The sequence below is a fragment of the Anolis carolinensis genome, chromosome 3 (assembly GCF_035594765.1).
Source record: "Anolis carolinensis isolate JA03-04 chromosome 3, rAnoCar3.1.pri, whole genome shotgun sequence".
NCBI lineage: Eukaryota > Metazoa > Chordata > Lepidosauria > Squamata > Dactyloidae > Anolis > Anolis carolinensis.
This window is the reverse complement of record NC_085843.1, coordinates 48,910,570-49,054,748: the sequence shown is the minus strand read 5'-3', so window position 1 is coordinate 49,054,748 and position 144,179 is coordinate 48,910,570. Positions and strand designations below refer to the sequence as shown.

The 144,179-nt window shown below is 40.9% G+C and overlaps 2 protein-coding genes across 11 annotated transcripts; one reads left to right on the top strand and one right to left on the bottom strand.

Annotated features, from left to right (window-relative positions):
• Window positions 1-28,613: 28,613 nt before the first annotated feature.
• c3h3orf85 (chromosome 3 C3orf85 homolog) lies at window positions 28,614-37,092 on the bottom strand. Its single transcript, XM_062974875.1, has 4 exons — window positions 36,937-37,092; window positions 35,074-35,195; window positions 31,584-31,669; window positions 28,614-28,781 (listed from the first exon to the last, which is right to left on the bottom strand). Exons 1-4 carry the CDS (start codon window positions 36,983-36,985, stop codon window positions 28,655-28,657), a joined length of 384 nt encoding a protein of 127 aa, XP_062830945.1. The 5' UTR covers window positions 36,986-37,092; the 3' UTR covers window positions 28,614-28,654.
• Window positions 37,093-41,848: 4,756 nt separating this feature from the next.
• morc1 (MORC family CW-type zinc finger 1) lies at window positions 41,849-128,121 on the top strand. 10 transcript variants are annotated; one of them, XM_008107779.3, is made up of 27 exons: window positions 41,849-41,990; window positions 43,694-43,747; window positions 45,052-45,086; window positions 48,323-48,391; window positions 53,787-53,874; window positions 55,078-55,186; window positions 59,169-59,328; window positions 63,248-63,353; window positions 65,173-65,298; window positions 69,778-69,857; window positions 72,422-72,495; window positions 75,787-75,851; window positions 78,055-78,198; window positions 82,064-82,218; window positions 84,939-85,067; window positions 89,029-89,134; window positions 91,995-92,130; window positions 103,658-103,723; window positions 105,021-105,239; window positions 107,543-107,635; window positions 113,076-113,151; window positions 115,478-115,574; window positions 116,183-116,326; window positions 122,575-122,665; window positions 124,639-124,689; window positions 126,725-126,907; window positions 127,485-128,121. In XM_008107779.3, exons 1-27 carry the CDS (start codon window positions 41,920-41,922, stop codon window positions 127,650-127,652), a joined length of 2,895 nt encoding a protein of 964 aa, XP_008105986.2. In that variant the 5' UTR covers window positions 41,849-41,919; the 3' UTR covers window positions 127,653-128,121. The 10 variants fall into 10 exon arrangements, with proteins under 10 accessions (XP_008105986.2, XP_016848040.2, XP_008105985.2 ...); XM_016992551.2 differs by having other exon boundaries at window positions 105,018-105,239; window positions 115,481-115,574; XM_008107778.3 differs by having other exon boundaries at window positions 105,018-105,239.
• The last annotated feature ends 16,058 nt before the right edge of the window (window positions 128,122-144,179 follow it).

The window sequence follows — 144,179 nt, the reverse complement described above, 5'->3', positions numbered from 1 at the left end:
TCTTTTTTGCAAGTCAGGCAAAGAGTTGACTTTGTGTGTATGAAAGGAATAACTTAGCTCTTATTCCAAGTTTCATTGTCTAGTAGAGACTATCTGTTGCCAACTAAACAGTCATGCAAATATTCTGCAAGGGCAGCATTTCGCATAATAGCCAGTCCTCCCTACCTTAGGAGTCTTGCCACACTGCCAGCTTGCATCTTGTTTCACTCTCAAGCTTTTCAGCCTTTTGCCTGTAAGAGAATGGCCCACATCGATCCATTTATACAATGAAACTTGTAGGTAAAATGTGAACACCACCAGCACATTTCTCTTAGAAGTTTCAAATACAATGGAACTTTGACTTAACAGCATCCCAACGTAAGCATATTTTGAGTTAAGAGCCATCACTCGGCCCCGGTTTCACTGACATATGAGCAGTATTTTGAGTTAAGAGCTAGTGAGAGCGAAAGGTGCCTCATTGGATTTAACTGATTCAAACTAGTCTTGCTGTACACATAGTTCCCCTGCAGAAATCCAAATCGGCACTTGGTCTGCTCCTTTCTCCCTGGGGCTGCTGTCACCATCTTTCTGGTAAAGCACCTTCCTGAAGCCTCAATAATGAAATCACTCTATCTCCAGTCAAAACCAGGTACCCAGACATGTAATCAGTGATAAGGGTAGTCAACCAAGTTTTTCATTACAGATCATATGGCTGGATACCTCACTCTTACCCCAGAGTATTTGACGTCACCCGGTCACCTGCGGGGCTGCAGGCAGGAGCTTTGCCAGGAAGGAGGTGACAGTTCCAAGGAGGAGCCCATAATTTCTTTTACATTTTTCATCTTTAACATTACACATTGAGAACAATGGCAATGCTTGCCATGACATCTGTCCCTCTTCCTCCCTCAAATCCTGTCCAATTCAATATGTCCTGGAAAATCCAGAGCAGCCTACAATTTTTGGAAAGCATAAAAAGCATCAGTTTTGAGGTGGGAGGACTGAAGTTTGCCCATGCCTGGTCTAAAAACTAAAACCCTAATAGCACTAGATCCTGTCTCATCTTGGAAGTTCTGCAGGCCTGATAAGTACTTGGATGGGAGACTATCAACAAATACCTGTATAGGTTATATTACAGAGGAAGTACAGTGTTCCCTCGCTACTTTGCGGTTTGCTTTTCATGCCCTCGCTGTTTCGTGGGTTTTCAATAAATATCAATGTACACCATTTATCATGGTATTTTCAATGTTTTGCGGGTTTTGGAAGAGGGAAAGGGAGAGGAGGGACGGTATGGAAGGGTTAGAAATAAAAAAAGGGTTATTTAGCTTCCATACTTCTTCTCTGCCAGTGTACTGTATATTGTAAATGCTAAAATAAAGTATAAATATATAAATAAAGTATAAATAAAGTATAAATATTGAAATAAGTGTAGTGTCCCTACTTCGCAGATTTTCACTTATTGCAGGTGGTCCTGGAACGTAACCCCCACAATAAGTGAGGAACACTGTAATTGATAAAGTATTCTTGGATCATTTTTTGTCACTTACCCTAACCTACATCACAGTTTATTTGGTAACATGAAACAAAGGGGCCTTCCACGCAGCCACATAACCCAAAATATCAAAGCAGATAATCCACAATATCTGCCTTGAACTAGATTATCTGAGTCCACACTGCCATATCATCCAGTTCAATGTGGATTTTATACAGCTGTGTGGAAGGAGCCAAAGAGCGTGCTTAATGCACTGAGATCCTGGAAAGTGGAATGAAATATATTAGAAAAAGAATAGAATAGATCTCAAACAGATTTGGAAACATTACTTTTGTAGCATGTTGACTGTGGATTTCTGTGAATTTTAGTCAAATAAACCCCCAGCTTTTCCAAGTTCTGATCTCAAAGCAATAAATGTCTTCAGGCCATTGTGGAAATTGTGAAAAGCAGTCATTTCTACAGTAGGTGTTTGAACCTCATAAATCATCACAAATGTAACTGTTAAAGTTTCATATACTGAACCTTGTCCATCACAAATTACTTTTAAATGGTGAGAATATACAGCAGACATTTACTGGTTATCGACTTTAAAGGTGATGCTGTGTAACGCTGTGATGAAATATGTTACCTTGCTGTTCTCATTCAACTCTAATATATAAACGTGCTATCTGTATTTAATTTGGTGAGCTGTGAACTCAAGTGGCAAATTGGTTAAAGTAGTATTACCTTTTATTTTTATTTTAAAATGGGATTAGGTGTGAGACAGCAAGAAATCCATTTACTGCCATGTGCAACGGTATAAGAACAATTTCTCCTATTGTTAATTACATTTTGCTCACACATAAACTTAAAATTTGCATTTCTTTTTTCTTTTTAAAAATAATTTTATTGAAGAAAAATAGTAATTTTAGATATGTTTAAAAATAAAAACAACACTACATACTGTCTACTAATACAAGACGACAACTAAGTGATAATAAAACAAACAGACAAGAACAAAACACACAGAGATCTATAAAATCCACTTTGAACTGGATCATATGGCAGTGTGGACTCAGATAATCCAGTTCAAAGCAGTTATGTAGATGATCTGTGTTGATATTCTGAGTTATATGGCTGTGTAGAAGGGCCCCAAGAGAAAGAAGTGGCTCTGTCCAATGCTAGTTTCGTCGTCGTCTCACTCGTTCAGTCGTTTTTGACTCTTAGTGACCTCATGGACCAGTCCACGCCAGAGCTCCCTGTCGGCCGTCACCGCCCCCAGTTCCTTCAAGGTCGAGCCAGTCACTTCAAGGATACCGTCCATCCATCTCGCCCTTGGTCGTCCTCTCTTCCTTTTTCCTTCCATTTTCCCCAGCATCATGATCTTCTCCAAGCTTTCCTGTCTTCTCATGATGTGACCAAAATGCTAGTTTAGTCTCTGTCAAAACACTGGCGATATGGGTCCATAGATAGACCCAAAGAGAGTGTTGCCCTCAACACAACAATGATTTCCCACCCTGAAGAAACAGGTTGCAGCCATAGTCATCTGCAGGTTCTTCACCAATACGTGCTGATACACTGAATATGGAATTCAACTTGGCTTCAGTTTAGTTCTAACATACAACCATTAGCATAACACATTGTAAACTAAATGTATCAGTGTTTAGAGGGCTTTTTTTAAAACCATAATATAAATATTGCATCTTCTATTTGTACTTTGTCCCTAGTATGCTATCACTGCATAAATAATATCTTCTCTGTACTAGAGGATTATGTGTACAAACAAATTCCTTTCATTAGTTATAATTATCATTTTTGCTTTTGAAGCAGACATAGCAGGAAATTTTTGGTCTTACATAAGATGGTTCCCTGGAGAGGATTGTAAAGTCTGGTATGATGGTTCCAGAGGAGTAGCAGATGTATCAAACTATTTCTTCATTTCAAAAAGCAACTGAGAAAAGCGGCGACAGATGTAATTTTATGTTTATTCAAATGCTAGATTGGGTATTTGTTCACTGGAGATTAAACTACCAAAGACCAGCATTTTTCTTTGTTTAGGAAAGAACAATTTCAAATGATATTTTCCTTGCTCTGTCCCATGGGGTCTCCTGGAAAGCAGAACATCAACCACTGACAAGTTGGTCTACAGAAGAGGAGCCATGTCATTACTAGTGTTCTTCAGATTTTGTACTGAAAATCACTAGGAAAACTCTTTATTTTTCCACAGACTCCTTTGTTTTCCTAATGTTGTCCTACAGAAATGAGAACCACTGTAGTGTATTGGTTTTAATGTTGGACTATGGCTGAACACCGGGTTTCAATTTCCCATTCAGTTTCCCAATTTCCTGTCTCTCCCAAGCAACACAGTGGATTGATTGAGTCATGGAAGTCATGGCCCCGGGTTTGCAAGATCTAAGCAGGATATTTGATGGTTAGGGGTCTTGGAGGTTTTTTATAAGGCCACCATAAGTCAAAGTTAACTTAATGGCAAATAATAGCAAAAACATCAAAGCACTTCAGAACAGGAAGGAAGGGTCTTTCATGTGCTGTGTCATTTATACCTGCTCTTCTTGTTAATGATTCTTTTTAACTTTTAAAAGTTTAATTTAAATATATATTTTAACCTTTGTATGATAAAAATTGTGCTGTATCTATTTAAATTGTGTAAACTGCCTTGAGTCCCAAACTTGGAAAAGGATAAAAGGTAAAAATTAATGCTAATAGAATCTCAAATTTGCAATCCTATATCTAGATCAGTGGTTCCCAACCTGTGGCTGTGGACCACCATTGGCCCCCAAGAACAAAAATATGGTTTGCGGCCTCACCATTACTAGACCATTGCAATGAGAGTGACTGTGTCCTGTTTTGCTCCAAAAGAAACAGAAGGCAAAGTTCAAAAGCAATGCAAAGTCTTACAGCAGGTGTGAAACAAAAGTCTTTGGAACAAGTCTTCACAGCAGACAGGAGCAAGAGACTTTGGCAAAAAAGGCTTACAATATACAGGAACAACAGTCTGTGGCAAGAATCATAGAATCATAGAATAGTAGAGTTGGAAGAGACCACATGGGCCATCCAGTCCAACCCCCTGCTAAGAAGCAGGAAATCGCATTCAAAGCACCCCCGACAGATGGCCATCCAGCCTCTGCTTAAAAGCCTCCAAGGAAGGAGCCTCCACCACGGCCCCGGGGAGAGAGTTCCACTGTCGAACAGCTCTCACAGTGAGGAAGTTCTTCCTGATGTTCAGGTGGAATCTCCTTTCCTGTAGTTTGAAGCCATTGTTCCGTGTCCTAGTCTGCAGGGCAGCAGAAAACAAGCTTGCTCCCTCTTCCCTATGACTTCCCTTCACATATTTGTACATGGCTATCATGTCTCCTCTCAGCCTTCTCTTCTGCAGGCTAAACATGCCCAGCTCTTTAAGCCGCTCCTCATAGGGCTTATTCTCCAGACCCTTAATCATTTTAGTCGCCCTCCTCTGGACGCTTTCCAGCTTGTCAACATCTCCCTTCAACTGTGGTGCCCAAAATTGGACACAATATTCCAGGTGTGGTCTGACTAAGGCAGAATAGAGGGGGAGCATAACTTCCCTGGATCTAGACGCTATTCCCCTATTGATGCAGGCCAGAATCCCATTGGCTTTTTTAGCAGCCGCATCACATTGTTGGCTCATGTTTAACTTGTTGTCCACGAGGACTCCAAGGTCTTTTTCGCACACACTGCTGTCAAGCCAGGCGTCCCCCATTCTGTATCTTTGATTTCCATTTTTTCTGCCGAAGTGAAGTATCTTGCATTTGTCCCTGTTGAACTTCATTTTGTTAGTTTTGGCCCATCTCTCTAGTCTGTCAAGATCGTTTTGAATTCTGCTCCTGTCTTCTGGAGTGTTAGCTATCCCTCCCAGTTTTGTGTCGTCTGCAAACTTGATGATCGTGCCTTCTAACCCTTCGTCTAAGTCGTTAATAAAGATGTTGAACAGAAACGGGCCCAGGACGGAGCCCTGCGTCACTCCACTTGTCACTTCTTTCCATGATGAAGACGACGCATTGGTGAGCACCCTTTGGGTTCGTTCGCTTAGCCAATTACAGATCCACCTAACCGTAGTTTTGTCTAGCCCACATTTTACTAGTTTGTTTGCCAGAAGGTCGTGGGGGACTTTGTCGAAGGCCTTACTGAAATCCAGGTAGGCTACATCCACAGCATTCCCTGTATCGACCCAACTCGTAACTCTATCGAAAAAAGAGATCAGATTAGTCTGGCATGACTTGTTTTTGGTAAATCCGTGTTGACTATTAGCAATGACCGCATTTGTTTCTAAGTGTTCGCAGACCACTTCCTTAATGATCTTTTCCAGAATTTTGCCTGGTATTGATGTGAGGCTGACCGGACGGTAATTGTTTGGGTCGTTCTTTTTTCCCTTCTTGAAGATAGGGACCACATTCGCCCTCCTCCAATCTGCTGGGACTTCTCCCGTTCTCCAAGAACTCTCGAAGATAATTGCCAGTGGTTCTGAAATAACTTCCGCTAGTTCCTTCAGTACTCTTGGGTGTAGCTGATCTGGCCCTGGGGACTTGAATTCGTTTAGAGAGGCCAAGTGTTCCTGGACAACTTGTTTCCCTATTTGGGGTTGGATTTCCCCCAATCCTTCGTCCATTCCGTGTTGCTGAGGTTGAAGATGGCTTTCTTTTTCTGAGAAGACCGAGGCAAAGAAGGCATTAAGTAGTTCTGCCTTTTCCCTGTCCCCTGTCGCCATCACCCCATCTTCTCCTTGCAATGGCCCTATCGCCTCCTTTTTCTTCCTTTTTCTACCAACGTAAGCAAAAAAGCCTTTTTTGTTGTTTTTTATGTCCAAAAAAGGCTTTTTTGCTTACGTTGGTCTTTTGCAAAGAAGTCTTTTGCAAAGCCAATGCTAGAGCTATAGCATGGAGACCGGAACACAAACACACCAAGTAAGTCAGTTGCATCCAGGACTGACTGCTGGCTTTGCTGCTAATTTATAGCCCTGAGCTCCCAGCACAGATGTTCCTAGGACGAGGTCTGATTGCTCAGCAGTTTTGCTGTGATTCTAGCTGACCACCTCCTTTCTTCTTTTGCCCTTCGCCACTCTAAAAATGTAGGGACTTGTAGTATGTCCTCCTCACCTTCTCCTTCCTCAACACTTGGCCCCAAATCCTCAAGTGCTGCCTCTTCGGTCTCCTGTTCTACCGCCTCCTCAAAAGCAGAAGAGTAGTCCACAACAGACTGGTCTCATGAAGCCCTCTTATAGTGCCGAGACAATGGGGATGTTGGGGGACGAGGCTGACTACACACAAAAGGCATAAAAACAAGCCTTCTGATTGCTGCTTCTCCTCCTCCCCCCTCCCTCCCTCTGAGAGGAGCTGTTGCATGTGGTGCCTGGAAGTAGGGGCACCTTGGTATCTTCATTTTTAGGTCTGTTCCTGGGGTTATTTGGGATGATGATTCAGAGAATTGCATTGGATAGACCACATCAACTCTAGATTATTAAATATGGTTTTCTGTGGGTGAGCAGATGGCATATGTATCAGAAACTAGAGCTGATGTGGTCTATCCAATGCAATTTTCTGAATCAGTACCCCAAATAACCAAACTGAATCTAAAGTTGACCAAAAATGGATTTGTAACTCTTTTGGTATAAATGTTGGAGAATGGTCCCTAGTCAAAGTGGTCCCTGGTCAAGTGTTCCTTGATCAAGTGGTCCCTGTTCAAAGTGGTACAAGATCAAGTGGTTCCTGGTCAAAAAAAGGTTGGGAACACTGATCTAGATGGAATTCAGATTACAGAGCCTAAATTCAGTTTCCACATTAAACTGGATTATATGGCAGTGTGGACTCAGATAAGCCAGTCTAAAGCAGATATTGTGGATGATCTGCCTTGATATTCTGTTTTATATGGCTATGTGGAAGGGTCCTACATCCACACCACCATATAATCCAGTTCAAAGTGGATTTTATACAGCTGTGTGGAAGGGACCATTCTTCTCACACCTGTGTTGCTGTTCATTCATAGTAAGCCAATGTTCCTACTTTGTGTGAAAGCACCCTACTGGTGATATTTTTAAAAGTGACATAAGATGTAGGGGTTTTCACAAAATAAGTGTATGCCTTCTGTAACTGCTGCTAATCTTTTGCTGGTATAAATAGCCTTTCAGTATTTTAGGTGACCACATTATATTGTTATAGCACTCCAATACTGCTTTAACTGGCAAAGCTCCACTTGGGATTGGTTTTGGAGAGATTACAGAATGATCTGCCAGTAAGCTCTGGTTCAAGGAAGCTGAGGGCAAAATTCTAAATATCTCATCAATCTGCAAATTCTAGTGTTCTGTAGATGGAACTATGTCAGTTGATGTGGCATCAAGCTACTATCATTGTGCAATGTTATTACACTCTTATTCCGGCTGTGGCCAAACATGGGTCAAAACAAGATCTGAGAATTCAAGCAATTAGATAGAAGAACAATACTTACTTAGGCGATCCCTCATAGTTCGAGGACGATTGTCTTCCATCTTGGGGGTGTGTCCGTAGATGGCTGAAGAGACCTATTCTTGATCTGCATGTTCTCTGGCAGTAAGGACATCGGTTTCCAGGTGGAAGGCGGTCCCGGTCAGGGTTGGCTTGACACTCCTTCCTCTTGGCACGTTTCTCCCTTAAGCCCTCCATTCGTGCCTCTTCGAACTCCGCAGCACTGCTGGTCACAGCTGACCTCCAATTAGAGCACTCAAGGGCCAGGGATTCCCAGTGCTCAGTGTCTATGCCACAGTTTTTAAGGTTGGCTTTAAGCCCATCTTTAAATCTCTTTTCCTGTCCACCAACATTACATTTCCCGTTCTTGAGTTCGGAGTAGAGCACCTGCTTTGGGAGACGGTGATCGGGCATTCGGACAACGTGGCCAGTCCAGCGGAGTTGATGGTGTAGGAGCATCGCTTCAGTGCTGGTGGTCTTTGCTTCTTCCAGCACGCTGACATTTGTTTGCCTATCTTCCCAAGAGATTTGCAGGATTTTTCTGAGGCAACGCTGATGGAAACGCTCCAGGAAGAACAATGTATGATCTACCAAAGAGGAAGGCATTATTATTTCCATTTTTTAAATTTCAGCTTGAAGAGTGAGAAATCATATTAATTTGTATTTTGTGGGGTGGGGGAAAACTGTAATTGAAAGTGTTTCTATTTTGTTTTATGTGATGTGTTAGTATGTGTTTTATAGTAATGTATATTAAAAATGAAAACACACACACACAAAAAGTTTCAAGCAATTGGATCCATTAATATATTATCTTCACTGTCAAGTAGATTATACAGTTTTGGCGTGGGACATTAGAAAATGAAGTTTTAAACAGTTTCTAAATCTTTTTAATGAGCAAGAAACACTATCTTTCCATGGAAACATTAACTTTTTTCTGCTGTATAAGCAACTCAAGCTGGTAGCTGCTTCTGAAGATGAGCCCCCCCCCCCAAATTACCCCCAAGTAATTTTTCAATATATCTTTTCAATATATCCACCCATGTCATTTGTAAAATGAAGCAAAAGAAATCAGTGTAACAAACTGTATTTCATTACTTGTTAACACAGAAAACAGACTACCATATCTTCGTTATGCAGATTGTCATTTTAAACATGCTCCTCTGTAGGGACTCCCAAAGAATTTAATCAAAAGGAAGAAAAAGAAGGAGGAGGAGGAGAAAGGGTTTATTCAAAAACATTTTAAGTTAAAAATAGACATGCTGCTAGAAATAGCCAGGGCTGCAGAATGTAACATTTCCACTTTGTCCATTTCTGCCAGGTAGCATTAAAGGAAACTCCTTGCGTTCATAAGTTTTAATTTAATGTGGCCATTATGTCTCATGCTCACTCTATGTGAAAAACTCCTGAAGGGCAGAAAATGATTTGCAAAAGTAAATTTGAAGGAAGTAGGGTGAGAAAAGCAACTTCTTCAGGCTATGTAATGATTTAAGTAAGGAGAAGCTTCTCATTGGCAGTAGTCATGGCTGCAAAATTGCAAATATCTTATATAAAATGTCAGCAGAAGGGGATCCTTAAATTGGTGTATTTTTTGAAAAAGAAAATCTGGGTTGTGAATACAATAATCTCCTTTTTAAAATCAGTTCAGAGATAGATCAAATAAGAGGGTCTAAAGGCACCAGATCCTGTCTGATCTTGGAAGCTAAGTAGGGTTAGCTCTGGTTAGTACTTAGATAGGATAATGTCAACCAATAAGAGATGATGAAGGCTATATTTCAGGAGAAGAAAATAACAAAACTACCTCTGAGGATTCCTTATCCAAAATTCATGATATGGCCATAAGTCAATAGACAACATCAAGGCACACACACATATATATACACAGAAACCATGAGTAATGGCAAGCAGCCCACAAAGAATAACCTACCAGGATGAAGAAGGTGTCTCAGCTTTGTGGGTGTGGGAAAAGATGGCATATTATTACTTAATTTGTTATTATTGGGTATGTTTATGTGTGTAATTTACTAACATGTGTGGTAAAGGAATATGAAATACTATTACACAATTCTGCCCTTTACTCTTTCCTTGATTGAAGGAAGAATGTTAGTGGCATCTACTGTTATTAGTCATCTAAAAAAGGAACTCTTTTCTTTTCAAAAATTGATCCAAGGACCCATTGTCTTTGAACATAGACTAATCGTTTACAAAAGTTGGCATAAACGGAGGGCAAATGTGGTCCCTATCTTCAAGAAGGGAAAAAAGGATGACCCAACAATTACCATCTAGTCAGCCTTGTGTCAATACCAGACAAGATTCTAGAAAAGATCATTAAGAAAGTGGTCTGCAAACACTTAGAAACAAAGGCGGTAATCGCTAATAGTCAACATGGATCTATCAAAAACAAGTCATGCCAGACTAATCTGATCTCTTTTTTTGATAGAGTTACAAGCTGGGTCGATGCAAGGAATGCCATAGATGTAATTTCAGTAAGGCCTTTGACATGGTGCCCCATGACCTTCTGGCAAACAAACTAGTCAAATGTGGGCTATGCAAAACTACAGTTAGGTGGATCTGTAATTGGTTAAGTGAACGAACCCAAAGGGTGCCCACCAATGCTTCCTCTTCACCCTGGAAAGAAGTGGTGAGTGGAATGCCACAGGGTTCCGTCCTGGGCCAGGTTCTGTTCAACATCTTTATTAATGACTTAGATGAAGGGCAGGGTAGCCCAAAACATTTTGTTGCCTGAGACTGAGCACAACATGGTGCCTATCCTCATTTCACATATAGAAATCAGAATGGCTGTAAATATGACTTTTGTACTGCCATTAGGGTAGTATCTTCAACCACACCTGAGGAACAAGGTTAAATGGCAATCCATTTTTCTGAAGCCTCCCAAAATTAGGCGGGCAAAATTCTTTTTTTTTTTTTTTGATCTGGTAGCTGAAAGATACATTTTGGCTCTGGGAAGATGTGGCTCATTGGCTGCAATAGGAGAACTTCCGAGGCTCCCCTTTCCATCATTTTTAGGGCATCAGTCTTAAGAAACCACCTTTTCTGGGGTCCTTTCCCCTAATATCCTGGGGAGGAATTAAATTCTCACTATGGGGACTTAAGGGAGTTAGTCTATTCCCTCCCTTCAGTAAACCACCCCAATATTAAACAAACACCGTCCAAATGACCTTTCACAGCCCCCCCCCCCCAAATGCATACCCACCCTCACTTTCCTAGTGAAATAGTAAGAAAAATAAGGAATGAAAAATATTAAACTCAGAAAAATAAATGAAATTGTCAAAGCAAAATATTGGAATTGAGTCCAAAAGCAATGAAGCGATCCTAAGAGCAACAAAGGCACTGAGATGGAACACAAAAGTAGCTAGCACGTGAACAACTTTCTTCTTCTGATTGGCTCAGGCAGCCTCACAGCCTCACAGGGATCTGATGTTCCACATGTAGCCAAAACAAATGGAAAACAGTCGTTTTCAGCAGCCACGTGGTCTCTTGTGGTAGAAAAAATGGCAGCAGCATCCATGCCATTACGGTTAGTTGAAACAGCCGAAACAGCCAGAGCCCATTTTGAAAAAACAGCCCTATCCACTAGTTGCCTCTTTTATTCATAGTTACTGCTGCTATTTCTATCTTTTAGCATTTGTGCTTTAAGCTCACACCACTGAGAACACATGGGCAGTTCTTCATATGTAGTGATGGACTAAACAAAACACCAAGTCTTGGTATTAATAAGCATTGCAGATAAAGTTTATCAGTAAAGATAAAAGTACAGATAAAGTACAGAAAGAGAAGAAAAGCTGGGGGAAATTCCAATGAGGACCTTCCTGTAAGCATAAATAACCTCTTTAGATTTGGGTTACCAAAGACTTACTGTCTGAGTCTTCCAACACTCCTTCCTGAAGGTCACTGAATAAGTCTCATGCATATCAGATAGCATCAGTGCTGAGTTGCTGATAAGGACTTTGTCAAAGCACCTGCCACTATTTCTTCAGTTGGATAATATTTTAATTCAGTCACTTTCCACTCCACCAAATCCATTACCTGATGAAACCTAACATCTATATTCTTTGTGTGTTGCTTCAGCTTTTCAGTCTGAGCTAATTTTATACACCCTTGGTTGTCCTCATGCAGAACAGAAGTTTCAGAGGCTTTCAATTCCATATCAGTAAATAGCTATATGTGGCTTCCCAACATGCAGTGGTTGCTGCCACATATTCTGTCTCTGTAGATGAGACTGCCACCATTTCCTGCTTCCTGCTTCCTCCCCGACCAGCTAATGGTTCTGTCCCCATATATACACAAATTCCCTGAAGTAGATTTGCAGTCCGGTTCCTCACTCATCTAGTTTGCATCTATAAACCCACTCAGTTCTCCTTGTGTTTGGCTTGTTAACTTTATTTTGAACAGTATAGTTCAAATAATACGTTACACATTTTGGGCACCTTTGTTTTCAGTATAATGACAGCTATAGCAATGTCTGGTCTGATAACTATTGCATTGGACAACAACCTACCAATACCTCTCTGATATGATGGTTATCTGGTAATGGGATGTCACTTTCACACCTCTACATATGATCGGTTACCGTGGGTGACTTGGTTCCCTTTGCCTCATCCATCTCAAACTCCAGGAACATATCTTTCGTTTTCTATCTGATTGAGGAAAAAATATCTCCTCCTGTTCCCTCTTCACTTGTATATTCAGATAATTTATTACTAAACCCAGGCCTTGAATCACAACATTTTACCTTAGTCTGAATTATGTGTTGTCGCTCTTTATTTCACAGCACAACACCAGATCTTTGACATAGACTGGGATATATACCCACTGCAACAATCTTTTCATTTCTAGCCCCAGCGGCTTGTTGAAGCCTTTAAATACTTTTGTGTCATTTACATGCTATATCTGACCCTTTTGAACCTTTGACCCCTAATGGTTGTAACATGTGCAGACCATACAGAACAGAATGCTTGACATCATGATGCCCGACTTATTCCTGTTAGCTCTGGATCACAGTATGCTTTAAAACTTTGGCAAAGGTTTTATCATAATTCTCCCCAAATCTTGGGGAATAACTCCTAGCCACTAACCTGTCTTTAGAGCAACCTGCCTCATCATCTGCACTGTGCTTCACTTTGAAAGTTCACTTGTACCTAACTGCCTTGCAATTAGGGGATAGTTTGTTAAAGGCTGGGTTTTGTTCTTGTGTAGTGATTTTTTTTCTGCTTGAGTTGTTCTTATCCACATGTTTTTTTTTCTCCTCCCAGTTTGCTGACTACTGAATTTACTGTCCTTTAGCTGTAAAATAATAGTCCCCATATCTGACTGATGACAAATCAGGTATGGGGACTATTATCTGGCAACTTGGACTCAGCCGTGGGAAATGCCCTGCCTGAAAGGCAGGCAAGCAGGCAGGCAGGCGAGTGGGCAGCTGGTTGGTCTGAGTGAGTAAAAGAAGCACAGTGCCTGAAAGGGAATGGGTAGGTAGACAAAGCTTTATATGAAACATCAATTAATTTTGTGTTTAGGCTTAGATCTCACCACCAAGTACCTTATCATACCGATGCGCCGCCCCGGTATGATGGGGGAAACTGTGGCAACACACGTTTGGATGCCTTCAGTAAATCCACGGAAGCCCCCGCGTTATGAGCCCTGTCTGGATGGACCCTGAGTCTTCATAACAACACATTTGCAATGTAATTGTTAGGTGGTTTTGAAAAACAATTGTTTACACTTTTGACTTTTTGCCTAAACCAAACATGTCCCAGTGCTGCAATGAGATTCATTCAGTGATGGAATGAAGTCCTAACCAGAGATTACAAAGCTGATGGCAGTGGAAGCCAAGAATATGTTTTAAAAAACAGTGTTGCTTTATCAACATAAATCTTCATACTAATATTAGTAGGTTTGAGTCATTTGAGTCTTGTTGTTCCTATGTGCCTTCAAGTTATTCCTGACATATGAGAATTCTAAGGCAAATGGCATTTTCTTGACAAGATTTGTTCAGAAACTGTTGACTTTGCCTTTGCCTTTTTGCATTTACCTTTGTCTTTGCCTACATCTGAGGCCAAGAATATGACTTACCTAAGGTCAGCCAGTGGGTTTCCGTGGTTATTGGGTGGGGGATTTAAATCCTGATCTTCAGAGTTGCCATCTAATACTCTAACTCCTGCACCACAATGGCTCTTACTTGAGGTTACCACTTCTTATTTTTTTAAAAAAATCTAATTGTTTGCAGTCACCGTGAAGTGAAAACCAAGTAGAAACAATTTCCAGAGAGGTGTATGTATTGGCCTATTGCTACAAGAAGAAAAATTATACTTCTTTTAAAGTTCACATGAAAACCACATGATGGACCATCTCAGACACCAAAGCCAACAGTCTTCACTATCCTGTTAGGGATGCGCCCTTGGTTTCTTTTTTAATCTAATTTAAAATTATCTTTCAGTCTGTGTTCACTTCTTGGTAAAGAGAAATTGGCCACTTCACAGGAATGATGTTCAATGATACCCAGCTGTTGCTCCATTAATGAATTACAGTTACTCCTCATAGTCTTCTGAAGGAGATGTTGTTACTCTGATGTTATAACTCTGATGTTGTAGCTCTGTTTTCCCCCACATCAGACAGAGATCTGCAATCTTTAGTTTTGTTACTTCAAGACCTCCGACACTTATCTAAATTTTCCCTTAAACAGATATTCAAAACACATTGAAAGTTATTGCTAAATGAGAGTTGTACTTAAATGGCAACAAATAACTATAATGACATGAATTCCATATACCAATAGCTGGGTATTTTCTAAAGAAAATACAATAAAAATGGGCACTACTCTTCAAAGTAAGAGTTGTTCAACAGATAATGATTAAACAGATGAATGGTAGATAAATAATATACACAAACTATAAATAGCCAGGTACATAAAAATATACTAGGCTTGAAACAGAGTCATCCTCTCTAGTTTTAGCTTAATAGATATTTAAATAGACTTACATGCTATCTTTGAGAATCTTGCCAGTTTCAGGCTCATAATTTCAAAAAGGTTATGAATATTGCACAGCTACTAAAAGAATCTGTTCCATCTATGATGCTTGCCTCAAATGAACTTGGTAACATCAGTTATCAGTCACATTCCTCACTTCACATCCTGAGCAATATTCAAAAAGTCACAGTATAAATTGAAGAGCCACTGCTTGTCTGTACAAAAAGACACATTTTGCAAGGAGATCTTACTATACTTATACATTAAAACAAACTGGAAAATGCAGATTCCCCCTCCTCACCCACAATGTGCAAGAAAGCAGGTTGCTTTGCATGCTCATGTTTGTAATGTATCAGAGGAAAAGGTAATTACCTTTGCAATGAAAGCTCATTTTGCACCGCTGTGCTTCTTGTTTTAATGAGGGGATAGCAGTGACAAACAGACTCTAGGTAACAGAAAATATTTATAAAGTACTAGCTGTGCCCGGCCACGCGTTGCTGTGGCGAAGTCTGGTGGTCTGGGAAATAAAGTATTGAGGAATTGGTGGTAGTTAAGGTAAAGGTAAAGGTTTTCCCCAGACATTAAGTCCAGTCGTGTGTGACTCTGGGGGTTGGTGCTCATCTGCATTTTGAAGGCGAAGAGCCGGCGTTGTCTGTAGCCTCCTCCAAAGTCATGTGGTCAGCATGACTGCATGGAGCGTCGTTACCTTCCCGCCGCAGAGGCACCTATTCATCTACTCTCATTTGTATGTTTTCGAACTTCTGGGTTGGGAGAAGGTGGGGCTAATAGTGGGGGCTGTGTTCGTCTGCGACCTTTGGGTGCAGAAGTTCAGCAGCTCAGCGGTTTAACACGCTGCGCCATCAGGGGAGATTATTTTCTCAAGGTTGTGAATATACAATATTTCTGATTGTTTTTTGTCTGTTAGAGGGAAGTATGAATGTTGGAATTAGGGAAAATGATTAGCATGTAATGGGCTTGCAGCTTTAAAGCCTGGCTGTTTTCTAGCTGAGTGTATTTTTTGTTGGGAGGTGTTAGCTGGCCCTAATTGTTTCCTGTCTGTAATTCCCTTGTTTTGAGAGTGGTGTTGTTTGCGATATTTTATGTGCTTCTATTGTGTGTGGATCTCAGAAAACAGAGGATTTGCCAGACTTTGATGATGGGAATACTTTGTTGGGAGGTGTTAGCTGGCCCTGATTGTTTCCTGTGTGGAATGGCCCAGTTTTCAGATTGTTGTTCTTTATGTAGTGTTTTGATTTTAGAGATTGTATTGTTCTGTTTTATTATAGCAGAGTAATTTTTATATATTGATTTTATTGGTTTTGAATATTTGGAGCCAGATTGTATTCATTTTTACGGTTCACAGCAACATAATAATAATAGTAATAATAATAATAATAATAATAATAATAATAATAATAATAATAGTACTAATAATGAGTCTGGTAATACACACTGCTTCACTGCATTGTGAGCTTCCTTTCTGGAAGAATCCTTTCTTGGGAGGTGTTAGCTGGCTGTGATAGTTTGTTTTGTGGCATTCCCAATTTTCCTGATTTCAGAGTGTTATAAAAATAATAAGTTACTATTATTAGTGATTATTATATTGTTGAATGATTATCAATGTTATAATAATTATTATTCCATTTGTGAATGATTATCACTGTAATAATAATAATAATAATAATAATAATAATAATAATAATAATAATAATTTACTCTTATTTTGAATTGTTAATACATTGTTGGATGATTATCAGTGTTATAATTATTATTATTATTATGACAGCTTGAATGTTTATTATAGTTGTAATAATAATAACTTGTTATGATTAGTTATTATTGCATTGTTGAATGATTATTACTGTTATAATAACAATAATAAATTACTATTATTATTGGTTATTATTACATTCTTAAATGATGAGCAGTTATTATTATATTAATAATAATTATTACTGACAGGGAAGGGAAAGGTGAGGGCGATAGGGCTTCAGAGGGAAAAAAGGGGGGCTGCTGAGGCATTGGAGGGGGTTGTGATTTGTGGGTGACAACAACAACAACAACAATAACAACAGAAAAGGGGGGGGCTGAGCCTGGGCCAACTTGGGCCTTCCCTCGAGTTGTTTTGGGTGCCAACTTCCACCCTTCCTGATCTGAGGCTCTTTACCCCCCCCCCCCCCCCCGTCAGCCGTTTAACTGGGTGAGGGGGAAAAGGAAGGGGCCTGAGGCTGGGAAGGGCGGGAGTTGGCGCCCAAAACAACTGGAGGGGAGGCCCAGGCCTGCTGGAGGGCCATGCCCTCCTCTTCCCCCCTCACCTTGAAGTCCTCAAAGAACCGGGGAAGAAGTCCTTGAGGCGGACCAGGGTGTAGACGGCGCTGTGGAGGGCCCGGTAGGAGGAAGGCCGAGGCCGAGAAGAGGAGAGAGGGTGAGGCGGGGGTCCGCGGGGCCTTCCTAGCGCTGAGGGGAGGGGAGAGGGGCTGGAGGAGGGGGCCTGCTCGGCGACCCTCCATGGGCCCTGAGGGGGGAGGAGATTGGGGGGAGGGCAGAGAGGAATCCGCCTTCCTGCCTGCCTTCCTTCCTTCAGCCCAGGCCCAGCTCTGAGGCGAGGTGTTTGTGAGGCCTCCTGGGCTAAGGATGATGTGTGTGCACGCGGGAAGGGAGGAGAGGGCGGTGTGCGCGCAGGCGCAGATCGCCTGTTGCGTTTTTTGGGCTTTTGTTGGCCCTGTGATTGTGTTTGGCATCTAATTGTGCTGTATCTTACTGGAGCCGTGGATGATGGGTTATGTTGCCAAATTTCAAGGTTGGGGGGCCTTTACTTTTGTTGTTTTGTAATGGCGTCTGGATCTGTAGTGATGTTATTTTTTCAAAGATGGCGGCAGTGGAGGTCGCGAGAGAGGGTGAGGGAGGCTTTGACAGTTGTGTGTGTGTGCGCGCGCGAGCGCCATAAAGGTTCGAAGCATGGTGTTTTTGCGCATGCGTACCTAGTTTTGGCATTTTTTGGTGTTGTGATAGTGTTTTATGTGTAAATTTGTTGTATCTTACTGGAGGCGGGGATGATGGATTGCGTTGCCAATTTTCGAGTTTGGGGGGCTGTAGATTTGTTGTTTTGTGCATCGCTGTGATGCCATCACTCTTTTATATATATAGATCAGCCTCTTTGCCATCAAAAAGGGTGTAAAGATGGCAAAGAGAATGGAAAGTTCAAGCCCTATCTTAATTTGTTATTTCCGATTTGTAAAGGGCTCTGAGACTTTCTGAATGCAAGATTGGCTCTGTCATTTGTTCCACTAGAGATCCTGGCAATATCCACACTAGAGCCCATATCATTCATGAGGCACAGCTAAATTGGTGTCTTTACTAGACACAATTGATGTTTTGTAGACATTTTAATTAATGCAGGGCAGCATCTATTGTGGTTTTTCTATTTTGGGTGTTTAAAATCTTTGTGTGCAGAAAATGGTATTTTCTATTAAAATGCCATTTTCTATCAAAAACTACCATTTTTTTTACACAAAATAGGTTCCAAATTATGAAGAATCACACACATTAATGCTTGTCATCATCAAGATTTCCTAGTTTTGACATTTTCCAAATATTTATGTATATATTTTCCACCTTGGTTCAGTATTAAGAAACAGGGAAATTGTGATGGACACTAATATGAACAGGAATTTTAAGACAAGACTGGATACATTCAGATCTGTTACAGCTTAGTTAAGGTTGTTTTTCTAACTCTTGAATGATAACACAATATCTATTCATCCTATCAATACCATTTTTATACTTTTATGAATTATGCAGCAGTTGTTGGAAAAGTACTCTGTAGTAGGCTTGTGCAATTCGGCCAAAAGGCATTCTGTTTCGAGGTCCATTTTTGGCAACCCCTCATTCTGTTTACCGGGAAGTTAATCGAATCGGGAAGAGTGTTGCCATTTTCATTCAGCAAAGATTTGGCCCATTGGCTACAATGGGAATTTTGAAAGGCTCAACCCTCAGTCATTTTAAGGTCTATCTGCATGAAACCTACTTTTAACCCCATTTACAACTGCAGATCTGCCAAGTTTCAGAACAATTCACCAATCTACTGATTTTTTAGAATTATTTTAAATCTTTACCATAACTTTTTTTATAATAAGACAAAACACAAGACAGAGTTCTGGGAACTGAAGTCGGCGGCTGTGTTCATTCTCAACCAATTAGAGCATGTACACAACCAGGCCTTTTATTGACTGAGAAACACACTCAGAGAGAAACTTCAACTCCCATCATGCTCCAAGAGGAACTGAGAGACTTTTCAATGCCTGCCTCATGCAAGTGCTGCTGGGAAAGCAAGTTCCCAGCAGGGCCCTCACTAGAGGTGTAGCCTAGGGAATTTTTAGAAAAGATATCACTTTGCTGTCGGGGAAAGAGTAAGGATGCTGTAGGATCTTCTCCAGTAGCCCTGTGGCAGACCACTGCCTTAGGTATAATCCAGACTTAGCTCCACCCTCTCCAGTAAGTGATAAATCCGGCTCTCTTGATCCATTTTGCTCAGTTCCCTCCTCCCTATTCTTTTTTTTTTTTTTTTGGGAGAATTACATGAAATGAACCACCAAATATTACAAGTCACTTTTGGTCAAATTGATTCGGGCCCTAGCCTACTCTGTAGTGGATGGGAAGAAATCACTTTCCATTAACCAGAAATTGGTGGAGGGAGTAAAGTGTCCAGAACTACAGTAGAGTCTCACTTATCCAACATAAACAGGCCGGCAGAACATTGGATAAGCGCATATGTTGGATAATAAGAAGAGATTAAGAAAAAGCCCATTAAACATCAAAATAGGTTATGATTTTACAAAATAAGCACCAAAACATCATGTTATACAACAAATTTGACAGAAAAAGTAGTTAATTACACATTAATGCTATGTAGTAATTACTGTATTTACGAATTTCGCACCAAAATATCACAATGCATTGAAAACATTGACTACAAAAATGTGTTGGATAATCCAGAACATTGGATAAGTGAGACTTTACTGTATTAGTCTGTATAGATAGTATTGTTTTTCACTTGTAACATTAATGGTAGTTTCAGTTGCATTGCAAGTTCAGTTGAGTAGACTCCATATCTGTATTCCAATGAAGAGATAAATCTGAGATACTGTTCCACCACGCTGCTGCTTTCACTCCAAAATAATTTTATTTATTTATTTATTTATTTATTTATAGTATTTATATTTCGCCCTTCTCACCGCGAAGGGGGCTCAGGGCGAATCACATTACACATATAAGGCAAACATTCAATGCCTTAACATAGAACAAAGACAAGACAAATGCGGGGCTCCGAGCTGGCCTCGAACTCATGACCTCTTGGTCAGAGTGATTTGTTGCAGCTGGCTGCAGCTGGTTGCTCAACAGCCTGCGCCACACCCCGGACCTGAATAATGTTGGATGTCATACATTGTGTGATTTCCCCAAATAATGCATCTGTTGTGGGAATCGTTCTTAAAGAATACTAGGTCCCACATTTTACATCTGAAGAGAACATAGATAACTCCTAGTTCAACATGTTACATTGGAACTGTTATTTTGCTAATTTAATCAGGAATTGCTATTGCCATGTGCTTTCAATTTTCCTCCAACATATTGTATCACAGTTTGTTATTTGTAAGATTTATTGGGAGGGGGTTTACTATTGCCTTCCTCTTAGAGAGTCTGACTTGCTGAATTAGATTACCACATCTGAGTGGGAATTCAAACCCTTTTTCCCAAGTCCTGGTTCAGTGCTCAAGCCACTATACTGCACTGCCTCTAAATCATGTATAGTCCACTATAAAAGGTCAAAATAACACATACATTTCTGTTGAAGACCATTTTGATTATTTCCATATTGATAGTTGTAATTCAACGTATCCTCAGGACACCCAGTTAGAGAAAGTTGTTATAGTTTGAATTGGTGCAGTTATGGGCCATATGCATATCGATATAGGACAAGGAACGAGATATGCAAGAGGCAGTAATATAATCAGTCTGATATTTGATGAAAGTGCTAAACACCAACTTTGTAATACAGAGAGTCCCCATTTTTGTCTCTCAAGTTCTGAACAGACAATAGACACGATCACATATGAATTGCAAATGTTTGCAATAGGCTGTTATTGCACTAGGGTGCAGCAAATCCAGTCCATAGTTATTTGACTCTGGTATTCACTGGGGGTTAATTCCAGGACCCCTGTCAATAACAAAATCCATTAATGTACCCTATATATGCGGTAGTAAAATGGTGTTCCTTATATAAAATGGCAAAATCCAAAATTTGCTTTTTGGAATTTTAACAATATTTTCAAGCAGTGGATAGTTTTATCCACGTATGCAGAATCCGTGACTAAAGAGGGCTAGCTGTATATGTGCATGTTGTCTGCTGAGTAAATTGACTACTGGTACCACCATTAATTAAAAATTAGAGAAGAGGGCAATGCTCAAATATTTAATATTCAGCAGAGCCAAGAAGTCCTAAAAAAAATATCAACAAGACTCTTAGTGCTCCCCTCATAAGCCAGAAAGGTAAAGAAGCATGACAGTAATTGAATGCATAGAGTCCCTGGAGTAGAATAATAATGTCAAAAAGCCGCCACTGTTGATGAATTGGACACCTTTGTAATTTGGCTTGGGTTGCAACGTAGACAGGCAGCATGCATCCTCCTTGCAGGGGTTAGCATGCAGAGTTTTAAATGCATAATTAATGTGGCAATGAAGCAAGTATTATCTATACTGTTAAAATTTACCATGGCATTCAGTGCAAAAATTAGTTCCTAACAAGGTTTGGGCCATATTATAAAAATTAGGTTTTCTGCAATGGGCTCTGTAATGGAAAGTACTGTGTGATTTATCTCCATGTTATTTTATTAGCAATTTTTAATTGCTGTGGCAGATAAGTAGTGCTGGTTATTATCTCAGCAAAATATTTGTATTAATAATGTCACATCAGTTGCAGAAATTACTAAAGAATGTTTCAACCATATTAAAGGCCACTTTGAGATTCAAAGCCTATTTTTCCTGTGTGACACATATTATGGAGAAGGCTATAATAATATGCTTTTGCTACCAGGCTTTCTTGACAGAAATAATAACCCTTTATCAAGTTTCTGCACAGAAAGCCATGTATGTTACAAAATACCCTATCAGATTTTTTTTTTCTTGGTCAGTATTTATATACCTGATGTATACAATTTTTGAGAGGGGGAAATCACAACGTGGTGGTTTTTAAATGTAATTTCTAAGTATTTAAACATTTTTATTCCCTTTTACCTTCCCTTCATGAGTGTGTGGTTGTGTGCAGACAGAGCATACAGACATATAAACACTCAAGTAAGGCTGCTTCTTTAATCTCTTGTTTAAAAAAGCTAGTTCTGAAGAATATCACAACTGGGTAGAAAGGACCAGTTTTAAATGATTTCAAAACATATATGATGTAATCTATTATGTTCTGGGTGACACCGACAAATCACAGTTTAAAATACTTTAAGCTTGTATTGTTGTGAAAACACACACCCACATTCAAGACGAGCATCTTTATTTTAAGATTACTGCATTAAATCAACAAATCATTTAATATCCAAAATATATTATGCTCTTCTTGATGATCAATGCAAAACCCTACAAGGAGGGTTTTGGGGAACAGATCTAAGTACTTCCATTTCAGATTATGATTAGAATTGTATTTGATTTTAAAGCTACTTCTCACTTTTTGAAAGAAAACATATTATATATATATATATATATATATATATATATATATATATATATATCAGGGCCGGCCCCACTATAGAGGCACCTGATGCCGCCGCCTCGGGCGCAGGTCCGGGGGGGCGCCGTCAGGCTGGGCGGGAGGCGGGGCACCGCCCTGACGGTGCCCCGCCTCCCGCCCAGTGCGCCCTGGCCCGTCTGGCCTTTTCTAGCTGGCCAGACTGCAGCGGAGGTCCCTCCAGGCCGCGATCGCGGCCTGCAGGGACCTCCGCTGCAGTCTGGCCAGCTAGAAAAGGCCAGATGGGCGAGCGGGAGTAGCGTGGGAGGCGGGGCCAGCTCTGGCGCCGCCCCCCCCACCCAGCGTGCCCTGGCCCCGCCTCCCACGCAGCGTGGGAGGCGGGGCCAGGGTGCGGGAGGCGGGGCCGGTGGCGGGGGCGCTTTTCAGCACCCCCGCTTCACATTCAAAATTATCTCCGGCCGGCCCTGATATATATATATATATATATATATATATATATATATATATATAAAAGAGTGATGGCATCACGGCAACCCACAAAACAACAAAACTACAGGCCCCCCAACCTCGAAATTTGACAACACAACGCATCACCCATGCCTCAGGGTTGATACAACAAAAAGAAAAGAAAAATAAAGTCCTAATTAGAGGGAGAGCAATAATTGTTTTTATCCAATTGCTGCCAGTTTAGAGGGCTAATCTCTGCCCACTTCGTTGCCAGGGTTCAGTTAGGGAACAGGCAAATTTAGGCCTCACTTAGGCTTCTTCCACAGATTATCTAATTTGCACTGGATTATATGGCAGTGTAGACTCAAGGCCCTTCCACACAGCTATATAACCCATGTTTTGGTGTTTCATTTGTAAAATCATAACCTAATTTGATATTTAATAGGCTTTTCCTTAACGCCTCCTTATTATCCAACATATTCGCTTATCCAACATTCTGCCAGCCCGCTTATGTTGGATAAGTGAGACTCTACTGTACTGTATTTACAAATTTACCAGTAAAATATCACAATGAATTTAAAACACTGACTACAAAAACATTGATTATGAAAAGGCAGACTGTGTTGGATAATCCAGAACATTGTATAAGCGAATGTTGGATAAGTGAGATTCTACTTTGATATGAAATAATTTCTGGGATAGAATAATGCAGAACAATATAATCTCTAAAACCAGGACAGTAAATAAAGAAATAAAGAAATAAAGAAATAAAGAAAGTAAATAATGCAAGGAAATTGGAAATTCCACAAAGGAAACAATCAGGGCCAGCTAACACCTCCCAAGAAAGGATTCTTCCAGAAAGGAAGCTGAGACGGCAGTGAAGCACTGTGTATTACCAAAGTCATTATTATTACTATCATTACTATTATTATTATTATTATTATTATTATTATTATTATTATTATTATTGTGTTGCGGTCAACCGTGAAAATGAATACAATCTGGCTCCAAGTATTCAAAAACACTAAAATCAGAATATATAAAAATTAATGTGGTATAATAAAACAGAACAATACAATCTCTAAAATCAGAACACTAAATAAAGAACAACACTCTGAAAATAGGGGAATTCCACACAGAAAACAATCAGGGCCAGCTAACACCTCCCAACAAAGTATTCCCATCATCAAAGACTGGCAAATCCTCTGTTTTCTTAGGGCCACAGACAGTAGAAGCACATAAAATATTGCAAACAACACCACTCTAAAAACAAGGTAATTCCAGACAGGAAACAATCAGGGCCAGCTAACACCTCCCAACAAAAAAATCACTCAGGGAGGAAACAGCCAGGCTTTAAATCTGCAAGGCCATTACATCCTAATCATTTTTCCTAATTGCGGCATTCATACTTGCCTCCAACAGACAAAAAAACCAAAACAATCAGAAATATTGTATATTCAAAACCTTTAGGAAATAATATCCCCTGATGGCACAACATGTTAAAGCGCTGAGCTGCTGAACTTCTGGACCGAAAGGCCGCAGGTTTGAATTGGGGGAGCGGAGAGAGCCCCCACTGTTAGCCCCAGCTTCTGCCAACCCAGAAGTTCAAAAACATGTAAATGTGAGTGCATCAATAGGTACTGTTCCGGTGGGAAGGTAACGCCGCTCCATGCAGTCATCCCACATGACCTTGGAGGAGTCTACAGACAACGCCGGCTCTTCGGCTTAGAAATGGAGATGAGCACGAACCCCCAGAGTCAGACATGACTGGACTTGACCCTTGACCTTAACTACCACCAATTCCTCAATACTTTATTTCCCATACCACCATTCTTCGCCACAGCAACACATGGCCGGGCACAGCTAGTATATATATATATATTATAATGTCCTAAAGGAACCATAGGTAAAGGTAAAGGTTTTCCCCCTGACATTAAACCTAGTCGTGTCCAACTCTGAGAGTCCAACTCTGAGTGCTCATCTCCATCTCTAAGCCATAGGTGTTGTTCGTAGACACCTCCAAGGTCATGTGGCCGGCATGACTGCATGGAGCGCCATTGCCTTCCCACCATAGCAGTACCTATTGATCTACTCACATTTGCATGTTTTCGAACTGCTCGTTTGGCAGAAGCTGGGGCTAACAGCATGAGCTCACACCGCTCCCTGGATTTAAACCACTGACCTTTCAGTCAGCAAGTTCAGCAGCTCAGCGGTTTAACCTGCTGTGCCACCGGGGGTGCATATCCTGTCTCAATTCTAAAGCTAAGCAGGTTCACCCCTGGTTAGTACTCAAGTGGGAGAGCACCAATGAAAGCAGGTGCTGTAGGCTATATTTCATAAGAAGGAAATGAAGAAAAAATCTCTGCAGCCCGGCCAACTTTGGCTGGGCAAGGCCAGCCAGGCCAGGGCAAGCAGCGTGGGAGGCGGGGCCAACACTGACCCCACCTCCCGCGCTGCTCGCCCTGACCCCGCTTCTCACGCAGCGTGGGAGGCGGGGCCAGGGCGCACTTGGCAGGAGGCGGGGCACTGCTCAGAGGGGGCCCTGCCTCCCACCCCACGCGCCCTGGCCTGGCTGGCCTTGCCCAGCCGGCCATGCTGCAGCAGGAGAGCTCATTTGCCGCCGAACAGGCCTTCCTGTTCGGCGGCGAGCGAGCCCATGGTCCCCCGCAGTGGGGGGGAACCTTGACAGTGCCCCCGGGGACCGTGCGCCCGAAGCGGCCGCCTCAGTGGCCTCCGTGTTGCGCCGGCCCTGTGGCCAGATCAACTACATCCAAGAGTACTGACGGAACTAGCTGAAGTTATTTCAGAACCACTGGCAATCATATTTGAGAGTTCTTGGAGAACGGGAGAAGTCCCAGCAGATTGGAGGAGGGCAAATGTGGTCCCTATCTTCAAGAAGGGAAAAAAGAACGACCCAAACAATTACAATCTGGTCAGCCTCACATCGATACCAGGCAAGATTCTGGAAAAGATCATTAAGGAAGTGGTCTGCAAACACTTAGAAACAAATGCAGCATGGCTAATAGTCAACACGGATTTACCAAAAACAAGTCATGCCAGACTAATCTGATCTCTTTTTTCGATAGTTACGAGTTGGGTCGATACAGGGAATGCCGTGGATGTAGCGTACCTGGATTTCAGTAAGGCCTTCGACAAAGTCCCTCACAACCTTCTGGCAAACAAACTAGTAAAATGTGGGCTAGACAAACCTACGGTTAGGTGGATCTGTAATTGGCTAAGCAAACGAACCCAAAGGATGCTCACCAATGCATCGTCTTCATCTTGGAAAGAAGTCACGAGTGGAGTGCCGCAGGGTTCCGTCCTGGGCCCCATTCTGTTTAACATCTTTATTAACGACTTAGACGAAGGGTTAGAAGGCACGATCATCAAGTTTGCAGATGACACCAAACTGGGAGGGATAGCCAACACTCCAGAAGAAAGGAGCAGAATTCAAAACGATCTTGACAGACTAGAGAGATGGGCCGAAACTAACAAAATGAAGTTCAACAGGGACAAATGCAAGATACTTCACTTCGGTAGAAAAAATGGAATGCAAAGATACAGAATGGGGACGCCTGGCTAGACAGCAGTACATGTGAGAAAGATCTTGAAGTCCTTGTGGACAACAAGTTAAACATGAGCCAGGATTGTGATGTGCCTGCTAAGAAAGCCAACGGGATTCTGGCCTGCATCAATAGGGGTATAGCATCTAGATCCAGGGAAGTCATGCTCCCCCTCTATTCTGCCTTGGTCAGACACACCTGGAATACTGCGTCCAATTCGGGGCAACACAGTTGAAGGGAGATATTGACAAGCTGGAATGCGTCCAGAGGAGGGCAACTAAAATGATTAAGGGTCTGGAGAACAAGCCCTATGAGGAGCGGCTTAAAGAACTGGGCATGTTTAGCCTGCAGAAGGGAAGGCTAAGAGGAGACATGATAGCCATGTACAAATACGTGAGGGGAAGTCATAGGGAGGAGGGAGCAAGCTTGTTTTCTGCTGCCCTCCAGACTAGGACGCAGAACAATGGCTTCAAACTACAGGAAAGGAGATTCCACCTGAACATCAGGAAGAACTTCCTGACTGTGAGGGCTGTTCGGCAGTGGAACTCTCTTCCCCGGGCTGTGGTGGAGGCTCCTTCTTTGGAGGCTTTTAAACAGAGACTGGATGGCCATCTGTCGGGGGTGCTTTGAATGCGATTTCCTGCTTCTTGGCAGGGGGTTGGACTGGATGGCCCATGAGGTCTCTTCCAACTCTACTATTCTATGATTCTATGATCTTAACCTCTGAGATGGTTCATAGAGGGAGATAGAGTGCCAGATATTTGAAATATATTTTGGATTTATCTTGGGGTATAATAGAAAACATAAATTGGATTAAGCTTGTAACCATTTTTCATAACTAAAATGTTGTAAAATCAGATTTGAATAACTGTAAAAGCAAATAATGGTTGACAGTACCAGCCTGTGATAAAATAATTAATAAAATAATTCGTAGAAAAAGAGATCAGAGAAGGGGGGAAGGGAGAGAGGAAGGGCACACATCTTTGAAAAAAATAGTCAAACAGAAAGGATCAGAAATGAATTATTCATCAAAACTGAGGAGAAGTTGTTTCATATTGTGCCTACTATTTTGCTGTAAAAACAATGCACAGCAGCTTGGAAAATGTACCTTTTTCAGACCATAGGTTTAATTAGCTATGCAGGGCGGGAGATTCTGGAAATTGTAGTTCAGAAAAGTAAAGTTTGTAAACTCTGACACATACAATATGCATTATGCAACACAATTACCAAATATGAAAGAGAATAGTAATTTAACAATGTTTCTTCAACATCATTTTGCCAAATAAATTCATGAGCTAACATGCCCATTGACTGATCCATCCTAATGAGCAAACAGCAAGTTAAAGTCAAATGTTCAAAATGAAGTTACGAAAGTGAAAAATATATTTTGTTCAACCTCCATTCTCCTAGATGATGGCAACATTTATAAATGATGAATGACACAAAGTAGGAGAGGCTGCAGAAGTTTGGTTTTGCATCAGCCACTGGGAAAGGCAACATTCTCCCCATTTCTCTCCCCTTGCTGAGTTAACAGAATACAAGCTACTTTTACCCTTTCAGCAATTAAAGGAAGCTGAGGACAGTGGGAAGAAAAAAGAAACAGGGGCATTTTAATAACAGCTGAAATAGTGGGAAGACAGTTGATTAGTTAGTACCAAATCAGAACAGTTTGAGGTTTTAGGGGAGGCAATGAAACTAGAATCACTTTCCGGTCCTCCACTTTAGCATAGGAAAGTTCATGGGCCTGCAGTTGGACATTCTTAAAATACAGAATATAGGATTATACACCAAAAAAAGTTAGGTTAAAAACCCATGCTGCCAGCCATGAACTAGTTTAAACAACAGGAATTCGAAGAGCATGCACAGATCCTCTCTTGATGATCCTATGGAATGAGTAAGTTCGATTCAATTGTAAACTGTAGTTAAAATGTAAATAAAGATAAAAGCCGTTCAGTTGGAGCAGAAAACATTCGAAGACAGTTTATTTGATAAACATCAGCGCTTTGGCCAGAATGGACAAGGTTGAATTTCCAATGGCTCAGGCGATATCACATGTCTTCTCTGCCGCTTAAGTCCTGCTTCAGATTGGTGTAACATATCCATGTAAGAGCTAATGTGCTTCCTGTGAATCAAGAGAACAATTATTTTTGTCAGTATCCTTCTCATATACAGTAGTCTCATTTATCCAACCTTCGCTTAAACAACGTTCTGTATTATCCAACACAGTTTGCCTTTTAGTAGTCGATGTTTCTCTAGTCAATTTTTCAATACATTGCGAAGTTTTGGTGCGAAATTTGTAAATACCGTAATTATTACATAACATTATTGTGTATTGAACTGCTTTTTCTGTCCATTTGTTGTAAAACATGATATTTTTGTACTTAATTTGTAATAGGCTTTTCCTTAATCCCTCCTTATTATCCAACATTTCCGCTTATCAAACATTCTGATGGCCCGTTTATGTTGGATAAGTGAGACTCTACTGTATTGTGGAATGGCATAACTGAACAGCTCTGTCTGCTCTGTATTTTTGCAATCTGCATGAAGTTACCATGAGCCAGTGAAAGCCAAAATCTTGTCAGATACATAATGCTTAAGTTGTTTCATTTCTGCTAGCTGCATACCCTCAAACATTTCAAAGATAAAAATGGGGGCATATGTGAATAAGCAAGGTCAGGATGGCAAAGAGGAAAGACAGGCAAGCCAGGAGAGGCTGCAATAGTTTGCTTTTGCCTGAGCCTACTGGGAAGGGCAAGATTTACACATACACACACTCCTAATTTAGTTGAGTGCAGACTACTTTTGCACTTTGAAATCATTGAACTAATCTCAGGATAAAAGATGGGCGGGGAGAGAAGAGGAAAATTGGGGAAATACGCTGAAAACATGAGATAACACAAGATTACTGCAATTAGGACTCTCTGCTAATTGGAACAGTTGCAGGTTTATGGTCATGATATCAGGTAAGCTTCTATGTGGCTGTAAAGCCCATTAGGGGCTCTGCTTTCAAGAGAAGTCCCCACAGGTTTGCCTGTCTACTTTTTGGTCCAAAGCTTGAATGCATTACTAATGTGCACTACATCTCCCTTTTTTTGCACTGATTCTGGGAGTGGAAGCCCTCAGACAGGAAAATTCTGAAGCTCTGTATTTCAATGAGTCTGGAGGTGACAAGATGAAGTCACTCAAACAACATGTAGCCCCAACACCAAATGCTGTTTGAGCAGGATTTACAAAGTGCACATTACAAATAATACATGCTTTGAATCTTTAGGAATATAGGCCGCTCCCTGAGTTGCAAACATTCGACTTACAAATGACTCATAGTTAAGAACAGGGGTGCGAGAACAGAGAAGTGAGAGAAAGTTAGTCCTTGCAAGGGAAATTCACTCCTGGAAGAATTGTTGTGGGGAAAAAGTGTCTCCACTGAAGATTTTTCATCAATCTTTGTTAACACAACAAGCACAATTTTTCAAAATCCAATCCTCACAGGGACAGAAAATGAGGCGAAATTTTCTGAACAGGGGTACAGACAGAAAAACACCATAGGGGTTTTAACCCTTCTCTAGGCTATCCAAAAGAATTGTGTGTGTGTGTGTATGTATGTATGTATATATGACTTGCATACAAATTTAACTTAAGAACAAACCTACAGAACCTAGCTTGTTCTTAACTTGGGGGACTGCCTATACAGTGTTTGAAAAGTACAATCCTATATCAATTTCCCTAAGAATAATAAATCCAATTGATCATAGGATCTCATCAGATGGAGGGCCTTAAGCTGGGGAAAATTGGGGAAAACCATCTCTCCATGCCCCGCATCGCCTTCACCGCCCCCTTCCCCATCCCATGGGGGGAAAATCACCGCTCAGCTTCCCCTCCGCCCCACTTTCCCCGGCTTGTCCTATGCGAACATGGGAAGCCTCCCGTGTTATCAAGGCTCTGTTATAGGACACTGCCAGTACACTGGGAGGACAGAGCCCTGCCAGAAGTAGCTGTACGTTGTCTGATAGGATCCAGCAGGCTCCATCCTGCCAGTGTTCTGGAATCATCCTATGTGATGAGGTCCCTACTGTGACTCATCTGAACAGGAGTGTTTACAAATATAGTTTAGGAAATTGTTCGATACAGATACTTCCAACAGTTGGTTCCCAAAATAGACCCTTCTGTCACTACTTTTCTTGTCATGCCTGCTGTCATTTTCAGACTCTTTAACAGATCAGTCATATAACTAAGCTAGTTCAGGAGTAAACGGGGGACGAGCACCATTCCAGGGCTGTGAGACAATCTGTGCTGCTGGTCATACATATAACTGTGCCATACATATATACTCCACATCCCTTGCACCATCCTCTAATCATAGAATTAGAGGACGGCACAAGGCCAATTCAACTTTCTGCCATGCAGGAATCCACAATCAAAGGACTCCCGACTAAAGGAGGAAGAGGAGATAATAAAAATGTTTTAATTATTTCTCCCCCTTTATCCTAGGATCTCAGGGTAGCATTGAAAATAGTCTTAATCCTTTCAACAACAACAAAAAAACCATAAATAATTTGAACCAGTTAAGAATACATGACACACAACAACCCATATTAAAAAGAACAGTTAAAGCCACCTCAAATTTATGACAGTTTAAAACCATATGCATATATACTTCAAAATAAATTAGCCCTTAAAGATTTTAATAAAACACCATAATTTAGCTTGGTGCTGGAAAGAAAGCAATGTTAGCACCAATATTGAAGTTTTTGAAACAGAAGCTTATTAGTCATGTATCGGGAGTGCTTTCGTTGTGTATTCCTGCAATGCAAGGGTTTGAACAGCATGATCTTTGTGGTCTCTTCCAACTCTGTGAGTGAAAGTGAAACAATAGTACTATAACTGTGTAGTGTGATAGGCCCCTTTGTCTTTCCATGTGACTTACTTGGCTGTGTTGGTATCAAATGGAAACAATTCAGGACTCATGTAATACTGTACTGACTTCTTCAGTGCAGTCCAGGCTTCACTAACCTGTGGAGAACAGGAAACTTGTTAAAAAACGGGGGTATGGGAATACAGTAGAGTCTCGCTTATCCAAGCTAAACGGGCCGGCAGAAGCTTGGATAAGCAAATAACTTGGATAATAAGGAGGGATTAAAGAAAAGCCTATTAAACATCAAATTAGGTTATGATTTTACCAATTAAGCACCAAAACATCATGTTATACAACAAATTTGACAGAAAAAGTAGTTCAATACGCAGTAATGTTATGTTGTAATTACTGTATCTACGAATTTAGCACCAAAATATCACGATATATTGAAAACATTGACTACAAAAATGGCTTGGATAATCCAGAAGCTTGGATAAGTGAGACTCTACTGTAATATTGTTATTTTAAATTAGAGCATGCAAAATGCTAATATGCTTAATAGTGGTATCTATAAGTTGTATTAAGATGTTAAACATATGTATACGTCTTTGTAAAGATACAATCTACTTCCCCATCATAGATATCGGTTCTTTGTTGTCACATTTTTGGAAAAATTGTTAATTGCATATTCTGATAATTCAAATTATAATAATAAAAAGGAAACTTGTTCAAGACAACATTTATGAGTAATCCCCACTGCAAGAGTAGTTTAAAAGTATGGATTGTATAGCATCACTTAAAAGCAATGAACCATTGTGGTGTAGGAATTAGGGTGGGACCAGGGTTGGACTAGAAGGGTATCTCCACAATAGAATTAATGCAGTTTCATACCACTTCAATTGCCATTACTCAATCCTATGGCCTCATGGGATGTTGGGTTTCATCAGGGACCAACAGTCTTTGGCAGAGAAGGCCGAAGAGCTTGTAAATCTACAACTCCCATGATTGTATAGCATTAATGTGATGGCACGCTGGGGTTAAAAGGAAAACTATAATGTCTGGCTATACCTGGTGGCTATTGGTATACCCTCTGATGTACTTCAGTTCTTTAAAATAAAGACTCTTGAGGCAAGATAAAGTTAACCAAATAAGTTTACTGGAAACAAAAGGCAAAGTTAACTTCAGTCAGGGTTCTTGAAAGGCAAATCAAAATAATGTATTACAAAGATGAAGTTTGTTGATTGAACTTAGTTACACTGGTAATAAATACTTGACTATATTCGTATAATATGAGGTAAAATACTTGACTATAATGGTGGTAAGTCACTTGGTAAAATACTCGGCTATTGAAGGTAGAATAATAGACTATATTGTTGGTAAATACTTGGCTATAGATATAATATAGAACTAAGATGGTAAAGTACAGAAGTATGGTGAAGTACACTAAGCTATATTGGCAAAATACTATTTTGGTGGTAAAATACTGGACTTTGCTATGGTAAATTCTGGACTATGATAACTATATGGTAAGGTACTCTAAGCTATGTTGGTAAAATACGTGCTAAGGATACCTGTCTGGCAGGGCCGGCCGGAGATATTTTTTAATGGGAAGCGGGGGTGCTGAAAAGCGCCCCCGCCACCGGCCCCGCCTCCTGCGCCCTGGCCCCGCCCAGCGTGCCCTGGCCCCGCCTCCCACGCTGTGTGGGAGGCGGGGCCAGGGCGATTCATGAGGGGGGCGGGGCCAGAGTTGGCCCCGCCCCCCTGCCCAGCGTGCCCTGGCCCCGCCTCCCACGCAACGTGGGAGGCGGGGCCAGGGCACGCTGGGCGGGGGGGCGGGGCCAGAGCTGGCCCCGCCTCCCACGCTACTCCCGCTTGCCCGTCTGGCCTTTTCTAGCAGGCCAGACTGCAGCGGAGGTCCCTCCAGGCCGCAATCGCGGCCTGGAGGGACCTCCGCTGCAGTCTGGCCTGCTAGAAAAGGCCAGACGGGCAAGCGGGGGTAGCGGGGGAGGCGGGGCCAACTCTGGCCCCCCCGCCCAGCGTGCCTTGGCCCCGCCTCCCACGCAACGTGGGAGGCGGGGCCAGGGCACGCTGGGCAGGGGGGCGGGGCCAGAGCTGGCTCCGCCTCCCACGCTACTCCCGCTCGCCCGTCTGGCCTTTTCTAGCAGGCCAGACTGCAGCGGAGGTCCCTGTAGGCCACGATTGCGGCCTGCAGGGACCTCCGCTGCAGTCTGGCCAGCTAGAAAAGGCCAGACGGGCCAGGGCGCACTGGGCAGGAGGCGGGGCACCGTCAGGGCGGTGCCCCGCCTCCCGCCCAGCCTGACGGCGCCCCCCCGGGCCTGCGCCCGAGGCGGCGGCGTCAGGTGCCTCAATAGTGGGGCCGGCCCTGCTGTCTGGATTGCCAAGGCCACGGAACTCAGACAATTTCTGGCCTTCTCATCTAAATCTCTGACACAGAATAGAAAGAAGGGAAAAGCCTTTCAGGCAAGCTCTGAGGCAAAAAGGCTAAACCACCTGAGCCAGGCCTCTATGGGGGGTTTTAAGTGCCACCTCTATAACTAAGTACAAATGGAAAAGTCCACACCATAGGGAGAACTAAACAAGGAAATGAAGCAGAGGAGGAAAAAGCTAGGCCGAGACATCACAATTGAGCCATGGCAGTAAATTGTGTCGAACTGCATTCATTCTACCCTAGGACTACAGGAAACTCCAGTTTGATCTTATCATGGGACGCTATTAGATCAATGGTTCTCAACCTGTGGCTCCCCAGGTGTTTTGGTCTACAACTCCCAGAAATCCCAGCCAGCTTACCAACTGTTAGGATTTCTGGGAGTTGAAGGCCAAAACATCTGGGGACCCACAGGTTGAGAACCACTGCATTAGATGGTCTTGGGCAAGTAAGATACTTTCAACCTTAAAGAAAGGCAATGTCAAACCGCCTATCAATAAATCCTACCAAGAAAACCCCATGATAGTTTCAGTGTAGAATTAAAGCAGATATGCCATGCAATTAATTCCCATGGTTCAATACTATGAAATCATGAGAGTTGTAGGTTTTCAAGATTTTCCCCTTCTTTGCCAAAGAGTGCTGTTGTCTCACTGAACTACAAATCCAGGAATCTACGGCACTGAGTCATGGCAGTTAAAGTGGTGTCAAACTGCATTAAGTCTACAATGTTGATGCATCCAAACACATGTATAAGTCAAAGGACTTCATATTCATTAAGGTAAAGGTTTTCCCCTGACGTTCAGTCCAGTCATGTCTGACTCTGGGGTGTGGTGCTCATCTCCATTTCTAAGCCGAAGAGCCGGCGTTGTCCGTAGACACCTCCAAGGTCATGTGGCCAGTATGACTGCATGGAGCACCGTTGCCTTCCCGCTGGAGCGATACCTATTGATCTACTCACATTGGCATGTTCATTAGTCACTTAAAAATAAACTTTATTGAATGTCTGGAATGGTCTTTCAGCCCAATGAATCCCTGGCAAAGAAAGGTGAATCTTTTATCTCTCAATCACACTAGTTATCTCAAAACTCTACTGTGGGATCTTAAATGAATCAATACCTTTTCGGCCAACGTATTCTGGCCGCTAGTTAGTTGCAAATAGTCGAAATAAGGTGCTTGTCTCTTGAGTCCTAAAAACTGATTGGCTTCTTCTTCAGAGGCAAAAGGAAGACCCAGGACTCCTGCAAGGCAAATGGTGAGAATGATAGATGTGTAGAATACACACATTTTAAAAACTGCAATGCTTCATGTCCACTCATGTGATGGTAAGATGTTCGCTTTTATCCATGGACATGTTTAACATTGGTAGTTGGCAAGCCACAAGTGTTTCAATCAGGATATTAAAATGAACTGAAAGCAATAGATTGTGAAGATCATGTACCGCATGAAGGAAATATCACTCCCAGTGCAAAGAGACAAAAGATGAGGGTTTTTTTATTCATTGGATAGTTCCCATAGAGGGGCCAAATGTGTTTAGATATTACTGAAACTTGCAATTTCTTTGATACGGACTAAGGATTTATGAGACCACGGTTTACATCCTTACTTTGCCACTGGATGATCTAGGGCAAGTTATAACCTCTCAGAGTTCACCTACACTGTAGAAGTAATGCAATTTGGTGCCACTTTAACTGCCATGGCTCAAAGGAATCCTGGGAATTGTAGTTTTACAAGATCTTTAGTTTTCTCTGCCAAAGAGTGCTTTTTGCATGACAGAGCTACAATTTTCAGGATTCCATAACATTGAGTCATGGCAGTTCAGGTGGTGTCAGAGAACATTGATTCTGCAGTGTACATGCACTTTCAGCCCCAGAAGAAGACAATAGTGTAGCCTTTCTGAACAAATCTGGCCAAAAAATCATATTAAATATTTATCTTAGAATTTCCATCATTGGAAATCACTTTCAAGCACAACACTACAACATTTAACATTTTGTCCTAATGTTTGTAAAATGAACATGAACAAGAAGTGAAACATCCCAACTAGAACCTATTTTCTACACAAAAGTTACAATTCAGTTTATCTTGCTCCTGCCAATCATTGTCGATCATTGCTCAACTAACTCAGGCCATATCCCAGATTTAGACACTTAGGCCCCTTCCACACCGCTGCATGTTGAACTGAATTATATGGCAGCGTGGACTCAGATAATCCAGTTCAAAGCAGATATTGTGAATTATCTGTCTTGATATTCTGGGCTATATAGCTATGACCTCCATGGACCCTTCTATAATCTGGATTATATGGCAGTATATAAGGAGCCCATGACTCAATATGATGGAATCCTGGGATCTGTAGTTTGGTGAGGCACCAGGATGTTTTGGCATGGAAGGCTAAAGGCCTTGTAGAACTGCAACTCCCATGATTTCATAGCATTGAGTCATGGCAATTCAAGTGGTATTGAATTGCATTAATTCTGCAGTGTAAATGTATTCTATGTGAAAATGTGAGACCCCTTCTACGCTGCCATATAAAATCCAGATTATTTGCTTTGAACTGGATCATATAATCCAATGCATATAATCCAATTCAAAACAGATAATGTATATTACCAATTAATACAATCAATATCACATAGAACTCTGCATTATATCAAGATAGATTGGTAGAACCTTTTCTTCTGAGTGATGATCCTGCTATAGTTTAGAAAAGTTGCCTTTTTAAACTACCATTCCCAGTATCCCCCATCTGATTGGAGCATTCTGAGAATGGCAATCATAAAAAGTAATCTTCAATAGACCACAAATTACATGCCACTGAAATTGCATCCAGCAAGACTTAAGTGCATTGCACCGTATGTTCTGTTGTAGACTGGGGCAGCCACTTGCTTATAGATTACTTAACCAAAACGTTATCTGTATCAACTTAATAACAAATGTAAGTATGTATAACTAGTAGAAAACAGGCCCAAAAAAGCTTACCTTTCAACACTACAGCACACAAAACAAGGTGGAATATTGTCATAGCCATGATGCGGATTTGGTGGGAAAACGTTGCAGGGCACAACAGCAAAAATTGCTATCTTTTTGTACTTTAGGTTCCCTTTGCTTCATAAATGATTTACTACGTCCAACTTGCAGGTAGAGGGCACAGTCCACCATTGCATGACAGGTTTCATCGACCTCTGTCTACCCTTTGGACTTTTGACAAGGACGTTTTGATGCATGCCAGAAAAAATGTTTTGCCTTCCAAGGAACAGATGTTTAACTTACTCAGTTGTGATCATGTAAAATATCAAATATGCCCCTGTATTTGGCAGCACAAATTATGAGGTGATACTTCCTTATACTGCAAACTGTTTTCCTGAGAACACACAGGGTGCATCTGCATTGTAGAATTAATGTGGTTTAACACCACTTTAATTGCCATGGTCAATGCTATGAGTCATGGGAGTTGTACTTTGGTGAAGCACCAGCCCTCTTTGGAAGAGGAGCCTAAAAGCAACTCATATGATTAAATAAGCCATGGAACGTTAAAGTGGTGTCAGGCTGCTCCAGATCTACAGTATAGATGTACTCACATAGAAAAAGTAAATAAATAAATATTTTTAAGATGTAATTAATCAATGCACTGCTTTTTTAAAACATAAATAAAATTATATTCAAGGCAATAGAAAATACTGACAAATGTCCATGTAGACATGCAAACAGAGAGAGAATGGGTGCATCTACACTGCAGAATTAATGCAGTTTAACACCACTTTAACTGCCATGGCTCAATGCTATGGAATCCTTGGATTTGTACTTTGGTGAGGCACTAACCCTCTTTGGCAGAGAAGACAAACTACTTTGGCCGCATCTAAGGGAAAGGTAAAGCTTCTCCCCTGACATCAAGTCTATTCGTGTCCAACTCTAGGGGCCGGCGTTGTCCATAGAGCCGGTGTTGTCCGTAGACACCTCCAAGGTCATGTGGCCGGCATGACTTCATGGAGCGCTGTTACTTTCCTGCCAGAGCAGTACCTATTGATCTATTCACATTTGCATGTTTTCAAACTGCTAAATTGGAAGAAGCTGGGGCTATCATCATTAGCTCACCCCGCTCTCTGGATTCGAACCACCAACCTTTCGATCTGCAAGTTCAGCAGCTCAGTGGTTTAACCCACTTCACCACGAGGGGCTCCCATCTACACTGCAATATAAAATCCAGATTATCTGCTTTGAACTGGGGCCCCTTCCACACAGATGTATAAAATCCACATTGAACTTGATTATATGGCAGTGTGGACTCAGATAGTTCAGTTCAAAGATGATATTGTGTTGATATTCTGGGTTCTATGGTTGTGTGGAAGGGCCCAATATTGCATGGCAGTGTAGACTAATATGATCCAGTTCAAAGCAGATAATCTGGATTTTATATGGCAGTATACAAGAGTCCTGAGTCGATACTGCCAGATAATCTGGGATAAGAAGATAATCTGGGATTAGATCCTGGGATATAGGGCAGTGTAGCTCAAGCCTTAGAGTTGAATTGTTTGGTACAGCTCGTCTGAGGCCCCTTCTACACTGCCATATAACCCACATTATCTGCTTTGAACTGGATTATATGAGTCTACACTGTCATATAATCCAGTTCAAAGCAGATAATCTGGATTTTATATGGTAGTATAGATGGGGCCTCATATAATCCAGTTTTATTATTATTAAATTTGATATGTTAATTATTTTGTTTTATGTTATCAAGTATGTTTTTATGGCTGTAAGCCGCTCCAAGTCCTATGTTGGGAGATGGGGCAGGGTATAAATAAAGTTTATTGTTATTATTTTATTATGACACAGCAAACAAGATAGATATGCTGGATTTTGTATCACAAAATCACAAGTTGAACACTTCCCAAGTGTCTAGGACTGTGTGATGTATTTTCGGATGATGCGTGCAGATCCCAATAGGGTGGCCTTTTGCAGTTGGCAGATCGTGATTTTGTCAATGTCTATTGTTTCCAAATGCCAGCTGAGATCTTTTGGCACGGCACCCAATGTGCCGATCACCACCAGGACCACCTGCACTGGTTTCTGACAGAGTCTTTCTCAAGTTCAATCTTGAGGTCCTGATTATTGTTATTATTATTATTATTATTATTATTCTAAGCAGATAATGTAGATTGTCTGCTTTGATAATCTGGATCATATGGCAGTGTAGATCCAGCCCATGTTACCAAATTCAACATAAGTTTTTCATGCATGTTTTATTGCCCAGTGACCATATGCTTGAGGCCCCTTCCGCACTGTCCTTATATCCCAGGATCTGATCCTAGATTATCTGTATATCCCCGGTTATCTGGCAGTGGGGACTCATATAATCTAGGGCCCTTCCAGACAATCCATACTGCCAGATAAATAAAAAACCTGGGATCAGAACCTGGGCTATAGGGCAGTATGGAAGAGCCCTAACTCTGACCTGATGGATTTCCAATCATTGTTTGGTCCTACTAGATTGCTCTGTTTGGTTTTGAATAAAAAGAGAGTTAAAATCAAAACATAATTTAAGGCCCTTCTACCAGTCATATAACCCAGAATATCAAGAAAGATAATCCACAATATCTGCACTGAACTGGGTTATCTGAGTCCACACTGCCATATAAACAATTTCAGTGTGGATTTTATGCAGCTGTGTGGAAAGGCCCTAAAAGACAGATCAACTAATATCACAAGTTCTTTCTTGGACAATTCAAACAATAGGGGAAATGATTTGTTTTCAGGGGGCACTTTCAGAAAGGAAACAAAGATTTTTCAGAGAAAGACCTCATATCATTTAAGTTACATCCAATCAGTTTAATAACTGCCAAAAATTGGAGAAAATTAGATAATGTATCAATCTAGAATTGGTTAAAAAAGTTATAGGCTATAAGCCTATCAGAAAAATTAATATATACGAGTAACAAAAGGAGAAATAGAAAAGACGTCTTTGACATCAAACAGAAACCGTTTGGTAGTTATAAATGTCAAAACAATGGCAAATTTGAACAACCAATGATCAAGTGAAATGCTGAATTAACAATCAGATATGTACCATTATTATAATATGGCATGGAAAAAAGATGCAAGTGTTATTGAAGGCTTTCATGACCAGAATCACTGGGTTGCTGTGAGTTTTCCGGTCTGTATGGCCATGCTCCAGAAGCATCCTCTCCTCAGGTATGGCAGGCATCCTCAGAGGTTGTGAGGTCTGTTGGAAACTAGGCAAGTGGAGTTTATATATCTGTGGAAGGTCCAGGGTGGGAGAAAAAACTCTTGTCTGCCTGAGGCAAGTGTGAATGTTGCAATTGGCCAGCTTGATTAGCATTGAATAGCCTTGCAGCTTCAAAGCCTGGCTGCGTGGTGGAATCCTTTGTTGGGGGGGGGGGAGGGGTTGTGTGTGTTAAATGGCCCTGATCATTGCTTTTCTGGAATTCCCCTATATTTTGAGTGTTGTTCTTTATTTACTGTCCTGATTTTTGAGGGTTTTTTAAAATACTGGTAGCCAAATTTTCATCATTTTCATGGTTTCCTCCTTTCTATTGAAATTGTCCACGTGCTAGTGGATTTCAGTGGCTTCTCTGTGTAGTCTGACATGATAGTTGTTAGAGTGGTCCAGCATTTCTGTCTTCTCAAATAATATACTGTGTCCAGGTTGGTTCATCTAGTGCTCTTGCAGCCAGGCTTTGAAGCTGCAAGGCTATTCAATTCATATGTGGGGTCTTGTTGGGACTTTATACCAATATTTATCTGTTTTTTGAAGGCATTGAATGTATGCCGTTGTTTGTTGGATTCTGCCCTGAGTCCCTTTGGGGAGATAGGGCAGAACAGAAATAAAGTTTTATTATTATTTTATCATGACACAGCAAACAAGATACATATGCTGGATTTCGTATCACAAAATCACAAGTCGAACACTTCCCAAGTGTCTAGGACTGTGTGATGTATTTTTGGATGATGCGTGCAGATCCCAGTAGGGTGGCCTTTTGCAGTTGACAGATCGTGATTGTATCAATGTCTATTGTTTCCAAATGCCGGCTGAGATCTTTTGGCACGGCACCCAGTGTGCCAATCACCACTGGGACCACCTGCACTGGTTTCTGCCAGAGTCTTTGAAGTTCTATTATTGTTAATAATAATAATCAAGGGGGCCAATTGCAACATTCACATGTGCCTCAAACAGACATGTGTTATTTCTCCCATCCGGGACCTTCCACAGATATATAATCCCCACTTGAGTAAGTTTCCAACAAACCTCACAATCTCTGAGGATGCCTGCCATATATGTGGGTGAAACGTCAGGAGAGAATCCTTCTGGAACATAGCCAGACAGCCCAGAAAACTCACAGCAACCCAAAAATGCAAATGTTAAAAGACTTGACAAAATTATATTCTTATGAATGGGATGAGGGTGTGGTGGATTTGATTGTAATGCTGAGATTTGTAGTTTGGTGAGGCGCCAGGACTCTTTGGCAGGGATGGCTCAAGACTTTGTAAAACTACAACTTCCATGATTCTATTGTATTGAGCCACAGCAGTCTAATTGGGGGGGGGGGGGGGGTCAAGCGACATTAATTATCCAGTGTTGATACGCCCAGTGAGGACAAAGGGCCCTTCCACACAGCCCTATATCCCAGAATATCAAGGCAGAAAATGCCACATCTGCTTAGAACTGGAATCTATGGCAGTGTGGACTCAGATAGCCCAGTTCAAAGCAGATATTGTGGGATTTTCTGCCTTGGTATTCTGGGATATAAAGCTGTGTGAAAGGGCCCAAACATAAAATTGTTATTTGAGATGGCATTTCCAACCCCGATGAGGTCAGGATGATCATGGGTATTCTTCGTTTCCTCTAGCTTCCCTTGAAGCATTCCCGCTCGCGAGCACCAGGGGGCGCTGTGGGACTGGCTATTCGGGCGAGGCAGGCGCACGTGGCGGGGTCCCACCGCAGAGATGGCCGAAGCGAAGGGCTACCTCTCTCTTTGCAGGGCGGAGTTGTGCCTGGAATTCCTGCACGCCAACTCGTGAGTGGAACAAAACTAGGCCGCGTCCACACTAGTAGGGAATAAATGCGCTTTGGCACCATTTTAAGTGCTATAGTTGACTGCTATGTAGTCATGGGAGTTGTAGTTTGGTCAGAAACCAGCGCTCTTTGGCAGAATAGGCGAAACCATAACCGCACGACGCCATAATATAGAGCCATGGTAGTTAAATATTAATGGAATTGGACCCCATGGCTCAATACTATGGAACCTTGGGAGTTCCAGTTTTACAAGGCCTTTAGTCGTCTCTGCTGGTGCCTCACCAAACTACAAGTAGGATCCCATACTCATGAGCCATGGCAGTAAAAGTGATAGTGACCTGCGTTAATTCTGCAGTGTAAATGCATCCTCCTTCTCTCTTGCTGGATGCATGTCTACACGGACATTTATCCCAGAAGACATGCAACAACATGAAACAATCAGGGACAGCTAACACCTCCAAACAAAGGATTCTTCCAGACAGGAAGAAGCCAGGCCTTGAGGCCACAGGGCCATCAAATGCTAATCAATGTGGCCAATTGAAACATTCACACCTGCCTCCAACAGATAAGTGTTCTTTCTCCCACCCTGGACCTTACACAGATATATAAACCCCCCTTGCCAAGATTCCAACATACTTCACAACCTCTGAGGATGCCTGCCACAGATGTAGGCGAAATGTCAGGAGAGAAAACTTCCGAAACATGGCCATACAGCCCGAAAGATTCATCAACCCAGACATGCATTTGGTTCAAGGCTTTGACCAGAGGAACAGTACTAGCCTGGGTTGCTGTGAGTTTTCCAGGCTGTACGGCCATGTTCCAGAAGCATCCTCTCCTGATGTTTCGCCTGCATCTATGGCAGGCATACTCAGAGGTTGTGAGGTCTGTTGGAAATTAGACAGGTCAGGTTTATATATCTCTGGAAGTTGTCGAAGGCTTTCATGGCCGGGATCACAGGGTTGTATGTCTTTCGGGCTGTGTGGCCATGTTCCAGAAGCATTCTCTCCTGACGTTTCGCCCACATCTATGGCAGGCATCCTCAGAGGTTGCCTGCCATAGATGTGGGCGAAACGTCAGGAGAGAATGCTTCTGGAACATGGCCACACAGCCCGAAAGACATACAACAACCCTATCTCTGGAAGGTTTGGGGTGGGTGAAAGAACTCTTGTCTGTTTGAGGCAGGTGTGAATGTTTCAAGTAGCCGCCTTGATTAGCATTGAATAGCCTTTCAGCTTCAAGGTCTGGCTGTTTACTGCCTGGCGGAACCCTTTGTTAGCTGGCCCTGATTGATTCATGTCTTGATTCAATGGCTTCTCTGTGTAGACTGCCATATGGTAGACTACTCAAAAATCAGGACAGTAAATAAAGTACACCATTCAGAAAACAGAGGCATCACAGACATGAATCAATCAGGGCCAGTTAACACCTCCCAACAAAGGACCCCCCCAAGACAGTTAGCAGACTGACCTTAAAGCTGAAAGCTTAACAAAGACCTAGTCCATATTAAAAGTGGCTAAGGCTGCAGTCCAATAAACCTTGGAGGAACAGAAGATGCCTTAAAAGACATCTACATCCAGCCACTTTCTACAAATGCATTAACTAGTATTTAAAATTCGAGGTTTTTTTGTATACATTTTGTTGTGCTGTTAGTATTTTGGACTTCTTTGTTTAAAACAGCCCCAATGTCTCCTTGTATCTTTTTAGCACAACCCATGACTTCCTCTTTGGAGCCATTGCAGAACTTATTGACAATTCCCGGTACGTATTCCCCATTTATGAGCTGGATTTTATGCAAGTTACAGAACTGTATGGACTAGATTTATCTAGGTAATGGAAACAAATGTCTTTTGTTCTGTTCTATAGACACAAAAGATGCATCAACGTACAATGTAGAATTAGTGTAGTTTGACCCTATTTTAACTGTCATAGCCCAATAATATGGAATCATGGGAGTTATAGTTTTACACTGTTTTTAACTTCTGCCAAAGAATCCTTGTATCTCACCTTACAACTCCATTGTTCCACAGCATTGAGCCATGGCAGTTAAAGGTCAAACTGCATTAATTCTACAGCATAGATGCACCCAAAGACACAGCTCAAATACTTACTCCTGCCTTATTCCTGTTTTTCCTTCAATAGTATGTCCTTCGGTATTACATGAATTTCTGCTGATTTAAGTTTGATGTGAGTTGCAATCTGGAGAGCCACACATTTCTCCCCTGTGGACCAGAATCATTCACTCACTTATTATTGCTTCATCACATTATTTTGGATCAAACTGCAAGTAGAACGTGACCTTTGAGACTGAGAGAATTAGATAAGCAAAATACTGTATTTAAAATCTCTTGATTTTTTTTTCAATTCCTTGATTTTTATCCCAGTGATATATTCATGTATTACTTTGTCTGTACAAGTTAAGTATCCCTTATCCAAAATGCTTATGGGCAGAAGTGTTTATCTTGGAAGTGGGATACAAGTCTATGCACACAATTAATTTATGTTTCATATGCATCTTATGCACATGACCTAAACATGACTTTATGCAATATTTCTGAAACAATTGTCCAGGAAACAATGTTTGTGTACTGAACATTGTAAAGCAGAAGTGTCACTGTCTCACCACACATGTGGACAGTTTCATATTTTGAAGTATTTTTGATTTCAGAATTCTAGATAAGAGACGCTCAACCTGTATTGCTTTAAAATTTGAAGACTAGCCTTGAAAGAATTATCCAGCCCTCCAGCTGTTGTTTAACTACTGTATAATTGCCTGTATAGCTAATGATTATGCTGTGAGATGCAATCCAACAACATCTGGAGGGCTACATGATTTCCTTCTGCTTTGAAATGACTTATAGACATTGAGTTTTCGTGTATGTGAAATCCTGTTAGGTGCTACAAGATCACTTTGCATACGGATCCAGAGTAAAAGAGCTATGAATTTGGATTCTGTCTTTTTAATCATATGTAAAGTGGCTTGTTCTTATAAGTGTATTATTATTATTATTATTACCACAGTGTTTTATTTTTATCTATATCTGTATTTAAACTATGTTTTTCAGAGATGCTGGTGCAACCAGATTGGATATACTTACTGGTGAGTTCTATTTAAATGGGAATTTTGAAAGCGTCTTTGTTTGAGCGTATTAATTGTCCAGTTTATTTGCTTGCTTTGCAAAGAAATGACACATTTATTCCTATGTGAAAATGTTCCAGTGGACAGCTGTGACAGAAGTAGATTTTGACCTTTTTGTTAAAGTCTGTAGAGAAATGCACCCAAATAGATGTCAGTGATGTTTCTGTCTTGTATGGCAGTGAACCTGTCAACGTAGCCGAAGGTAGTGGCACAAAGAGAGCTTTATAATGCACTCCCTGTAAAAAGAAATCAGCTATGGCGCTGGCCCAATTCCAGGCATGCAAATGGTACAAATCCTCAAGTGTCCATTGGCTTCACTAATTGGCTGCTTGGATCTTACATAACAGGCCACTGTTCATTAGCTGTGAGGAAGAGGCTGCCCTTTGCCCTTTCATTAATTCCCTTTCATTAATGCCCTTTCATCAAGTGACTTCAGAATGGTAACAAGTAAAAAAAAATAGATATTAACAAATAAAATTTGCCGTGAAATGGTACAGTGTGTTAAGGATTTCAGGCAGCCAAATAGGAATGTCCTCTTTTGGGATACTCCATTATCTTCTCCTAACCCACTTCTCTATTTTCCCTAACAATCAGTCAATATTCCCTGCCCATTCAATCCTCATGAGTTTGCTTCGGGGGTGTCCCTTATCCTCACCTTTAGGATTTTTTCCTTAATATTGCTTATGCTTCTTAAGACCTTGGAATTTTCCCAGCTTGCTGATGTATCTTGTTTATGTGTGTGTGCATGGTGCTATGCCATTTTGAAAGAAATATAATTAATTATGAACTAACAGTAAATATCATATAGGATATTTCAAGGCTACTGAATCCTGATTTCAAAGAACTAGAGCAGACCTTCTTAAGCTTTTTTTTTTTTTACTTGTGACCACTTTTTGCCTGGTAATTTTTTCGTGACCTTATCCACCCAAGAAATTTTTACATAGGTATATAAAATAGGTATAAACAAATATTTACCAATAGTAAACCAGCATTTGTGAGGTTTTCTAAATAGGCTGATTTTCCTTTTTACTGCTGAAGCAATTTCTGCAGAGTCTACTATAAACACTGCATGTTGTTGCTAACAGATTTCTGAAAATCTCTAGGTTGTGTTCAGAAACCTTTTACTATTGCCAACATTTTTGTGACCTCAACCTTGAGCTAAGGGGGGGTGACCCCATTTGGGGTTGGGGCCCACAGTTTAAGAAGCAGTGAATTAGCGTATAAAAGCCCACTAGTCGATAATTACATGCCAATGGAATTTAAAATTGTCCCTATGACAAAAGGAGGGAGGGAATAATGGAGGTCATACTGTTAACTTGATTTCAAATGCCTTTCCCAACCTGTTTTCCTCAGCTGATTTGGGCTGCAAAGCCCATCTTCACAGTCATTGTCCATGATTAATGTGGCTGATGGGAGTAGTAGTCCAAAATACCCAGAGAATACCAGTTTGGTGAAGACTGGTTTCTGCACACATCCAATTGGCATCTTCAGTATAAGGAATCAATCAAGAACTCTTTGTTTTGCAGGGTACCTAATAATGTGCATCAGAACGTATGCCACTTGAGGTGTCCGTATGTAGGCTCTGCTCAAACAGTAGAGGGACGTAGCTTCAGTTGACCTATGGTTTCATTTGTACCCATGTAAATACCTGCATTCCTAAGTATGTTTTCTCAGATGTACCCAGAGTTCTGTAGCCTGGTTGCCAGTTTATTGCAGTCTGCTAAGTTGGCATAGTGCCCTTACTTCATTTCCCCGTGGCTGAAAAAGACCCAGAATGGAGACCTGCAACCCAGAAGTCTCCAAAAGGCATTTGTCTTTGATTTAAGGCTATTGGAAGGCTGGGCTTTTTGGTGAAAGCTTGAAATAGCTTTTGCAAAAACTGGAAATGGCTGGACAGTCAGTCTTAGCATATTGTGGAATCAGCCCTTTAAAAGATCAGATTAGATAATGAGTTTGCATTTCTTTGATATTATAATCACATTAAATTTTCTTTCTTGTCAGAAAGCAACTGTATATAAAAAGAAACACAAAGAGGAAAAGGAGATAAAAGAAATATTGGTACTAACTAATTAGCATGGCAGAATAAATTGGGAGATAGCTTTTGGAAGAAAGCCAGGTGTAGGACAGAGAGAGACAGAGAAGAATCAAAGAAAGGGACATCAGTGACCCAGAGAATATCAATCTAGGTGAAAAGGAAGGTCAGTAAGGCGGATCAGATAATAGAGGGCCATCTCCATATTTCCTTCTCATACATACATTTATGCACCTTCAATGTGTGTCGAATCACTTCGAACAACTAATGGGATGGGTGGCACAACTAGACCTTCTTGTATGTTTGTCCACCAAGCCATAGAACTTAACTCTCAGATGACAGTGCTATCACCTGCTGTCTATGCTCTCCCTCGTGCACATAGAGACCTGGAACATTCTGGATGAATTGTAGGCTAGAACAGAAATGTTTGCTTTGTAATTTAAGGAGTTATATTAAAGCATGCAAAGTTCACACCATCCCCAGCACAATTTCAGCAAATACTGGTGGCTCACAAGTCAATGACAAAGTGGAATATCATTTTTGTCCAAATTTTAAAGACACCATCCAAGGTGCTGAATTTATTTTTAGAGTAGGCTGAAGCACCTTGGATAGCTCTTTCACTCCCTCTACTGTTCACATTTCAACTTCAGTTCAGAAAGGTCTGCTGCCCATGCCTCAGCTTCTAAGGCTTATCACAGCAAAAAGAGCTTTTTACAAGTCTTATTCCATCTCCTTATTCATTCAGGGAGTAGCGAGTGAGATTTCATGTTGTCTTCATGAATATGCTGCATTTATGCCTATGGTCCTTTTAATCCTTCTTACTGAAAAGTTGGGAAGTTTCTTTAAAAAAAAAACTAATACAATTCCAGTGAAGAACCAAATTAATTAGTTCTTACAATTATACTTTTTAAAACAGTGGCTTTTCTAATATTCAAAAGGAACTGAAAATTTTACTTTTTCAAAAGGCACTTATACAAGTAATTCTATAGCAGAAATAATGGTTATCCAATTTATTACTCTCACACAATAACGTAATTATTGCAAAAAGGAACTACTTACAAGTAACTTATTTGATCATTCCAAGAACTGTTCTCCCATTAAATGTGACTTTCAAAACTTTATAAAGAGCTGTTTATTAATCACTTTTTCTTACTTTGTTTTATAGTGGATAATGATAATCTGCAAGGAGGATTCATGTTGTGCTTTTTGGATGATGGATGTGGCATGACTCCATGTAAGTTAATACCTACACTCATTGAGTATTGGTGTGGTGTACTGCTCGAAATAGTGAGTTAGGACTGGGAAGACAAGCAATAATATCTCCATGCATCCAACTGTGGCTGATGATTTATACGTCAGTAGGGCAATGAATCAAGTTAGGGTTGTAGCCAAGAATTTGAAAGAGCTCTCCATGGTTCTGAACCATGATCCTCAAGTCAATAGGGCCATACCATTTAATCTATATAAAATCTGGAGTGGACTCACCACCTCACTGACATAGATGCCACCATCGTTCACTGCATTTCAGCCATGAAGCCCATTGTGTGCCCTTAGGCTTTTGACTTTTTCATCCTAACTTATTTCACAGGTTTGTTGTGACAAAAAGATGGAGATGATCTTAGATGCTGCCTTGATTCCATTAGTGTAAAAGTAGGTTATCAATGCAATGCATAGCAATCAATAATTGTCAGGCTATGAGTCCCAACAAAGTTACACAAACATGAGTTTGAAAGAATCAAGCCTTGAAATAAATCATGGTATCATCTCTATCTCCCTGCTTGTGTAAAAAGATGCATGATTTATTGTGTACACTGTTCCGATAGAATTTATTGGCTCTCATAATTGTGTGCACATGTATTCATGCATATAACACTGTCAAACAAAGCTAAATGTAGTATAGAAATACGACTGTTTCACATTTTTATTTTCCTGTATAAACCCAATCTCATATAATTTTGGAAGCTGAACTGATTTGAGTTAAATCCAAAGTTTGGTGAGAAACCACCAGACTTCTCTAGAAAGAGCCAGGAAAGAATCCTGCTCAAAACATTGACAAACTTCAACCAGCCAGTTAGGGTTGATTTCCAATTCTTTTATTTTGTTCACAGTTCCTTTAATATCTTCCTGCTTATCACTATCCCTCCTGAACTGTGAGGCCCAGAACTAGGCACAGTATCTTAGGTGAGATCTGACCAAAGCAGAATAGTGTAGTTAGAGCTGGTTTGTTGATAACAAAGCCAGATGCCTTTATTCTTTTACTCTTCTTGCAGAAAATATCAAGAAGAGTGCTTCTATTTTAGAATAGATCACTGCCAGTTCCAATTTCTCCTTCCAATTTACTTCATAATTTTGGCCTAAGGCAATAATTTTTCTCTAAGACTGCCTCATTCATGCCACCTTGAGCTTCTTCAAATATACTGTATATACTTGAGTATAAGCCTAGTTTTTCAGCCCTTTTTAGGGCTGAAAATGCCCCCCTAAGCTTATACTCGAGTGAGGGTTCTGGCCATATTCGGGTTGGCTTATACCTGAGTATATAGGTAATCAGAGTTGGACAGTCTTATCTTATTAAAGTCTTATTATTATCTTAAATTGCAGTATTAAATATGTTAATAATCAAGAACATTTAACCTACTGATGCCTCAATTAAGGTAATTTTATTGGTATCTATTTTTATTTTTATTTTTGAAATTTACCAGTAGCTGCTGCATTTCCCACCCTCATCTCATACTCGAAGTCAATAAGTTTTCCCAGGTTTTTTGTGGTAAAATTGGGTGCCTTGGCTTATATTCGGGTTGGTTTATATGACATCTCCCCAAATCCATTGTCATTGTCTGCATTGATCTTCTGGGAGTTGATGTCCCACTTCTGGGAGTTGATGTCTGGACTCCCAGAAACCCAGTGTATTAATTGTTTCCCCCACTTGCTGTTGTCACAATGCCAGACCAAAAAAACCCCTTGCTACTTTTTACATAGAATGGACCTGAGCATCATTTTAAAACACCAGACTGCCAGAGTTATCACCAGTTGACTGCTCCATTGTAGTGTCCATTTGTTTCATCTGTTCCCCTCCCCTGGAAACCTCTTCCTGCAGTGAAAGTTAACTTGGCACAAAATGTTCTTTTGCTTCATCTAATTGCCTCCTTCTGCCAGGAGATCAGATTCCCTTCCCTGCTTTTTTGGTGTTAAGTACAAACAGCTTATAGGGCAAGATGGGATCATAGCTGCTTCAATCTGGAGCCAAGAAGATAACTGCGGAACCTGTCTCCTAGAGCTTAGGTTAACCAGTGCTTAAAATAAACTCTTCCCAGAATGTGTGTATCAGGTGTTCTCAGAATCCCCACCGTGCGAAATGAATTGGGTGTGCCAGCTTCCTTCTCTGAAGGGTGGCATTGCACAGGCAGCAGGGGTCTGCAGGTGGGTCTTGGGGTTTTGTTAACATTAAGAACAAACAATTAAAGCATATACAAGCAAGATGAAGACTCGGGCTGGCTATCTTTAGCAGCTTGGGCTTGAGGGGGGGTGGCTCTATTTCAAGCTTGCCAGACAGCTGCCTCCTAAGCAGAACATCTTAACTGCTTCTGGTTGCTCTGGGTGTGACTGGATGTCATGGTGACACCTGGCCTAATCTGACTTGTGCTAAATAGCTACAAAGTACAGGGACGGGATTTAAAATACAGCCTGAACAAATGTGGTATGTGTATGTGGCAGAGAGTGAGCTCTTCCACTGTACTTTCTTGTCCTCTCCTTTTTTTAAAGCTGGGCTCCTGTTTTGTTCCCACCAGGAGACAATATCTTTTAAAAGCTGTGTCAGGGGGAAAAACAATCCCTTGCTAACCACAAATTTTACATTTTAAATCCTGCTCTGAGATTCAGGAGTGTCCCCAAAGTAGTTCAGGCAATACTCTTGCAGAACATTCTGACATCAGCCACAACATCAGCATGATTCATCTACTTATATTCCAATGTGAGGCATGCTGTCATCTGCTAGCAGTGCACTTCCATGCTCTTCATGAGCAAACAGGTCAGCTTTTTCCCTACACTAAGGAACAAGTGGGTGGATACAAATCTTTCATCAGAAAGAACAAGGCATGTTGTTCTTTCTTGCTCAGAGCATTCAGGGACTAGTCCAGCCACCTAGAAAACTATGTTGGGCTCTCATTTTGAACAAAGTCATTGGTGTTCTGGAACAAGTGACCTTCAAAAGGAGATTGCAAAATTATAGATAATTTGTCAAGAGGATCGCTCATATTTCTTGTGGCCTGAATTGAGATAACTAATTTTTATCTCATTATGGTTGCAAATTGGCTTATGATATCTGTATTATTTTCAATACTGAAAATGATTACTGTTGTAACTTTATACACATGTGAGTTTAGTGTAATAATTCAGTCTATATATATTTAAAAACATTTGCTTACATTTTACACACAAAAACATTCACAAAGAGAGATATATCAGTTCAAGCATGCCAATACTACTGGCCAATTCAGAATAATACGCAACACATCTGACAACATATACTAATTCATGAGCACTTCTGCCATATAAATGTCCAGAAATGTTTGATGACACATTGAGACTAACGTGCTTAAAATCCTGCTATTATACAATGGTGTTAACATCATTAATCTTCATTTCAACAGATTTTATTTTAAAAGCCTAGACGCCACAGCAAAGATGTATCTACAATATGATACTCCACATGTTGCTGTCCCCCTATCCAATCCCTAAAGCCTTTGAAAATGAGTCATGTTTCCAGAATGACAGGTGTCTGTGGTATTGTTGAATGGGGCACTGCAAGATAATGTGACCAGCAAGTGATGCTGTGATGAGTAATTGGGGCAGGTATCTGTATGGGTCACTGCTTCTGCTCCCAACCGTTATCACTTGCTGGTGGAGGGAGCTGATCACATCAACATGCTGCTCAGCAGCAATACTCCAGATTTCTGGCTAGCTTTTATAGCAGATTTCATGGTTATTTGTAATCAAGGTAAAATTGTGCCATGATCACAAATGAGAAATATAGAGCCATTCAAAAAGGCCAGAAGCAGCATCATGATGGAGAGAGTAGAGGAGGTGCTTGCTTTAGAGGTAGACTAAACCTTTTACTTTCGCCATGATAGCCATTAAAAAAAGATAATTCCCTTCTTGGCAATAAATAAGGTATAGTACTTACATTGACCTGTGAATAAGCTGGCCCATGTTTTTGAGGTTGATTTTTCTAAACTTAAATTCCTAGACTTAAACACAAGTTTATACAGCATCTGATTGCCATATTATGGCTATAGGTACATTTACACTGTAGAATCATGATCTCAATGCTGTGGAATCTTGGGAGCTGTAGTTTGTTGAGGTCCTGTGTTCCCCTGAAAATAGGACACTGTCATACATTTATTTTTCCTCAAGAAGACACACTATGGCTTGTTTTCAGGGGATGTCTTATTTTTATTAAGTATGGTACAACAGTCTACATTTATTCAAACAATTAAGTCTTCTTTTGGAACATCTTCATAACTCTCCAAACCCGGAATTTCATTCTGAATTTCTTGTGACTGCATTTCCTTTAGAACCATTGGCAATAGAGCAATAGAGCTGACATTAAATGAGAAGCTCTTATTCATGTAACCTGCTTGGAGTGCATTGGCAACAACACTGTCAGTGATTTTATCCCTTTTTGATAGGGCTGCATGCACCTCTGCAGTCACCTCCTAGATAGCAGCTGTAACATGATGAGGCAGATGAAAAGGGCTGCCTGTCTTCTTTATCACTCCGTGCCCATACGCTGCATAGCCACGCCTATCACTCTGTCTTATTTTCGGGATATAGAGTGGCAGCACTCTTTAACAGAGAAGGCTAAATACTTTGGAAAGCTACAACTCCCATGATTCCGTAACATCAAATGATGGCAGTAAAAGTGGTATCAAACTGCCTTAATTTTACAGTTTACGCTACAACCGATGAGAAAATGTTGTGAGATTTGGGTTCCAAATCCATTTCAGCATCTTTGGTGTATACATACTTCATGGAGATGGGAGCGATTGTTTCGGTACTAAAACAATATTGGCTACGTTTCATTATTGGTCTTTCCTACTGAGACTGTGGACTGCAGTTTTGTTTGTTTCTTCGAGGTTGTGTAGGTTAGATTTAACATATAGCTGCTCCCTACCACTTAATAGCCCCCTATAAACTGATAACAGTTAGTGGACGCAGGATGGTTTCAGGATTTGCAAGATTAAAACATTTAGGGTTCTTGGCTTAGAAAAAAGACAATGTTATAAAGTGGGTCAAGAGAGAAGCCTATACAATTATGGTGACGTGGAGAAAGTCAGTAGGAAGTCGTTTTTTACCTCCTCCTGGGGCCCAGGGTTATCCAACAAAGCTTTGTTTGATATCCGCAGCCCACCATATGTAATAAAAAGGTGTAATAATATTGCTTACTTATAGATATTATTATAGGGAATTAGACAAGATAGACAATATATGCAAATTACTTTGATTCCTTTAGAATACTGTATACTGCAAATGCGAAAGTGTGAGTTTTTAAAATCCTATAGTTTTATTTTATGTAATTGTAAGTAACTATAACAACAGCCTTAGATAGAAACTTTGTTGTTAATCTGTTACAGGGGAAGCTACAGATCTTATTTATTTTGGGAGATCTTCAAAGCGGTTCAACCCTACAATGATTGGACACTATGGCAATGGCCTTAAATCGTAAGCATTCTTTATACGTTCTGTTTGTATAGCTTGCAGTCCTTTAGGTATTTTTCAAATTTAAAATCTTAACACCCTGAATGACAAGGAAAAAGATTTTGTACTCCTCACTTGGTGCTTAATGGGAAATTGTTCCCTTGTGCTACTTGTAAATGATGATGTGGGATGTCTTATTTATTGATGTATTAAATTTGTATTCCCCTTTTGCACTAAACGGTCTCAAAACAGCAATGAAATACACATACAATAAAAAATAAAATTCAGAAGGAAAAAATCACAAAAGCAAGGCAGGTAAAACAGATTAGGACAGCCAATAAAATAGGTTAAGCAAATTGTATAGTTTCCGCTTTGTACTGCTACAGCAGACTCACCCACAATGCCTTCATTTGAGGTGAGAACATATATTTATAGATGAGCCTTAACACCTGGCCTTAAATTTTGGCAATCTTAGAACAACACAATCATAACTCCTGACCCCCAAACCCTCGTCTCAATATGATATTTACTGATGATACCTATGATGATACCGGGCTGTGGCGCAGACTGGAAAGCAAGCCAGCTGCAACAAATCAACAAATCACTCTGACCAAGAAGTCATGAGTTCGAGGCCAGCCCGGTGCCTGCGTCTTGTCTCTGTCTCTGTCTCTATTCTGTGTCATGGCATTGAATGTTTGCCTTTATGTGTGCAATGTGATCTGCCCTGAGTCCCCTTCGGGGTGAGAAGGGCAGAATATAAATGCTGTAAATAAATAAAATAAATAAATTCTTAAAATGCGGTCACTATTGCCCACTTTTGGTCTAAAACTATTTAGCTGCTTGTGATTCCTTTATTTTATCACTTTTAAACTTATTTATTATGCAATGCTTTTGGCATTAAATAAATACATAAATAACTTATTCTTACAGTATTAGTTATGATTTGTCATGCATTACTTCTGAAATCTGTAACTTAGTGGTATTGGGATTTAATGACATTAAATTAAATAAATGAATGAATAAAATTGACCAATTTATAGTGTCCATAGTAAATGAATTTGTAAAAAGGAACAGCATTAGAGAAATCTAGATGGGTCTTGCATAGGAATCGTTTACAGAAATTTGGAGCAGCATCAGGAATTCCTTCTAGCAATGTATCATAACTATCTTAACAAGCTGACAATGCACTTATTTTAAGAATGGACATATCCTCTGTCTTTATTGCAGAGGCTCTATGCGTTTAGGGAAAGACTTCATATTATTCACCAAGAAAGAGAATACAATGACGTGCCTTCTTTTCTCTCAGACTTTCTGTGAAATGGAAAGTCTCAATGAGGTATGTCTGCTTATTATGATTTTTTAAACCCTTAATGTAACCTTCAACATGATTCAGCAGAGTTTTGAAAAACTACTCTATGTAGTCTACACACACCTGCAAAAAAATATCTGCAGAAATTGTGGATTCTGGATATTGAAGCCCAAAAAGTCAGTATTCTAAGTTCTACTTTTATCAATTAATGATAACTAATGCTTAATAGGTACTACTTCTGTGTTTTCCCATCACTACTTCTTCTCTTTTTTTATCACAGATAAACGTAGAAAAGCTACACAGTGCTATTTGTTTGGCAGTATCATATATTAGAAAAACCCACATGAAAGAAGAAGCAGGACACAATAAATTATTCTTTATTATTATTATCATATTTAATATTCTAATGCGTACCTTTTTTGGATAAAAGGCCCAACCAAAATTGGGTTGCACATTAGATTGGCAAAACAGCCCTCTCTGCTTGCCAAGGCTGGTTTTGTTGGGGGGGGGGGGGGGCGGCAAGCCAGGGCAAAGGAGGCCGCCTCCACCACCGCCTCCTCTTCCTCCACTTTGGGGTCTGTGGCTAGCCAGAGAGTCGGCCCTGATGAGGCAATGGCCTCAGCAAGAGAAGAAGGGAGGTAGGAAGGTGGCTGGAGCACCTTCGCGGGCCATTAGCCCAAGGCCCCAGCAGCCTTCACCTCTTCGTCCTTGGCTCCTGGGGCTGCTTTCTGTTTTGCTGGCTTGCCGCAGGCCCCAGGAGCCAAGGACGAAGTGGTGAAGGCTGCCGCGGGCAGGAGGGGGAACACCAGCAGCCTCCTTGGCTCCTGGAGCTGCTTGTTGCTTTGTCAACTGCTTTGCCGACTCAACGCAGTCCCCAAGAGCCAAGGACAAAGAGGCAAAGATGGCCACGGAGGAGGAACACCAGCAGTCTCCTTGGCTCCTGTGGCCGCTTGCTGCTTTGCCAGCTTGACGCAGGCCCCAGGAGTCAAGGATGAAGAGGCAAAGGCAGCAGCCTCCTTGGCTTGTGGGGCCTGCGGCAAGCCGGCAAACATACAATATGTTCCTTGTCCCTTTCTTCCATTCTCTTTCCCTCTCTCTGCTTTTCTTTCTCCCCTTCCTTCTTGCATCTTCTTTCCATTCTCTTTCCATTGCACATTACATTCGCCAGCAAATTCGTTTTTGTTTTTGTTTCGGGGTATTGAAAATTGAGGTGTGCATTAGATTAGATGGGGCACAATACTCAAGTAAATATGGTCTTACGTTTATTTATACCCTGCTTTTTCTCTCCAGTCTAAGTATTCAAGTCAGCATCTGGGATTCCCACCCACATCACACACACAACACAAAATAAAGGCCACAGAGATTTGTATACGATATTAGTTAATTAGTATGTTGATGTTCTAATTACTTGGCCATTATAGCAGAGAGTTCTATGGGAGCATCAGATATATCCTTGCATAGTACTTGGGTACCCCAGCAGGATGTTCCACAGATACTGGATCAGCAGCAAGAATATCTGCACTGATGGTATGAGAGTAAGATGTCAGTGTAAGCTACCAGTCTTTAGTACTGTTCAACACAGTAGCAGTGTTCTAAGCATTTCCTGCTGGTGAATGGATCTCCACATGTCTGTTTGTAAAACCTTCTTCAAGCAAAGCCATGTACAGTCCATGTACCATTCCCAAGGTTTATTGGCATGCTTTGCCCTCACGACAACTCCTTCCCAAATCTTTTCTTATCCCTAGAAAGCGAATTTCACTCTTGCAATATGCCATTCTATGGATTTGCCTTCAAAGGGCTTTAGATAATATGGGTCACATATTTATTTATTAGCGACATTTATATCCCGCCCTTCTCACCCCGAAGGGGACTCAGAGCGGCTCACAAATCATATGTACAGACAACATATTGTATTATTCAAATAGCACAATATAAGCATTATATATTACTATATTGTACTACAACACTATATTGTAATATTATTAGTAATATTACATGTAATATAAATATACCGTTATAATATAATTTACAATAATTGTCATGGCCAGCTCAGATAGCAAGGACAAGAAGTTGCTAGAAGGGCCAACAAAGGAGATGGAGGCCAGCAGCTTCCAGCAGTCTGCCCAGCCTAGCTCAGTCACTGCTACAGATGAACCTTCAGCTGAAGCAACCACTTCTCAGCGGTCTGTATAAGACCCGCTAGAGCAGGGCTTCTTAAACTGTGGGTCCTGACACCAAATGGGATCCCCTTAGCTCAATATTGGTATCCTGAACATTCACCTAGTGTCTGTTTTATACATTTACACAAATCTGTTGTACGGTGTTTTCCATGGACTCTGTAGTTGATGCTTTAGCAAGTTTTCCAAATGCTTATCAGTAAGTGTTTGATTTTCAATGCTTATTTTATATTCCTACGTACATACAAAAATCTTGGATGGAAAGGGGTCCTGAGTGGAAATGTTTAAAAAGTCCCGCTCTACAGGAAGCTGAAGTAAGCACATCTGAGCAAGCTACCGAAGGGCTATACATATCCACACCTCTAGAACATTGGAAAGAGTGGGCAAGGTATCACAGGTTTTAAAGATTATCTGAGAAATGGCCACTAATCAAGCACCAGTTGAGATTTTGATAAAAGCCCTCAGTGTTGTGACTCTTCTGCTTCAGTCTAATGCCTGTTTGGGACCTGTTTGGGACCTGCCTCTGCTCTTTTTCAGGGCTCTTCCACACAGCCATATAACCCAGAATATCAAGGCAGAAAACCTCACAATATCTGCTTTGAACTGGGTTATCTGAGTCCATACTGCCATATATTTATTTTTATTTATTTCCAATATTTCTACCCCGCCCTTCTCCCCGAGGGGACTCAGGGCGGCTTACACAACTGGTAGGATCACTACCAGTACATCATAATACAATAAAATAAGAATAAAACAGTTAAAATAATTAAATAACATAATAAAATACAATATATAAAAATTTAAAACAATGCAACACCAAATATATATACCAATCATCCATCAGACCTTGTGCAAAAGCCTTAATCCGATCCATGTCAATGCTAACTGAGTTCATTCATTAAACGCTTGCGCGCATAGCCAGGTCTTCAGCTTCTTCCTGAACCCCAAAAGGGATGGAGCCTGCCGGATGTCACTGGGGAGGGAGTTCCACAGCCGAGGGGCCGCCACCGAGAAGGCCCTGTCTCTCGTCCCCACCAGCCGTGCTTGTGAGGCCGGTGGGATCGAGAGCAGGGCCTCCCCGGATGATCTTAAGGTTCTCGTGGGCTCATAGGAGGAGATGCGTTCGGACAGGTAAATTGGACCAGAACCGTTTAGGGCAGTTCAAACCGTTCAGATCCAGTTCAAAGCAGATAATGTGAGATTTTATTCAGCTGTGTGGAAGGGGCTTTAGGCCTCTTCTACACAGCTGTATAAAATCCAGATTATCTGCTTTGAAGTGGATTATATGGCAGTATAGACTCAGGTAATCCAAAGCAGATATTGTGGATTATCTGATTTGATATTCTGGATTATATTGCAATGTAGAAAGGCCCTCAGTTCACTACTGAAAGGCCCCTGGCTTTGACTTCTGGTAGTCTGATTTCTGGCTTTAGTATCTTTGTTTGAGCTGTGTGTTCTTGACTCTGGACTGGACTTCTGGATATTTTGCTGCTTTCTCAAAATTGGCATTTTTGGCCATTTCAATGAGTTTGTTTGGACTTTGCTCCTAAGCAGTCACACTGTCTGTGACACATTGGGAGAAATCATTCTTCTAGTGAGCTGAAGACTGTATGTATGGCTCTCTTTGTCTTCACTTCATTCTTAGGCCTCCCTGAAGGATGTCAGGCTAAAATAGAGTAACTGACCTCAGTAGGTCACCCATTGTGTCCTACGATTGTGTGAAATGAAACCTGATTTTTTCAAAATCTCAGCCCAGCATTGTAACCACAATATCTTTCTCTTTCATTTGAATATCTGTTAACTAGAAGCACTACTTTTTTCTCCCTCTATAGGTTATCGTCCCAATTCCTTCATGGTCAAGTCAAACAAGAAACCCAATGGCAGATGATGCTGAGAAATTTGCCACACAGTTATCAATAATTTACAAATACTCACCTTTTAAGAATGAAGCTGAACTGATGAAGCAGTTTGATGCAATTTATGGGGAAACAGGTGATCTCATAGCCCCATCCATGTTACTTATTCAAAAGTTATATATAATCATGTATACCATAATAAAATCAGTGTTCCCTCTTGCCTATCTGCTGCTCAGTTGTTTAGTTGTCTCCGACTCTTTGTGACCTCATGGACTAGTCCACGCCAGAGCTCCCTGTCGGCCATCACTGCCCACAGTTCCTTCAAGGGAACTGCCTATCACCCTGGCCAAAATCACTGCACTACAGTTGACAAGTAGGATCCATATACTGGCGGCAAACTGCCATGAAATGAGAGGCAAGATGGGATAGTAAGAGTAGCCATCCAGTGGCACAGAACAGCATTCAGAATTGCTGAGTGGTCAGGACACCACCTTGCCTCCGCACTGGCTGAGGGAGTACCTGTGTGATCCATACCGGGGTCAATCTGGAATATGCTACACCAGATTGGTCCTTGTTTATTTGGTCAATGTAAGTCCACTTATGGTTACTTGTCCTCAGATTTGTAACAGGGTTTGTAAATGGTGCTTATTTACACTACATAGTCTCCCTGCCAGTACTGTGGACCTTCGGTATTCAGCCAGATATGTTTCTAGGACCCCCCCCCCCCCCTTCATGGATACCAAAATCCATGGGTGTTCAGATCCTAGAATCATAGAGTTGGAAGAGACCTCACAGGCCATCCAGTCCAACCCTCTGCCAAGAAGCAGGAAGAAGACATTCAAAGCACCCCCGACAGATGGCCATCCAGCCTCTGCTTAAAAGCCTCCAAAGAAGGAGCCTCCACCACACTCTGTGGCAGAGAGTTCCAGTGCCAAACAGCTCTCGCAGTGAGGAAGTTCTTCCTAATGTTCAGGTGGAATCTCCTTTCCCTCAGTTTGAAGCCATTGTTCCGCGTCCTAGCCTCCCGGGCAGCAGAAAACAAGCTTTCTCCCTCCTCCCTATGACTTCCCCTTACATATTTATACATGGCTATCATTTCTCCTCTCAGCCTTCTCTTCTACAAGCTAAACATGCCCAGCTCTTTAAATTGTTCCTCATAGGGCTTGTTCTCGAGACCCTTAATCATTTTAGTTGCCCTCCTCTGGACATTTTCCAGCTTGTCAACATCTCCCTTCAGTTGCGGTGCCCAGAATTGGACACAGTATTCCAGGTGTGGTCTGACCAAGGCGGTATAGAGGCAGCATGACTTCCCTGATCTAGACACTATATTCTTCTTTATGCAGACCAAAACCCCTTGGCTTTTTTTGCCACCAGATCACATTGTAGGCTCATGTTTAACTTGTCCACGAGGACTCCAAGATCTTTTTCACATGTGCTGCTGTCGAACCAGGCGTCCCCCATTTGGTATCTTTGCATTTCATTTTTTCTGCCTAAGTGGAGTATCTTGCATTTGTCCCTGTTGAATTTCATTTTGTTACTTTCACCCCATCTCTCTAATTTGTTAAGCTCGTTTTGGATTCTGCTCCTGTCTTCTGGAGTATTAGCTATCCCTCCCAGTTTGGTGTCATCTGGAAACTTGATGATCATGCCTTCTAGCCCTTCATCTAAGTCATTAATAAAGATGTTAAACAGAACCGGGCCCAGGACGGAACCCTGTGGCACTCCATTCATGACTTCTTTCCAGGATGAAGAAGACACATTGGTGAGCACTCTTTGAGTTTGTTCACTTAGCCAATTACAGATCCACCTAACTGTAGTTTTGCCTAGCCTATATTTGACTAGCTTGTTTGCCAGAAGGCCATGGGGGACTTTGTCGAAGGCCTTACTGAAATCCAGGTATGCTACATCCACGGTGTTCCCTGTATCGACCCAGCTTGTAACTCTATTGAAAAAAGAGATCAAATTACTCTGGTATGACTTGTTTTTGGTAAATCCATGTTGACTATTAGCGATGACCGCATTTGTTTCTAAGTGTTTGCAGACCACTTCCTTAACTATCTTTTCCAGAATCTTGCCTGGTATCGACGTGAGGCTGACCAGATGGTAATTGTTTGGGTCGTTCTTTTTTCCCTTCTTGAAGGTAGGGACCACATTTGCCCTCCTCCAATCTGCTTTTAAAGATGGTTCTGAAATAACTTCTGCTAGTTCCTTCAATACTCTTGGATGTAGTTGATCTGGCCGTGGGGACTTGAATTCATTTAGAGTGGCCAGGTGTTCCTGGACAAGTTGTTTCCCTATCTGGGGTTGGATTTCCCCTAATGCTTCTTCCATTCCATGTTGCTGAGGTTGAGGCTGACTTTCTTTTTGTGAGAAGACTGAGGCAAAGAAGGCATTAAGTAGTTCTGCCTTTTCCCTATCCTCTGTCAGCATTACCCCATCTTCTCCTCACAGAAGCCCTCTCGCCTCCTTGTTCTTCCTTTTCCTACCGATGTAAGCAAAGAAGCTCTTTTTATTGTTTTTAATGTCTCTGGCAAGCCTGAGCTCGTTTTGCCCCTTAGCCTTGCGAACCGTTTCCCTACAGGAGTTGGTTATTCGTTTGAATTCTTCTTTGGTGATTTCTCCCCTTTTCCACTTCTTGTGAATGTCTCTTTTGAGTCTTAGCCCAGTTAGAAGTTCTTTGGACTTCTATTCTGGCTTCTTTGCACTTGTCTTATTTTTTCTTTCTTTGTTGGCACTGTTTGCATTTACACCTTGAGTATTTCACTTTTGAAAAGCTCCCATCCATCCTTAACTCCCTTGTCTTTCAGTATTGGTGTCCATGGAATTTCACTCTGTATTTCCTTCATTTTTTGGAAGTTAGCTCTCCCAAAGTCCAGAATGTGGGTTTGACTTGTCTTGGTTTCGGCCCTCCTTTGTATCACAAGCTGCAGGACCACATGGTCGCTTGCTCCTAAGGATCCGACCACTTCGACTACATTGATCAGGTCTTCAGTGTTTGTTAGGATGAGATCAAGAGTAGCCGATCCTCTTGTTGCCTCTTCCACCTTTTGGACCATAAAATTGCCTGCAAGGCAGGCGAAGAATTTGTTGGACTTTCTACTTTTGCTGAGTTTGTTTTCCAGCAGATATCAGGATAGTTGAAATTGCCCATGCCTACTATATCTCTTCTTTCGTGCGTGTTGGTCAACTGCTGACGTCATTTATTTATTTATTTATTTATTTATTTTATATACCGCTCTTATCCCCCAGTGGGACTCAGGCTTTGAGTTCTTCATCCTGGCACGGAGATCTGTAGTAGACACCCACGACGAGATTTTTTTGAGTCCTGGTTGAATATGAAGTACTGCCCTTCATAGAAAATGGCAAAATCAAATTTTGGTTTTGGCTTTTGAGGGAGAATTATTTTTAAGCTGTGACTGGTTGAATCTGTGGATACGGAATCTGTGGCTATGGAAACCTCCACTGCCTAGTGGCGCCAGAATCCCCCTAACCTTTATATTCTGATCTTTGCGATATACATATTTTCTTTTTTCCCCATAATGTAGTCGAATTGATATAACTTACATCTTTTCCCCTTACTGAGATCAGTTGAGCAAATTTCACCCTTGGGAAGATATGAGTTCTGGTTTCGTACATTATGATAGAAGCATGAAAAGAAGTAGCATAAGATATTAATACATCTTCTGCTGCAGTTTCTTTGATCGTATTTTCTTAGCCCGGGCAAAGATCTCTGTTCTATTATTTGCACTATTGGAATAACTGAGCAGTGTTTATTCATTGGAAGGGTTCTATGTGTTATTTTTGCAATGGTGGGAGGATTTGTAATTTTGAATATAACTAGAGATGTTGAATTTCACCCAAATTGTCTCTTAAAGTCTAATCTTTTGAAGGAAAGACCTTATTCTTCAGTGGAAGAGAAGCTCTGGATGCAATCTAGGGGATGTAATTTAACCAGGGTAGGGGCTGAATTCGGTGCCGTGAACTGTTATTGTTCGCTAAATTTCAAATTTCAAATTCAAATATTTTTTTAAAATAAAAACTGTCTTTTATATTAGGGACTTTGCTGGTGATATATAATTTGAAGCTCACAATCACTGGAGAGACAGAACTTGACATTCAAACAGATGAGGAGGATGTGCTGATCACTGGAGCCACTGAGAAGTAAGTTTGTTAGGAATCAAAATGAACAGAAAGGAACACATCTTTTAGAAAATGTTTTTTGTAAATAAGCCGATTTTCTTGGATGCCAAAAACTGGGAAGTGCCTGTCCATTTTTCGTAAAGACTTAAAAGTGTGGCTGTTCTGTTGTGCCTTCAATTAAGCAGTTCACTAGATATTCGGCCCCAACTATAACATACTCAGCTCCTTCACTTTATCAATGTTCCTTGTCCTATGGCGTTTTAATTGACATTGCCCTTCTAGCTTTAATTTATTATTAACTCCTTCACTTTTCCCCCAGCCCTGCCCTGAAGCTTTATTGCACCAGCTCCTACCCTCCTAAATTCAGGATTTATTACTGTTCAGGCTATTGGTGGTTTGATGATATTGTTTTTATGTTCTTATAGTGTTGTTTAATGTTGAGTTATGTTTTTAATCTATGTCTGATCAGGCTTGTCCCCATGTAAGCCACCCCGAGTCCTTTCAGGGAGATGGAAGCAGGATACAAAAATAAAGTTGCTGTTGTTGTTGTTGATGATGATAATGTTGTTGTTGTTATTATTATTATTATTATTATTATTATTATTATTATTATATGTAGGATAGAATCTTACCCCAATGTAATTTTCTACAATGTATATATAATCCTATGTTCCTTCTTTAAACCCCATTTTGTAGTCCCCATGGCACCAGATCTGTGTTTGAAAATAAGATCATCCAAAAATATTTGTGGGTGGGGAGGAAGAATTTCAAGAAGCTACAAATAAGGGGCATAATTAAGCTTGTTCCCTGCATGTATAGAGGATAATGTATGACGCCTCATGCACATCAGCCTTAATGCAATCATGTTTCTAAATCAGTGACAGCTAGATCCAGGGGAGCACCCTGCCTCCCTTCCTTCAGTCTTCCAGGAGAGAATACTTTGCACAGCAACACAAAATGCAGCAATAGTGATGTGACATTGTTTCAGAGGTTACTTGCTCCAGTGTAGAATTTTGCATACTAATGCTTTCAATTCATAATAGTCACAAAAACTTCGGTATTGATCCTTGTTATGTTCTACTGTTCTTTTAGAAACATTAAACTATTTAAAGCCCCCAGGGAACAAATGGCAACATCATCCAGAGTCAGAAAATGTGTTCATGTGTATCAGTTTTGACATTTTTCTCCGGTACCTAGATAATATTCGTAGTACATTTGTATTTTGTTGTTGTTGTGAGCCTTCAATATATTTCTGACTTATGGCAACTCTAAGTCTGGATCTGCACTACGAAATAATCCAGATTGTCAAAGCAGATAACCCACATTACTTGGTTTGAACTGGATTATGTGAGTCTATGTTGCCATATAATCCAGCTCAAAACAAAAAATCTGGATTGTATATGGCAGTGTAGATCCATCGTAAGACAAATTATAAGAGGATTTTTTTGGCAAAATTGTTCAAAAAAGGGTTTCTGATGCTTTCCTTTGAGATCAATATGGTGTTAGTTGTCTAGCATCAGTCATTCAATTTCATGGCCTAGCAGTGACGCAAACCCTGGTCTCTAAAGCCATAGTCCAGTGCCCAAACTACCCCACATACTATTGTAACAGGCCTGTTTTCATGCTTCCAGTAATGTATTTCTGGGGTCACTTCTGAAAAAGAATTGCAGGGCACCTTATGGGCTTTCAAGAACACTTTAGCAAGAGCCGAAGGATATGTTCATGTTGTTGGTTGTGGTGGTGCTTTTCAAGCTGATTGTGCACATAATTCTCTCTAGCCAGTAGAGTTTTCTCTTTGTGATCTTAAAATAATTCTGCCTTAAACACTTTTCTGAACCAGCCTTCCGGAACAGTGGTCTCTGAGAGCTTATACAGCTATATTGTACTTTGACCCACGGATGAGGATATTTATTCAAGCCAAGAAAGTAGAAACCAAGCGCTTGCCTTACTGCTTTTACAGACCCAGGTGAGTCAGCCTCTCTTATGATCACAAAGCCAGATATTTGAATGTTCATAGCAATGTGCCTAAAAGCATTAGCAACCCTTTTTGAGCGGAGCAGTGGTGAGAAATTGATTTTGATGGCAGAGCAATTTATAATCTGAGACGACTTCAAATCACATTGGCAGCTTGGACTGTTAAAAAGGTAATCAGCTGTGACCAAACACTTTGACCCAGAGTCCAGAACACTTTATATAAGATAATCACCAGCCAGTTCAGGGATTGGCATGTGTTTTGTTTTGTTTCTGTGCATTTTCACGGGAGTGAGCGTTAGTCAGTTCTGTAAAAGTGCCAGTGAATAATTACAGGCCACCTATGGAGTTTGTTTTCTAATGGACTCCTAATCTTGTAACATCTAGCATGAATTTAAGGTACAATTTAGCAAGACAAATGAATGTCCTATACAGGCAGTGGCAAGACTAGGAACTGGTCCAGTTCTAGCTGGACTCAATAGGGAGAGGTCTGTAAAGTGGGCGTCCTGGCAGGATCAATCTTAAATACACAGTTTAGCAGCCAAGTTAATTGTACTGCATGTATGAGAAGCAGCTACATGACGGGAACATTTGTGGATTCCAGTAAATTGTTGATCAGAAACACTCAGAAAAGGTCAGGTGTGCCACAAACATCATTTTTGGTAAAAAGAAATTTAACAAAACAGTTCTTGATGTTTGAAGCAAACAATAAAACAAAATCTTACAAACTGTGATAATAAAAAACAATCTCATTTAAATAATTTGCAAGGCTTTATACAATAATGGTGACTTCTCCTGGAATAACTGGTGGTGAAGAATCTTTTTTCAGAATCCGGTGATGAATTCTTCCTAAAATAGAGGATCTAGATCAGGCATGGGCAAACTTGGGCCCTCCAGGTGTTTTGGACTTCAACTCCCATAATTCCTAACAGCCAGTAGGCTGTTAGGAATTGTGGGAGTTGAAGTCCAAAACAGCTGGAGGGCCCAAGTTTGCCCATGCCTGATCTAGATAGTGGTACTCATTATAGTTTCAATTGCTCTGCAGCTCTTCATGAAACGTGGTGCAATTAACCCCTTAATGGTGCATAACATTGGACTCCAAGTTCCCAAAGTCCACATAGGAATTGTCTATCAAGGTGCATCACCAGGCTCAAAAAGAGGCCAAGATATAGTGATGTTCTGGCATTTTAGGATGGGGTGTTATAATCTCTGAAATCATAGAATTGGAAGAGACCCCAAGAGACCAAATCCATCGTTTCTCAATTGTAACTAAGCAGCCAATGGAAACAAAGCACAAAGATAAGCACTAAACATAACGCCCCTATTGGTGTCCTTTGTTCCTTGCCACAAAAACGTAATATATATATTATAGATACAGTATAAGTTATATGTAACGCCTGAAAGAATCCAAGCTACTGTGATGTCTCAGGTACCTTTGGCCCCTGATCCAGCAGCCATTGCAGATCAAAATGAAGAGAATTTGGGTTTTTTCCCATCGCAGCAAGATTCAATTCCTTTCCAGATGTCTCCTGTTGATATTGCAGAGCCAGAGCCAATTAGGAATGCCCTTGAAATGTTGCCGGCTCTTCCCGGATCTCTGGAGAGTTTAGAATTTGATAGAAGGGCTACTTTCCAAACAGATCGCTCTCGAAGACAAAGTTTAAGGAGAAGTGTGAGATTAGTGGAGCGAGGAGATTGTGGCTAAGCCAGTTCTGGGAAGAATTGAGGAGGCAGGCATCTGGCGCCTCATTGTTAGCAGCTCGTTCTCTTGGGGGAAGCTTTTGGACTTCAATAAAAGTTCTGCGCAGAGGATCTCTGTTGCGGTGTCAACTGGACTTCTAACGGAAGAATACATCGTCTCTTGTTCCTGAGCTTCTAAGTGGCCTGTTGGCGCGCTTACTCTCGAGTAGACCGGGCGTAGTGGCTCGTCCCATGCCAAGTTTGGACTGCGTTTCAGATCCACCACGAACAGCCTTGCCTTGCCTTGAAACCTTGTTCTGGGCTATTATTTCAAGTACTTTCTTGAGGAACTTTGCTCCTTTCCCCACTCAAACTTCAATAAGTTTGAGTTTGTTTCGGTTAATGGATTTTGGACTTTGGACTCTAATATTGGACATAAAACTTTCATTCTTTGGACTATTTCTGATCTTATCTTAAAGGTCAACTGTTTGACTATCTATTCTGCTTATTTTTGTTTGAAACTTTTATTGCCTTAATAAAGATATTAGATTGTTTATTGGCCTCCGTGTTGGTTCTCGGTGTTCGTGCTGCCTAGGGGTGTTACAGCTTCAATATAAAGTGGAATTAATTCCTATCTCAATTGGACCAGTAGTTTGGGGACAATCTCAGTTCTTGAGAGTTGTGGAAATTCTGCTTACTTTGATACTTAAGGATTATGTATACCTTTCTTCTCCTTCCATTTAACTTTCTGATTCTTGTCAATACGGCTTTTCAAGTCATCTTTTGAATTACGGGGAACCCATGAATTTCAGAGAGTTTTCTTAAACAAGGAATACTTAAGGAAGGTTTGCCATTGCTTTCTTCTGAAATATAGCCTACTGCACCTGTTATCCTTTGTCAGTTTCAATCCAGGTACTATCCAAGTCTAACCTTGATCATGATGTGACTTTAAGTGGGGCACACACACACAAAGTTCTACATGAATCTACTAAGTTTTGCAAAATCAGGATGCCATAGTCCAAGGTATCAATGTTTATCTGCTATTGAGAAATTATTTTAAAATTGTGCAGGCATTGGCACAGGGGAAAATGCAGTACGCAGTTTTGTGAATGTGCAAGCAAATATCCCTATCTATAATGAAAACTAGAGGGCTGAATAATCTTATATATATATTTATTTATTTACTGTATTTATATACTTCTTTTCTCACCACTGGCGGGACTCAAAGCGGTTTACAACATATTTGTCGGAACACAGGCGCCTTAAAGAGCCACACACACAATTCTTAGTCTAACAAAAGGTTTATTGCAACTCAAAAACAGGCTCAGAGACATTTAACTGCAGTGTCCCTGACCAAAACTCAAAGTTTAAGCCCAAACTGGGCTCCAAAGAAGAACGGAAAATAATCCAGATTAAATGGATGGATAATCCGAATTAAAATGCAGTCAATGGAATTGGCAGCAAAACAGCGCTGTAACAGGCTCCCTGGAAGACAGCGCTGCACACAGAGAGTAAACAAATCCAGTCGAAGTTCCAAAAACAGTAGTAGAAGAAGGTCCAAACTAACGTCTTCTCCAAAGTGTTTACACAAGCCGCAGTCGAGTCAATCCAGGAGCCAGGAAGGGAGAAGGGTGCATACACGATAAGCCAATCCAAAGGTAGTTTCTGAAGTGGTTTAGACAAAGCCGAAGTCGAGTCAATCCAGAAGCCAGGAAGGGAGAAAGCTGCATTCACGATAAGCCAATCCAGAAGTCGATACCAAGGTCGCCAGACAGAGCCGAAGTCACCAGTCCAAAAGTCCAGGAAGGGAGAAAGCACACTCATGATAGTCCAATCCAAATTGAAGAATCACAGGAACCAGGAACGCCAAGCTGTAGAGCCAGGACCCAAAGCCCAACAAGAAAAACAGGCAGCGACAAACCTATGCCAAAACAACACTTTGCCTTCTGCAAAGGATCCCCATTTCAGACCCTACTTTTAACTTACACATCATTATCCGAAGATGAGCTGGCCTCCACCCCATCGTCATCCCCCACAGCTGTTCCTGTCGTCACACGTGAACCCCGGCTATCATCCCTCCAGTTCCTCCATCTCCTATCAAGACTTAGGTTTCCCCATGACCCGGGTGTATCACCTGTTTGCCAGTCCTCCTGTCCTGAAAACCCCACAAACGTATCACTAGAAGTTGCCTCTGCAAACATATCCCTTATTTCTTGTACATTAGTCCAGTCCACTGTGCCCTCCACATTTTCATCACTCTCAGACCCATCATCCCCAAAGAAACCCAAAAATGACTTCTCCTCTGTGGGAGCAGTAAGTATATCCCAGACCTTCTTCCTCTCCCGTTCCTCATCTGATTCCTGCTCCCAGGTAACCCTCTTAGTGCCTCTATTCACATCCAGCCCGTCTCCTTCTTCACTCATTGACTCCTCGCCACTTGAAAACCCTTCAAACGTGTCTTCATCAGACAGTGCCATAAATATATCCCGGATCCGTTTTCTTTGCTGTTCTTCATCTGACACCTGCTCATGATTAACCCTCTTCCTCCTACTAGTACTCCTACTACCGTTTGTAATATTGCCTGCAGACTCAACTACAACAATATTAATGGCAAAATTAAATGCTGAACATACACGTAGAAATCAAATCATAATATCAAACAATAATACACAATTATAAGTTTAAATCACTAAATCATCATCATCTTATTATATTCATCATGTTATCACATTATTCAGATTAGTCTTAATCGATTATGACAATTGTAATACACATATGTTTTGTGTTCTAACAGGATGTATCCATATATGTCATCTACCTTCAAGCAAGTTTCTGTAGATGAATTAGAGAAGACAAAAATGGAAGTAAAGGCTGGTAGGAAGTCTCTAACGTTTATATAGTGAAGTGTTACCTCTGGTCAGTTGTTTGTCTTTAGAATTACAATGCTTTTGTGTGCTAATTCTTAATTTGATTTCATTACGTGATAAATAACTTCTTGTACTTAGGAAAGAATGCAGCAGCTGGAATGGGAAGGGTTTTTTTACCCTTTCCATGGGGACTTTTATCACAGAATTTGAAGAATTGACTATAGAATATATAGTTTCAAGGTGTCCACCACATAGCGTAGAACATGAGCATCCCACTGTGTGTATGCTGCAAAGACACAATTTTGTGTAAGTGTGGTGTCTTTCTAGTGGGCGTCTCCACTGTACAATTAAGGAGTTTGAGCCGAATGCTATGGAATCCTGGGAGTTGTAGTTTGCTGAGGCACCAACATTATTTGGCAGAGAAGGCTAAAGACTACATTAATCATACATCACTGAGCCAAATTTGCATCAAACTGCATTAATTCTACAGTATAGATGCAACCCTAGATTTGCTTTATTTCAGAAAATCTGTGCAGTTTCTTTCAGAAAATCTGCTTCACTTTCATGAAAATTCATATCAATTCCCCTTACAGTATGGACTGTCCATTGACAGTTGGCTTGATAAAATTTGGACAATTACTTTTTTAGAAAAGCTAACATATAAAAAAGACATTTACTTGGATTAGAAGAACCAGAACATTTTTGTTATATCTAGAATCCATTTTTCTTCTTAACAAAGAAGATCACACTAATTCATCTGATCACAAATTCTATATTTTAGAAAAACATATTTAAATAAAATTGACTGAATGTATACTGAGATGTCCTTAGCTAATACCTGCTCAAATGTATTAGCTGTGTGTGTATATATATAAATACCGTATATACTCGAAGATAAGCTGAGTTTTTCAGCCCTTTTTATGAGCTGAAAAGGCCTCCCCTGGCTTATAATCGGGTCAAGGTCCAGCAGAGCCTGGAGGCCATTTCTTGCAATATATGACATATTTATCTCTCATCTTACCCTCCCTTATTAGTGTTTACTTTTCCAAAGCCTCCCTTGCTCTTAACCAAGGAAATGTTTTGAAAGGGAAAGAAGCCCTTGCAAGTCAGGAAGAATATATATATACTCATTAATCTTATAAAAGTATTTTCCCCTGAAATATTTGTTAATCTCTGCTACAGATATATAGGCATTTCCCCCTGCAAGCCTTTGCAATCCGTATGTACCTTTATATTTGTATCCATCTATCTATATACATTAATTTTATATATGAATTTCCCCCCCCCTAGATTTTCAGTCTCTGCAAATCCAATATACATATAGATATCTAGAGATTTCCATGTACCTGTATATCTGTATCTATGTGTATACATTATTTTATATATGAATTTTCACCTCACATGTTTGCAAGTCTTTGCAAATCCTATACAGATATAATTATCTATATAGAGAGAGATGTCTAGATAGATAGATATGAATATACTTATACAGGGCTTGCAAATATTGCAGGAGGGAAATGCACACACACACACACACATATATATATATATATATATATACACATTGTTTATGTAGTCATTGAATGTTTGCCTGTTACCATGGCCTGAGTCCCCATGGGGAGATAGGGCAGGGTACAAATGAAGTTTTTTATTATTATTATTAAGTTATTGTTAATACCATATTGTTTTTGTTGACCCTGCTTTTCCACTTACAGAGCTAGTTTACTGTTTTTCTTTGAAATACGGTAAATATTCAAAAACCTTTAACCCTACTGATGCCTCAATATAATTTCATTGGGATATATTTTCAGTTTGAAATTTACCAGTAGCTGCTGCATTTCCCACCCCAGCTTATACTCGAGTCAATAAGTTTTCCCAGTTTTTTGTGGTAAAATTAGGTGCCTCAGCTTATATTAGGGTCGGCTTATATTCAAGTATATATGGTGTATATACTCAAGTATATACGGTGTGTGTGTGTGTGTGTGTGTGTATAAGGTTCAATGTTCAAATGTGCATAAGTACATTTAAAATAAAATGAAAATCTAAAAGCATACTGGGATATAGAAAAAATGGATTGGATAAGAGCCTAAAATAAAATTGAGTCTGGCGGGAAAGAAAGACTCATGGAAAGACACAGTGAAAAGGTTTGAAGTGCAAATGCATTTAGTTTGACCCCATTCACATCTTTGAATAAAGTCTAGACATTTTCAAAAGTCCCAATTCAAAGTGAGTCCACTTTTACAAGATAATTTCAGCCACTCTCTTTCTCAGTCTTACTTAGTTAAGAAGTGGTATTTGAAAAGCACTTTTGCTAAGAGTGTGATTGTACATTTGTCACCCAGTATTAAATTCAGTTCTAGTCTCAGTTAGAGTAGACCCATTGAATCACTGGGAAACTGGCAAGTAAACATTTTATAAGTTTCATTGATCCATTGGGTTTACTCTGGTGCCCTGGACTTAAGATCAGGTGGCATCAGTGTGTCAGTCTTAGTACTTTTACTTAATGATGCATCACACCGGGCAAATCTGTCTCTAGAATGGTTTGATGAATGCTTTTGCTTATGTCTGTAGCTGAAGAGGCTGTGAAGGAAGCGAAGTGCACTCTAAAATATTCACAAGATTCTCTCTTCCAAGAAGACAGTGAGGTATTGTAGCAAAGATAAATGCTTTCTCAGCGGATGGCCTTGTTAGTCTGCTGCGGGAGAAACAACAGTCCTGGGGCACATTAAAGTCTAACAAATGCATTATAGCATAAGCTTTCCTTGTCTTTAGCTGCTTTATCAGATGTTTGAAGTGTTCTCCAAAACACTTAGACACATGGTTACGGAGAGGGCTGAAGACCACGAGCAAAATTTAATGTATAGTTAACCGTGACATTGAAAAAACCTCAGTGCAGAAAGTGACAGCAACCCTATTCAGAATACTGCTACTAACAGGAACAGGTTGGCACTGAGTAGGCTCACTGATACATGCAAGCCTAATTTAAGTGTTCTCTTTTGTGTTAAAATAAACACATGTGGGAGAACCCTGGATTTGCTTCCTATTGCTTAGATCATGCAAAAAAATTGAAGTCAAGCAGAGGGTCTCCCATATATAGGAAGGCTGTGAAATCCTGAACTGTGGTTTTCCAAGATTTTGGCTTGCAGCAAAGGTTGTGCATTCCCCTCCCCACATATTTTATTAACTTTAAAACTGAACATGTGAGTATAGTGTATTAAGAATTCCAGTCCAGGCTTATTTAGGCCTCCTGTGTGGGCAAGACATACACTCTCAGCTTTAGAAGAAAGCAAAGGCCTCACTGAACAAATCTTAACCAGAAAAACCCTTTGATAGGGTCACCCTAAGTCAGTATTGATTTGAAGGCACACAACAACAACAACAACAACAACAACAGGAATGTTCTTCTATTTTACTCTATACATATTCTGCGCAGATGTCATTAAAACAAATGGGAACTTTGCAACATCATGGAAGAAATAAATTTTCAGGATTCAATTTGTGTTGGAGATGGCTCAAGGCTAGTCTTGGAGAATGCATTGTCCGTTTCAGGGTTCCCAGAATCACTAGTTGAAACAGAAGGCAGACGAAGATGAGGGAACAAGCAGTTGCAGAAAGTTAAGACCAAAGTGAGTGAAAGGGGGTTAGAAAATGACCGTGAGGCCTAAGTAGGATAGAGTTGACCTGCCTAGACATAGAAAATATTAGCACTTCAAGATTTCAAGTCATGTCAACCATGTGTAAGGCATTCTGATATATTCCGATATGTTCCTGAAATATTTTGCCACATTATGCAAAAGATGTCAGTTAGAACCCAATGAAAACATATGTTTGCATAGTTTGGAAGACTTATGTGTTTATTATTACTGCATTACTACCATGCGTTTTGTTGCTCAGCTGCTGTAAATACTAGTCTTGTGCATTTGTATAGGATCGCTATCTGTTTCTGTTTGTTTCATTTGTATGGCTCTGTTTTAGTTTTTGAGCGATGTTTCCAAAAATGAGCACCTTTCCAAATGAGCTTTTTGTCCCGAATCTGAAAACAATATTTTCATCACATTGGCAGCAATGGGCAGGTTTCCCATGCTCCCCTTCCCCAGGAAGTTCTTTCTAATGTTTAGGTGGAATCTCTTCTTTGTTCCATGTCCTGTTCTCTAGAACAGCAGAAAACAAGCTTACCCTCTCTTCAATATCGCATCCTTTAAAATTTGTATACATGGCTGTTCTATCCCCTCTCAATTTACTTGACAAGTAAATTTCCCACTACACCTAGTATTTTATTTTACTGCTCTAATCCCTGGTCAATCCAGTGGTTCCATACCACCTACCAATCATAGCAATTGATGTTACAAAACTTGTTTTTTGTTGCTTCAATAGAGTTCCAAAGTAGCTGGACCACTGTGCATTGAAGTCTCTAATATCATTTCTGTGTCCTTGGGCAGAATAATTTTCTTATGAATATTGCCCCAAGCCTGTGCTTTATGTAGCAAGCCACTTCTGTTGGCCCACAACTGCCAGGGCAAAACATCAACATTTGCCACATTTGTCTTTGCTCCTTGATTAGACTTATAAGTTAATTGCTTGAAAAATATATGCCATGAACATTGTTAATGCTAAGCTTTTGAAAGTTTTGCCTAGCATGACCTTTAAACAGTAGGGAAGATTTTCAAATCCTGTTAATTGCCTATTTACTATTGCTGAGGATTCTTAAAAGTCATTATTAAGCTGCCTTGGCTTCAGGTTCAATTATTTCTTGAAGAATGTTTTGGAAGGCACTTTCCACTTCAGAGGGCTTACAACCTGATAATTATAGCTTAATTGTACCTGCACAAATTATCATTTATATTCATAGAGGAACGTTCACATAACTAATCCCCAAAACACTGCGTTGCCAGACTCCCATACATATGACTATTACTAATACTTCCGAACAGCAGTGGAAAATCTCAAGCCTTGAGGCCAAGTCCAGCTCTCCTGCGTGCCAAACGCAGTCCTCTGGGGTTTCTCCAGGTGTTCACAGCTCCTTCCCAGCAACACTGTTATTTGGTGGACTTTTTGCTTTCCCAGACTTCTTTTTCCAACTCTGAAATTGCTTGCTAATTTTCAGAATTTTAAATACAGACACAATGGTCTTTTTGGTCCATTTTTGGCCATAGACAGCATTGGAATGTGGCCCACAGAACCATCTCTGCAATTGGCTTTGGCCCAATGCTGCTGCTGTTGTGCATCTTCAGATGCTGCTGTTGTTGTGCATCTCCAAATAATTTCTGGTTTATGGTGACCTTAAAACAAATCTATCACTAGGTGTTCTTGGCAGAACTTGCTGTCCTTTGTAGTTCCGAAAGTGTTATTTGCCCAAGGTGACCCAGTGAGTTTCCTTCGCCAAGCAGGGATTCAAACCCTGGTCTCCAAGTGTCATAATGTTTGAGAACAGATCTGTCTGTGCTGACTTGTTTGTTTAAAATATTTTTTATTCCTTACCCCTATCAGATGCTCCAAATGTATTAGGAGGCCATTTTCCCCAGATTTGTTGTGGGGGGAGACCATTATAGCACCAAGATGCACCTTTTTTTTTGAAACTGAAAGTGAACTAGAAATGGCTTCCCATCACTTTATGTGGCTAAAAAGAAAAAGTCTCTCTAAGATCTAAAATACCCTAGGACCCCAAAAATATGGCAAAAGTGCCACTCACACACCTTCCTTCCAAAAGGTACTTGGGAGCAAAGAAATAGGATTTTTTTTGTGTGGACGGTGAAGACAAAGCCTGACCCTCCTGGGGTTCTGTGGGGTTTATGTGGTCCCCCAGCCTCCCACAGTTGCCTTCTCATGCCCCAAGAAAGCCACCATCTCATCTATAGGATGTCATTATGTTCACATTTATGAGAAAATAAAATGTTCTACTCTTCTTCCTTTCTGATCCTGCGGGATAATTTGCTCAGCTCAAATTACAGCATGCCCAAGCGAATGAAAAGAGAATGAGAGAGAAACTGGAAGACAAACTAAGGCAAGTTATGACTTATGCCCCATCTATACTGCCATATAATGCAGTGTGAAACTGCGTTATATGGGTAGGGTGGACTCATATAATATGATTCTACACTGACCAGTGTAGATAGTGCCTTAGAGTGGTTTATTTCTTGATATTGTGATGGATGAAATAGGATCATATCCTCCTTCACACACACACACAAATATGGTGACGATCTACTTTAAATGACCATTGACATGTAATCACAGATGTGAAACTGTTCTGGATGTTAAATTTCTGTCATTATTTTTCACAGATAGTACAATGCTTCTCAGACCCAAATGGAGAAAAGTAATATTAGAAATAGTTTTGGGGATTTCCCCCTGCTTTAGAGCATTAGCATTTACTTAAAGAATATACCAAACCTTAGGAAACTATTTTCTAAGAAAAGTCTAAAGAGCCTACTTGGTCATAAGAGTGAAACTAAAGTTTGGATTGACAGTTTAGTTTTCAGTACTGCTTAACTTTTACAAAGATGCATTTAAGGTAATTTTAAAATTAAATTATAGAATCAAAGTCAAATCTGAAGATAAATCACACCAATTTTTTATTGCTTGTTGCAGAGTCCAAGGCTGCAGTCCTATACATATCTATACCTATACATATGAGTAGATAGGGAGATGACAGAGCTTCTGGATTTTAGGGTTACATATAATTAAATCAGATTAAAGGATGGAGTACCTCAAATGCACAAAACATACAAAGATGACCTGAAATAGTGCACTAAGAACCTCCCTTCCTGCCTGTCTCTTTCTCTCTTTATGTGTATGAGTGTAAACAAAATTAACCACAAAATAACAAACATATAAAATGTGTTAGGACCAAAAGATAAAACACTAAAGACTCAGAGGGAGCCCCCGATGGCGCAATGGGTTAAACCAATAGGCCAGCGGTTTGAATCCGGGGAGAGTGGGTGAGCTCCCTCTGTCAGCTCCAGCTTCCCATGCGGAGGCATGAGGGAAACCTCCCACAAGGATGGTAAAACATCAAAACACCCGGGCGTCCCCTGGGCAATGTCCTTGCAGACAGCCAGTTCTCTCACACCAGAAGCGACTTGCAGTTTCTCAAGTCGCTTCTGACATGAAAAAAATACTCAGAAAAATAAAAATGTGCACAGTAGCTGTTATTACCAAAGAGGCCTACTATTTACAAATGTTATATGCAGTCCAAATATGTGGCTGTTTTTAATCAGTTTATACAACCACGAGGAATGATCTACATAAACGGTGATACTGACAGTCCAATTATCCATAGACATATAATTTAAAATGGTGAACTTAAACAGCGTATAATGTCATCAGTTCAGATGCCCATATGTAAGTAAATCAGATTCAAGTAGTAATAATAACCCCACAAGTTTTTGATACCATTTTAGAAAGAGGTAAAACGATAGAGGCAGCAGCAGTTAGTGACATGGTAACATGGTTGAAGAAATGTGTTATCAAATGCTTTCATGACCGGAACCACTGGGTTGCTTTGAGTTTTCTGGGCTGTATGACCATGTTCCAAAAGCAGGAGCATGCTTCTGGAACATAGCCATACAGCCAGGAAAATTCACAGCAGCACATTTGAAGAACTTTTGTATAGACTTTACCCTAAAATAGCAAAACAACAATTTGTTAGAAAGATTTATGTAATACAAACTAAAAAGTATCATTCTTAATACAACACGTATCCATGGTTCTAATATATATTCATATGTTGTATTTTGTGGTTATTTTTGGCTTAAATATATATCTTTTTCTTTCAGTTTCTTTTTTCAAGATTAGTCATAAAACAGACTTTTGAACCTAGAGTTGTAGATGGATTTTTCATTGTAACCTTAAAACATTGGAAGTTGTTTGCTCATTTCATCACTTATATTTGTTGGAGGTTGGACATTTTGGACCACAGTTCCCATAGTCTCCCATTGAGAATGACCACAACATAGTTGATTGTTCATGGAGGCTTGTGGCTTTTCATAGAATCATAGAATAGTAGAGTTGGAAGAGACCTCATGGGCCATCCAGTCCAACCCCCTACCAAGAAGCAGGAAATCACATTCAAAGCACCCCCGACAGATGGCCATCCAGCCTCTGTTTAAAAGCTTCCAAAGAAGGAGCCTCTTTTAAATGATGACATCTACAACTAGAAATTTATGTTCCTTTTCTTTATAACATTGTTTGTTTTCTTTGTTTAGAAACTTGAAAAGACCAAAAAAACTGTATTTAATATTTGGAATCAACATTCAAAACAGAAGTCAAGATGGCATGCTTATCTACAGCAATAATCGTTTGATCAGGTTGTTTGAGAAAGTGGGACCCCAGAAAGATGTAGAATCATAGTAAGTTTTCTTGCTTTTTGCAAAAAGAAAGCAAGGAAGACAGACAGACAAAAATCTGACACCTGCTTTTCTGGGTTGCATAGAAATATATTTATTTTAGATGCCAGCAAACTCCAAGATCAGCCTTAAGATCTACCTACATAGTTATGAACATTTCTTCTCAAAACTGAACACATGGATTTAGGGAAGATCATTTTAATTCTGTATTCTTCATGTACTTGTATCCCACAATCAGCTATTTTTCTGCTGGGGAACTGCAGTGTGGTTGACTAACAGCTAAATACGGAATGATAAAACTTATTTCAGATGAGGCAGTTATAGCATTGCCTCTTTTCACCCACTGGTGAGTCTTAAATGAGGTTGTTGTAGTTTGTATAAGAAAGTGATAATGTCTTGGGACCTTATCACGTTGGAATATAATATGTTTATATCAGTATGCATTCCATATTATTTAGGACTGGATGCATGCTGTATTGAGACAGAATGCATACTCTCTTCATCACACCTGATTATTACAATTCTTATGATTGAAAATACTGCTTTTTTATTCATCATACCACGGAAGGCTGGCTCCTCCCAATTCATTCAAAGCACCCTCTACATCACTCTGAAAGTTTAGAAAGGTTTTTTTCTTCTAAGATTGTGCAGTGATGTAGTTCCAAAGTCCCGAACTACTAGTAATTAAAGTTCTTGTAAATATTAGCATCCTGTTACACATACAAATGCAATGGAGGGAAACTTGCACAGATTTCGGGGGGGGGGGGGGGGGATAAAAAAAATAATGAGGTAAAATGGCAAGTAGCAATTTCAGTAATCCTGGCGATCTTTTCCTTTCGACATCCAAAACAGAAATGGCAACCGCTTCCATCATGGAAGAATTTGTAATATTTCAAAAAATATTATTAGAATTCCATCTGCAAATAATCCGTTTCTGCGATGCTTTGCACATGGATTCTGACAGAATACTGACGGGATGGGGCAAACGTCATGTGATGGAACCTGTTCAAAATACGAGGGCTATCCACAAAGTTAATTATGTTTTGGAATTAAAAATTAACAACGTATAGGAATAAATATTTATTATATACATTTGAAAGCCACACTGCAATAGTACTTTTAAATATAGTCCCCATTCAAAATTAGGCACGTTTCATAACTATTAGTGATTTTTGAAAGTTATTACCCTCAGCGCTTTCCCGCCACCGCCCTGAAGAGTGTGGAACCCGTGCTATTGCAATGCGGAAGCTCAGCCAGCTGAAGAATGAATGCAAAAAGAAGGGAGGAGCAAGCCAGAACCCCACTCTCTCGGTTCTTTTGCAAGATCGCAAGAGAGAATCAAAAGTTTCTGGCGTCCCTTCCCTTCCTGCCAGCTCTCTTGCCTCCCAGGAAGAAGCGGCCAGGATCGGCCAAGCAGTCTGGAGGAGATCAGCATTGCCTCCGGAGGAGAAGCTGCCAAGAAGCCTTGGCCGATCCTGGCCGCTTCTTCCCGGGAGGCAAGAGAGCTGGCAGGAAGGGAAGGGAAAGGGACGCCAGAAACTTTTGATTCTCTCTTGCGATCTTGCAAAAGAACCGAGAGAGCGGGGTTCTGGCTTGCTCCTCCCTTCTTTTTACATTCATTCTTCAGCTTGCTGAGCTTCCGCATTGCAATAGGGAGGAGCAAGCCAGAACCCCCTCTCTCACATCCCTTTCCCTTCCCTTCCTGCCAGCTTTTCCTCGGGAAGGGGAAGGGAAAGGGACGCCAGAAACTTTTGATTCTCTTTTGCGATCTTGCAAAAGAACCGAGAGAGTGGGGTTCTGGCTTGCTCCTCCCTTCTTTTTGCATTCATTCTTCAGCTGGCTGAGCTTCCGCATTGCAATAGCGCGGGTTTCACACTCTTCAGGGCGGCGGCGGGAAAGCGCTGAGGGTAATAACTTTCAAAAATCACTAGTAGTTATGAAACGTGCCTAATTTTGAATGGGGACTATATTTAAAAGTACTATTGCAGTGTGGCTTTCAAATGTATATAATAAATATTTATTCCTATACGCTGTTAATTTTTAATTCCAAAACATAATTAACTTTGTGGATAGCCCTTGTAATTCTCAAATGGTCTCAGAAACAGTATTTCCTAATGTATTAAGGTCCTATGTTGGTAACCCGCTGAATTTTCCTGCACAGAACTAGGTTTTCAGGGGTGAATGCAATGTTGATCTTTACTGTGTATGTTAGGCTCTTATTGCCTACTCTATTCTATCATGGGGTTACTCATCTATAATGGTATTGTCATAGAAAAGGCTGTAGGTTGTCCCTTCATCCTACTTTCTCATAGGCAGCGAGAAAGTGTTGTCTCTTCTTTGAATCTATATGTGGAGTTCATTTCCAAAAGGTACCAAGTTTTTTTTACAGAGTTATAAGCTATGAGTAGAAGATTATGCACAGGTCAAAACTATCAAAATATATCAGATCACTTTGGTACAGGGTTTGGAAAATCTTTATAGCAAAAGAATGCACATCCTCAATATGGTTTTTTTTATTCCTGTTCAGAAGGATTTGGTATCTTTTGAAAACAAACTCCACATGTATGAGCAGTGCTTAAGCCTAATAAAAAATTGCTTTTAAGATGTCACAATGCTCTTTCTTGCAATCTTATAGGGCTACCTTTGCTCGAGATGCTTTCCAAATATGTTTTACTGTAATTGCTATCACCCCCAGCTAGCATGGCTATTGCACTGACAGATCAACTCCATGAACTGTGAAGTTCTTGGATATGGATGAGTTGGAGCTTCTCCAGGATCATTCCTGGCTTAAAGGGGTTTAGCATATTGGGCTTGGCACTTCCTGATTCCATGTCACAACCTCACCTGTTTGTTTTCAGTGGTCATATGCCAAGGTCATATGCCAGTAAGGGATTGCAAAACATATATACAGGAAAAGGCAGCAGTGTCAGAGAATGCAGCCAACCATTCTCTGACTCTGCTGCCTTTTCCTGTATATATGTTTTGCAATCCCTTACTGGCACATGACCTTGGGTTAGGCTCTGTACACCTAGGAACAAGTGGTGGCCAAGCTGGTGATTTTTCTGTTGTGATCATGAATTTCCAGACTTTGAATGAGCGTTCCAGTTCTTGCTGTATTACAGAAGCAAAATAATATATGTGGTCTACATACAAGGTAGGGAAAGAGAATCATGTTCCCTCCATAAGTAGTAGACCTGTGTGGAAGCGGAATAGATAACTGAGACCAGTAAATTGTTGAACCTTCATTGGAATTTTGTAATTGAATGAGGCTACAAATCCATAATTTTGATTATAAATTCAGATGTTAAAGTATTGATTTAAAAAACTGAACTTGATCCATTACATCATATTTCATTAAGTATATGATGTAATGGATCAAGTTCAATATTAAAAAGAACGTGAAGAAAAAAATACTTCAAAAGTTATATTTCAAATAGAGATTAAAAATATTTTCGTATTTTCTCATGTGAACAACAGGATGAGCAATTTTAAGAACATCAAGAAATATCAAGACACCCCTTCAAGAAGTATCAAGACATCAACATGAGATACTTCCATGTTTAGCACTTTTTTTTAGCAAAATAAATCATTTGCTCCAAAAAAAATCTTGTGGTCTTACTCAAAGAAACATTGTTTTTGCACAAAATCAGAGCTCCTTATTAAAAACACTGCTTTACACAATTTTCTTTTCCATTTTTACATGCATAAAAGTTATTTTGCAGAAACAGTTTTTCATAGAAAGTCCCAAAGTGCAAAAGCCCTTGTAGTCTTACTCCCAGAGTCATAAAATATTTTGAAATTGTTTATTCTGGCGTCTGAGACTGGAGTATCATAAGACTGACATCTCTAAATATTTTTCTCTCTGCAGTTTTGGAGCTGGAGCAGTGGGGATTGTAGATGTGCCCTTAGACGTGATGGAGCCAACACACAACAAGCAGGCCTTTGCAAATGTTAAAGAATACAACCATTTGCTGAAAGCCATGGGAAACTGTCTTGTTCAATACTGGAAAGACATGGGAATAAGTAAGTTGTTTCTGGGAACTGACTCAAACAACCACATTCCATTGGAACAGGTTAAATGAATCCATATAGGGATGCATGCTGACATATCCAACATCCTTTCCTACAGCAGTCGTGCTCACCCAATCCTTGTTTTTTCCTACATTGAACAGGATGGTCTTTGATTAGGAGTGAATTTCTTTGTGCATCTAAGGGTGAGTCTACATTGAAGAATTAAAGCAACTTGTCACCATTTTAACTATCATGGCTCAATGTTGTGAAATCCTGGGAGTTGTAGTTTGATGAGGTACTGGCACTCTGTGGCAGATTCCATAGTACTGAGCTATGGGAGTTAAAATGTTGTCAAACTTCATTAATTCTATAGTGTAGATCAGGCATGGCCAAACTTTAGCCCTCCTGGTGTTTTAGACCTCAACTCCCACAATTTCTAACAGCCTGCCGACATTTTTTTTTGGGGGGGGGGTCGACTTCTTTTTCTTTCTTTTATCTCTTTTGATCTCTTTCTCTCCTTCTTTACTATATGTTTTTAATATGTATGAAAAAGATTTAATAAAGATTATTTTAAAAAATAATTGTGGGAGTTGAAGTCCAAAACACCTGGAGGGCTCAAGTTTGCCCATGCATGGTGTAAATGCACCCATTTAAGGTGGGATTAAGTATCAAATGGATATGTTATTGCCTCCCACCAGTGTAGAAATTACCCATTGGACAGATGGCAAGCGCATTAACCTTAGTAGCCTGAAAGCCAAAAGTAAAATCACAACTTCTGTTTTAGATCTCTAGTATGCTGATGATAATGTAGTCTGTGCTCATTCAAAGGAAGACATACAAGCCACTTTAAATACCTTTGCAGAAGCATATGAAAAGCTTGATTTCTTGCTGAACATTGAGAAAACCAAAGTGCTCTATCAGCAGGCACCTAGAAATCCCTCTGCAATGCCAGAAATAAAGCTTGATGGCGCAATGCTAAAAAACGTTGACTATTTCCACTGCCTAGGCAGCCACCTCTCTGCAAAAGTTGACATTGACACTGTTCTCAAGTGCAGCATTTTTTTTGAATGAAGCAGAGAGTGTTTGAAGTTCAGGGCATTCATAGTATACCAAGATGCTTGTTTATAAAGCTAATGTCTTTCCAACTCTGTTGTACACCTGCAAAACATGGATCTCTCAACTTCTGGAAAGATTCCATCAGCATTGCCTCCAAAACAATCTTGCAAATCTTTTGGGAAGACAGGCCAACAAACGTCAGTGTTCTGGAAGAAGCAAAGACCACAAGCATTGAAGCGATAATTGTCTGCCATCAACTTTGCTGGACTGGCCACATTGTCTGATCACCCAAAGCAGTTACTCTACTCTCAGCTGAGGAATGGAAAACAGAATGTTGGTGTACAGCAAAAGAGATTTAAATTTGGGCTTAAAGCTAACTTTTAAAAATGTGGCATAAACACTGATAACTGGGAAGCCCTGGCCATCGAGCATTCTAATTAGAGATCAGGTATTACCAACAGTGCTGTGGATTTTGAAGAGGTGCGACTGGAGGGCGAAAGGGAGAAACGTGCCAAGAGAAAGATACATTAAATAAAGCCTTGCTGGGACTGCCTTCCATCTGGAAATTTATGTCCTCAATATGAAAGACCATGTAAATACAGAATAGGTTTCTACAGTCATTTGGAAAACTACCACCAAGACTCTACACTTGGAAGACAATCATACCTGGCCAGGAATGATAGCCTATAGTGATGGCATCCTAGGAGCCTTGTTAACTTTGAATGGTTTTACACAGACATTGTAATCCGGCTTGGAAGTGAATAAAATGTTTTGCTGTGCAATGCTTATATACAGTATACAGACTTTATCTGAGATTCCAGTGGTTGTGACACTTCTATTATGATAGCAGAAGGACAAAAATGTCCTTAAAGACTTCACTGGTCTTTAACTAGTGATGTGACTGGAAACCTAAATTTGCATTTCCAAATAGAAGAAGCAAACAAGAGGAGAATGAAAAGGAGAATAGACATATCCAGCTACTTCTCGCTCATAAAACTTTGACAAGCAATTATTATTTGCCTAGAAGAGAGAATGTAGGAACAGGCAAACATCTTTGTGCATTCGTTTTGTTAAATTGCATTTTTGTGCATATGCAAATATAGATGGTATGCTGCATTTTGTAATTTGAATGACATTGCACAAACATACCTTTTAAAGATCTGCTTTTTATCTGAATATTTGCAATATGTTAATTTCAGCTACTTCATACTTTTACCTAAATATTGAAACGCATTTGGTTTTGCCTTCCCAGTGGTTTGGAATTTTTTGCATGTTCAGTTTTGAAAGTGAACATGTAGTTTCTTGTCTTCTGAAAATCAAAGTCTATTATAATGTGTCCCATGTAAAACAAGTGTGTAACCATAGCAAAATAGCCCCCCCCCCAAAAAAAAACCCATTTTCAGACATCACAGAAAATCATAGTGAGATTAATTGAAATCTGGCTTTTCATGTTATGCAGCCAGTCTGTTAATCAGTCATGGCTTTTGAAACAATCATAGATTACAATCTGAATCCACAGTTAGTTGTCTTAGGAACTCTGGAACTCTGGCTCTCTTAAACTATGACAGTCAAACCTGCAACTGGCATGTTGAAAGTGCTGGGTTAGAAAGACCAATGGTCAAATTCAATATAAGACATCTTATGTTTCTAACATAAGTTTACAATTGTCCTCTAAGGTCAAAAAGGAGAGAGCTTGTTCTGGACTGACTTTGGATATCTGAGTGACAACTGGTGTGAAAGGCCTTCTAACATAATTCAATACAAAAGAAGACGGGCAGTGGAAATTCCTGAAATTGTTCAGTGTGGTGAGTTCCTACAAATTTAAAAAGAGAAGGGAAGAAAGGTAGAATTTAGCAGGATGAAACAATTACCATATATACTCGAGTATAAACCGACCCGAATATAAGCCGAGGCACCTAATTTTACCACAAAAACTAGGACAACTTACTGACTCCTCGTGTATAAGCCGAGGGTGGGAAATGCAGCAGCTTTTTAAAATATTTACTCTATTTCAAAGAAAAACAGTAACCAACTCTGTACATGGAAAAGTGGGGTCAACAAAAACAATATGGTATCAACAATATGATAATAATAGTAACAACAACAACTACTACTTCATTTGTATCCTGCCTTATCTCCCCATGGGGACTTAGACTGACTTCCCACATACCGTGTTTCCCCGAAAATAAGACAGTGTCTTATATTAATTTTTGCTCCCAAAGATGCTCTAGGTCTTATTTTCAGGGGATGTCTTATTTTTCCATGAAGAAGAATTCACATTTATTGTTGAACAAAAAAATGAACATTTATTATATACTGTACAGTAGTTGTCATCATAAACCAGCATAACCAGACAAACTGTGAATCGTATCAAGAATTTCTTGTTACTACCAATATTTCCATGTACAACACTTTATGGTACATACATTTACCACTCCTGCATGCTCTGATGTTCTGTTCGGCGGGCATGCTTCCAAACAAAAACACTGCTAGGTCTTACTTTCGGGGGAGGCCTTATATTTAGCAATTCAGCAAAACCTCTACTAGGTCTTATTTTCTGGGGATGTCTTATTTTAGGGGAAACAGGGTAGTAATAGACAAACATTCAATGTCTATATAAACAATGCAGAGCTAGATATAGAGCTATAATTGTTTGTACTCATTTCACATATGCATTCTCCCCTGAAATGTGTGCAAATTCTCTCTTCATATGTGCATTTCCCTCCTGTAATATTTGCAAGCCCTATATTTTGTTTATATCTATCTAAACATGTCCATATACATATTTGTGTGTGCATTCCCCCTGTAATATTTTGAAGCCCTATTGTCAGGACCCAGGCTGCAGAGCACCAATAACCATGCGCAGAGACCAGAATCTAACTAATATCTTTATTAAGGAAATATATAAAGTTAATAGAAACAAGTGTAGAATATAGTTCAGAAGTAGACCTTTCAGGAAAGGTCAAATATAGTCCAGGAAAACAATGTCCAATATGAAATATTAAGGTCCAAAGTTGTAATCCAATAACCGAAACACACACTTTGCCAAGCAAAGTGAGGGGAAATGACAAGGTCCTTTAGTCCATGGAGCTTAATGCAAGGCTAGGGAGCAAACTAAATTCTTGGCAAACAAGGCTTGATTCAAGGCAACAAGAAGCGAGGAGCAAGAACAGGGTCTGTGGCGAAATCCGTCGCGAGGTCCGGGGAACAAGGCAGGGCTGGAACGAGAGCAAGGTCCTGGAAACTGGAGTAGCGTAGTCCACACACAATCTACTCCCGAAGCTGACGAATTGACTCCGCAAGGATTCCTTTGTGTCCAAACACCTATATAGGATCTTGTTTTTCCGCCAAAGAACACCTTCTCTGGGGAACAAGAAACGAAACCTATGCTGTGTCCAGATGCATGACTCCTTAAACTTTCCCAAGGGAAACAGACTTAATCATCTAATTGTCTGGCAGCTATCCTAGCGCTCCAGCGAGTCGCCTCCTGAGCGCTTCTATCTTGATTATAATAAAGCCGGCGAGAAAATGGGGGAGATTTCTGCTCAAGGCTTGTTTGGCTGACTTCTTGTGGGCAAACATCCTGCAGCTGCAAGGGCTCCAAATCCGGCAGAAACGGTGGGAAACCCAAGTTTTCCTCTTCATCTGACACAACAGTACTAGGAACAGGACTACATGGCCCATGAGTCATCACACCTATATATCTATATTCATATATCTATCTATCTATCTATCTATCTATCTATCTATCTATCTATCTATCTCTAGATAGATAATTATATCTATATAGGATTTGCAAAGACTTGCAAACATGTGAGGGGAAAATTCATGTCTATATATAGGATTTGCATAGACTTGCAAATGTGAAGGAAAATTCATATATAAAATATGTATTTCTAAGGGGGAAATCTATATATTATTTACAATCTTTGGGGCATGCATTTGCCCATGGAAGAAATGCAAGCCCCCCCCCCCCCAAAAAAAAAACCCCACTTTGGCCTCTTTTCTCCTCCCCCTTTCCACTTTTATTTCTTCCTTTTTCAAACTCTAAAACAGTGGTTCTCAGCCTTCCTAATTCCGCAACCCCTTAATACAGTTCCTCATGTTGTGGTGACCCCCAACCATAAAATTATTTTGTTGCTACTTCATAACTGTAATTTTGCTACTATTATGAATTGTAATGTAAATATTCGATATGCAGAATGTATTTTCATTCACTGGACCAAATTGGGCACAAATACCTGATATGCCAAAATTTGAATACTGGTGGGGCTGGGAGGGGATTAATTTTGTAATTTTGAAGATGTAGTTACTGGAATTTATAGTTCACCTACAATCAAAGAGCATTCTGAACTCCACCAATGATGGAATTGAACCAAGTTTAACACACACCACTCCGACGTCCAACAGAAAATACTGTTGGCCTTCTCTGCCAATTGGGTTCCTAGGGTAATACCATCAGAAATATGTGTTTTCTGATGGTCTTTGGTGATCCTTCTGACACTTCCTTGCAACCCCCCTAGGAGTCCCAATCCCCAGGTTGAAGAACACTATTCCAAAAGCTGGAAACAACTTTTTTTTAAAAAACCCACCCCATTTTTGTTTTCTTAGGAATAAAAATAGACACACCTTCTGTCCTGACTTTTACAAACTTAGAACTTTATTTTCTTTTGTAAACAGAAATGGGGAATGAGTGGAATAGATATTGCTTCTTTCCCACCAGAAAGAAAACCCACTCAAATTGGTCAGGAAGTTGAAGGGGGATCCCTAGTTTAGATTTTCTCTTCTCTGCAAGTTCAGGAAATTGAGTAGGTTTGCAAGAGCCATACAAACAAGGAGGAAATGAAATATATCTCCTTTCCCTCCTTCCCTCCCTCTTGACCTGACTTGGAAAATAAAACATACTGATAAGGGAGAGAGATATATTGCAAAAAATGGCCTCCAGGCTCCGCTGCCCGGCCTGACCCCATCATAAGTCAAGGGAGGCTTTTTCAACCCAAAAAAGGGCTGAAAAACTTGGCTATCTTCAAGTATATACAATATATAAATTGTAGCTTTTTTCTCACTGATGCTTTGCCCTCCTGTGTTTTTTGCTTCCTTTTTCCTTGGAATGGTCTTCTTGTAAACCCTTTTTTCTCCTTTTACTACTTTTAAAAGCAGATTGTAGGCTAGCTAATATGTCGGATCTCCTTCATGTTTTGTTATACAAGCTCTCAGTGGATAACACAAGTGTCTTGTAGGCGTAAATGTGGGATAAAGTGGGTCATGATCAAGTTGCTGATTTTTTTTCAGTAATTCAAGATAGAATAAATTTTTAAGCACTTGCTTTTGAAAGTCTCTGCATGAAGGTTTTGTGCTTGTAGTAGATGGTGAGATGGAGAAGAAATGTACAATTATAGAGTGTGATCCTGAAAGCTAGATTGGTTCTATGGAAATACACAGGCCTTTCTAAAATGAGAGCAAACAGGCCCTTGTCCAGGTTTTCTATAGTCAAATTATAGGCTTAGAACATTCTTAGCATATTTTGTTTCTCTCTTGAATTCTATCCAGTTGAAACATGAGCAGGTTAAATTTGAAGGGATATGGTATTCTATTTTAAGGGAAAATGCTTTCCTACAGTGATCCTATCCAATTTGCTACCAAAGCTGATAAAGCAATGAAAATTAAAAGTAAATGATACAGGCTGTCAGTAATGGCACCATATAATATCAGTTATGTCATGATTTGTACTCATTAATTTTTATTTAACTCTATTAATTTGATTAGATATTTGCCTTAAATGGAGACTTCTTTCCCATGACACTGATACCAATTATGAAGGACATCATGACATCTGGAATTGTGCAAACAGTCCTAACCCACTTGAGAAAACGTAAGCTTTGATTTTTGAAAAAGTAAGGTTTGATTTTTTTTTAAACAAAATCAGCTTTTGGCATTCAAGACAGTTCTTTCATTTGTCATTGTTATTTTAGAAAACTGTTCCTCCAGATTTTGCTGGACAGCCCAAGTTGGTATACTAACCTGTAATATGACCTGTAATCCAACAGTCATGCACTGCCCACACAAGCTTTCATATACATAATAATACATGATACACAAAGGGATACAATTGGTATTGATGTTATGCTCATAACTTTCCACTCTAGTGTATCATAGAATCATAGAGTTGGAAGAGACTTCATGGGCCATCCTGTCCAACCCCCTGCCAAGAAGCAGGAAAATTGCATTCAGAGACTCCTGACAGATGGCCATCCAGCCTCTACTTAAAAACCTCCAAAGAAGGAGCCTCCACCACACTCCAGGGCAGAGCTTAACTCGACTGCTTTCACAGTTAGGAAGTTCTTCCTAATGTTCAGGTGGAATCTCCTTTCCTGTAATTTGAAGCCATTGTTCCGCGTCGTAGTCTCCAGGGCAGCAGAAAACAAACTTGCTCCTTCCTCCCTATAACTTTCCCTCACATATTTATACATGGCTATCATCTCTCCTCTCGGCCTTCTCTTCTGCAGGCTAAACATGTCCAACTCTTTAAACAACCTCATAGGGCTTGTTCTCCAGACCCTTGATCGTTTGAGTCGCCCTCCCCTGGACACTTTCCAGCTTGTCAACATCTCCCCTCTGTTGCAATGCGCAGAATTGGACACAGTATTCCAGGTGTGGTCTGACCAAGGGGGGTAGCATGACTTCCCTGGATCTAGACACTATACTCCTATTGATGCAGGCCAAAAATGGCTTTTTTAGCTGCCGCATCACATTATTGGCTCATGTTTTACTTGTCCACGAGGATTCCAAGATCTTTTTCAGATGTCCTGCTTTCGAGTCAGGCATCTCCCATTCTGTAACTTTGCATTTCATTTTGTCTGCCTAAGTGGAATTCATATGTTTTATGAACAATTCAGGAATATAAATAAACTGCTGAATCAGACCAAATATCTACATAATCCACCAGCCAGTTCCTGCAATGGCCAGGTATGTCTTTGAGAAGTTTGCACGCAGGACATGACTGCCTTTTATATCGAAGGAAACATTGTAGACACTGTGATTAGTAGCAAACAGTAGCCCTATTCTCAAAAAAAAAAATTCCATACTGCATTTACCAGAAAAATGGAATGTCCTACAGAATCATATACAGATATGAAAACCTATTTACATCTTACCTTTGGGAAGAGGGGGTGGGATATAAGTGAACTTTATTATTATTGTTCCTAGATCTGTTTTCAGATTGTATATCTGAAAGCACAGATGTGTGAAATATTATCTCTGAAATTGCATGGCATTAAATTATTCCAAAGAACAGTAGCTCTCTTAAAAGCAACTGCTTCAAGATCTTATTAGGCAGTAAACCACGGATTAAATCTTGCCAATAATCCCCATCATAGAGTTTCCCTAAATGAAGTTTGACTGGAAGGTAAATTATGATGAGATAAGTAGAAAGACCTCTTTTAAATCAGAATTTAGGGATAATAGTTTTTGTTCATAATATAGCCATCCGGGGCTCCAACTTTCACCTGGCCTTTTAACTTTTAGTGATCTGTATGAGCCATGATGAAGTGTTGTAGTATAACACATCAAAACACCATTGTAATTTTGAGGAAGATAGTATGCTGCAATCATTAGCGTTGCCATTGTTGTTCAGAGCCTTCAAGACATTTCCAACTTGTGTTGACCATGAGGTGAACCTATCATGTGTTTTTCAGAGGGAGATGGCTATGGTTTTCCTCTTGGGCCAAGGTAGTGTAACTTTGCCCAGGTCACCCAATTGGTTTCACAACTGAAAAAGGATTTAAACCCTTTCTCCCAGAACCCAACCCTCAAACTGCTTCACCACATTTGCTTTTAGACAAGTGGAAAAATTTATAGATCCCAGCACAGCTAAAGTAAAGCTTGGAACATTTAGGGTAGCCAAGGGCAACTACATATAGTATACGTCCCATCCTCAGCACCACCATGCGTAACCAAAGGGAGTTAACTAATCAATGGACTAATGATAAATGCATATGAGCCTGAGAGTAAGAATCAGGTATCCTGCTAAGTCTTTGTGTAGGTATCCAAGGCACAGTAATTAGCTGTGTAAGCATGACTCATTATTCAACAAGTTATATTAGAATCTATGGTAGAACCATGGCGTATAGACTCCCAGAGAATCTTGCTAGCTGAATGACAAGGCTCAATAGGATTTTATAAATGACTTGTCCTTTGTTATAGGCAGTTCCCAAAAACTGATTTGACCTTCCGCTTTCTGTAATATAGTATGTTCTCTCTCCCATTGCATAAAACTGCTGGTCAACAACTACTGATATCCTTATTGCACTGTTTGAATACACATGATAATCTTTTCCCAGGTAGAACAGGTGACACACAAGATAGTGTCTGCATAGAACTATAGGACAAAACTATGCTACACAAGTGCAACTACTATTGTAAAAAACACTAAAATGCAGTGCAAATCTAAGCATTATTTTAGAGGTATTTGACACACCAAAATCATGTGAAGGTCTGCTAGGGGTAGATGTGCACACACAGAGAGTTGTCATGAGATTACCCTTTTCCATGCCCATCTTAAATGGCCACATGCACAAGAACACATTTTTAACTCAATCTCATGCACACACACATATTTGTACACATAGTCCCTCCTCATAGACATATGGTCCATGTCCAATGTTAAATGGTCTTAAGAAGACATTTCTTCAAGACCATTTATTTTTCTGTCACTGATCAATATTATTTTATAGGTGTGATGTGCCAGAACATTTGCCCTCCATCCCTATGGGAACTTTCAATCCAACTCAGTCATTGGATGATAAGCAACAGCTACTCGTAGAGTCCATTCAGGAACGTAAAAGGAAGATGGAGAGACTCCAGTCTCAGGTGAGTTCTTTTTTCATATTTATGGACATGTCCATCAAATTGTGTACATGCTGACAGGGCATTATTCAATCAAAACAGATTTTTTTCTAGAGACTACGTTTTGGTCCACACCAAAGAAGGATAATTAAACTTTAGGTGAACGTTGTGGGGAAAGATTTTGGAATGCCCAAATTATAGTTTAATTTATAGGCTGTGACCCCCCCCCCCCAAAATCTTCAAAAGTGTATGTTTTAATATAATTTTACTACCAAGTATATATAGAAAAGAACTATATTATTGAACATAGGAGGCATGTTGGATCAGACCCAAAGTCTAATACTCCAGATCCTAATAACTGCTTATGGTTGCTTGTGGGAGGACCACTAGTAAGAGATGAGGGTATCTATAACTTTTGTTTCATGCTCCCCATGAATTGATATGCAGAGATATGGTGTATGTGATACAGGAGGTAATACGTAGCCATCCAGCCTAATAGCCAGTGATAGCCTGGCCTTCCATGGATATATTAAATCCCATTTTAAAGCCACCCAAGCTGACATCCATAACTATATAAGGATTCCGCCTGTGCTGGATGGGGTTACACTCCCTCTGAAGATAGGTCCGGACTCGGCACTGAACCTGGGGCCCTGGTATCTACAGTGGACCGGGGGAGGGGGTCTCTGTGCACCAGCTGCGCCCATTCCTTGAGAAGCCAAATTTGGCCATGGTGGTACATGCCTTAGCTATGTCCCACCTGGATTACTGTAATGTGCTCTACTTGGGTCTGCCTTTAAAGAGTCCTCAGAAACTTCAACTGGTCCAAAGAGCTGCAGCCAGGTTGTTAACTGGGGCTGGCTACAGGGAGCGGGCAACCCCCCTGTTACAGCAGCTCCGTTGGCTGCCAGTCTGTTTCTAGGCACAATTCAGAGTGCTGGTTATGACCTTTAAAGTTCAAGTCCATGCTATTTGGCTGACCACACCCCCTTGTACAAACCTGCCCGGGCCCTGAGATGTTCAAGAGAGGCCCTTTTCTTGGTCCCACCTCCCTCTCAAGTTAGTGGGAATGAGAGAGAGTGTCAGGACCCAGGCTGCAGAGCACCAATAACCATGCGCAGAGACCAGAATCTATCTAATATCTTTATTATAGAAATATATAAAGTCAATAAAAACAAGTGAAGAATATAGTTCAGAAGCAGACCTTTCAGATGAGGTTAAATATAGTCCAGAAATGTATTGTCCAATATAGGATATTAGAGTTCAAAGTTATAATCCACTTGACCGAAACACACACTTTGCCAAGCAAAGTGTGGGGAAATGACAGAGTCTTTAAAGTCCAATGTAGCTTGACAACAAGGCTGGAAAATAAACTTGGTTCTTGGCTAGATTCAAGACTTGAAACGAGGCAACATGAAACATGAACAGAGTCCAAAGAAGTCTGTGAAACAAGGCAAGGCTGGAAACTTGATCCGGGAAACAAGGAACTGGGGTTACGAAGTCCACAAACGATCTCTCTCCTCAAGCTGAACAATTGACTCCGCAAAGTTCCCCTTGCGAGCAGCACCTATATTGGGTCTCGTTTTCCCGCCGACAGAACACTTCCCTAGAGAACGAGAAGTGAAACCCAACTCTGTCCAGATGCATGACTCCTTAGAATTTCCCAAGGGAAGCAGACCTAATCAGCTAATTGTTTGGCAGCGATTCTCAGGCTCCGGCGATTTGCCTCCCTGGCTCCCCTATCTCTATTATAATTGTCCCTCCGGGAAAACGGGGGGGAATTCTGCCCAAGGCCTGTTTGGCTACATTCTTGAGGACAAACATCCTCCAGGTGGAGAGGCTCCGATTCTGAATGAAACGGCGGAAATCCCATGTTTTCCTCTTCGTCTGCCACAATAGTACTAGGAACAGGACTACAAGGCCCATGAGTCATCACACTATCCCCGCCCTCAAGGCCCCTCTCAAACATGGCCCCTCTCCTCGAGTCGCGGGGCCGCGGCTTGGCAGGGTAGGCCTGATGGAAGCGGCGGACTAAGTCGGGGGCATGGACTGTGGAAGCGTCTTCCCAAGAGCGTTCTTCGGGGCCAAAACCCACCCAGTCAATGAGATATTGAAGGCGGCGGCGATGAAAGCGAGAATCCAAAATGTCCTGAACCTCGAATTCCTCCTCCCCGTCCACCAAAACAGGGGCGGGGGCCGGCCGGCTCGTATCAGGGCGTACCCCATCCGCCGGAAGGAGCAGGGAACGATGGAACACCGGATGAATGCGCATAGAGCGCGGAAGTTGGAGTTTGAAAGTCACAGGGTTAAGTTGCGCCACCACTGGATAGGGACCAATGAAACGGGCATCTAACTTCCGGCAGGGACGGTGGGAGGGCAAAAAGCGAGTGGACAACAGAACCCGATCTCCTACCTTGATCTCGGGGCCCGGCTGGCGATGGCCGTCAGCGTGCCGTTTGTAGTCCTCCTTGGCTTGATCCAGTTGCTGGTGCAAGAGTTGTTGCACCGCTGTGAGTTCTTGCAGCCAGTCCTCCGCTGCGGGGACTTCTGAAGTTTCAATGACAGAAGGAAAGAAACGTGGATGGAAGCCGTAGTTTGCAAAGAACGGGGTTTCTTTAGTTGAAGCCTGGACACCATTGTTGTAAGCAAATTCCGATAGAGGTAATAGGGAAGCCCAATTGTCCTGTTGGTAGTTTACATAACAGCGAAGGTATTGTTCCAAAGTGGCATTGGTGCGCTCAGTTTGCCCATCCGTTTGGGGATGGTGAGCTGAAGATAAACGAGAGTCTATGCCCAATAGTTTCTGTAGTGCTTTCCAGAAACGAGAGGTGAATTGAGATCCACGGTCAGTGACTAAACTCTTGGGCAATCCATGTAGTCGGAAAACATGCTGAAGGAATAAATCTGCAGTCTCTTTGGCCGTGGGGAGACCATCGCAGGGAATGAAATGGGCCAACTTGGTAAAAAGGTCCACCACCACTAGGATCGTGGTGAATCTAAGGGAGGGTGGTAGGTCAGTGATAAAATCTGCGGAAATTATCTCCCATGGGCGAGACGGAGTGGGAAGGGGATGCAGTAGCCCTGACGGCTTCTCCCTTCGTGTCTTGGAACGCTGACATACAGGACAGGTATTGACATATTTCTCCACATCCTTGCGGATCTTGGGCCACCAGAAATCTCGTAGGATCAAGTGCATGGTTTTAAAAAGTCCAAAATGCCCTGCTGGCTTGCTGTCATGACACAGATGAAGTGCTTTTTCTCTGCCTGGACCAGGAGGGATGTAAACATGATTCCTGTAGCATAGTAGCCCATTCTTAAGTGAGAAAGGGAAACGTAGTCCTCGGCGAATCTGTTCTTGAGCCCAGGCATCTGCCTGTTGACTGGCTCTAATTTCTTGAGGGCAAAGGGATTCTGGGTTAGAGGGAGTTGGTTCAATTGGAGTGGATTTGGTGTTTCCCACTGTGAGCGTGGCAAAGTTTTCGGGTTGCAGCAATCGAGATTCTGAGGTCTCTCTGCGTCCTGCAGCATACTCTGGTTTCCGTGATAGAGCATCTGCTTGCTTGGTCTGAGCTGGGGTCACATAATGGATCTGGAAGTCAAAACGTTCAAAGAATAAAGCCCAGCGCTGCTGCCTTTGATTTAACTTTCGTGCGGTCCTTAGGTGCTCTAAATTTCGATGATCAGTATGAACTTCAATGGGAATTTTGGCCCCTTCTAACCAATGTCTCCAATTTTCAAAAGCCGCCTTTATGGCCAAAAGTTCTTTCTCCCAAATAGTGTAATTTCTCTCTGGGGCTGTTAGTTGACGGGAGAAATAGGCACAAGGATGAAGATGCTCTCCCACTGGCTGCATGAGTACAGCCCCAATTGCCACATCAGAGGCGTCAGCCTGCACAACAAAAGGGGTTTTAGGATCAGGGTGCTGTAGAATTGGCTGGGTCGTGAATAACTGCTTTAGCTGGTGGAACCCTTTCTCTGCTTGCTCCGTCCAGCGGAAAGGCTGTTTCCCACGGATGCAGCTGGTGATTGGGTCAGACCAGCGAGCGAAGTCTGGGATGAATTTGCGGTAGTAGTTTGCAAACCCCAAGAAGTGCTGCACTTCCTTCTTGTTGGTTGGCGCCCGCCATTCCAATACTGCTGAAACCTTTGCCGGGTCCATGGAGAGCCCTAGTGGCGAGACGCGGTATCCCAGGAAGTCTACCTCTTGCAGATCAAAGGCGCATTTTTCTAACTTGGCATATAGTCCATGATCCCGCAATCGTTGTAGCACCATTCTGACGTGTTGCTCGTGTTCCGATTGTGATCTAGAAAACACCAAAAAATCGTCCAAATATATGATCAAGAATCGATCTAGATAATCCTGGAAGATATCGTTGACAAAATGCTGGAATGTTGCGGGAGCTCCGGATAATCCGTAATTCATGACTAGGGACTCAAATAATCCGAATTTGGTCTGGAAGGCGGTTTTCCATTCGTCCCCTTCTCTGATGTGAACTAGATTGTAAGCCCCCCGGAGATCCAGCTTGGTGTAAACCTTGGCCCCTCGAAGCCGGTCTAATAGGTCTGAGATCAAAGGCAGGGGGTAGCGATTCCGCTTCGTGATATTGTTCAATGCTCTATAGTCCACAACCAGGCGTAGGTCCCCTGACTTCTTTTTCACAAACATCACTGGGGAAGCAGCTGGGGATTGAGAGGGTCTGATGAACCCCTTGCGAAGGTTTGACTCTATAAACTCCCTGAGAGCTTCTTGCTCTGGTTCAGTCAGGGAGTAGAGATGTCCTCGCGGAATCGGGGCCCCCTCCACCAAGTCAATGGCACAGTCGTAGGGTCTATGTGGGGGTAGTTTCTCGGCTTCCTTTTCATTGAAAACATCCCAAAAGTCCGAATATTTCTTGGGCAAGGTGATGATGGGCTCAGCGTCCGTGGCATGACAGACCTTGGCTACTAGACAATGGTTTTGACAATATCTTGAGGCAAACTGTAGTTCTCTGTTGGTCCAGGAGATGTTTGGGTCGTGGAGTGTCAGCCATGGAATCCCCAAAATCACAGGGAAGTGGGGAACCTCGGTAACGAAGAAGGAAATTTCTTCCATGTGTTCCCTTATCCACATCCTGGTGGGTTCAGTCCATTGGCTTACTGGACCTGTCTTTAGGGGACGGCCATCTATGGCCTGCACCACCCGGGCATTCTTGAAATCATGATATTGTAATCCCAGAGAGTCGGCATACTCTCTATCGATGAAGTTGTTTGTTGCCCCTGAGTCTATCATGGCATGGATCATGACGGGTCCTTTTTTCACTGACCACAGCGTGACCACCAGGAGAAATAGGACCCCGGTTTGCGGCTCTTGAGTGGGGTTTTTGACCGGGTTGTCGAGCCTCTCTACGCCCGGTCGCTGGCTTCCCCCGCCGGCTTGGCCCCAGCCACCTCGGCCGTTTCCGGCTCCACGGAGGACGCCGCCGCCAGGCGGGCGGCGGGCTTCCTTTTGGCTGGACATTCTCTGGCGAAGTGGCCCCCATTCCCGCAGTACCAACACAAATTCAAACGTTGGCGGCGGGCCTTTTCGGCAACATCCAGTCTGGGGCGCACATTGCCCAACTGCATCGGCTCCTCCTCGCTTCCCATGGGGTTTGGGGCTGGCGGTGGAGATCTCCATACTGGACGTGGCTGAACACTGGCGGAAGCGGGGGGTTTCACTCCGGCTCTTCCACTCTGGCCTCGGAGCCACTGTTTTTTGTTAGCTATCAGGGCTTCGGCTCGTAAACACTGGTTGATGAGTCTCTCAAGAGTCCCTGGAGGATCCACCTTAGAGATCTCTTCCTGCATCTCGAAGTTGAGGCCCTCGCGAAACTGTCCTCTAAGGGCTATATCGTTCCAGCCGGTGCTCTGAGCCAGCACCCGGAATTCGGCTATGTACCGGGACAACGGCCTGTCCCCTTGGAAGAGACGCCAGAGTTTATGGCCGGCCGCCTCCTCGTCGTTCTCGATTCCCCAGGTCTTTCTAAGGTGGTTCAAGAAACTTTGCGCAGAGCTTAGGTGCGTGGAACCCGCATCAAACAGCGCCGTCGCCCAATTGGCCGCAGGCCCATCTAGGAGACTGTAGATCCACGCCACTTTGACATCTTCTTGGGGAAATTCAGCTTGGCGGGCTTCTAAGTACGCCTGGCATTGGCGACGGAAAACATGAACCTTGGAGGCTTCTCCAGAAAACTTGGTTGGTAGCACTAGGGCAGGGAGACGCACTCCGCGTTCCTTCAAGCCCAGTATTTCTCCCTCCTGCGTTCGGAGAGTATCACGGATTCTATTGAATTCTTCTTGGGAAATGGTGTAACTGGGCGGTTGAGCCTCCGCTCCTGTTCCTGTAGACATTCTGGCCTTAGGTTAATTGGTGCTTAAGGTGGCGGAGTCAAACTGTCAGGACCCAGGCTGCAGAGCACCAATAACCATGCGCAGAGACCAGAATCTATCTAATATCTTTATTATAGAAATATATAAAGTCAATAAAAACAAGTGAAGAATATAGTTCAGAAGCAGACCTTTCAGATGAGGTCAAATATAGTCCAGAAATGTATTGTCCAATATAGGATATTAGAGTTCAAAGTTATAATCCACTTGACCGAAACACACACTTTGCCAAGCAAAGTGTGGGGAAATGACAGAGTCTTTAAAGTCCAATGTAGCTTGACAACAAGGCTGGAAAATAAACTTGGTTCTTGGCTAGATTCAAGACTTGAAACGAGGCAACATGAAACATGAACAGAGTCCAAAGAAGTCTGTGAAACAAGGCAAGGCTGGAAACTTGATCCGGGAAACAAGGAACTGGGGTTACGAAGTCCACACACGATCTCTCTCCTCAAGCTGAACAATTGACTCCGCAAAGTTCCCCTTGCGAGCAGCACCTATATTGGGTCTCGTTTTCCCGCCGACAGAACACTTCCCTAGAGAACGAGAAGTGAAACCCAACTCTGTCCAGATGCATGACTCCTTAGAATTTCCCAAGGGAAGCAGACCTAATCAGCTAATTGTTTGGCAGCGATTCTCAGGCTCCGGCGATTTGCCTCCCTGGCTCCCCTATCTCTATTATAATTGTCCCTCCGGGAAAACGGGGGGGAATTCTGCCCAAGGCCTGTTTGGCTACATTCTTGAGGACAAACATCCTCCAGGTGGAGAGGCTCCGATTCTGACTGAAACGGCGGAAATCCCATGTTTTCCTCTTCGTCTGCCACAATAGTACTAGGAACAGGACTACAAGGCCCATGAGTCATCACAGAGAGTGGGCCTTCTCTGTGGCTGCCCCTCGACTCTGGAACTCCCTGCCCAGGGAAGCCAGAATGGCCCCCTCCCTTCTGTCCTTCCGGCGGTAGGCTAAGACCTTCTTATTCTGGCAAGCTTTTAAATATGAAGGTGTTTAAAATCTAGTCAGGGAGTGCTGTGGTTTTTAACTTTGAATATGTTTTGATGGATTTTAACTGTAATTTTTTAGTTTTGTTTGTGTTTAATTCTATTTTAATATTTGTACTTTTGTATATTTTAAATTGTATCCTAATGCTTTTATGTCAAGCCGATTTGAGCCCCCTTTGGGGAGATAAAGCGGGATATAAATAAACATAATAAACATAATAATGAACATTATAATAATAACAACAACAACAACAATAAATTATGTGGCAATGAATCCCACTGTTTATGTATAAATGAGGTAAAGAAACATTGTGTCGGTGGATTAATTTACATAAAGGAATTTTTCCAAGTAAATGGATCATGTAAATATCAGCAAATGTATAAGTAGTGAAATTACCCAGATGCTGTTTCCCTTTTCTCCAAACACTCGATGATAAATCACTGGAATTTCCAGGTACCAATTAGTTACCAGAGACAGGCGATCACAATAAACATCACGGTGAACATTCACAAAATGGAGTGCCATACCATACCTCCATCTAGTTTCTGTCTTTATAGATACTAGCTTGGGGACCTGGTGTTGCCCAGGTCATTTGAGAATGGTATTACAGTAGAGTCTCACTTATCCAACATAAACAGGCCGGCAGAATGTTGGATAAGTGAATATGTTGGATAATAAGGAGGCATTAAGGAAAAGCCTATTAAACATCAAATTAGGTTATGATTTTACAAATGAAGCACCAAAACATCATGTTAGACAACAAATTTGGCAGAAAAAGTAGTTCAATACGCAGTAATGCTATGTAGTAATTACTGTATTTATGATTTTAGCACCAAAATATCATGATATATTGAAAACATTGACTACAAAAATGCATTGGATAATCCAGAATGTTGGATAAGCAAGTGTTGGATAAGTGAGACTCTACTGTATTTGTATTTCAATGTTATGTATTCTGTTTGGAGTGGGTGAACTACAATTCCCAGAATCGTGGCTCAGTCCTCCCCAAACCCTGCCAGTATTATAAGTTGACCATTTTAGACCTGTGTACCAGGTGTGCTGCAATACTCTCTGGATGGGGGTAAACTACTACAACTCCCAGAGTCCCGGGGCAATTGCCCCGAAACATCTGTCAGTATCCACAGCATGTCCGTGTGCCAAGTTTGGTCCAGATCTGTCGTTGGCTGGGTTCAGTGGTCTTTGGTAGCAGGTGAACTACAACTCCCAAAATCAAGGCCCCTTCCCACAAATACCTGCAGTATGTTCAGTAGGTCATGTGGCTTCTCTGTGCGAAGTGTGGTCCTGGTCCATTGTCGGTGGGGGTCACTGTTTCTCTGTTGTATTGGTTATGGGGGCTCTGTGTGCCAAGTGTGGTCCTGGTCCATCATCGGTAGGGTTCGAAGTGCTCATTCATAGCAGGTGAACTATAAATTCCAGTGCCTACTACTCCCAAATGTCCAGGCCAATTCCCCTCCAAACCCACCAGTATTCAAATCTGGGCATATTGGGTCTGCATGGCAAGTTTAGTTCAGACCCATCATTGTTTGGGTTCATAGCGTTTTACAACTCCTCTAAATTCCCCAGTAGGAGTCATAGTGCTCTGACTTGATGCAGGGTGAACTACAACTGTGACAGGGAAGGGCAGTGAGCGAGGCCATGCAAATTCCACAGCAATGGAGAACCATGGGATGCCTGCCTGTGGTGGAAGAAAAAGCAAAATCTAGGATGAAATGGTCCCCAAACGAAAGCATTCCTTGGGTGGTGGGTCGTAGTGTTTGGGAGGGACATTGGCAGGGGCTGGGCTACATGTTCATGGAGCTCGCTGTAACCGCAGTGTCAGTGCAAAGGAGTAACTTGCTGGATTCTCAGCACTGGGAACTATAGACTATTTGTGGAGGCCAGAGTCTGTCTATGTGAGCGGACACCTGTGCCACATACACACATACGGGTTTTCGCTTTTATTATGGATTTAGATTTAGATTAGATTTAGATAGATTTAGATTTAGAATTAGATTAGATTAGATTTAGATTAGAAGATTTAGATACATTAGATTATTAACTTTAGTTTCCTTTCAAGCTTTTCTGTTCCTTTCTGTGTGCAGGTGTCATTACCATTACCATTACATCATTAATGTTTTATTGCTGACAGTATGCGTACTTCGGACACATTGTGTCAGTGCTAACAAATTAGTTTTCTAGTTTCCCTTATTGTCTTAAGAGAAGATTTGAGACTGCTGTGTTGACCAGTTTCTACTTCCATTAGTTCACCCTTTGTGCTTAGCAAAACAACTCATTACATCTGTGCCTTTGAAGTTCCATTGCTGGGTCAAACTAGGCTCTAGAAACTTAACTTTTCAGGTGCAGAGCAGTGATCAGCTTGCATTATTGATTGTTTAAGCTATTAGGCAATAATCAATATACACACAATGTTGTTCTACAATTCAAATCAGTGGTGTTTGGTACACATTTGCAATATTGCTGAATTGAATACACTTGCTAAGCAATTAAGCAGTTAAACAGTTATCATTAGCAAATTTGTTGAATATATTTGTTAAGCAAAAGCAAATAGCACAGATTTCCATTCTTCCAACCTATGTCTCTTCAACAGCTTATGAATTCTGCTCAAACTTGTGTTATCATTTCTATATTTGACAGTGAAACAAATTGCATTCTTTCTTATGGATGTATATTTTACCATATTGGAAAGCATGATGGAGATAAATTGTTTTGTACCAGATCTATTGGATTTAAGGCTTATATGCTTTCAGATTCAATACAGTTTTTAACTACATTGCATTTGTTTTCAACTCAGCACGTTGGCCCTTTCCTGAATCTTTTTCTTCTATTTAAATCGTCACTGAATTGCCCTCAAACTGTGCAGATCACTTGCACACACTATACTATTGACTATTTTTGTTTGCTCTGACAATGTCAACTAAAAGAGTACACTTGGCAGGGAGGAAATGACAATTTGAAAGAGTAAATTTACATTTGTCTTTCAGTCAGTTCGTCAAACTTTCAGCTTTGGCTAGATTCCTGTGCATAGGGAAGAGAGAAGATGAGGCTGCTTCTTTTTTATGAGCTTACTTATATACGTTATTCAAACAGACTGGGTAAACTTTATTGTGTACATAAATGCTAGCAATACTTTTAATGATCTCTGTTTTCAGAACAATCATGGGAATTTTCTCTTAATTCTCTTAAGTAGAATCACTCCACATTATTTTCTAAATGTTTTGCTTTATTTATTTTATTTCGTGTCAAAAGCATTGCATAATAAATAAGTTTTAAAAGTGATAAAATAAAGGAATCACAAACAGCTAAATAGTTTTAGACCAGAAGTGGGCAACAGCAATTGCATTGTCTGTAGCTTTGAACAACTCCTCTTCCATGCATGAGGCAGGGCATTGTGGGCAAGCATACATATGCGGAGTTGTTTGTTCTGCTCCACAGTCACACAAGGTGGAGGATTCCTCCAGGTAGTGCCATCTTGCCAGGTTGTCTTTTGATCTGCCCACTCCGCTTCTCAGTCTATTTAGGGACTTCCAAGTTGCCTGTTCTTAGTTTGCCCCAGGAGACAGACCCTCATGGGGGGCCATCCAATTGGGATTGCCTGGTTTAGTTGCCCATAGGGACACCCTTGCTGTTGCATCACAATGTTTCGCTATAATGACTACATCTTAAAATTTTATTTTGGACCTATTTGGTTCATTTCATCTGCTTTTGGTTTAATGATTTGATACTCATTTTGCTGGCCTGTATGTGACATTTCTTATGAAATAAGATTCAGAATATTTTTCAGAAAATTCTCTTCTGAAAAAAATGCTTAGTTGGATAAAAAAAACATATGGTATATATTGACAGATGAAGGAAAGGCAGTAAAGAGTAGTTGTCATATCTCTATTCAGTGTTTTTCACCTTGATGATGATATATGAGTGTAACTCATAAAACAATCTTTTTGAACTCAAATGGAACTGTTGGAGATGTTTGGTTCCAGCTGAGTTCAAAAAGATTGTTTTATGAGTTTTTTTTATCAAATATTTATTTTCTAAAAAAGAAACATGCCTATTAAGAGCATCGTAGCTTCTAATTAGAAAAATAATCAAGGGATGCAAGTGTTTGTTCCTCCCCTCTTTTTTTAATTCTTACAGAAACTTCATTTGATACAGCCACATACATTTGTCCACTGTCCTTCTTCTGCCAAAAGTTCAAAGGATGTGAGTAAATTTTGACTGCATTGTGGTAATCATGAAGAATTTATGGGCTGGTGATTCATATCAGAGTGCATAACTCCAGCACAATGACTAAACCCATCAGAATGCAGAAACTTAGGGGGCATCTACATTGTACAATTAAGACAGTTTGACATCACTATCTTCCATGGTTGAATGGAATCCTGGGAGTTCTCTTTGGCAGAGAATGCTAAAGAAACTTGTAAAGCTACAATGGCTACAATTCCATAGCATTAAGCCATGGGAGTTAGTGGGGCCAAACTGTTTTAATTGTACAGTGTAGATGCACCCCCTGTGTGTCATCCAAACTAGAGGTCCGGGCATTTCATCCTTTGACAAACCAGGATTATACATTTGTATATCTCCAAACAAAGGGGTGTCTACTGACACTTCCCTTTGGGTTGTACCATTCTGGCTACATAAGAAAAGATACTGTTTTCCTGAAGAACAAGCAGACAGGAAATATAACAACTTAAATGCAAGCACTAATCATGCCCAAGGTAAACTCATTAAATCCATGCAAGTTATGGTCAATTGGGACTACTCATTGAGAAGATGATTCAGTTGGCCTTAATCAGAGCTTCTCCTATTGCCAAATTATTCTAACAGTGGAATATACACAGTACCAACTTAAAGGAGTTTGATTTTTCTTTAAGTGCCATGGATCCATCTTACAGGATGCTTTGACATATAGTTGAAGGTGGAACTTCTGAAGTTGCCAGTAATTTCGAAAATATGCATCCCCAAGAAAGTGTTTCTTCACTGACACATAGCCAAAGTGTCAGGCACTGAACCCTAGACCAGGACCAGAATCTATAGTTCATACTGATCATGTCTGAGTATGGAAACTAAGTAGGTTTGAGAACACTAGCTAAATATCAGAGATCTCTAGGTATGGCTAGTAAAGAAGCCTGAAAGCTTAGGCATCCACTGTCAGTGGATACTAGTCTGAATGAACCAGTAGTCTGACTGAATATAAGGCAGCTTCCTATATTCATGTGTATGCAGTCCATTCTTATAAGTGCTCAGCAAATATAAACCGCCCCTATGGACTATTCAGAAAAAATAATTAATTTGGCAAGCTGTGGACTTTAGGATTATTTCTGAGGACATTTAATCTGTCTTGAATTTGATCTGTCTTGAACAAAACATACTGCACGCTTTTTCATTACTCAAATCACTAAGCAGATATATTTCTCTTCAAATTGAACAGTTCTGTTCAAGTGATACCTGTTTTTCCCTCTTTCAATATAATAATACTAATAATGAAAATGTCAAGAAGATAGTGTACCGGAAGAAAACTTCAAATAAAGATTCATCTCCAGCCTGCAGACATTTGATTAAAAGTAGAACAAAAGCAGAGCACAGCCAACACAAGACCCATCAAAGATCGTCACCTGCAAAGCAAAAGACTCCCTCTGAAAGGAGACAGCAGCCTTGTCAAAAAGAAAAACGTTTCCTTTCAGTGCTGGAAGATACAGAGGATTACAGTTTGCCAAAAGTATGGTATACCTTTGGTTAATTCCTGAAAAAAGATATATGTCATGCTTTCCTACTCTAATTCACATGTTATTTTCACTTTGTTGTTTTATTCAGCAAAATACATTGCTTAAATTGGGAATGGGTAATACCCTTAGATCTGCGGGCACACAGACCAGAGAGCCTTACCATTTCTCATGTCTCACCTTAGTTTTATTTATTTGTTTAAGTTAATAAAACTTGCATTCTCAGGAGAGGGTATGAGGGCAATTTCAGCAGGTTTTATGGCCTCTTGTTTTCAGCCTAGAGCCTCTTTTATACTATGCAATTATAACACTATGATTTCTCTTTAACTATGGACTCCTGGAAGTTGACATTTAGGGAAGCATATTTATAATTATCAGCCAGAGATCTTCAGTACATCATGAAATTACAAACCCCAGGATGCAACTATGGCAATTGAAGTGAAATCACAGTGTTATAATACTAAAGTGTAAAAGGAACCCCTTTCCCTAAAAAAGGGAAAAGAAGATGGAAATTGGAGGGCTGGTTGTCCATAAGCCTCACTTTGGATGCATCTGGTTTGGATAACACATAGAGGATGTACCTACGCTGTATGTAGAATTAATGCAGTTTGACACCATTTTAATTGCAATAGTTCAGTGCTATGAATTCATGGGAGCTGCAGCTTTACGAAATCTTTAGCCTTCTCTGCTAAAGAGTGCTGGTGCCTTACCAGACTACAACTCCCGTAACTCCATAGCATTGAGCCATGGCAGTTAAAGGATCTCATCAAACGGGCAGGGGGAAGGCATGAGACAGGTCTGCCTTCTGCCATCCCACATCCTTTCTCCCTTCAGGTCCATCTTTCCCCTGCCTTTCTCTATTTTGTGCTATATTAGGGGTTGGGTAATATCCAAGTCTCTGGACTATGTTCATCCATGCTGACTAAATGAAGCCCCACGGAATGCCGCCAGATGTTGCCCTGTGTTATGTGATGGGTTCTGTTTCAGCAGCATGGAGAAATTGGGAGAAGGTGCAGAGAAGACTGCATCTGATGAGGTTGTAAGTGGTGTCTAACTTCATTAATTCTACAGCATGCACTGCCTGATGTCAAGCAGGCAATAGAGAAAAGTTAAGTGTTGTGTCACTACCTGGGAAATGCAGGATAGCAGTCAGGACAATTGTGGCTAGTTCCAGTTGGGAATCGGCCCAACTGTGTTCACTGTCCCTAAATCAGAAAAAACCCAAATCTTAGTGCAGGATTTGGGCTTTTCCCTGACTTAAGGAAGCATTTCTCAACCTGGAGGTCGGGACTCCTTGGTGGGGGGGTTGCGAGGGGGCTGTTGGAGGGGTTGCCAAAGACCATCAGCAAACACATATTTCTGATGGTCTTAGGAACCCCTTTGGTGGAGAAGGCTGGATGTAGGTAAACTACAACTCCAAAACCCTAGGTCAATGTCCTGCAAACCCTTCCAGTATTTTCTGTTGGTTGTGGGAGTTCTGTTTGCCAAGTTTGGTTCAGTTCCATTGTTGGTGGAGTTCAGAATGCTCTTTGATTGTAGGTGAACTATAAATCCCAGTAACAACAACTTCCAAATGACAAAATCAATCCCCACAACCCCACCAGCATTCAATTTCAGCATATCGGGTATTTGTACCAAATTTGGTCCAGTGAATGAAAATACATCCTGCATATCAAATATTTACATTACGATTTATAACAGTAGCAAAATTACAGTTATGAAGTAGCAACAAAAATAATGTTATGGTTGGGGGTCACCACAACATGAAGAACTGTATTAAGGGGTTGTGGCATTAGGAAGGTTGAGAACCACTGACTTAAGGTAACATAGATCAAGGATGTTTCTATGAACAACTGATCCTGGTTACCCAGATCAGTTATGTGTGACATGGAGCCAGCATGAGACTGATTCACATCTGTACACACCTTAGTAGTCAGTGTCAGAAAAGTGAGACGTAAACCAAATGACATTTTGAAGCTCATAATGAGCCTGAAAAAACTGAAAGAGTAGATGTGTTGTTCTTTCATGCCATCTTGTTGTTGTCAGTAACAGACATCTTCTTGTTGTCTATAGTAGACATCACTTAATTTACAGCAAAGTCTACACTGGTGTGAAATTGTTTGCAGTTTCCTAGCTTTTATAACAGCAGACAATAAATACCCCTAATTGTTAATCATGAGGTTGCCATGCTGATTCAATTAGCAAGTTATATTGATAAAGGTATTTCCTTTATTATCATGCTAAACACTCATGTCATCAAGCTTAATTAATTATAGTAATTATTCTAATTCTAATGCAGGTGGTACCTTCCGAAATACAGGATGAACAGTTTTATCACGAAGTGCCTGAGGTCATCAAAACTGAAACAGATAGTGATCCAGAAATCATTTCTGTATGAGCCTATTTGTTATTTTCTTGTACAAATCAGGTGGTCGGTAGCTGGATGGTAAAACTCAAACAGGGCTTTTTGAAATCTGCCTCTAAAATCATACACTATCATAGTGGTTAGATGATTCTGGGAGCTGTAATCCTAAAAAGTAATTTTTCAGAGCTATAGTAAAGGGTTTGTTTTTAAAAGCCATTGGTGCCGGTGCAAATGGAAAGGAGCATGTTGAACCCTTATTCTGCCCCATATTGCTTCCTCTTCACAGACAGACTCTGATACAAAAATTGGGATTGGCTAGGAGAAAGAAGTGCTTTTAAAATAGGATTTCTGTGGTCACTAAGACACAATTAAGAGATACTCAAAAACTGTGTTTCTGCTGAGTTTTGTTGAAATTCAACATGATACAGCAGACACACGGACATACATAACATGCCTCATGGGCAACATATTTGGTGTTGTTTTTTTAAAAAAGCAAAAGGCATCAGAGAAAATTTAGTTGTTAACACCCTGGCACCAAAAATAATAATCATTATAGAAAATAGAAAATAGATGAAGGCTAAATTACTTTACATATCTAATACTCAGCTGGCTGCTTTTAGCACTAAATCTCTGTTTTCTGAAACACTCCTTGCCTTAATTACTTGTGGCTCATCTGCTCAACTGTTTGGTTTGTCTAGAAATATACTGTGCCTCTGGCAAAGTAAAAAAGTGATCCAGAATTTAATATGCTGTTATAATTAGTAGGTATTTAAAAGAGTTTGCCATTTCACATTAATTATGTTCCTGCCACTTGCAGTAAATAGCAGGTGGCCAACCCACAACAAAAAGGACTGTGAGCTAGTGAGATTACACTCAACATATGTCAGATCCTACATTTTACAACAACTCTGGGAGGCTGTGGTTATAACAAATAGCATAATGAGAAAAATAAGCACAGGAAACGGCTTTGAGAAAGTAATACAAAATGAACATCTTACAGTCATTTAAGATTAGTCTAGTCTATTGAGAGCCATGGAAGGGGTAATAATAAAAGATTAAAATGTTGTTGGGAATTTCTAAAGAGATGATTTGAAAGGTAAATTTTCAAGGATTTTAAGGAATCCACAACTGCATTCTGCACATAATGTAGCTCGGGACATTTGCTTTGTTATTTCAGTGATTCATTCCACCTGGAAGAATAATTATCAATTCATCAGTATTAAAATTGAGGTGTCAACAGGCATCCTTCTTGGGTAGTCCCTCTTCAACATATCCATTAATGACTCTGGAAATCAGTGAATAGATGAGAAACTTACAAAAGTGGGCACATAAAATTATAATGTAGTAGCTATCTTGCCCTATAAATCCTGTGAAGAGAAAAAAATCCTTATCCATATATGATATGCCCCAAGAGAAGATCCTGAAAGTCACTTCCTAGAGGGCACCTGCATCAGGCTGAGATGGAAATTAGGATGAATGTGTTGGACAGCACAGGAAGAATTGTTTTCAACATATTATTATTATTATTATTATTATTATTATTATTATTATTAACATCACACAGTCCTAGACACTTGGGAAGTGTTCGACTTGTGATTTTGTGATAAGAAATCCAGCTTATCTATTTTGTTTGCTGTGTCATACAATAATAATAATAATAATAATAATAATAATAATAATAATAATAATAATAATAATAATAATAATAATGGTGTGCCGTGTAAAGTAATGTTTTCTTATAAAGAGCTAATGTGTAAGGAAGAAGGAGAGAAAGAGAAAGGAAGTTGATAAAAAGCTTAGAAGAGAGATAGGCAGTCCTAGCATATCATAGTAATCCAGATTGGGAATCTTGAAGTTCCCCAAAGATTGCTGGATTGCCATTTCCATCAGCCATAGCCAGCATTGCTAATGATAAGGAATGATGGGATGTTCAGCTCGATGTTATCTAGAGGGCTGGATGTTGAACATTTATGAGACATAGGAATGTTTGGAGTGATTCCCATTCCCAACCTCACCCCCTTACCCATTTCCTGCATAGTCAGGGACACTTTTGAAGCTACTCCTAAAGCTTTTGCATAATTATGGTTTGTTGTGTCATCTGGACTAATAAACTATGGTTAATATTGCTATAATTACATCAAGTAGCTTGTTAAACTGTCATTAAGTTTCACCACAGTTCTTGGGCAAGCTAAAGCAGAAGAGAAGGAGAGGGAAAGATACAAGCCAGAGGCTCATTTCTACTGGTAGCCAACTGACAATAGGGCAGAAAGAATTAGAAGTAGAGAGACATCTGAGAGTTAACTGAAGACTCGGAACTTCTAGAAATGCAGCATTCTTTAATAGTAGTAGTAGTAGTAATAATAATAATATTACAGTAGAGTCTCACTTATCCAAGCCTCGCTTATCCAAGCCATTTTTGTAGTCAATGTTTCCAATATATCGTGATATTTTGGTGCTAAATTCGTAAATACAGTAATTACAACATAACATTACTGCGTATTGAACTACTTTTTCTATCAAATTTGTTGTATAACATGAAGTTTTGGTGCTTAATTTGTAAAATCATAACCTAATTTGATGTTTAATAGGCTTTTCCTTGATCAGTCCTTATAATCCAAGATATTTGCTTATCCAAGCTTCTGCTGGCCCGTTTAGCTTGGATAAGTGAGACTCTACTGTAATAATAAGTAATAATAATAATAAGTAGTAGTAATAATAATAATAATAATAATAATAACAAAATCCAGCATATCTATCTTGTTTGCTGTGTCATATAATAATAATAATACTGTAATAATAATAACAGACAGAAGTCCTGATCCTTGCAGCCCAGGAGCAAGCCATCAGAACAAATGCAATTCAGGCCAAGATCGAAAAATCTGCTGATGACCCAAAATGCAGACTGTGCAAGGAAGCTGACGAAACCATTGATCATATCCTCAGCTGCTGTAAGAAAATTGCACAGACAGACTACAAATAGAGGCACAACTATGGCCCAAATGATACATTGGAACTTATGCCTCAAGTACCACCTCCCTGCAGTAAAGAACTGGTGGGATCACAAACCAGCAAAGATAATGGAAAATGAACACGCAAAGATACTGTGGGACTTTCGAATCCAGACTGACAAAGTTCTGGAACACAATACACAAGACATCACAGTTGTGGAAAAGAAAAAGGTTTGGATCATTGATGTCGCCATCCCAGGTGACAGTCGCATTGACGAAAAACAACAGGAAAAACTCAGCCGCTATCAGGACCTCAAGGTTGAACTTCAAAGACTCTGGCAGAAACCAGTGCAGGTGGTTCCGGTGGTGATCGGCACATTGGGTGCCTTGCCAAAAGATCTCAGCCGGCATTTGGAAACAATAGACATTGACAAAATTACTATCTGCCAACTGCAAAAGGCTGGGATCTGCATGCATCATCCGAAAATACATCACACAGTCCTAAACACTTGGAACGTGTTCGACTTGTGATTTTGTGATATGAAATCCAGCATATCTATCTTGTTTGCTGTGTCATACAACGTCGTTGTGTCAATAATAATAATAATAATAATAATAATATGATCCAATACAACAGCCATCAGTGTCTGCTGTGGATTCATCTTGTGATTCAAATAATAATAATAATAATTTTATTCTTATACCCTGCCACCATCTCCCAAACGAGACTCGGGGCAACTTACATACGGGACAAAATGCCTATAGACACAATTAACAAACAATCAAAGCAAAAAACATAATGAAAAAAAACAGTTAAAAACACAAATTCATAAAACATAAAAATATAAAACAGGCGTGTAACAATATTCAGCGAAACCAGTTGCCATAGTACAATGGGCGTGATCAGGGCCGGTCATGGGCCGGTCATGGAGTAGTGCAAGCAACATAGATAGGGCCGGGTATTGGATAAAATAAAGAGAGCAGCATATTCTTGTGGAACCTAGGGACTGGCCATTTGTGACTAGGGTCTAGGCATTGTCAAAAGCAAGCTGAAACAACCAAGTTTTCAGATTCCTACAAAAGGTGGCCAATGTTGGGGCTTGTCTAATTTCCCATGGGAGGCAGTTCCAAAGCCAGGGGGCTACTCTCTTGTCCCGACCAACCGCGCTTGTGATGGAGCAAGAGGAGAGCTTTACTGGCAGATCTTAGAGCCCGCGCCGTTCATAGGGGGAGATGCAGTCTCGAAGATAAGCAGGGCCCGAACCGTCCTTTTGGCCTGATATAATACAGCAATCTTGTAGCATGATTGCCGCTTGCCTACTCCTAACTCAGTATATATACTAGAACTATCTGGGTGTTGGAGAATGTGTAACGATACTTATCTTGACTTTTCATGAACCTGAAGAAGACTGTACTGCATTGTGACTAGCTTGTGAGTTCAGTTTGGAGACAGTGACATTATATACCAATAAGAAAGAAAGAAAGTAAAATGGGTATTAAAAGGAGGGTAGGAGGTCATTCAGAGGCTAACATTTAAAGGTGAAATTAAGGCTGTATCTACCAAATAATGCAGATACATTAAGGCTGTATTGCCAAATAATGCAGTTTGAATTGCTTTACAGTGTTCCCTCACTTATCGCTGGCATTAGGTTCCAGGACCACCTGCAATAAGTGAAAATCCATGAAGTAGGGACACTATATTTATTTTAATAGGTTGGTTAAGGGTTAAGGAGCCGCCGTGGCTCAGTGTGTTAAAGCGCTGAGCTGCTGAACTTGCAGACCGAAAGGTCCCAGGTTCAAATCCCGGGAGTGGAGTGAACGCCCACTGTTGCTCCAGCTTCTGCCAACCTAGCAGTTCAAAAACATGCCAATGTGAGTAGATCAATAGGTACCGCTCCGGCGGGAAGGTAACGGCGCTCCATACAGTCATGCCGGCCACATGACCTTGGAGGTGTCTAGGGACAACGCCAGTTCTTCGGCTTAGAAATGGAGATGAGCACCAACCCCCAGAGTCGGACACGATTGGACTTATCGTCAGGAAAAAACCTTTACTTTAGAGTTTATTGAAAAACCGCAAAACAGCGAATCCGCAAAAAGTGAACCGTGAAGTAGTGAGGGAACACTGTATATGGGTCTGCTGCTGCTGCTCAGTCATTTAGTCGTCTCCGACTCTTCATGACCTCATGGGCCACTCCACGCCAGAGCTCCCTGTCGGCCGTCATCGCCCCCAGTTCCTTCAAGTTCAAGCCAGTCACTTCAAAGATACCGTCCATCCATCTTGCCCTTGGTCAGCCTCTCTTCCTTTTTCCTTCAATTTTCCCCAGCATCGTGATCTTTTCCAAGCTTTCCTGTCTCCTCATGATGTGGCCAAAATACTGACCATATGCTATAGTTCAAACTGCATTCTTTGGCAGTGTATATCCAGCCTGGTTATGTAGTAGGTTCCCTCTGCCAAAGTACTATATATTACCATACATTTTAAGGAAAGCCCTGTTTATAACACAATTGTCATTTTCCAGATTATAATATCTGACAGTGAAGCTGAAGATTTGCCAAAGAATGAAGACGGTAACGATTTTTCTTTCATGCAAAAGGGTAAGCATTGTCAAAGAAAATAGCTGCACATATTGATCTTGAATTAGTATTCAAGTGCTTCAGTAAAGCCGGGCTGTTAGAGCAGTGATACTCAATGTGATGGTCAGTGAATCTTAAAGCCATTGGCTACTGGTCCATGGAGTTTCCAGAGGGAAGAGGGACTCATGTAGGTAATGGGAACCTATATGGTACTGATCCCTGGCACATTGGGAGAGGAATTACTAGTTCCTCATATCAGATAGCATAAGATGGATTTCATTAGGACATCTCCCCCTCCTCCAGTTTAGACTGTCTTTAACCAGTCAAGTCACCCACTGGAAGTTAAATTTCCCTGATTAGTGTGGGGGAAAACAGGCTTGGGATGACCAATCAAGGGATTCTTATAGAAGAATTGCACCTGGACTCAGTGTGTCATGAACATGGCTTGCTTTGCTTGGTCTTTGGACACAGCTGCAGCAGACAAAGAGTTTACAGTTCTCAAGTGTTCACTTGTTTGGTTTCTGTCGGATTAATGTTGAGGAAAACCAGATGAAGTGGTAGATAGGAGTTGACAGGCTTTTGCAGGGAATGAATGGTTATGTTCTGTATGTAGTTTAACCAGCTGTTAAGTTAAGGTTTCTCCTTGACGTTAAGTCTTGTGAAGTCTGAGTCTGGGGGATAGTGCTCATCTCCATTTCTAAGCCGAAGAGCCAGTGTTGTCCATAAACACCTCCTAGGTCATGTGGACTGCATGGATCACAGTTATTACCAACAGTTAATAAGGTAAAGGTTCTCCCTTGACATTAAGTGTAGTCATGTCCAACTATGGGGGTTGGTGCTCATCTCCATTTCTAAGCCGAAGAGCTGCTGTTGTCCGTAGACATCTCTGAGGTCATGTGGCTAGCATGACTGCATAGAGCGCCATTACCTTCCCGCTGGAGCAGTACCTATTGATCTCCTCACATTTGCATGTTTTCAAACTGCTAGGTTGGTGGAAGCTGGGGCTAATAATGGCAGCTCACCCCACTCCCTGGATTCAAACCACCAGCCTTTCGGTCAGCAAGTTCAGCAGCTCAGCGGTTTAACCCGCTGCACCATCAGGGGCTCCAACTGTTACCTGTTAGTAAATATATCAGTACTGCATCTACCTCAGAGTTTCAGTTTCCCCCTCAAAATCTAAGCAAACATAAAAAGAATTGCAGCTTTCCTTGGAACAGAAATAACTATATTTGAAATGCTGAAAGAGTACGCTGCTTTTTTGCTACATTGACTTGCAAGATAGAACTCGTTTTTGTAGTAGATCCTTCAAATTTACAAGTACTCATTCTCTCCTTACCATGTTTTTGACATTTTGCCCCCAAGTATGCCAGTTGGCCTGTTGAGTGTTGTAACAACAAACTACTTCTAGAGATGTTTTGTTTCCTTTTACTGAATATAGAGTCCACATGAAGAAAATGTATACCTAACAAATGCCCAAAGGGGAAAAAATTTGTTTCTTCTGATGATTGGCACAATTGATTGTATATTATCTGTTTTGTTTTTTTAAAAAAAAAATGATAAGAGAAATTGAGATTTTAAAAGTGGATCGACTCTTGTCCTCTGTTGGCTCTGTCCCAACTTTAGTGAGCATGGGAGGAACTCACACATTTGGTGATAAGAATCCATCTGTTCATTTATCCCACCATCCAGGGAGATAAGTGGCAGAATTTATAACTCTACTGGTTACACAGTAAGCATTTTAGCAGTAATCATTAAAGGCAATCTCCCATGGAGAAACTAATTGCAGAAGAGATGTTAACTCCATTAACGTTCAGTTAGTTGTTCATGGATGTTCTATCAATGGAAGTTTACAATGCTAATTATAAACTGCTGCCGCTATATGGTAAAGTAGGAAGGGTATTTATGGTATGCATGGTTAACTAAAACTGGAGGAATCCTTTGTTCTACAGACTGACAGCATCATTGGTTTGCAACTTCATAGACCATTAGAGAGCTGTGCAGCAATGATTCAGCCATAACTGTTTCTTATTGGTACTCTCATAGTCCAATGTCTACTTGGACCTGCTGCAGATTATATCCTATAACTTCCCTCAAAATGTTGTCATGTATGTGATACTTGTAGGCATATTCTTATTCAAATAATAGGTTTCAAACTCAAGCCATGTTCTAGCTTAAACTATAGTTTCATCAGCATTGAATCCGTTCCCCAAGCTTCCTTTTTGGGAATGCCACAGTAGCTCACATGGGGTCCCTTTGTCCAACCTATACCTACATATTTGCTTATATCTGTACTTTAATAACTGCTTGTTGTTTTTTGTTCTTTTTGCCATGTTTAATGCACATAAAGAAGAACAGGAGCAATCTGATGAAAAGGAAGACTATCTTCTTAGCTCAGCAAGTTGCTCATATTTTGAGAAAACATTTGCTAAAAGAGACTTGGAAAGGTGAGTATAATTGAGCACTCAATGCACAACTAGGGCTCTACTGCATTTATAATGTATTCAACTTTACATGGCATTACTGGTAAATATATAACAATGAACAAATCAAAAATAATGATTTAACTATTTTCTTTGAAATGATCACCTGCATGCTCTAAAAGGAGTGAGATTTACCAGACTACATGTACATATAATCATACATTATATTCTAAGACCAGTGTGGTAGGAGTGACCAAGCATTCATATCTCTCTGGCTAGCCTTGGGACTGCTTCAGACAAAGGTAGAAATTAGATTTGCATCTCTGGAAGTGTCCCAAGAAATAGAAAAATTGTACAGTGGGACAGACAGCTGCATGGTGGCAGGAAGGCATAATTTTCAGACCACAGACTTCCACAAGCCACACTCCTACCTCTATTTTTTCTCTTTAAAATGATGACAGGAAGTGATATCCAACTATTTCATCATATCATTTTGGTGGAGAAATGGAAGGAAAAGAAGATATCTGAGAGAGGGCAGTGTTCTTGGGGCATTATATCTTCATGCATTGAGTTTGTTTGTGAGTTTGGCATTAATCATTTCCCCCAAAATTCACATTTTTGTACATATTTAGTTGGTCAATCGGGGCTTCCCATGGCAATAAAGAGCACGTTCCAGATGCTGTGCAGGAGTCTGATGCCGGCACCTCAAATACACAGAAAGATTCCAAGAGCATTCCTACAATGGAAATGATAGGAACACTAACTTCTCACATCAAGTAAGTATTCAAAAAGTGTAGTCACACAGTAAAATATGTATCTTTTTAATCTGGAAAGGATTTTTTGTATGCCTAATTTCATGTGAAATATGAACCAAGACGTCTTGAGTGATGGACCTCTTCAGCTGTGAAATATTTAATGAATTATATACACTGTATGGAGTCAACATTCAGATGATCCAGTTTGAGATTCTCACGTGTCTACTGCAGAGCATAGGACAATCTGAGAGTCTGGAAAAAAGCAGTGGCAGGCTACTGTTTGCATGAATGGTTTTTGGGGGAAAATTAGAGTTACATTTTCAGATATAGAATTGATAACATTAGTCTGATTAGCTGACTCAAAGAAGTACATTTCCACTGAGAATGAAATTACAAAGTATATATGACACTTTACTTTAAAATGTGTTTTATTTATAGCATCTTTGTCCCATTCCTTAGTCTACATGCAATCCATTTTTAAAAAGTTCCTCTCTGCAGGCTTATATTCTTAAAACCTCATAAATGTTATTTAAGTATCACCCAGTGGAGGGTAGAATCGTGATTTGCTCACTCTTAACAAAAAGTACTGGTGAAAAGCATAGAATCAATACGGATCAGGACTGTAGTCCAAAGAAGGGAAATTAACTCCTCCACATGATGTTTCCACCCTATTCTTTCTGCTTACTTCAGTTGCTTTCATTCTTTTTGTATGTAACTCCTTTGTGGCAAGATAGCAAAAATTGCACTATACTGTTGCTCCAGGATAGTGAATCATAGTAATGGTAATAGTAATGGTTTGTAACATTGCTACTCTCTAAACATACCTGAGAGGAGTCATCCTTGAATAACAGGAGAATTTACTGTGAATAAGCTCATTTATAACTTTGTTTTTGCTCAGACCAAAAAACATCTACAGGCAGTCCCCAAGTTACAAACATCTGACTTACAAATGACTCATAGTTAAGAATGGGTGTGAGACAACAGGAAGTGAGAGAAATCTACCTCTCAAAAGGAAAACTCACTCCTGGAAAAGTTATCCTGGGGAAAAGGTGTCTCCACTGAAGCTTTCTCACCAATCCATGTTTGCACAACAAGCAATTTTTTTTTCAAAAATCCAATTCTTATAAAAAGTTAAAGGTAAAGGTTTCCCCTGACGTTAAGTCCAGTCTTGTCCGACTCTGGGGGTTGGTGCTCATCTCCATTTCTAAGCCGAAGAGCTGGCGTTGTCCATAGACACCTCGCCCGTAGACTGGGCGAGACTTCGGCCCAGTAAAGCCCCTTGCCATCGCTGCTGCCTAGACAAGAGCGGTGGCAAGAGGCTTCCCAAAGGGTGAGACCTCCCCAGATCTCCCTCGGCGAGCGCTGCTTCCCAAGTGGCGAGCCCTCCCCGAGGGAGATCTGGGGACACCTCCCTCGGCAAGGGCTTGCCCTTTGGGAGACAGCCCACGAGCGCTACTGCCTAGCAGCACTCGTGGGCTGCTTCCCAAGGGGCGAGCCCTCGCCAAGGGACGTCTCCCCGGATCTCCCTCGGCCAGGCCATTGCTGAAAGAAACTCTTTCCTCCAGCAAGGGCCTTGCCAAGGGAGATCTGGGAAGACATACCTCGGTGAGGGCTCGCCCTATCTGAGCCATTCGGTTATTCGAGATCGGGCCCGTCCGTTTATCTTGGATAACCGAGGCTCTACTGTAGTAGAAAGCCGTGACATGTATTATGCAATCTGTGTCTAATGGGGTGAGTATCTCCATTTCTTAGTTGCATCCTGGCTCTAGAGAGAGGTGCTTTAGTTGGATTGCCTTGCTGCTTGCTCTCCGCTTTAGCTTTTGGCTTGGCTTCTAGCATTGTATCTTTTTGATTTTTCTTTATTTTCCTTTATTTTCTTGATTTTTTTAGTGGGACTGGGAATTGGAAAGTGTGGGTGGGTGGGTGTGCAGCATTTGGGGACTTGTGGGTTGGTGTGCTTTACTTTTAGGATGGCTCAGAGCTTTGAGTCACCCTTTAGCCTCTACTAAAGCCTTCAGTTTTTTCTCTTATCTCTCCTGTCTCCTCTCTTTCATCAAACCCTTTTTAATATTTTTATTCGTGCTTTTTAAAAATTGTGATAAACTTAAACAAAAGTGAAAGAACAAATAAAACATCCAAAAAACAAAAACAAAAAAAGAAATTCTTAAAAACCTTGTGAAATAGAGAGGACAAAAGAAATAAGTTAAAATAAAATAGAAAGAAGAAAGGCAAAGAGAAAGAGAGAAAAAAAGAAAAAAACAAAACAACGGAAAAAAAAACACTAACAAAGCTCCCCCCAGTAACAAAACAAGTGAATACATAAAAGTGACTTCCATCTATTGCATGATGTCTTTACAGATTTTCAGCTTGTTGTTTTCTCAGAACTTTTGCTGGTACTTTTAAAAGATTATTGTTATTAATAATCATAGAAATTCCAGCAAACAGCAAAGCCTCCTTCTCAGAAAAACTACCTACCTACCTACCTAAACTTATTACCCAATACCTAATAATTTCTCAGTCATACAGGAGTGTTTTTCTAATAAGGGTACATGCTGCTTGCTAGCTTGTGAATGGTTGGGCTGCTGGCCTCTTCAATTGTGTTGTGAGAACAAGAAATGCAAAAGCTTCGAAAGAAGTTGCTGTTTTTTTATAAGTAAAGAAAGTGTAATAGTGGGCTTTGTGATGTGGAAGTGCATCTTTGACATTTGGTAGGAAGTAATGGTGCCCTTCTGCTCCTCCTGGAGAAGTTACAGGGCAGGGCCAGCGGGGGAATTTTTAAAGGAGATTTTATTTCTAGAAAGAAAAGAAATTCCTAAAAATCAGGAGATAACCCAAAAGTTATGAAACTTGGGGGGGGGGGGGCAGCAATGGTAGATGTGTCCTCCAAGTGTAGCCATTTTCATTCCGATAGCCCTAAAAATGACAGGAAGGGGAGCCTGGGGAGCCACCTCCATTGCTGCCAATGAACCGGATCAAGCCACGTTTTCTGGCTGTGGACCGAAAACGTCTATTCAGACACCCAGAATTTGGATAGCAGAAATGGCTCGAGGTTCAGCCGAAATGCCGAACTAGGAAGAAATAGGCTGGCTCCATCCCTGCTGAGTTTATGTCAGCCAATACTGTCATTTTCTATCTCTTCTGGTATAGAGACTTCCTCCAGTCACATGAACAATCTGTGAATGTGCATATATAATAAACTGATTCATCTTGGAATTTGAATTCCAGTGAATGGAACTTTAATGAGACACTACCACTGGTCAATGTGGGAGATTCTTCCTCCACCCTACAGTTCTATGTAATTCATCTCTGAGAAGTTCGGGAAGTCTCGAACTCACACCGAAAGACTTGTCCGAACATATCTTCTCCTATGAGACAAGAAGAACTCTAAGATCATCCGGATGGACCCACCTGCCTCGCAAGCAGGGTTGGTGGGAACGAGGGACAGGACCTTCTTGGTGGTGGCTCCCCAGCTGTGGAACACCCTCCCTAGCAACATTCGACAAGCCCCTGCCCTGCTGGGCTTTAGAAAAGCTGTAAAGACATGGCTGTGTGCCCAAGCGTTTAATGAATAAGCATTTAAGTGGACATGGTCTGAATTAAGGTTTTTGCATGAGGTTCTGGTTGAATAGATTTAATTATATATATGTTTTAAGTTTTATAATGTATTTTAAATAGTATTAACTGATTTACCGTATATACTCGAGTTTTTCCCTCGTGTACTCTGTGAATGCACACTAGTGGAGATGACTACGCCTGCGCAGGCTCCAACGGAAACTCTTCCAAGCTAAAAGTTTGAATTTTGGCGGTAACACCTCCCCTCTCCCCGCAGGGCATATAAGGCAGCCCTGGGCACTCACTCCCCAGTTCCTGCACAGCAAAGGTGACGAGAAAGGGAGAGGTTTGCCAGTGGGGAAGGAAGGGTGGGTTTGTGTAAATTCACAGAGTACACTGGAAGAAACATGGTTACAGGTAAGCAACCTGTCCTTTGTGTACTCTGTGAATGCACACTAGTGGAGACTAGCAAGCTTAGGTGCAGAATGGTGGGACAGAGCAAACCCGACAAATGAGCTGAGTGTCCAAACCCAATATTTATTAAGCACATGAACAACAACAGTCAGTGCATAAGAGAGAAGAAACGGGTGCATAGAGACAAACAAGACCCCTCAGTACCATGGCCACCCAGGTATGAACGAGGGGGTAAGTACATACATGTAAAAACATCTCCAAGAGGAGATATAAACCATAAACTCATCCCTAAACATAGGGGAACAAAGGCAGGTTGGTACCTAGGTAGCAACCAGCATTGCAAAAGGTGATTGCAGTGCAATACAAACAGGATTGTTGCAGAAGCAGGTACTATAATATGAAGATGTTCAATACAACAAGGTTTAACAATAAAACAAGTTAAATAATTCAAAAGTTTTGACTCCTTCTTCCACCAGGCGGGAAGGGAGGAGGGCATAGGAAAGAAAGGCACTTATGTGAGGCAGGAGGAAAGGACTGATATGGCAAAGGCAGAGTCCTTGTGAGTTCTAGTGTCCATTCTGTATGAGAAACAAAGGTCAAGGGGGTTGACCAGATAGCCACTTTACAGATGGAGTCGAGGGGAATGCCCGAGGAAAGCCGTCGAGGCTGACAGGCCCCTCGTGGACCTCGCTCGAACCGAGGGAGGAGGTGAGTGCTTAACCAGCTGGTAAGCAAGTTTTATGGCTTGCGCAATCCAGTGGGACAGTCTTTGAGAAGAGACCAGATTCCCCAGCTTATCCGGGGCATAGGAAACAAAGAGTCTGGGAGTCTTTTGTGTGCCCCTGGTCCTGTCCCTATAGAACAGGAGAGCCTTCCTGGCGCAGTAATCTCCACTAGTGTGAATTCACAGAGTATGCTCGAAGAAACATGGTTACAGGTAAGCAACCTGTCCATAAGCCGACCCAAATATAAGCCAAGGCACCTAATTTTACCACAAAAAAACTGGGGAAACCTATTGACTCGAGTATAAGCCAAGGGTGGAAAACGCAGCAGCTTCTGGTAAATTTCAAAATGAAAATAGATCCCAATGAAATTATATAGAGGCATCAGTATATTTACTATATTTCAAAGAAAAACAGTAAACTTGCTCTGTAAGTAGAAAAGTAGGGTAAACAAAAACAATATGGTATTAAGGATAACGTAATAATAATAATAATAATAATAATAATAATAATAATAATAATAATAATAATAATAATAATAATAATAATAACAACAACAACAACAACTTCATTTGTACCCTGCCCTATCCCCCCATGGGGACTCAGGCCAACTTCCAACATAGTATCAAACATTCAATGCCTACATAAACAGTGGAGAGCTAGATATAGATCTATAATTATATATACTAACTTCACATACACATTTCCCCCTGAAACGTTTGCAAATTCTCTATATATGTTCATTTTCCTCCTGCATTATTTGCAACCCCTATATATTTATGTTTATATCTTTCTAGAAGTGTGTGTGTGTGTGTGTGTGCATTTGCCCTGCAATATTTGCAAGCCCTATATTCATATCTATCTATCTGGACATCTCTCTATATATAGATAATTATATCTGTATAAGATTTGCAAAGACTTGCAAATATGTGAGGTGAAAATTCACATATAAAATAATGTATACATATAGATACAGATATACAGGTACATTGAAATCTCTAGTGATCTATATATAGGATATGCAAAGACTTGTAAACATATGAGGGAGGAATTCATACATAAAATTAATGGATATAGATAGATAAATAGATACAAATTAAAGGTACATAGGGATTGCAAAGGCTTGCAGGGGGAAATGTCTATATATCTGTAGCAGAGATTGACAAATATTTCAGGGGTAATGGGTATATATATATTCTTCCTGACTTGCAAGGACTTCTTTCCCTTTTCAAAACATTCCCTTGATTAAGAGTGAGGGAGGCTTTGGAAAAGTAAACACTGATAAGGGAGAGTAAGATGAGAGATAAATATATCATATATTGCAAGCAACAGCCTCCAGGCTCGGCTGCTGGCTTGACTTTGACCCAATTATAAGCCTGGGGGAGATTTTTTCAGCTAATAAAAAGGGCTGAAAAACTCGGCTTATCTTCGAGTATATACAGTATATGTATTGTGCTGATTTTATAACTATGTTTTGGGCATTAAATTTTCTGTGAGCCGCCCTGAGTCCCCTCGGGTGAGAAGGGCGGGGTATAAATGCTGTAAAAAAAAAAAATACATGGCTTTTGTTATCTTTTCCAGAGAGATTCTCCTGTATTTCCTTCCAGAAAGTATTAATTCAAAAGAACGTATTATATCCATGAGTTCTGAAGATATTATGTATATGTTCAAGGTAAGCACATTAAAATTACTGCATAATTATATATTATCAAAAATTTTATAGTCAGTAAAGAGCAGGGGTTCTTAATCATACCAGTTTTATATATAGGGCAGAAATTGTGATAATTATGTTTGCAGTTACTGTCCTAATAATTTGTTTAAATCCATAGTTGCATTGTATTCACTTATTTAAAATATCTTCTAGTTGGCAAATATTAGTATATAGATTTTTAAATGAATTGTTTCCAGCATTAGAGTTGAGAACGATAGGATAAGGAATTCTGATCCAAGTACCTAAATTCTCTTTGTGCTTCATCTGAAAGTATAAACCTCACTCTACTCATTCTCGCAGTAAATGCACATATGTAATTAAGATTCCTTGAGGTCTCTGAGAGACAGAGAATTTAAATAGCACACATAATCCCAGTTCAGATTTGGACCACTGCCATAGATATTGAGAAAAAGGGTCCACACATGAGAATTAAAAATGGGGTAGACATCAATTTGCACCTTTTTTACTGGGGGAAAAATTTGCATGAGCAATTTTTTTTAATAGACAGGGGAAAGTTAAATGCGCTCTGCTCAGTTGTGCTGGTCCTGATTTCAATTAGAGCTGTGTGTGCATAACTTAGAGTAAAAAGGACTAGAATCTTCAACTGTGCAAAATATAGATTCATTAATACTGGATCTACACTGCCCTATATCCCAAGATCTGATCTCAGTTTATCTGATTTGAACTGGATTATATGAGTCTACACTGCCACATAATCTGGGATAAGCAGATAGTCTGGGGTCAACTCCTGGGATATAGGGCAGTGTAGATCCAGCCTTAGGCACTTTCTACACTTCCATCTAAAATCCAGATTATCTGCTTGGATAAATCCTGGATTATCTGGCAGAGTAGACTAAACGGCTCGGGTCCAGCCTATCTTTGTGATCACATCCCCTACTACAAACCTGCATGAACTCTGCAATCCACCGGAAAGGCCCTATTCTCATTGCCACCCTCATCTCGAACACAGTTGGTGAGGACGAGAGAGAGGGCCTTTTCGGTCGTGGCCCACTGGCTCTGGAACTCTCTCCTGAGAGAAATTAGATTAACCCCTACATTGATGTCCTTCAGAAAAGCTTTGAAAACTTGGCTTTTTCAAGCTACCTTTGACTGAGGTTGATTGAGTCCCCACCTGTTCCTATAGCATAATCCTTGTTCCTTATCACGGACAGCCATGATTAGCTCTCCTAATTCGCTGCACGATTAAAATTACCTCTCCACCAAGACTATGGACTGAAGCACCATGATATTGCCTCTTTTAATGGCCATGCTTTTTACTCTGTTGAAGCTGTGTTGTTGACCTACTGTGATTGTTATGTATTTTATATTGTTGTATTTTATACTGTGTATTTTATACTGTTGTATTTTATTGTATGTTGTTGGGCTTGGCCCCATTTGAGCCATCCCGAGTCCCTTCGGGGAGATGGGGTAGGATATAAAAATAAACTTATTATTATATAACCCAGTTCAAAGCAGATAATGTGGATTATCTGCTTTAATAATCTGGATTATATTGCAGTGTAGAAGGGGCCTTAGTTCTCAAATTATTCACACATAGGCTTAGTATTTCTGGGTTCACTGTTTAATGGAGGAACTGTTTGCACAGATTATTATTGTTTATTATTATATCCTTCTTTATCTCCCCCAAAGGAGACTCAAAGAGATTTTTTTTGTAACATAGATTGTGGGTTAAAGACCCTGAACTGGACTGTGGAAGTAGAAACTTAAACAGAACCACCACATGGAACAAATGATCTGGACCTTCCCAGTGCCTTTCATTAAGGTCCTAATCGGGAATGGTCTTAGTATCCTCACATTTGTTTTTAAAACATTTCACTGAAAGGTAGTGCACATAATGAAATTTGCATGTAGTGCAACAGATTTTCATGCCTCTTGCCATTTTTTAAAACTGTGTGTTTCATTTTTTAAAAAAGCTGAAAACACCTTTGGAGAAGAACAAGACTGTTAATCTCTACATCGATGAGGTAAAATCTATTGAATATGGCTAATACCTTCTGAATTTATTTCCCATCAGATCAGACGAAAGAATAGCATGGGACTTACAAATGGAAGCTTATTCATGATAGGCTGACTTTTTAATTATATTCAAAGAATAAGACAAAGAGTCTTAATTAGACACATAGAGACAACATACTAATTTTTTTTCTAGAAGTGTAAACAGGAAACAAAAAGATATCTTACAGGACTTCTTGGAATTCAGATGCTACCTCTCTTCTTTGATCATTATACTTCAATCATGCCCTTTCATTTCAGAATGCAGATAAAGTGCCTTTAAATTTGTACAAATTAAATACCTATAAGCAAGTGCAGCTGTTGCCAATTTCAGTGTATTTATAGAAGCAGGCATGTAGCTACAGTGCTTTCCTAAATTATTCCCCACCCCTTTAGCATTTTGTTGTGCCATAATCTGGGATTGAAATGGATTTAATTGGCATGGTGTGCACTTGATACACAGATGGTACTCAAAACTGTGAAAGTGCACAATATTTTATTAGAGCACAAACAAGTGAACAGAAGTTGGTTGCATAATTCTTCAGATTCTTTTCTGTGATGTGTTGTTTGAATAGACACTGGTACAAACCTTCTGCCCAAAGAATTCACACATCCTCCTGTGTGCAATTCCAGTGGCACAAGATATCAAATAAATACAATTGTTTCTGCAAGATTTCTAAGGACCTCACCACATTAAGACGGGGTACATCATGTATCATGGCGAATCCAGCGGGGGTGGGGGGAAGTGTCCACCACCAGGTTCCCTGTTGTTTCCTGTAAAACATAGAAAGTCCCCCGTATTGCCACTGCACCTTACAATTCTCTCTCTTCACTTGTGCCATGGAGCTCTGTTGGAAGTAGATCTACGTTGTGGGATGGAGGCCAGTAGGCTCTGTGCTGCAAGTGAAGAGGTAGCATCATATGATGGACAGTTTTGCCTGTCTGCTAAGGTAGTTTATTGAAGAGGAGATGTAAACAACTGCATGAAGACCACAGAGCTATCAAAACAAATCCAGGATAAAGTTGTATAGAAGGACTTATCAGAGTTGGTGTATAAAAAGAAGCCCCAAACTATGAATATTTCCCAAATTCATGGCTCTTGGAAAGGTGAAATAATCAAATTTAAAGAAATAGGAACACCAAGATTTCAGTGTAATTGACCCACAGGCAACCAAACCTTTTGTATCTAAGCAAATGATATGATCACAGATCATATCAGGTTTTAGGCATTAGTTTTTACTATCCCCACATACAAAATCTTGAAATACTGGGCATAATTTAAGCCTAAACAAAAAAGCACATTGTGACAATTGCATTAGGCAGTAGAAGGTGGGAGTGGGAGAAAAAAGCAGGCACAAGATGGCAGGAGGATAGGGTTGTTTTGATTTGTGGAATAGGGTTCTGGCTTTTTGATGTTGTCATCTTTATTTTTATCCCACTTTTCTCTCCATAGGGATTCAGAGCAGCTCGACCCATCTTTCCTTATGGAACGACAGGGAGCCTGCCGTTGTCTACCGTTGCAATTTTTTCAGCAGCAGCAGCACTTCAGCCATGGAGCCGCTCTGGAAGTCGTTATACAGGGTGTGATGGGAGTCCTAGGGCTCTGTGGCTGAACCCTGAAAATCCAGTTGCCGCAGCTGAAAAAAATACATGTGAAGAGGTCCATAGAGAGTGGGGGGGGGGGGAGTCCTTTATATAACCTGGATGCAAGCAGTAAGGAAAGATTGGTCGAGCTGTCTTGAATCCCTATGGGGAGAAACGTGGGATAAAAATAAAAAATATAGGTCAAAGCCAGCGCTTTGTTCAGCAGCACTAACCGTGGCCATTCTGTAACCATGTACTTCTTCCATTATTTGGTCGTGAAAAAAGGTTACAAAGCTTCTTTTATAGAAAACCCAAACAGCATTTTAAAGAAGAGAATTATAATTTTTTTATTATGGAGAGAAACTGAAGAGTAAAATATTTTAATTCTGGAGTACATGTGAAGGGTGTTAATTTATCTTTCAGTATCTTCTGCAATATGAACAGCAACTTTTAAAAAAGATCCAGGGTGTAAAGCAACACGGCTTGGAAGCTCTACATGCCACTGAAAGAGAGATTAGTCTGTGTGAAGTACAGATAAAGGCCGAAGAAGACAAACTTGAGGCTCTTCGGAGAAAAGTAGCCCAATTGCTATTCAAAATTTATCCCGTAAGTGTAACTGCCCTGTTTAAATGTTAGATGCAGTTAAGAGGTTTCCACTGTTTTAGACCCCTTCTACACTGCCATATAATGCACATTATCTGGTTCAGACTGGATTATATGAGTCTACACTGCCAGACAATCCACTTCAAAGCAGATAATGTGGTTTTATATGGCAGTGTAGAAGGTGGGGAAGAATTATCTTTCATTGAAGGTGGGAGAAGAATTATTTTTCATTGCTACAATTTCCTCTTATATTAGAGAATATAGAATTTATATGAATATTTGTAATGTTTTGACTGATAAAATCTCCCAGTTTTAATTAGTGAAACTAATAATCATATATTCACATTGGTTCTGTGTATGTAGTGTATTGACGGAAAGGGGACAAAATATTTAAAATGATACTTCTTTGCCACAAATATTAACATTTGTCTGCTAAGTTATAAACCTTACACTTCCTTGGAAATCTCTAACAAGTAAAATATATATTGTTCTGCGCAAATTGATTTAAAGAGTAATTTAATTTTTGGCCTGAAAATCAAATAGCATTGTAATAATATCTCTCTGTTACTTTCTATTTCAGCATCATATTATAAATAAGCTGGAAGACATTGATAGTTTCCTGGAAAAGATTTTGAACTCTGAAAATCTGTGTGCTTTTGACTCTGAAAATGCCAATACCACTGAAACAAATACAGCTGTCTTGCCACTGCCAGATGAAAATACTGAGAAAACTTCTAACAGTCCATAATGTATACATAAATAAGTAGCAACAAATCACCCACCCTGAAAAATCCTGCAAAAATCTTACATGTTACAGGGTGCTTGTAGAAGGAAGAATATAGATAATTTTTATTCCCACATACATTTTGCTTTGTGTATATCATAATTTACAGATTCAAGAACCATTTAACCTATATTATTGCCTTGCAAATATCCTTGAATTTCACTGCAGTCCATTGAAGTGTATGGATGTGTGGAACCAACACACATCCATACACTTTTCTGGAATTACAAAGATGTTGAAATTAAGACTTGAAAAAAGTTGTATCTGTTTCTTTGGGAAAAGAATAACCTTATTTGTCATAATGTGCTAAGTTCTAGCAATACAAACAGTAGATTTTTCCCTAAAGGGGAAATTGAAGTTTTTCATTTTGAGTTACTGTTGATACAGATTACCTTGCATAATAAAGGTAAATGTGTTTGCTTGATTTGCCAAATATCTGGATTGTGGGTGATATACTTTTATAATCTGAAATATTTTTCCATGGCATTTAAGTAGTTTCCACATATTAATAAGTGCAGATATAAATAATTTTAACCTAAGATTCCTGTTACACATGCTTTGGATGATGCATAGTGGATGATGCACCAGATGACAATACTCTTATTACATTATTGGGTTATTTTAGAAAAGCAGGATAAATTGTGTTACTTAGGGTAAGGCATATGATAACTAATTGATGCAGGTCAAATGTCCCCACCATGTGGAGATTCACTGTGATTTCAGCATGCCAGTGACTGAGAAAATAATCCCAAATGAGGTACCAGTTCAATTCATTGCCTTAGCATTCTCTCATAAACTTCAATAACGGAGCCGGCATTTATTTTATTTTATTTTTTGCTTTCTTGATTCTGGTACAGATTACATTTATATTTTAATCAGTCACTTTTCAATAATTATTTTTAAAGCAGTGAAAGGAATCTTTTGGTATGAACATAAGCTGCCTTTCACAAGTCGAATGACTGCTGTAATTAGCTCACTGTCATCCACACCAACTGCCAGCAGTTCTTAAGGGTTTCAGGCAGAGATAATGTTGGCTCCTTGCAAACCAGATTTGGAAAAAAAAATCGGGATCCAACTTTAGGAACACATGCTTTGTTGCTGTCTTTGGGATGCATCCTTATTTCTTCCCTTGTTCATTATAATGACAAGTTTTTAAATGATGATTATGTCTGTCTCTCTTTGAGAATAAATGGGCTTTCCATCTGAACCAAAGTCCAAAACCTTGGGTTTAAAATGAGTTTAAAACCAGAGGAGGATGTAAGCTCATTAGCACTAGTGTAGATATTACTGTTTCATTGTGCTTGAGGCTGACAAGAAGGGGATGGAAATAATTTGTGTAGGAGAAAGTATGTAGGGGAAACAACCAGTAAATTATTCATATTTGTAAACCACAGTGTTCAGGGAGACAATGCCATGACTTCAGCAGACTGAAATGGTACACCTTGTTGTATCAGTGGGCTTGAACTGGAAATACTTCTGAAATCTACCATTTCTGAATCCCTAAAATTTTATCCACATGTGCATAAATCAAGAATTTTATTATTTTATTTCCAAACCACATTATCTATTAATTGACTGGTTTTAAATTGGAAATCATGAAAATATCAGCAAATAGCCAGTTCTGGATAAAACTCGCATTCTTAATGATATCCAACTTGAATTGTTCCTGCTGTTTCTATCACTGGTTTACTTCCATGGTTCTTGGGGATATTCAGCTGTCATTTATAGGTTTACTGTCTGTTGAAACCACACAGCATGCATGATGGAGGGCTGTTTCAAAAGGATTTTGGGGTCAGAGTTAAAGAAAGACATATTCTTTTTTTCTTCAAACTAAAGAGGAAGATGCAAGGGTGAATTCTGCTTGTTGCTTCAATTAGAGAAGATTGTTCACTACTCTCTCCATTTTAAAGTATACTGAAGTGTGCTGAAGAGCTACTGAAATGTAAAGAACAACTATATTTTCTGTCATTTGTAAATAATATTGGGACATACCACACATTCAATTCTGCATGCTATTCTGAAAGGCATAAAAGACACTGGGATGCCAAATTTTCAAGTCTGGCTGCTTTAGCTTTGTACATATTTCACAAAGGAGAGGAAGGTAATAGTGTATTTTTCAGTTTCTTTAACTGCATTTGTTTGTAGCCTGCCTTTTATTCCAAAGATACTACAAGGTAGAAAAACTCCATGAAAATTCAATGCAATTATTGAAGATTTAATCCCAATCAATTATGCATAACAGCTTTAAAACTACTTTGAAAGAAATCTTATATAGAAACCAAAGATAATTCCTGTTCGACTGGACTTGCCTGGCATTGGAAGTCCAGAAGGTTAGTAGTGGTTGAAGACTTTTCTCAAAGACTATTTACAAACTAAAAAGATGGAAGTTGTGGTTTGGATCACAGCATTCCAAGTTCTTTACAATTCTATATTTGAGTGAATTGTAGGATAACGTTGTATTTCGAGGTGTCTTGTTTTTGAGATGGTGAATAGGAATGTAATTTTTCATTAATTTCCTTCTCAAGAAATGCACTAGCTAATCTAAGCAGATTTCTTCCCATTGTGCAATGGGAACAGTTCAAAGACTATTAGAACTGATTCTGCAAAAAAGGTGTAGAGTTTCTTTGTGCAGAAAATTATATTTCTTTGCATAAATATTCACAGGAAAATCTTATTGGGGTATATGTCAAAATTCACACATTGGGTTTGGTGATTTTTGCGCAACAACAAAAATCTGTAAATTTTGCACAAAGGAAATCCCAAACCATAAAGATTATTGTCAGCCCAAGATTGTCCCAGAAGACAGAAATTACTTAATTTTTTCTACGGCCTATTGAATACAATAGTATAATTGTCCCTGAAATTAAAAATGCTTAAAATAACATATATAACTGATCTATCCTTGATCACTGAATGGCCTATTTTTGCAAAAATCAAACCCAGACTTCAAACTTGCAATTAAAGCAGAGATGGACAGAATGAAACTCCACAGGTGTTTTATTACCTCCAGCATACACAAACTCACATTTACTATGAATTCCTGGATTTCAATTTTAGAAAAAAAAAAGGGGGGGCTACATTTCTGTTTTCTTTTTTAAAAAATCAGATGACATTCCTACACTGTTTAATTTCTTAAACACGTGTTCAAAACCCGAGTACTTACTTTCTGGGCGGTAGAATGTTGCCAATTGCTCACCCCTGATCTAGAGATAAAATAAATAGGAAACAATTGTTATTGAACAAATGTTATTATCGTCATTTGCCAGGAGAGCAAAGTGCTTTAAGAACAGATATTATCAATCAGTGTGATCCCAACATATTTTTTTTTCCTGTGGATTGTTGTTGCTTCAGAGAAAAGGGGCTCCTTGGCCATGGCCTAAATTTTCATGAACTAAAGTCCACCTAGTTTCCAAAATGCTTGACTACTGTTACTTGCCATCAATTTATTTTCAACTAATGGAACCCACATAAATGAGAGAGCTCCAAGAGTTCCATGCATTGACAACCATAAGTCTTGCAAACAAAGCTTGGCTTCCTTGATTTAATCTATCCATCCACCAGCAAGATGCCCCTCCCCTTTTCCTACTGTTTAGCCTTTTTCAATTAGTAATGCTATCTTGTATCATGTCCAAAAACTATTGTATGGGGTAGTTAATGTGATCCAGTTACTACATGTCAAATAGGTGCAATTAAGATGGAAGACATCACTATTCTTACTACCGTGTTTCCCCGAAAATAAGACAGTGTCTTATATTAATTTTTGCTCCCAAAGATGCTCTAGGTCTTATTTTCAGGGGATGTCTTATTTTTCCATGAAGAAGAATTCACATTTATTGTTGAACAAAAAAAGAACATTTATTATATACTGTACAGTAGTTGTTATCATAAACCAGCATAACCAGACAAACTGTGAATCCTATCAAGAATTTATTGTTACTACCAATATTTCCATGTACAACACTTTATGGTACATACATTTACCGATCCTGCATGCTTTGGTGTTCTGTTTGGCGGGCATGCTTCCAAACACAAACTTTGCTAGGTCTTACTTTCAGGGGAGGCCTTATATTTAGCAATTCAGTAAAACCACTACTAGGTCTTATTTTCTGGGGATGTCTTATTTTCAGGGAAACAGGGTAAATAATATCGCCTAGACATGTCTATGTTGTCCTCCCAAACATTCTTCTTTTCTGTTCTCATAGGACAGCAATAAAATTGGTATAAAATTACTTAAAAAAATAACTTTTGACATCAGAACATCACACTGGTTATTCTAAGAACTTTTTTAAAACTGGAAAACAACGATTTTAATGTGGTGCCAAAGGGGAAAGTAAGCATTTATGGAGGAGGCCATCTAAGGATAACCTTTATTGAGAAAGTGCTCTACACCTCTTGTCAAAGTCTCACATCTTAAAGGAAAACAGATTCCAAAAATGGCAGATATTCAACATTCAAGTAAGCTGCATCTTTGTGATGACCCATGGGCCTTGTAGTCCTGCTCAGGACATTGTAATTCCTGATGAAGATGAAAACTTGGGTTTTTTACCTTCCCAGTCTGAACTGGATTCTTCTCAGCCAGATCTTTCCCAGGCAGATCTGGGAACCTTGCACCTGCAAGAAAGTTGTCTCCCAGAAGTATGTCAAACAAGCCCAGAGCCTACTTCTCCCGTGTTCTTGCGCCGGGAGTTTTGTAAACAACAGAGAAGTTTGGAATCAGCTTCGCGCAGGAGTGCGAGGATTGCAGCTAAGAATGTGGCCAATTAAGACTGCTTCTCGTGAGAATCTTTGGGGAGTCTCACATCTGGTCTCAGAGTTTAGCTTTCGGTTCTGATTCCCAGAGAACTGCTTCGGCGGGAAAGTTAGACTCTATTTAGGTGTTTTACCCGCGTAGTAACTTCGCGGAGTCAATTCGTCAGCCTACGGAGCGAGTTGTGTCTGGACAGCGCGCTCCGATTCAAGCCTCGCTCCTGCTCAAGCCTTGCCTTGCTATCCAGCCTTCGCCTTGCTTCCCAGCCTTTGTTTATCTACGGACTTTGCCTTGTTTCCCAGGATCAACCCTTGCCTTGTTCCACGGATTTTATCAAGTTATTCCACGGACCTTGTTCTTGTTCTTAGTTACCTTGTTCCACGTTCAAGCCTTGTTTCAAGTATCAAGTTATTTCCTAGCCTCGCTCAAGTTTCATGGACTAAAGGACCTTGTCATCTCCCCTCACTTTGCTTGGCAAAGTGAGTGTTTCGGTTATTGGATTACAACTTTGGACCTTAATATTTCTTATTGGACATTGCTTTTTTGGACTAATACTGACCTTTCCTGAAAGGTCTAATTCTGGACTATTTTCTACACTTGTTTTTATTAACTTTATATATTCCTTCAATAAAGATATTAGATAGATTCTGGCCTCTGTGTATGGTTATTGGTGCTCTGCAGCCTGGGTCGTGACAGTTTGACTCCGCCACCCTAAGCACCAATTAACCTCGGCCAGAATGTCTACCGGAGTCGTACCTGGGCCGAGCGGCCAGCCGATTACCTACACCATCGACAAGGATGAGGTGGACCGAATCCGTGATAAGCTCAATGCACAGGATGGAGAAATAAGGGGTTTGAAGGAACGCGGAATTCGTCTTCCGGCCATGGCGTTGCCAACCAAGTTTACTGGAGAAGCTTCTAAGGTTCATGTCTTCCGTCGCCAATGTCAAGCTTATCTAGAGGCCCGTGCTGCCGAGTTTCCCCAAGAGGACATCAAAGTGGCATGGGTTTACAGTCTTCTAGACGGGCCAGCGGCCAGCTGGGCGACGGCACTGTACGACCAAGCCTCTCCACACCTAAGATCAGCGCAACACTTCTTGGACCACCTCAAGGAGACTTGGGGAATCGAAGACAATTTGGAGGCAGCCGGTCACAAACTCCGTCGCCTTTTCCAAGGAGACAGACCTATGTCTCAGTATATAGCCGAGTTCCGAGTGCTGGCCCACAACACCGGCTGGAACGATGTAGCCCTCAGGGGACAATTCCGGGAGGGTCTCAACATTGAAATGCTGGAAGAAATCTCCAAGGTGGATCCTCCCCAGACCCTCGAGGCACTCATTGATCAATGTTTACGGGCTGAAGTCATGATTGCCAACAGGAAACAGTGGGTTCGAGGCCAGGGCGGTAGAGCCGGGGCAAAACCCCCCGCTCCCGCCAGCGTTCAGCCACGTCCGGTCTGGAGACCCCCACCGCCAACCCCATACCCCAGAGGAGGCGAGGAGGTGCCGATGCAGTTGGGCAATGTGCGTCCTAGACTAGATGCCGCCGAGAAGGCCCGTCGTCAACGCTTAAACCTCTGCTGGTACTGCGGGAACGGGGGCCACTTCGCCAGAGAGTGCCCAGCCAAAGGGAAGCCTGCCGCCCGTCTTGCGGCGGCGTCCTCCACGGAGACGAAGACGTCTGAGCCGACTGGCACACAGCCGGCGGGGGAAGCCAACGACCGGGTGTAGAGAGGCTCGCCAACCCGGTCAAAAAACCAATCCAAGAGCCGCCAACCGGGGTCCTGTTCCTTCTCGTGGTCACATTATGGTCGGCAAAAAGGGGACCCGTCATGATCCACGCCATGATAGACTCTGGAGCTACCAACAATTTCATCGATAGAGAGTATGCCGACTCTCTGGGATTACAATATCATGATTTCAAGAATGCCCGTGTGGTGCAAGCCATAGACGGCCGCCCCCTCAAGACGGGCCCCGTAAGTCAGTGGTCGGAACCCACCAGGATGTGGATAAGGGAACATATGGAAGAGATTTCCTTCTTTGTTACCGAGGTCCCCCATTTCCCTGTGATTTTGGGAATTCCATGGCTGACTCTCCACGACCCTAACATCTCCTGGTCCAACAGAGAACTGCAGTTTGCTTCACCGTACTGCCAAAACCATTGCCTCGTAGCCAAGGTATGCCACGCCACAGACACCGAGCCCATCATCACCTTGCCAAAGAAGTACTCCGAGTATTGGGATGTATTCAATGAGAAAGAAGCCGAAAAATTACCCCCACATAGACCTTATGACTGTGCCATTGACTTGGTGGAGGGGGCCCCGATCCCGCGAGGGCATCTCTACTCCCTGACTGAACCAGAGCAAGAAGCTCTCAGGGAATTCCTAGAGACAAACCTTCGCAAGGGATTCATCAGACCCTCTCAATCCCCAGCCGCCTCCCCAGTGATGTTTGTGAAGAAGAAGTCAGGGGAACTACGCTTGGTGGTGGACTACAGAGCATTGAACAATATCACCAAGCGGAACAGCTATCCCCTGCCCTTAATCTCGGATCTACTGGATCGGCTTCGAGGAGCCAAGGTTTACACCAAGCTGGATCTTCGGGGGGCTTACAACTTAGTTCGCATCAGGGAAGGGGACGAGTGGAAGACCGCCTTCCAGACCAAATTCGGATTATTCGAGTCCCGAGTTATGAATTTCGGTTTATGCGGAGCCCCCGCAACGTTCCAGCATTTTGTCAATGACATTTTTCAGGACTATCTAGACAGGTTCTTGATAATCTACCTGGACGATTTTTTGGTGTTTTCTAGATCACAATCAGAACATGAGAACCACGTCAAAATGGTGTTACAACGATTGCGGGATCATGGACTTTATGCCAAGCTGGAAAAATGCGCCTTTGATCTACAAGAGGTAGATTTCCTTGGTTACCGCATCTCGCCTCTAGGGCTTTCCATGGATCCAGCCAAGGTTTCAGCAGTATTGGAATGGCGGGCGCCAACTAACAAGAAAGAGGTGCAGCGTTTCTTGGGGTTCGCGAACTATTACCGCAAGTTCATTCCAGATTTTGCCCGCTGGTCTGACCCAATCACTAGCTGCATCCGTGGAAAGCAGCCTTTCCGCTGGACTGATCAAGCAGAGAAAGGGTTCCAGCAACTAAAGAAACTATTCACCTCCCAGCCAATTCTACAGCACCCAAATCCTGGAACCCCTTTTGTGGTGCAAGCGGACGCCTCTGATGTGGCAATTGGGGCTGTACTCTTACAACCGGTGGGAGATCACCTCCATCCCTGTGCCTTTTATTCTCGTCAACTAACCACACCAGAGAGGAATTACACCATTTGGGAAAAAGAACTACTGGCCATAAAGGCAGCCTTTGAAACTTGGAGACATTGGCTAGAAGGGGCCAAATTTCCCATTGAAGTCCACACTGATCATCGTAATCTAGAACATCTAAGAACTGCCCGCAAACTAAATCAGAGGCAGCAACGTTGGGCTTTATTCTTTGAACGTTTCAACTTCCAGATCCATTATGTGACCCCAGCCCAAACCAAGCAAGCAGACGCCCTGTCACGTAAACCGGAATACGCTGCAGGACGCAAGGAGACCTTTGAATCCCAACTGCTACAACCCGAGAACTTTGCCACGCTCACGGTGGGGAACACCAAATCCATTCCCATTGGTTCAACTTCCCCTACTCCAGGACCCATCTGTGCTCAAGAAATCAGGGCTAGTCAGCAAGCAGATGCCTGGGCGCAGGACCAACTTCGCCAAGGTCTGCACTTTCCCTTTTCGCTTAAAGATGGGCTGCTCTGCTATAGAAATCATGTTTATATCCCACCCGGACCGGGCAGGGAAAAAGCGCTTCGTCTGTGTCATGACTGCAAACCAGCAGGACACTTCGGACTATTTAAAACTATGCATTTGATCCTAAGGGATTTTTGGTGGCCCAAGATCCGCAAGGATGTGGAAAAATATGTCAACACCTGCCCAGTATGCCAGCGCTCCAAGATACGAAGGGAGAAGCCCTCAGGGCTTTTACACCCCCTTCCTACCCCATCTCGCCCATGGGAAATAATTTCCGCGGATTTCATCACTGACCTACCACCTTCCTGTGGATTCACCACGATCTTGGTGGTGGTGGACCTTTTCACCAAGTTAGCCCATTTCATTCCCTGTGAAGGCCTCCCCACGGCCAAAGAAACTGCGGATCTATTTCTTCAACATGTTTTCAGACTACATGGATTGCCCAAGAGTTTAGTCACAGACCGTGGATCTCAATTCACCTCTCGTTTTTGGAAGGCACTACAAAAACTATTGGGCATAGACTCTCGCTTATCTTCAGCTCATCATCCCCAAACAGATGGGCAAACGGAGCGCACCAATGCCACTTTGGAGCAGTATCTTCGCTGTTATGTAAACTACCAACAGGACAATTGGGCTTCTCTGTTACCACTGTCTGAGTTTGCCTACAACAATGGAGTTCAAGCTTCTACAAAAGAAACGCCGTTCTTTGCAAACTACGGCTTCCATCCACGTTTCTTCCCCCCTGTCATTGAAACTTCAGAAGTTCCCGCAGCAGAGGATTGGCTGCAGGAACTCACAGCGGTGCAACAACTTTTGCTCCAGCAACTGGACCAAGCCAAGGAGGACTATAAACGCCACGCTGACAAACATCGCCAGCCGGGCCCCGAAATCAAGGTAGGAGATCGGGTTTTTCTGTCCACTCGCTTCCTGCCCTCCCACCGCCCTTGCCGGAAGTTAGATGCCCGTTTCATTGGCCCCTATCCAGTGGTGGCGCAACTTAACCCCGTGACTTTCAAACTCCAACTTCCGCGTTCAATGCGCATTCACCCAGTGTTTCACCGTTCCTTGCTCCTTCCGGCGGATGGTGTGCGACCTGATACAGACCAACCGGCCCCCCCTCCTGTTTTGATGAATGGGGAGGAGGAGTTCGAGGTTGAGGACATTTTGGATTCTCGCTTTCACCGCCGCCGCCTACAATATCTCATTGACTGGGTGGGTTTTGGCCCTGAGGAACGCTCTTGGGAAGACGCCTCCACAGTCCATGCTCCTGATCTAACCCGTCGCTTTCATCAGACCTATCCCACCAAACCGCGACCTCGCGCCTCGGGGAGAGGGTCCCAGTTTGGGAGGGGCCTTGAGGAGGGGGATAGTGTGATGACCCATGGGCCTTGTAGTCCTGCTCAGGACATTGTAATTCCTGATGAAGATGAAAACTTGGGTTTTTTACCTTCCCAGTCTGAACTGGATTCTTCTCAGCCAGATCTTTCCCAGGCAGATCTGGGAACCTTGCACCTGCAAGAAAGTTGTCTCCCAGAAGTATGTCAAACAAGCCCAGAGCCTACTTCTCCCGTGTTCTTGCGCCGGGAGTTTTGTAAACAACAGAGAAGTTTGGAATCAGCTTCGCGCAGGAGTGCGAGGATTGCAGCTAAGAATGTGGCCAATTAAGACTGCTTCTCGTGAGAATCTTTGGGGAGTCTCACATCTGGTCTCAGAGTTTAGCTTTCGGTTCTGATTCCCAGAGAACTGCTTCGGCGGGAAAGTTAGACTCTATTTAGGTGTTTTACCCGCGTAGTAACTTCGCGGAGTCAATTCGTCAGCCTACGGAGCGAGTTGTGTCTGGACAGCGCGCTCCGATTCAAGCCTCGCTCCTGCTCAAGCCTTGCCTTGCTATCCAGCCTTCGCCTTGCTTCCCAGCCTTTGTTTATCTACGGACTTTGCCTTGTTTCCCAGGATCAACCCTTGCCTTGTTCCACGGATTTTATCAAGTTATTCCACGGACCTTGTTCTTGTTCTTAGTTACCTTGTTCCACGTTCAAGCCTTGTTTCAAGTATCAAGTTATTTCCTAGCCTCGCTCAAGTTTCATGGACTAAAGGACCTTGTCATCTCCCCTCACTTTGCTTGGCAAAGTGAGTGTTTCGGTTATTGGATTACAACTTTGGACCTTAATATTTCTTATTGGACATTGCTTTTTTGGACTAATACTGACCTTTCCTGAAAGGTCTAATTCTGGACTATTTTCTACACTTGTTTTTATTAACTTTATATATTCCTTCAATAAAGATATTAGATAGATTCTGGCCTCTGTGTATGGTTATTGGTGCTCTGCAGCCTGGGTCGTGACAATCTTTCAAAAAGAAAAAAATGAGATTGCCATCCAAAATGCTGCAGTAACTAACATCCAGAGGCATCTTACTGTTTATTCCTGGCTGAAGATAGACTGCCACCCATTGATAAAACCTTTCTGCATTTAAACTCCCCGGAGGTAATCTTGCTAGGGAGCTATCTATACATAGCCTGTTTCTGCCGTGATCTGTAAAGAGGTTTATGGTAGCGCTTTCTTACATGGCAAGGTATCTGAATGGTGCTTGCAAGCAAAGCCATTACCACTGGACAGAACAATCATTTGGATGAAAATATACTTTAAAAAAAGGATATTTGGAATGTTGATCATCATGGGTGCCGCTGGGTCACAAGATGACATTAATGCTTTGGAAATCCACCACTGGTATACAAAGTTTATGAGGGAATGTCCATCTGGACAGCTTTGTCTACATGAATTTAAATCAGTGTTGGGTCTACAGGGACTCAATGAAGAAGCTAATAAGTATGTTGAGCAAGTCTTTGAAACATTTGACATGAATAAGGTAAGGAGACATTTTCTTCTATGTTTGCAATGTTCATTCTGTTAGTGTAGTACTCTGAAATTACCTTTAAACTTTACCTTAATACAGCCTAAGTGCATTTCAGCTTATTACGGTGTCGTGGAATGAGTGCTTGAAAAAAAAAAGATCAAATACCCATTTATAACTATTTGTTTCATTTTTAAATGAAGTCCTTGCTTGACAGCTGAATCTCTATGGCTTGCTCTTCCATGGCTCTCTAATCAGATCACTTCTACTTAGCTCATTAATGCCTTTGGGTGTTGTTTCCTATACTAGACAAGAAGGTTTTGAGTGCACAATGTATGTTTTTGTTGAAAATACAAAATTGTACCTCTTGAGGGTTTTTCCTGGATTTTTTTTTTTACTATGGCATTGACTGTACTATCAGTATTGATTACTTATTAATATGTTCTGTAACTGTTAGGATAACAATAGTGTGCAAATATTATCTTGGTTTTCCATGCAACAGCTTTGTTGGATAGGTGTGTTGTTATATTCCAATAGGGGGATGGCGACAAAATACGCAGTGTGCCTCAAGGCCATAAAAAGAGCTCTTGGCCTTAGTGAGATATTGAGAGTCATATCAATAAAACAATTATAGAACAGGTAGTATTGTATAATAGGGGTCTAGTGTAAGATTTGGAAATAACTTTTAAATTGCTGCTCATGCAGCAGGAAAGAGAGAAAATATGTTTATAATCCTGGCCATTTTGAAGGAACATTGGGCTAGAAATCCCACCCTACTCCACTTCTCCCAAAAACATGCTCACTATATGGATCAATAGGCTCACATTTTTTATGAAAACCATATATATGTTTTCATTTAAAAAAACAAAAACAAGAATATTACTACATTTAAAAAACCCTACCATATATCCTGTAGCAACCAACAAGATGGCTTAAACCTCATATATAGTGCATACACCCTCTGGTGTCATAAAGTTCTCTTTTGCATCTGTTTGTATGAGAATGTTGTGGACAGACTTGATTATGTGATTTCCCCCTCCTATTTATTATTATTATTATTATTATTATTATTATTATTATTATTATTATTATTATTGACACAAAGACAGTATGACACAGCAAACGAGATATATGCTAGATTTCGTATCACAGAATCACAAGTCGAACACTTCCCAAACATTTAGGATTGTTGTTGTTGCTGTTATTGTTGTTGTTGTTGTTGTTGTTGTTGTTATTTTATTATGACACAGCAAACAAGATAGATATGCTGGATTTCGTATCACAAAATCACAAGTCGAACACTTCCCAAGTGTTGTCAGGACCCTGGCTGCAGAGCACCAATAACCTTACACAGAGGCCAGTCTCTATCTAATATCTTTATTAAAGAAATATATAAAATCAATAAAAACAAGTGAAGAATATAGTTCAGAAGCAGACCTTTCAGATGAGGTCAAATATAGTCCAGAAATGTATTGTCCAATATAAGATATTAGAGTTCAAAGTTTTAATCCACTTGACCGAAACACACACTTTGCCAAGCAATAGTGTGGGGAAATAACAGAGTCTTAGAGTCCAATGAAGCTTGACAACAAGGCTGGAAATAGACTTGATTCTTGGCTAGATTCGTGACTGGAGACAAGACGAACATGAAGCATGAACAGAGTCCGTGGTAAAACCGTGAGACAGGGCAAGGCTTGAAGCTTGATCCGGGAAGCAAGGAACTGGGATTACGAAGTCCACACATGATCTCTCTCCTCAAGCTGATCAATTGACTCCGCAAAGAATCCCTCGCGCCAAACACCTATATTGGGTCTCGTTTTCCCGCCAACAGAACTCTTCCCCTAGAGAACGAGAAGCGAAACCCAACTCTGTCCAGATGCATGACTCCTTAGAATTTCCCAAGGGAAGCAGACCTAATCAGCCATTTGTTTGGCAGCGATTCTCAGGCTTCTCCGATTAGCCTCCCTGACTCCCCTATCTTTAGAATAATTTTCCCTCCTGGGAAACGGAGGGGAGTTCTGCCCAAGGCCTGTTTGGCTGAATTCTTGAGGGCAAACATCAACATCCTGCAGGTGAAGAGACTCCAGCTCTTGCTGAACCGGCGAAAACCCCATGTTTTCCTCTTCGTCTGCCACAATAGTACTAGGAACAGGACTACAAGGCCCATGAGTCATCACAAGTGTCTAGGACTGTATGATGTATTTTCGGATGCTGCGCGCAGGGCCTTTTGCAGTTGGCAGATACAGTAGAGTCTCACTAATCCAAGCCTCGCTTATCCAAGCCTCTGGATAATCCAAGCCATTTTTGGAGTCAATGTTTCCAATATATCGTGATATTTTGGTGCTAAATTCATAAATACAGTAATTACAACATAACATTGCTGCGTATTGAACTACTTTTTCTGTAAAATTTGTTGTATAACATGAAGTTTTGGTGCTTAATTTGTAAAATCATAACCTAATTTGATGTTTAGTAGGCTTTTCCTTGATCAGTCCTTATAATCCAAGATATTCGCTTATCCAAGCTTCTGCCGGCCCGTTTAGCTTGGATTAGTGAGACTCTACTGTAGTAATATTGTCAATGTCTATTGTTTCCAAATGCCGGCTGAGATCTTTTGGCACGGCACCCAATGTGCCGATCACCACCGGGACCACCTGCACTGGTTTCTGCCAGAGTCTTTGAAGTTCAATCTTGAGGTCCTGATAGCGGCTGAGTTTTTCCTGTTGTTTTTCGTCAATGCGACTGTCACCTGGGATGTCGACATCAATGATCCAAACCTTTTTCTTTTCCACAACTGTGATGTCTGGTGTGTTGTGTTCCAGAATTTTGTCAGTCTGGATTCAGAAGTCCCACAGTATCTTTGTGTGCTCATTTTCTAATACTTTTGCAGGTTTGTGATCCCACCAGTTCTTTGCTGCTGGAAGGTGGTACTTGAGGCATAACTTCACTTCACTTCACTTCACTTTATTTCTTAATTAGTCGCTCTCCACCAGAGTGCTCCAAGCGACTTACAATTTAAAATATCATTCCACAATATAAAAAACATTCAACATAAAAACATTCAACATAAAAATATTCAATCTAAAAACATTCAACAGTAACTATTTGGCAAATTTGATCTGATTTACTTAAATGCACAACCAAACAGCCAAGTTTTAAGCGCTTTTACAAAAGGTTACAACTCCGACATTGCTCTAACATATGGAGGCAATGAGTTCCACAGAATTGGAGCATAGATCGAAAAGGCTCTATGCCTTGTAGCTTCCAGGTGTACCTCCCTAGGGCCCGGTACGTATAGGAGAATTTCCTGGGAGGATCGATGTGACCACTGATGGAAAAAAGGAATGAGTCGGTCCCTAAGATATAATGGTCCTTGGCCATTTCGAGCTCATAAGTTCCAATGAATCATTTGGGCCACATAGTTGTGCCTCTGTTTGTAGTCTGTCTGTGCGATTTTCTTACAGCAGCTGAGGATATGATCAATTGTTTCGTCGGTTTCCTTGCACAGTCTGCATTTTGGGTCATCAGCTGATTTTTCGATCTTGGCCTTAATTGCATTTGTCCTGATGGCTTGCTCCTGGGCTGCAAGGATCAGGCCTTCTGTCTCCTTCTTCAGGGTCCCATTCGTGAGCCATAGCCAGGTCTTCTCCTTATCAGCTTTTCCTTCAAATTTTGTCAAGGAACTTTCCATGCAATGTTTTGTTGTGCCAGCTGTCAGCTCGAGTTTGTAGTGCGGTTATTATTATTATTATTATTATTATTATTATTATTATTATTATTATTACTATTATTATTATTATTTGATACACAACAAGATTAGTACACAGCAAACAAGATCACTATGCTGGCTCTTGTATTGGAGCACACGTTAGACACTTCCCAAGTGTCTAGGACAGTGGTTCTCAACTTGGGTCCCCAGATGATTTTGGCCTACAACTCCCAGAAATCCCAGCCAGTTTACTAGCTGTTAGGATTTCTGGGAGTTGAAGGCCAAAAACATCTGGGGAACTCAGGTTGAGAACCACTGGTTTAGGACTATGTGATGTATTTGGTGAACAATGCGTGCAGATCCGAGTAGGGTTATTTATTATTATTATTAATAATAATAATAATAATAATAATAATAATAATAATAATAATAATCTGACATTTTTGCACACTTGCTAGGACCCCGTATGGATACTGCTCAGACACTCCAGGCCGTATCATGTGATTGCATTTAACCAAGCCCATCCACAGTGCTCCCAACCTATTTTGTGTTCTGGGGATGCCAACAAATTATTTATCACAACCTGTTAATCCTGCTAAGGGTTACTAGAGGAAAGTGTATTCTGAAACTCATGAAGATAAGATCTTGACCTCAGCAAAAATCTTTTTTTACAACCTGTCCCACTTGTTCACCAGTAGCTGATATCTGTTACCAGTTAAGATCTCTGATGGGTGACTGTACTCTGCCAGGGTGGTCATGCATCCCTGGGCCAGGATGGTGGCTTTAGGCCAAATGGGCAAGAGGTTGTCAACTGTGCTTGGAGGCGAAGGACCTGAGGAAAGTGATTTTTCTCCTTTTCCCCTCTTGTTCCCTCCCTAATTTTGGTGGGCTGACTGTGGACATGCCACCTGGAGAGTTTTCTTGTGAATGTGCCTAGACCATTTCTGGTGGCAAGGAAAGCAAGTGAGCAGTGAGCAGACAAATTGGGAAAGAGTGAAGCAGCCATTAGCTTTGGCAAGGGAAAATGGGAGTGGGCCTGGAGGCCTTTGCTCTTACAAGTTCAAAAACAGTGAACAAAAATGATATTGCTATATAAGACAACACAGCACTTTGCAGATAAAATCACTTGGATCCTCTCTAACTATAGACAAGCCAACTCCAGTGGATGCAACTTTGGCCCCTGCTTGCCCAATAATAATGGATTCTTTTTTATTTGTGCAGTCCATGGATGTGGATAAGGTATAGGGACTGGTTATAGGGAGCACACAACACCCCTATTAAAGCTGCTCCACTGGCTGCTGGTAACTTGCCGGGCCCAATTCAAGGCGCAGGTCTTGACCTATAAAGCCCTAAACGGCTCAGGCCCTGCCTATCTCCGTG

What these genes read in the sequence shown, in the direction of transcription:
- morc1 (XM_008107778.3), top strand. Translation starts at nt 41,920, where the DNA reads ATGGCCGAAGCGAAGGGCTACCTCTCTCTTTGCAGGGCGGAGTTGTGC. An exon ending in ATCACTGGAGCCACTGAGAA is followed by an intron (nt 63,354 to 65,172) that starts GTAAGTTTGTTA and finishes TTTCTGAACCAG; the next exon opens with CCTTCCGGAACAGTGGTCTC. An exon ending in GTGATCCAGAAATCATTTCT is followed by an intron (nt 107,636 to 113,075) that starts GTATGAGCCTAT and finishes GTCATTTTCCAG; the next exon opens with ATTATAATATCTGACAGTGA.
- c3h3orf85 (XM_062974875.1), bottom strand. Translation starts at nt 36,985, where the DNA reads ATGGCTATGACAATATTCCACCTTGTTTTGTGTGCTGTAGTGTTGAAA. An exon ending in GTGTGCTGTAGTGTTGAAAG is followed by an intron (nt 35,196 to 36,936) that starts GTAAGCTTTTTT and finishes TTTGCCTTGCAG; the next exon opens with GAGTCCTGGGTCTTCCTTTT. An exon ending in AGAATACGTTGGCCGAAAAG is followed by an intron (nt 31,670 to 35,073) that starts GTATTGATTCAT and finishes TGTTCTCCACAG; the next exon opens with GTTAGTGAAGCCTGGACTGC.